The sequence below is a fragment of the Festucalex cinctus genome, chromosome 20 (assembly GCF_051991245.1).
Source record: "Festucalex cinctus isolate MCC-2025b chromosome 20, RoL_Fcin_1.0, whole genome shotgun sequence".
NCBI lineage: Eukaryota > Metazoa > Chordata > Actinopteri > Syngnathiformes > Syngnathidae > Festucalex > Festucalex cinctus.
In genome coordinates this window covers 21288744-21432061 of record NC_135430.1, presented here as the reverse complement: position 1 = coordinate 21432061, position 143318 = coordinate 21288744, and the positions used below count along the sequence as shown (strand labels likewise).

General features: G+C 37.8%; 9 protein-coding genes across 23 annotated transcripts in view; 3 read left to right on the top strand and 6 right to left on the bottom strand.

Moving 5' to 3' along the window:
- LOC144009098 (uncharacterized) overlaps window positions 1-18860 on the top strand; it is a 268151-nt gene extending 249291 nt beyond the window's left edge. Inside the window, exon 22 of the mRNA XM_077508606.1 lies at window positions 18725-18860. The gene's annotated coding sequence lies outside the window, so the exon portion shown is untranslated. The remainder of the gene's footprint in view (window positions 1-18724) is intronic.
- gpr141 (G protein-coupled receptor 141) lies at window positions 18316-20790 on the bottom strand. Its single transcript, XM_077509718.1, has 2 exons — window positions 20779-20790; window positions 18316-19227 (listed from the first exon to the last, which is right to left on the bottom strand). Exons 1-2 carry the CDS (start codon window positions 20788-20790, stop codon window positions 18316-18318), a joined length of 924 nt encoding a protein of 307 aa, XP_077365844.1.
- Window positions 19186-30821, bottom strand: pign (phosphatidylinositol glycan anchor biosynthesis, class N). Its single transcript, XM_077508604.1, has 30 exons — window positions 30585-30821; window positions 30040-30294; window positions 29848-29969; window positions 29663-29761; window positions 29421-29527; window positions 29172-29296; window positions 28938-29068; window positions 28742-28861; window positions 28567-28607; window positions 28111-28170; window positions 27850-27942; window positions 27334-27389; window positions 27094-27172; window positions 26755-26937; window positions 26546-26685; window positions 26363-26462; window positions 26185-26277; window positions 25869-25960; window positions 25659-25764; window positions 25457-25565; window positions 25272-25374; window positions 24925-25027; window positions 23964-24050; window positions 23826-23881; window positions 23549-23624; window positions 23387-23460; window positions 23235-23277; window positions 23105-23157; window positions 21756-23029; window positions 19186-19227 (listed from the first exon to the last, which is right to left on the bottom strand). The coding sequence occupies exons 2-29, from the start codon at window positions 30264-30266 to the stop codon at window positions 22906-22908; spliced, it is 2802 nt and encodes a 933-aa protein (XP_077364730.1). The 5' UTR covers window positions 30267-30294; window positions 30585-30821; the 3' UTR covers window positions 19186-19227; window positions 21756-22905.
- Window positions 30822-31810: 989 nt separating this feature from the next.
- Window positions 31811-34925, bottom strand: LOC144009261 (retinol dehydrogenase 12). The gene is made up of 7 exons (XM_077508892.1): window positions 34837-34925; window positions 34349-34464; window positions 34071-34226; window positions 33892-33996; window positions 32624-32833; window positions 32042-32234; window positions 31811-31961 (listed from the first exon to the last, which is right to left on the bottom strand). Exons 1-7 carry the CDS (start codon window positions 34848-34850, stop codon window positions 31859-31861), a joined length of 897 nt encoding a protein of 298 aa, XP_077365018.1. The 5' UTR covers window positions 34851-34925; the 3' UTR covers window positions 31811-31858.
- A 2227-nt stretch (window positions 34926-37152) lies between these two features.
- tnfrsf11a (tumor necrosis factor receptor superfamily, member 11a, NFKB activator) lies at window positions 37153-50526 on the bottom strand. 2 transcript variants are annotated; one of them, XM_077509440.1, is made up of 10 exons: window positions 50179-50526; window positions 45538-45616; window positions 44840-44965; window positions 44006-44152; window positions 43851-43941; window positions 43569-43645; window positions 43371-43478; window positions 42814-42863; window positions 41856-42738; window positions 37153-37884 (listed from the first exon to the last, which is right to left on the bottom strand). In XM_077509440.1, the coding sequence occupies exons 1-10, from the start codon at window positions 50254-50256 to the stop codon at window positions 37619-37621; spliced, it is 1905 nt and encodes a 634-aa protein (XP_077365566.1). In that variant the 5' UTR covers window positions 50257-50526; the 3' UTR covers window positions 37153-37618. The 2 variants fall into 2 exon arrangements, with proteins under 2 accessions (XP_077365566.1, XP_077365567.1); XM_077509441.1 differs by lacking the exon at window positions 43371-43478.
- A 2665-nt stretch (window positions 50527-53191) lies between these two features.
- On the bottom strand, window positions 53192-77234 carry relch (RAB11 binding and LisH domain, coiled-coil and HEAT repeat containing). Of its 8 annotated transcripts, none has more exons than XM_077509502.1 (31): window positions 76345-77234; window positions 74245-74334; window positions 72335-72406; window positions 72116-72171; window positions 71856-71969; window positions 71540-71734; window positions 71366-71460; window positions 70412-70541; window positions 70152-70291; window positions 69159-69234; window positions 68983-69078; window positions 68012-68035; window positions 65357-65469; window positions 65186-65276; window positions 64767-64838; window positions 64155-64295; window positions 62934-63098; window positions 62711-62858; window positions 62486-62642; window positions 62286-62409; window positions 62082-62130; window positions 61857-61936; window positions 60938-61044; window positions 60766-60865; window positions 59020-59102; window positions 57471-57534; window positions 57250-57388; window positions 57059-57175; window positions 55463-55551; window positions 55097-55167; window positions 53192-54152 (listed from the first exon to the last, which is right to left on the bottom strand). In XM_077509502.1, exons 1-31 carry the CDS (start codon window positions 76796-76798, stop codon window positions 54032-54034), a joined length of 3573 nt encoding a protein of 1190 aa, XP_077365628.1. In that variant the 5' UTR covers window positions 76799-77234; the 3' UTR covers window positions 53192-54031. The 8 variants fall into 8 exon arrangements, with proteins under 8 accessions (XP_077365628.1, XP_077365627.1, XP_077365629.1 ...); XM_077509501.1 differs by lacking the exon at window positions 59020-59102 and adding an exon at window positions 59591-59673 and having other exon boundaries at window positions 76345-77231; XM_077509503.1 differs by lacking the exon at window positions 59020-59102 and adding an exon at window positions 59591-59673 and having other exon boundaries at window positions 62711-62855; window positions 76345-77231.
- LOC144009679 (retinol dehydrogenase 12) lies at window positions 76039-82833 on the top strand. 4 transcript variants are annotated; one of them, XM_077509512.1, is made up of 7 exons: window positions 76039-76186; window positions 78202-78317; window positions 80579-80734; window positions 81092-81196; window positions 81921-82130; window positions 82292-82484; window positions 82570-82833. In XM_077509512.1, the coding sequence occupies exons 3-7, from the start codon at window positions 80593-80595 to the stop codon at window positions 82670-82672; spliced, it is 753 nt and encodes a 250-aa protein (XP_077365638.1). In that variant the 5' UTR covers window positions 76039-76186; window positions 78202-78317; window positions 80579-80592; the 3' UTR covers window positions 82673-82833. The 4 variants fall into 4 exon arrangements, with proteins under 4 accessions (XP_077365638.1, XP_077365636.1, XP_077365637.1 ...); XM_077509510.1 differs by lacking the exon at window positions 76039-76186 and adding an exon at window positions 76220-77842 and having other exon boundaries at window positions 81128-81196; XM_077509511.1 differs by lacking the exon at window positions 76039-76186 and adding an exon at window positions 76224-76383.
- Window positions 82834-83381: 548 nt separating this feature from the next.
- sec61g (SEC61 translocon subunit gamma) lies at window positions 83382-85553 on the top strand. The gene is made up of 4 exons (XM_077509517.1): window positions 83382-83545; window positions 83845-83943; window positions 84033-84135; window positions 84741-85553. Exons 2-4 carry the CDS (start codon window positions 83850-83852, stop codon window positions 84748-84750), a joined length of 207 nt encoding a protein of 68 aa, XP_077365643.1. The 5' UTR covers window positions 83382-83545; window positions 83845-83849; the 3' UTR covers window positions 84751-85553.
- Window positions 85089-123996, bottom strand: tpk1 (thiamin pyrophosphokinase 1). 4 transcript variants are annotated; one of them, XM_077509513.1, is made up of 11 exons: window positions 123934-123996; window positions 123340-123421; window positions 123146-123220; window positions 122788-122871; window positions 119977-120051; window positions 112435-112501; window positions 106998-107070; window positions 104684-104779; window positions 101805-101951; window positions 100667-100775; window positions 85089-86707 (listed from the first exon to the last, which is right to left on the bottom strand). In XM_077509513.1, the coding sequence occupies exons 4-11, from the start codon at window positions 122828-122830 to the stop codon at window positions 86562-86564; spliced, it is 756 nt and encodes a 251-aa protein (XP_077365639.1). In that variant the 5' UTR covers window positions 122831-122871; window positions 123146-123220; window positions 123340-123421; window positions 123934-123996; the 3' UTR covers window positions 85089-86561. The 4 variants fall into 4 exon arrangements, with proteins under 4 accessions (XP_077365639.1, XP_077365642.1, XP_077365640.1 ...); XM_077509516.1 differs by lacking the exon at window positions 100667-100775; XM_077509514.1 differs by lacking the exon at window positions 123146-123220 and having other exon boundaries at window positions 123934-123968.
- Window positions 123997-143318: the final 19322 nt, after the last annotated feature.

Below are 143318 nucleotides of genomic sequence, written 5' to 3'. Positions count from 1 at the left end.
TAAGGCTTTTTTTTTTCATAAAAAAATGACCATGTTTCGTAAGGCTTTTTTTTTTTCATAAAAAAATGACCATGTATAGTAAGGCTTTTTTTTCCGACAAAAAAACGACCATGTATAGTAAGGCTTTTTTTTCCGACAAAAAAACGACCATGTATAGTAAGGCTTTTTTTTCATTAAAAAATGACCATGTATAGTAAGGCTTTTTTTTTCATAAAAAAATGACCATGTATGGTAAGGCTTTTTTTTCCGACATAAAAACGACCATGTATAGTAAGGCTTTTTTTTCCGACATAAAAACGACCATGTATAGTAAGGGTTTTTTTTCCGACAAAAAAACGACCATGTATAGTAAGGCTTTTTTTTCCGACAAAAAAACGACCATGTATAGTAAGGCTTTTTTTTCATTAAAAAATGACCATGTATAGTAAGGCTTTTTTTTTTCATAAAAAAATGACCATGTATAGTAAGGCTTTTTTTTCATAAAAAAATGACCATGTATAGTAAGGCTTTTTTTTTTTTTTCATAAAAAAATGACCATGTATAGTAAGGCTTTTTTTTCATAAAAAAATGACCATGTATAGTAAGGGTTTTTTTTTTTCATAAAAAAATGACCATGTATATTAAGGCTTTTTTTTCATTAAAAAATGACCATGTATAGTAAGGCTTTTTTTTTTTCATAAAAAATGACCATGTATAGTAAGGCTTTTTTTTTTCATAAAAAAATGACCATGTTTCGTAAGGCTTTTTTTTTTTTCATAAAAAAATGACCATGTATAGTAAGGCTTTTTTTTCATAAAAAAATGACCATGTATAGTAAGGCTTTTTTTTCCGACATAAAAACGACCATGTATAGTAAGGCTTTTTTTTCCGACAAAAAAACGACCATGTATAGTAAGGCTTTTTTTTCCGACATAAAAACGACCATGTATAGTAAGGCTTTTTTTCCGACAAAAAACCGACCATGTATAGTAAGGCTTTTTTTTCCGACATAAAAACGACCATGTATAGTAAGGCTTTTTTTTCCGACAAAAAAACGACCATGTATAGTAAGGCTTTTTTTTCCGACAAAAAAACGACCATGTATAGTAAGGCTTTTTTTTCATAAAAAAATGACCATGTATAGTAAGGCTTTTTTTTTCATAAAAAAATGACCATGTATAGTAAGGCTTTTTTTTCATAAAAAAAATGACCATGTATAGTAAGGCTTTTTTTTCATAAAAAAATGACCATGTATAGTAAGGCTTTTTTTTTTCATAAAAAAATGACCATGTATAGTAAGGCTTTTTTTTCCGACAAAAAAACGACCATGTATAGTAAGGCTTTTTTTTCATTAAAAAATGACCATGTATAGTAAGGCTTTTTTTTTTCATAAAAAAATGACCATGTATAGTAAGGCTTTTTTTTCCGACATAAAAACGACCATGTATAGTAAGGCTTTTTTTTCCGACATAAAAATGACCATGTATAGTAAGGCTTTTTTTTCCGACATAAAAACGACCATGTATAGTAAGGCTTTTTTTTCCGACATAAAAACGACCATGTATAGTAAGGCTTTTTTTTCCGACAAAAAAACGACCATGTATAGTAAGGCTTTTTTTTCCGACAAAAAAACGACCATGTATAGTAAGGCTTTTTTTTCATTAAAAAATGACCATGTATAGTAAGGCTTTTTTTTTCATAAAAAAATGACCATGTATAGTAAGGCTTTTTTTTTTCATAAAAAAATGACCATGTTTCGTAAGGCTTTTTTTTTTTCATAAAAAATGACCATGTATAGTAAGGCTTTTTTTTTTCATAAAAAAATGACCATGTTTCGTAAGGCTTTTTTTTTTTTCATAAAAAAATGACCATGTATAGTAAGGCTTTTTTTTCATAAAAAAATGACCATGTATAGTAAGGCTTTTTTTTCCGACATAAAAACGACCATGTATAGTAAGGCTTTTTTTTCCGACAAAAAAACGACCATGTATAGTAAGGCTTTTTTTTCCGACATAAAAACGACCATGTATAGTAAGGCTTTTTTTCCGACAAAAAACCGACCATGTATAGTAAGGCTTTTTTTTCCGACATAAAAACGACCATGTATAGTAAGGCTTTTTTTTCCGACAAAAAAACGACCATGTATAGTAAGGCTTTTTTTTCCGACAAAAAAACGACCATGTATAGTAAGGCTTTTTTTTCATTAAAAAATGACCATGTATAGTAAGGCTTTTTTTTTTCATAAAAAAATGACCATGTATAGTAAGGCTTTTTTTTCATAAAAAAATGACCATGTATAGTAAGGGTTTTTTTTTTTCATAAAAAAATGACCATGTATAGTAAGGCTTTTTTTTTCATTAAAAAAATGACCATGTATAGTAAGGCTTTTTTTTCATAAAAAAATGACCATGTATAGTAAGGCTTTTTTTTTTCATAAAAAAATGACCATGTATAGTAAGGCTTTTTTTTTTCATAAAAAAATGACCATGTATAGTAAGGCTTTATTTTTTTTCATAAAAAAATGACCATGTATAGTAAGGCTTTTTTTTCCGACAAAAAAACGACCATGTATAGTAAGGCTTTTTTTTCATAAAAAAATGACCATGTATAGTAAGGCTTTTTTTTTCATAAAAAAATGACCATGTATAGTAAGGCTTTTTTTTCATAAAAAAAATGACCATGTATAGTAAGGCTTTTTTTTCATAAAAAAATGACCATGTATAGTAAGGCTTTTTTTTTTCATAAAAAAATGACCATGTATAGTAAGGCTTTTTTTTTTCAGAAAAAAATGACCATGTATAGTAAGGCTTTTTTTTCATAAAAGAATGACCATGTATAGTAAGGGGTTTTTTTTTTCATAAAAAAATGACCATGTATAGTAAGGCTTTTTTTTCATAAAAAAATGACCATGTATAGTAAGGCTTTTTTTTTTTCATAAAAAAATGACCATGTATGGTAAGGCTTTTTTTTTTCATTAAAAAATGACCATGTTTCGTAAGGCTTTTTTTTTTTTTCATAAAAAAATGACCATGTATAGTAAGGCTTTTTTTTCATAAAAAAATGACCATGTATAGTAAGGCTTTTTTTTCCGACATAAAAACGACCATGTATAGTAAGGCTTTTTTTTCCGACAAAAAAACGACCATGTATAGTAAGGCTTTTTTTTCCGACATAAAAACGACCATGTATAGTAAGGCTTTTTTTTCCGACAAAAAAACGACCATGTATAGTAAGGCTTTTTTTTCATTAAAAAATGACCATGTATAGTAAGGCTTTTTTTTTCATAAAAAAATGACCATGTATAGTAAGGCTTTTTTTTTTCATAAAAAAATGACCATATTAAGGCTTTTTTTTCATTAAAAAATGACCATGTATAGTAAGGCTTTTTTTTTTTCATAAAAAATGACCATGTATAGTAAGGCTTTTTTTTTTCATAAAAAAATGACCATGTTTCGTAAGGCTTTTTTTTTTTTCATAAAAAAATGACCATGTATAGTAAGGCTTTTTTTTCATAAAAAAATGACCATGTATAGTAAGGCTTTTTTTTCCGACATAAAAACGACCATGTATAGTAAGGCTTTTTTTTCCGACAAAAAAACGACCATGTATAGTAAGGCTTTTTTTTCCGACATAAAAACGACCATGTATAGTAAGGCTTTTTTTCCGACAAAAAACCGACCATGTATAGTAAGGCTTTTTTTTCCGACATAAAAACGACCATGTATAGTAAGGCTTTTTTTTCCGACAAAAAAACGACCATGTATAGTAAGGCTTTTTTTTCATTAAAAAATGACCATGTATAGTAAGGCTTTTTTTTTTCATAAAAAAATGACCATGTATAGTAAGGCTTTTTTTTCATAAAAAAATGACCATGTATAGTAAGGGTTTTTTTTTTTCATAAAAAAATGACCATGTATAGTAAGGCTTTTTTTTTCATTAAAAAAATGACCATGTATAGTAAGGCTTTTTTTTCATAAAAAAATGACCATGTATAGTAAGGCTTTTTTTTTTCATAAAAAAATGACCATGTATAGTAAGGCTTTTTTTTTTTCATAAAAAAATGACCATGTATAGTAAGGCTTTTTTTTCATAAAAAAATGACCATGTATAGTAAGGCTTTTTTTTCCGACATAAAAACGACCATGTATAGTAAGGCTTTTTTTTCCGACAAAAAAACGACCATGTATAGTAAGGCTTTTTTTTCCGACATAAAAACGACCATGTATAGTAAGGCTTTTTTTCCGACAAAAAAACGACCATGTATAGTAAGGCTTTTTTTTCCGACAAAAAAACGACCATGTATAGTAAGGCTTTTTTTTCATTAAAAAATGACCATGTATAGTAAGGCTTTTTTTTTTCATAAAAAAATGACCATGTATAGTAAGGCTTTTTTTTCATAAAAAAATGACCATGTATAGTAAGGGTTTTTTTTTTTCATAAAAAAATGACCATGTATAGTAAGGCTTTTTTTTTCATTAAAAAAATGACCATGTATAGTAAGGCTTTTTTTTCATAAAAAAATGACCATGTATAGTAAGGCTTTTTTTTTTCATAAAAAAATGACCATGTATAGTAAGGCTTTTTTTTTTCATAAAAAAATGACCATGTATAGTAAGGCTTTATTTTTTTTCATAAAAAAATGACCATGTATAGTAAGGCTTTTTTTTCCGACAAAAAAACGACCATGTATAGTAAGGCTTTTTTTTCATAAAAAAATGACCATGTATAGTAAGGCTTTTTTTTCATTAAAAAATGACCATGTATAGTAAGGCTTTTTTTTCATTAAAAAATGACCATGTATAGTAAGGCTTTTTTTTTTCATAAAAAAATGACCATGTATAGTAAGGCTTTTTTTTCATAAAAAAATGACCATGATTAGTAAGGCTTTTTTTTTTTCATAAAAAAATGACCATGTATAGTAAGGCTTTTTTTTCATAAAAAAATGACCATGTTTCGTAAGGCTTTTTTTTCCGACAAAAAAACGACCATGTATAGTAAGGCTTTTTTTTCCGACAAAAAAACGACCATGTATAGTAAGGCTTTTTTTTTTCTGACAAAAAAAACGACCATGTATAGTAAGGCTTTTTTTTCCGACAAAAAAACGACCATGTATAGTAAGGCTTTTTTTTCCGACATAAAAACGACCATGTATAGTAAGGCTTTTTTTCCGACAAAAAACCGACCATGTATAGTAAGGCTTTTTTTTCCGACATAAAAACGACCATGTATAGTAAGGCTTTTTTTTCCGACAAAAAAACGACCATGTATAGTAAGGCTTTTTTTTCATTAAAAAATGACCATGTATAGTAAGGCTTTTTTTTTTCATAAAAAAAATGACCATGTATAGTAAGGCTTTTTTTCCGACATAAAAACGACCATGTATAGTAAGGCTTTTTTTTCCGACATAAAAACGACCATGTATAGTAAGGCTTTTTTTTCCGACAAAAAAACGACCATGTATAGTAAGGCTTTTTTTTCCGACAAAAAAACGACCATGTATAGTAAGGCTTTTTTTTCATTAAAAAATGACCATGTATAGTAAGGCTTTTTTTTTTTCATAAAAAAATGACCATGTATAGTAAGGCTTTTTTTTCATAAAAAAATGACCATGTATAGTAAGGCTTTTTTTTTTTTTTCATAAAAAAATGACCATGTATAGTAAGGCTTTTTTTTCATAAAAAAATGACCATGTATAGTAAGGTTTTTTTTTTTTCATAAAAAAATGACCATGTATATTAAGGCTTTTTTTTCATTAAAAAATGACCATGTATAGTAAGGCTTTTTTTTTTTTCATAAAAAATGACCATGTATAGTAAGGCTTTTTTTTTTCATAAAAAAATGACCATGTTTCGTAAGGCTTTTTTTTTTTTCATAAAAAAATGACCATGTATAGTAAGGCTTTTTTTTCATAAAAAAATGACCATGTATAGTAAGGCTTTTTTTTCCGACATAAAAACGACCATGTATAGTAAGGCTTTTTTTTCCGACAAAAAAACGACCATGTATAGTAAGGCTTTTTTTTCCGACATAAAAACGACCATGTATAGTAAGGCTTTTTTTCCGACAAAAAACCGACCATGTATAGTAAGGCTTTTTTTTCCGACATAAAAACGACCATGTATAGTAAGGCTTTTTTTTCCGACAAAAAAAACGACCATGTATAGTAAGGCTTTTTTTTCATTAAAAAATGACCATGTATAGTAAGGCTTTTTTTTTTCATAAAAAAATGACCATGTATAGTAAGGCTTTTTTTTCATAAAAAAATGACCATGTATAGTAAGGGTTTTTTTTTTTCATAAAAAAATGACCATGTATAGTAAGGCTTTTTTTTCATTAAAAAAATGACCATGTATAGTAAGGCTTTTTTTTCATAAAAAAATGACCATGTATAGTAAGGCTTTTTTTTTTCATAAAAAAATGACCATGTATAGTAAGGCTTTTTTTTTTCATAAAAAAATGACCATGTATAGTAAGGCTTTATTTTTTTTCATAAAAAAATGACCATGTATAGTAAGGCTTTTTTTTCCGACAAAAAAACGACCATGTATAGTAAGGCTTTTTTTTCATAAAAAAATGACCATGTATAGTAAGGCTTTTTTTTTCATAAAAAAATGACCATGTATAGTAAGGCTTTTTTTTCATAAAAAAAATGACCATGTATAGTAAGGCTTTTTTTTCATAAAAAAATGACCATGTATAGTAAGGCTTTTTTTTTTTTTCATAAAAAAATGACCATGTATAGTAAGGCTTTTTTTTCATAAAAAAATGACCATGTATAGTAAGGTTTTTTTTTTTTCATAAAAAAATGACCATGTATATTAAGGCTTTTTTTTCATTAAAAAATGACCATGTATAGTAAGGCTTTTTTTTTTTTCATAAAAAATGACCATGTATAGTAAGGCTTTTTTTTTTCATAAAAAAATGACCATGTTTCGTAAGGCTTTTTTTTTTTTCATAAAAAAATGACCATGTATAGTAAGGCTTTTTTTTCATAAAAAAATGACCATGTATAGTAAGGCTTTTTTTTCCGACATAAAAACGACCATGTATAGTAAGGCTTTTTTTTCCGACAAAAAAACGACCATGTATAGTAAGGCTTTTTTTTCCGACATAAAAACGACCATGTATAGTAAGGCTTTTTTTCCGACAAAAAACCGACCGTGTATAGTAAGGCTTTTTTTTCCGACATAAAAACGACCATGTATAGTAAGGCTTTTTTTTCCGACAAAAAAAACGACCATGTATAGTAAGGCTTTTTTTTCATTAAAAAATGACCATGTATAGTAAGGCTTTTTTTTTTCATAAAAAAATGACCATGTATAGTAAGGCTTTTTTTTCATAAAAAAATGACCATGTATAGTAAGGGTTTTTTTTTTTCATAAAAAAATGACCATGTATAGTAAGGCTTTTTTTTCATTAAAAAAATGACCATGTATAGTAAGGCTTTTTTTTCATAAAAAAATGACCATGTATAGTAAGGCTTTTTTTTTTCATAAAAAAATGACCATGTATAGTAAGGCTTTTTTTTTTCATAAAAAAATGACCATGTATAGTAAGGCTTTATTTTTTTTCATAAAAAAATGACCATGTATAGTAAGGCTTTTTTTTCCGACAAAAAAACGACCATGTATAGTAAGGCTTTTTTTTCATAAAAAAATGACCATGTATAGTAAGGCTTTTTTTTTCATAAAAAAATGACCATGTATAGTAAGGCTTTTTTTTCATAAAAAAAATGACCATGTATAGTAAGGCTTTTTTTTCATAAAAAAATGACCATGTATAGTAAGGCTTTTTTTTTTCATAAAAAAATGACCATGTATAGTAAGGCTTTTTTTTTTCATAAAAAAATGACCATGTATAGTAAGGCTTTTTTTTCATAAAAAAATGACCATGTATAGTAAGGGGTTTTTTTTTTCATAAAAAAATGACCATGTATAGTAAGGCTTTTTTTTCATAAAAAAATGACCATGTATAGTAAGGCTTTTTTTTTTTCATAAAAAAATGACCATGTATGGTAAGGCTTTTTTTTTTCATTAAAAAATGACCATGTTTCGTAAGGCTTTTTTTTTTTTTCATAAAAAAATGACCATGTATAGTAAGGCTTTTTTTTCATAAAAAAATGACCATGTATAGTAAGGCTTTTTTTTCCGACATAAAAACGACCATGTATAGTAAGGCTTTTTTTTCCGACAAAAAAACGACCATGTATAGTAAGGCTTTTTTTTCCGACATAAAAACGACCATGTATAGTAAGGCTTTTTTTCCGACAAAAAACCGACCATGTATAGTAAGGCTTTTTTTTCCGACATAAAAACGACCATGTATAGTAAGGCTTTTTTTTCCGACAAAAAAACGACCATGTATAGTAAGGCTTTATTTTTTTTCATAAAAAAATGACCATGTATAGTAAGGCTTTTTTTTTCCGACAAAAAAACGACCATGTATAGTAAGGCTTTTTTTGGGGGGAAAAAAACGACCATGTATAGTAAGGCTTTTGTTTCCGACAAAAAAACGACCATGTATAGTAAGGCTTTTTTTTTTTCGACAAAAAAACGACTATGTTTCGTAAGGCTTTTTTTTTTTTCATAAAAAAATGACCATGTATAGTAAGGCTTTTTTTTCATAAAAAAATGACCATGTATAGTAAGGCTTTTTTTTCATAAAAAAATGACCATGTATAGTAAGGCTTTTTTTTTCCGACAAAAAAACGACCATGTATAGTAAGGCTTTTTTTTTTCTGACAAAAAAAACGACCATGTATAGTAAGGCTTTTTTTTTCCGACATAAAAACGACCATGTATAGTAAGGCTTTTTTTTTCCGACAAAAAAACGACCATGTATAGTAAGGCTTTTTTTTCCGACATAAAAACGACCATGTATAGTAAGGCTTTTTTTTCCGACAAAAAAAACGACCATGTATAGTAAGGCTTTTTTTTCATTAAAAAATGACCATGTATAGTAAGGCTTTTTTTTTTCATAAAAAAATGACCATGTATAGTAAGGCTTTTTTTTCATAAAAAAATGACCATGTATAGTAAGGGTTTTTTTTTTTCATAAAAAAATGACCATGTATAGTAAGGCTTTTTTTTCATTAAAAAAATGACCATGTATAGTAAGGCTTTTTTTTCATAAAAAAATGACCATGTATAGTAAGGCTTTTTTTTTTCATAAAAAAATGACCATGTATAGTAAGGCTTTTTTTTTTCATAAAAAAATGACCATGTATAGTAAGGCTTTATTTTTTTTCATAAAAAAATGACCATGTATAGTAAGGCTTTTTTTTCCGACAAAAAAACGACCATGTATAGTAAGGCTTTTTTTTCATAAAAAAATGACCATGTATAGTAAGGCTTTTTTTTTCATAAAAAAATGACCATGTATAGTAAGGCTTTTTTTTCATAAAAAAAATGACCATGTATAGTAAGGCTTTTTTTTCATAAAAAAATGACCATGTATAGTAAGGCTTTTTTTTTTCATAAAAAAATGACCATGTATAGTAAGGCTTTTTTTTTTCATAAAAAAATGACCATGTATAGTAAGGCTTTTTTTTCATAAAAAAATGACCATGTATAGTAAGGGGTTTTTTTTTTCATAAAAAAATGACCATGTATAGTAAGGCTTTTTTTTCATAAAAAAATGACCATGTATAGTAAGGCTTTTTTTTTTTCATAAAAAAATGACCATGTATGGTAAGGCTTTTTTTTTTCATTAAAAAATGACCATGTTTCGTAAGGCTTTTTTTTTTTTTCATAAAAAAATGACCATGTATAGTAAGGCTTTTTTTTCATAAAAAAATGACCATGTATAGTAAGGCTTTTTTTTCCGACATAAAAACGACCATGTATAGTAAGGCTTTTTTTTCCGACAAAAAAACGACCATGTATAGTAAGGCTTTTTTTTCCGACATAAAAACGACCATGTATAGTAAGGCTTTTTTTCCGACAAAAAACCGACCATGTATAGTAAGGCTTTTTTTTCCGACATAAAAACGACCATGTATAGTAAGGCTTTTTTTTCCGACAAAAAAACGACCATGTATAGTAAGGCTTTATTTTTTTTCATAAAAAAATGACCATGTATAGTAAGGCTTTTTTTTTCCGACAAAAAAACGACCATGTATAGTAAGGCTTTTTTTGGGGGGAAAAAAACGACCATGTATAGTAAGGCTTTTGTTTCCGACAAAAAAACGACCATGTATAGTAAGGCTTTTTTTTTTTCGACAAAAAAACGACTATGTTTCGTAAGGCTTTTTTTTTTTTCATAAAAAAATGACCATGTATAGTAAGGCTTTTTTTTCATAAAAAAATGACCATGTATAGTAAGGCTTTTTTTTCATAAAAAAATGACCATGTATAGTAAGGCTTTTTTTTTCCGACAAAAAAACGACCATGTATAGTAAGGCTTTTTTTTTTCTGACAAAAAAAACGACCATGTATAGTAAGGCTTTTTTTTTCCGACATAAAAACGACCATGTATAGTAAGGCTTTTTTTTTCCGACAAAAAAACGACCATGTATAGTAAGGCTTTTTTTTTCATAAAAAAATGACCATGTATAGTAAGGCTTTTTTTTTCATAAAAAAATGACCATGTATATAGTAAGGCTTTTTTTTTTTCATAAAAAAAAGACCATGTATAGTAAGGGTTTTTTTTCATAAAAAAATGACCATGTATAGTAAGGCTTTTTTTTCATAAAAAAACGACCATGTATAGTAAGGCTTTTTTTTCATTAAAAAAATGACCATGTATAGTAAGGCTTTTTTTTCTGACATAAAAACGACCATGTATAGTAAGGCTTTTTTTTTCCCGACAAAAAAACGACCATGTATAGTAAGGCTTTTTTTTTCTGACAAAAAAAACGACCATGTATAGTAAGGCTTTTTTTTCCGACAAAAAAAACGACCATGTATAGTAAGGCTTTTTTTTCCGACAAAAAAACGACCATGTATAGTAAGGCTTTTTTTTTCGACAAAAAAACGACCATGTATAGTAAGGCTTTTTTTTTTTTTTTTTTTTTTTTAATTCCTAGTCATACTTACTAAACTCATTGCTCCTCTTTCCAGTAAACAGACTAACAGCCCCGTGGTCTAGTGGTAGAGTGTCTACACTCTGACACTGAGGTTGTGGGTTCGATCCCAGGCTCAGTCAAACCAAACGACCTTGTATAGTAAGGCTTTTTTTTCCCGACAAAAAAACGACCATTTATAGTAAGGCTTCTTTTTCCGACAAAAAAACGACCATTTATAGTAAGGCTTTTTTTTCCGACAAAAAAACGACCATGTATAGTAAGGCTTTTTTTTCATTAAAAAATGACCATGTATAGTAAGGCTTTTTTTTTTCATAAAAAAAATGACCATGTATAGTAAGGCTTTTTTTTCATAAAAAAATGACCATGATTAGTAAGGCTTTTTTTTTTTCATAAAAAAATGACCATGTATAGTAAGGCTTTTTTTTCCCGACAAAAAAACGACCATGTATAGTAAGGCTTTTTTTTCATTAAAAAATGACCATGTATAGTAAGGCTTTTTTTTTTCATAAAAAAATGACCATGTATAGTAAGGCTTTTTTTTCATAAAAAAATGACCATGATTAGTAAGGCTTTTTTTTCCGACATAAAAACGACCATGTATAGTAAGGCTTTTTTTTCCGACAAAAAAACGACCATGTATAGTAAGGCTTTTTTTTCCGACAAAAAAACGACCATGTATAGTAAGGCTTTTTTTTTTCTGACAAAAAAAACGACCATGTATAGTAAGGCTTTTTTTTCCGACAAAAAAAACGACCATGTATAGTAAGGCTTTTTTTTCCGACAAAAAAACGACCATGTATAGTAAGGCTTTTTTTTCCGACAAAAAAACGACCATGTATAGTAAGGCTTTTTTTTCATTAAAAAATGACCATGTATAGTAGGGGTTTTTTTTTTTTCATAAAAAAATGACCATGTATAGTAGGGTTTTTTTTTTTTTCATAAAAAAATGACCATGTATAGTAAGGCTTTTTTTTTTCATAAAAAAATGACCATGTATAGTAAGGCTTTTTTTTTTCATAAAAAAATGACCATGTTTCGTAAGGCTTTTTTTTTTTTTCATAAAAAAATGACCATGTTTCGTAAGGCTTTTTTTTCTTAAAAAAATGACCATGTATAGTAAGGCTTTTTTTTCCGACATAAAAACGACCATGTATAGTAAGGCTTTTTTTTTCATAAAAAAATGACCATGTATATACTAAGGCTTTTTTTTTTCATAAAAAAAAAGACCATGTATAGTAAGGCTTTTTTTTCATAAAAAAAATGACCATGTATAGTAAGGCTTTTTTTTTCATAAAAAAAATGACCATGTATAGTAAGGCTTTTTTTTCCGACATAAAAACGACCATGTATAGTAAGGCTTTTTTTTTCCGACAAAAAAACGACCATGTATAGTAAGGCTTTTTTTTTCCGACAAAAAAACGACCATGTTTCGTAAGGCTTTTTTTTTTTTCATAAAAAAATGACCATGTATAGTAAGGCTTTTTTTTCCGACATAAACCGACCATGTATAGTAAGGCTTTTTTTTTCGACATAAAAACGACCATGTATAGTAAGGCTTTTTTTTCCGACAAAAAAACGACCATGTATAGTAAGGCTTTTTTTTCCGCCAAAAAAAACGACCATGTATAGTAAGGCTTTTTTTTCATTAAAAAATGACCATGTATAGTAAGGCTTTTTTTTTCATAAAAAAATGACCATGTATAGTAAGGCTTTTTTTTCATTAAAAAAATGACCATGTATAGTAAGGCTTTTTTTAATCAAAAAAATGACCATGTATAGTAAGGCTTTTTTTTCATAAAAAAATGACCATGTATAGTAAGGCTTTTTTTTTTTTTTCATAAAAAAATGACCATGTATAGTAAGGCTTTTTTTTCTGACATAAAAACGACCATGTATAGTAAGGCTTTTTTTTCCGACAAAAAAACGACCATGTATAGTAAGGCTTTTTTTTCCGACAAAAAAACGACCATGTATAGTGAGGCTTTTTTTTTTCTGACAAAAAAAACGACCATGTATAGTAAGGCTTTTTTTTCCGACAAAAAAAACGACCATGTATAGTAAGGCTTTTTTTTCCGACAAAAAAACGACCATGTATAGTAAGGCTTTTTTTTCCGACAAAAAAACGACCATGTATAGTAAGGCTTTTTTTTCATTAAAAAATGACCATGTATAGTAGGGGTTTTTTTTTTTCATAAAAAAATGACCATGTATAGTAGGGTTTTTTTTTTTTTCATAAAAAAATGACCATGTATAGTAAGGCTTTTTTTTTTCATAAAAAAACGACCATGTATAGTAAGGCTTTTTTTTCATTAAAAAATGACCATGTATAGTAAGGCTTTTTTTTTTCATAAAAAAATGACCATGTATAGTAAGGCTTTTTTTTCATAAAAAAATGACCATGTATAGTAAGGCTTTTTTTTCATAAAAAAATGACCATGTATAGTAAGGGTTTTTTTTTTTCATAAAAAAATGACCATGTATAGTAAGGCTTTTTTTTTCATTAAAAAAATGACCATGTATAGTAAGGCTTTTTTTTCATAAAAAAATGACCATGTATAGTAAGGCTTTTTTTTTTCATAAAAAAATGACCATGTATAGTAAGGCTTTTTTTTTTTTCATAAAAAAATGACCATGTATAGTAAGGCTTTTTTTTCATAAAAAAATGACCATGTATAGTAAGGCTTTTTTTTCCGACATAAAAACGACCATGTATAGTAAGGCTTTTTTTTCCGACAAAAAAACGACCATGTATAGTAAGGCTTTTTTTTCCGACATAAAAACGACCATGTATAGTAAGGCTTTTTTTCCGACAAAAAACCGACCATGTATAGTAAGGCTTTTTTTTCCGACATAAAAACGACCATGTATAGTAAGGCTTTTTTTTCCGACAAAAAAACGACCATGTATAGTAAGGCTTTTTTTTCATTAAAAAATGACCATGTATAGTAAGGCTTTTTTTTTTCATAAAAAAATGACCATGTATAGTAAGGCTTTTTTTTCATAAAAAAATGACCATGTATAGTAAGGGTTTTTTTTTTTCATAAAAAAATGACCATGTATAGTAAGGCTTTTTTTTTCATTAAAAAAATGACCATGTATAGTAAGGCTTTTTTTTCATAAAAAAATGACCATGTATAGTAAGGCTTTTTTTTTTCATAAAAAAATGACCATGTATAGTAAGGCTTTTTTTTTTCATAAAAAAATGACCATGTATAGTAAGGCTTTATTTTTTTTCATTAAAAAAATGACCATGTATAGTAAGGCTTTTTTTTCATTAAAAAATGACCATGTATAGTAAGGCTTTTTTTTTTCATAAAAAAATGACCATGTATAGTAAGGCTTTTTTTTCATAAAAAAATGACCATGATTAGTAAGGCTTTTTTTTTTTCATAAAAAAATGACCATGTATAGTAAGGCTTTTTTTTCATAAAAAAATGACCATGTTTCGTAAGGCTTTTTTTTTTTCATAAAAAAATGACCATGTATAGTAAGGCTTTTTTTTCCGACAAAAAAACGACCATGTATAGTAAGGCTTTTTTTTCCGACAAAAAAACGACCATGTATAGTAAGGCTTTTTTTTTTCTGACAAAAAAAACGACCATGTATAGTAAGGCTTTTTTTTCCGACAAAAAAACTACCATGTATAGTAAGGCTTTTTTTTCCGACATAAAAACGACCATGTATAGTAAGGCTTTTTTTCCGACAAAAAACCGACCATGTATAGTAAGGCTTTTTTTTCCGACATAAAAACGACCATGTATAGTAAGGCTTTTTTTTCCGACAAAAAAACGACCATGTATAGTAAGGCTTTTTTTTCATTAAAAAATGACCATGTATAGTAAGGCTTTTTTTTTTCATAAAAAAATGACCATGTATAGTAAGGCTTTTTTTTCCGACATAAAAACGACCATGTATAGTAAGGCTTTTTTTTCCGACATAAAAACGACCATGTATAGTAAGGCTTTTTTTTCCGACAAAAAAACGACCATGTATAGTAAGGCTTTTTTTTCCGACAAAAAAACGACCATGTATAGTAAGGCTTTTTTTTTTCATAAAAAAATGACCATGTATAGTAAGGCTTTTTTTTCATAAAAAAATGACCATGTATAGTAAGGCTTTTTTTTTTTTTTCATAAAAAAATGACCATGTATAGTAAGGCTTTTTTTTCATAAAAAAATGACCATGTATAGTAAGGTTTTTTTTTTTTCATAAAAAAATGACCATGTATATTAAGGCTTTTTTTTCATTAAAAAATGACCATGTATAGTAAGGCTTTTTTTTTTTTCATAAAAAATGACCATGTATAGTAAGGCTTTTTTTTTTCATAAAAAAATGACCATGTTTCGTAAGGCTTTTTTTTTTTTCATAAAAAAATGACCATGTATAGTAAGGCTTTTTTTTCATAAAAAAATGACCATGTATAGTAAGGCTTTTTTTTCCGACATAAAAACGACCATGTATAGTAAGGCTTTTTTTTCCGACAAAAAAACGACCATGTATAGTAAGGCTTTTTTTTCCGACATAAAAACGACCATGTATAGTAAGGCTTTTTTTCCGACAAAAAACCGACCATGTATAGTAAGGCTTTTTTTTCCGACATAAAAACGACCATGTATAGTAAGGCTTTTTTTTCCGACAAAAAAACGACCATGTATAGTAAGGCTTTTTTTTCCGACAAAAAAACGACCATGTATAGTAAGGCTTTTTTTTCCGACAAAAAAACGACCATGTATAGTAAGGCTTTTTTTTCATTAAAAAATGACCATGTATAGTAAGGCTTTTTTTTTTTCATAAAAAAATGACCATGTATAGTAAGGCTTTTTTTTCATAAAAAAATGACCATGTATAGTAAGGGTTTTTTTTTTTCATAAAAAAATGACCATGTATAGAAGGCTTTTTTTTTTCATAAAAAAATGACCATGTTTCGTAAGGCTTTTTTTTTTTTCATAAAAAAATGACCATGTTTCGTAAGGCTTTTTTTTCTTTAAAAAATGACCATGTATAGTAAGGCTTTTTTTTCCGACATAAAAACGACCATGTATAGTAAGGCTTTTTTTCCGACAAAAAACCGACCATGTATAGTAAGGCTTTTTTTTCCGACATAAAAACGACCATGTATAGTAAGGCTTTTTTTTCCGACAAAAAAACGACCATGTATAGTAAGGCTTTTTTTTCCGACAAAAAAACGACCATGTATAGTAAGGCTTTTTTTTCCGACAAAAAAACGACCATGTATAGTAAGGCTTTTTTTTCATTAAAAAATGACCATGTATAGTAAGGCTTTTTTTTTTCATAAAAAAATTACCATGTATAGTAAGGCTTTTTTTTCATAAAAAAATGACCATGTATAGTAAGGCTTTTTTTTCCGACATAAAAACGACCATGTATAGTAAGGCTTTTTTTTCCGACAAAAAAACGACCATGTATAGTAAGGCTTTTTTTTTTCATAAAAAAATGACCATGTATAGTAAGGCTTTTTTTTTCATAAAAAAATGACCATGTATAGTAAGGCTTTTTTTTTTCATAAAAAAAATGACCATGTATAGTAAGGCTTTTTTTTTCATAAAAAAATGACCATGTATAGTAAGGCTTTTTTTTAAAAAAAAAACACACACACCCAAAAAAAACAAAAACATGTATAGTAAGGCGTTTTATTAAAAAAAACACACAAAACGACCATGTATAGTAAGGCTTTTAAAAAAAAACAAACAAAAAAAACCAAACAAACAACAACAACAAAAACGACAATGTATAGTAAGTCGTTTTATTTTTGGAATAAAACGACCATGTATAGTAAGGCGTTTTATTTAAAAAAAAAAAAACACACACAAAAAAAAACCGACCATGTATAGTAAGGCGTTTTTTTGGGGGGGGAAAAAACGACCATGTATAGTAAGGCGTTTTATTTTTGTAAAAAAACGACCATGTATAGTAGGGGTGTGAATTGCCTAGTACCTGACGATTCGATTCGTATCACGATTCACAGGTCACGATTCGATTCGATACCGATTAATCCCGATACGAATGGTCACGATTCGATACCGATTAATCCCGATACGAATTTATAAGTCGATTGTTGCGATTTTTTTCCATTCAAATTTAGAAAATACTATCAGTAAATTTGTACATGTACACTGTAAGATTTGTATGAATATATTTATCTAAAACTTGAGGCTTATAACCGTGAGCCACTGTACACAAACAGTTTGCAATCTGTTTCACATTTGAACAGCATTAAAATAAAAATATTAAGGCTTAATGTGCCGTTCATATAACATTCTTCCATGCTCAAGGTGTGAATCCTAAAAAAAAAAAAAAAAAAAAAAAAAAAAAAAAAAAAAAAAAAAAAAATCGAAAAAAAAAAAAAATCGATTCTGCCGATTATTGAATCGATTCGAGAATCGCGCGATGTAGTATCGCGATATATCGCCGAATCGATTTTTTTAACACCCCTAATGTATAGTAAGGCGTTTTATTTTTGGAAAAAAACGACCATGTATAGTAAGGCGTTTTATTTTTGGAAAAAAAACGACCATGTATAGTAAGGCGTTTTATTTTTGTAAAAAAACGACCATGTATAGTAAGGCGTTTTATTTTTGGAAAAAAAACGACCAGGCGTTTTATTTTTGGAAAAAAAAACGACCATGTATAGTAAGGCGTTTTATTTTTGTAAAAAAACGACCATGTATAGTAAGGCGTTTTATTTTTGGAAAAAAAACGACCAGGCGTTTTATTTTTGGAAAAAAAAAACGACCATGTATTGTAAGGCGTTTTATTTTTGTAAAAAAACGACCATGTATAGTAAGGCGTTTTATTTTTGGGAAAAAACGACCATGTATAGTAAGGCGTTTTATTTTTGGAATAAAACGACCATGTATAGTAAGGCGTTTTATTTTTGTAAAAAAACGACCATGTATAGTAAGGCTTTTTATTTTTGGAATAAAACGACCATGTATAGTAAGGCGTTTTATTTTTGTAAAAAAACGACCATGTATAGTAAGGCGTTTTATTTTTGGGAAAAAAAATTCAAAATGAATAAGGCTTTTTTATTTTATTTTTTAAAAACGACCATGTATCGTAAGGCTTTTTTTTAATTTTAAAAACGACCATGTCATGTTTTTTAAATTCTTTTAACGGATGTTTCCCCACTGGCTTCTCTTGTGCATTACTCAGCATTTAGCATAGTTTCACCACAGTTTTCATCAAAGCATGTGAACGTCGTGTTTACCACACACCCCTTTTCCATTGCCATCACTCTTCCGCTTATGTGGTGGAATCAGAAAAACTTCAAAAGCCCAAAAACGGGACGACTAAACAGCCCTTCCGGGGAAGCACACCAAGCATGTCCTCCTTCCCAAGAGGCTGAGCATGTCCATACAGTTGAAGGTGGTCAAACTCAGAAAGACCTCATTGAGATTCTGCAGTTCAATGTGTTTCAAGTAATAAAGTCGGAATATATGATATGGAATGAAACACACCACCATGATGACGACGAAGGACAGACTCTTCATCTGAGCCCCAAAGTCTTGTTGCGACGTGCATCGCTCGCGATGCTTCCTGTATAAAAGGCGCAGGACGTTGGCTTGGAGCCCGCTCAGCACGACGGTCACCGTTATGAACAGCGTGCTGATGATGTAGTTGATCACCCTGGCAGTGGACTCGATGTTGTTGCCAAATCTAAAGCACTGAGAATGACTCTCGCCATTGCTTTTCCCATAGGAAAAATAGATGATGCAGGTGACGATGACCAGCACGATCATCCACACCAAGACGCTGGCGGCCTGCGCGTAAATCCTCGGCGAAGACGCCAAGCGCTCGGCCTTGCCGTAAAACATCAGGAGGCGCGTGACGATGATGACGACGTAGATGCCGAACGACACGTACATGTGGATGTGGACCACGCTGCTGACCACTCGGCACCAGCCCAAGCCGAGGCTCCAGCGCTGAGCCGCGTGGTAGTAGATCCTGAAGGGAACGGTGGCAAGGAAAAGGAAGTGTGCGAAGATCAGATTGAGGACGGCGATGGAGGTGGCGGATGATGTCCTGGACTTTATTATGAGGATCATAACGCTCAGGCTGCTGGTGCCGATGAGCAGAACCATCGTGTAGATGACCATCAGGAGAGTGTGGTACTCTTCTCCGTTGCTATCATCTTGGGGACTTGTGGTCAATGCGGTGGTTAGGTTTGCAGATGGAGTGGTGTGTGTCGGTTTGGAGGCCATCTGGAAGGAGATGGAACGGAATAAGGAGCAGTAAATGGCAACAGTGTATTGAATTGCAGGATAACTTGACATCAAGCAAGATTGTATTTTCAAAAACTACTGCATAAAAGTGTTCTGTTAAAGGTGATAAGACAAATAGTTCAGCATGAATTTTTTTAATTCATCATTTTTTATTTTACTTATTTTATTTTGGACTTTTATTGACTGTTTGTTTGTTTGTTTTTTAACAGTTGGTTTTAATGTGTATAAGAGTGCGCGGATCTCAATGTGCAGCACTTTGGAAATACTTGTTTATAAAATGTGCTACAGAAATAAAGTGGTTTGAATTTTACCGGATAGTTCCACCACTCTATAGCGACCATATCCTGTCTCCACATTCGAACCAAAACAAGATGTTCATAAATCTGACTTTGACACAGAGCAGAAAGTGGAAGAAACATTTTTGGATTCTCAAATTCAATTATTCATTCACGACAGTGTTGAAAACAAACTGTAATTTTAGTTATTAATAATGCAATTGTATCTTTGCAAATCTAGAAAATCCCTACAGTATATCGAATGTCATTTTTTTTTTTTATTAAATGCCGGGGGCCGTTGAAAAATGGATGACGGTCCACAAATGTTTGGTTATTGACCTGGCCGAGACTTCTCCGTGCATTCAACAGTGCCATTGAAACAAGAGTACAGAAAATTCAGGTTGACTCTCAGCTTAAATAAAAAATAATATCCTACTAAAATGAAGCAATAATAATAATAACAATAAAACTAACTGTATTATCCAACTAAATTCAAAATGAAATAAAAACGACCAATTTAAAAAAATATATATATCAAAGAAATTCAGGTATCAAAAGGGAAACATAAATTCCCTTCATCCATTTTCAAAAGTGCACTTCCTCAATACATGCAGGGGCGGAGCTTCAACTCTCCACCCTATGGCCACCCCACATCTAAGGGATTTACAAACACTAAAACTAATATCCTACTAAAATAAAGCAACAACAACAACAACAATAATAATAATAATAAGAATGATACCTGAATTTACAACTAAGTCAAAATGAAAAAAATCCTAAACTGCTCCAACCCTGCTAAAGACAAACAAATAAGCCTATTCACAAATCACAACTATGAATAAATTGGGCTCTTGAACCTAACATTGAAGTTTGGGATGTTTGTGGACATGGAAAAAACAAGAACTCAACCTCAGAATTTTAAGACAGACACGTTAACCGCTATTCCATCATTCATTCATGTTCCCTTCAAAAAAAAAATACAGTTGTTAGTTTTTGTGTAATTCTGCAAACTAAGAAGAAGACACTAATTACACGCACCTGTAGACCATGATTTCAATCTATCATGCTTTCCAAATATTTATAATCCAGCAGTTCATAATTGATCATTTCAATTGAAAAGGAACATGAAATGAGAGCTAATGGACGCCGAGCACTTCATTTAGTCTCACTGAATCAACATCATTACTGCTCTATGGATTTATTTTTGTTCAGAATTATGAGTGATATAGATATGATATATTGTATACAACTGTACCTTTGGGTCCATCAGCGGTTAAAGCATGTGAGATCTCCGTGTTTGTTTCCTCTGCTGCTTGGATTCACGAGTGATTGTCTACGGAAAAGATTGTCAAAATTAATAAACTCTCTTGTCATTATGTTTGTATGAAGTTGACGAAGGACTGCTTTCTCTTTGGTGCTGAGGGTTTTGCGTGCGTGCGTGCGTGCGTGCGTATATGTACAAACAGGTGATTACACAGAATGCAATCCAACCACAAAACACCACAGCTTCCTTCTCTCAACCAGCAACATTTTTGACCTTAATGTCCTCCTAAATGCAATGTATAGGTGAGATATTTAATAGGAGCCGCTTTAAGGTATTATCTAAATCTGCACGTTTTAGTTTGTCATTTTTATCAGCAGCTGACAGACCCAAAAAGTACACAACAATAAATGAGTTGCATTTTAGCTAAGTATGTCAATGGAACAGTCTGAATTATATTATAGGTCATTTATTGTCTTTTATTTATTGCCTGACAGTTTTTTTGTTTTGTTTTTTTTTTGGTGAGATTTTTAGCATTCTTTAAGTCTGCATTCACCCCCAAAAAATACAAATGTATTGCTTTAAAACAATGAAAGAAACACTAGACTTAACGTCAACAGCGGTTCTTAGAGGAAGTAAGACAAAAGAGAAGTAAGACAAAAGGGAAGTAAGAGATGTAGCAAGATGACTGACAGTCCAAAAATCAGTAAGCACTCGAGAGCCCTCGTAACACGCCAGGTTGCAGAACATACTTGAATTATTTCCATGCTCAATTGAATTCCAAAGGACCTTATCTAATTCAATCCAAACCAGTGTTCATTTAAATAATTATTCTGATGGCTCAAGTTTACTTCATGAACTTAATGAGGACAAGCACGACAGAAAAGTGAATTCATTCATTTACAGATTCAATTATATGTGATCATTAATATCTCACCACAATATTAGGTAAATAGTCGTAGTTTGATTACCTTATACAGATCCATAAAATGATTGAAGTATTGTGAACAGCTCCCAGGCAGAACAGTTGACCTCACTGCACGGTTCTGTAACAGAAACGGAATAATAACAGACAATATAAGCACATACAGTAACATTCATAAACACAGAATATGTGTTACATGCTCTGGTTTTCTTACCTTAGTTCACTTAAAAGGAAACTCAACTGTGTTTTCCGCCTTTTCAGGTAAGGCCTAACGTCAATTGGGGTCACACAAAGTAATTCAATAACTTAAATCACGTGCCAGGGACAACAAAGCCAGGTCTTGGTTATCACCACAAAACCATATACTTATTTTAGTATGGTAGAAAAAGAACATTCCTACATACACAGGATGAGGTGATGCAAACAACCAAACTTGAGTTGGGGGGGGGGGTAAAAAAAAAAGTTGGACATCTCTAATATAGGCCACCCATTTAGCTCTTGCAAATGAAAAGTAATCCTGTTTATATTTGCTGTATATTTCCTTGACTGTCTTTATGATTGCCGCAGTTGTGCTTGGACAGGCCACCGATGCCGTAACCTGAAAGTTTGACAATCAAGGACACTGAAGTTACTTCAAAAATGGTAAAAAGCTTTGTGGTTAGTTCTGGATTAAGAACTAGCTGTGTTCAGTAGCATTCATATTGAAGCTATATTTACTACTGCCACCTGCTGCCTCATATTTGTAAACTGCTTTTGAATGTGCATGTGTACCTAATATTGTGGCTTGAAAACAGATTTGTTTTTTAATTGATGATGCATTTGCTGTGTGCATTTAGAAAACACAATTACCAAATGTTTTTCAAGTAAAATGTAGTAAAATGATTTATGCAAAAACAATGAAATGCGCGTTTGTATAAAACATAATACATTTGTGTAAGAGCAGGCTGCTTATATTTTAAGCCTCTTCAACCAAGGAAGGAATCCAGTCTTCATTATTCTATTAAATATACTTTATGTGAAGAATTCAGACAGCTTTTATCATTCTTATCAATGCTAATGTCCCTCCATAACTATTTCCCCTTTGTTCATTTTTTACGTACATATTGTGGCTATAAATAAATACAAGCACGCCATTCTGAATATTTATACGAGTTGAGCTAGCATGTGCTGCGCTGTTGTTGTTGTTTTGTTTGTTTTCAGGGGAAGTGCATCTTGCGTCTCCGCCACAGAACGAGTCTTTGTGATGTGAGGATGTGCGTGAGGACACTCAGCACCATCAGGAAGATGGTCATCAACATGACGATAACATAGTGGCTTATGCTGTGCGGGACAAAGAGAAAACAAGTTGAACCTGTGTTAATAGCAAAAGACATCATAATGGTTGAGCCAAGTTACCTTGTGCCAATATCCAACCAGGAGCCGTAGTCCTGAACGAGAAAGAAAAAGTGCTGTGGAAAAGAAACATAAAATGCTTAGTTGAGATAAGGTAGGTAAGTACATTCATATACAACTTGTCGAGTTTTACCAGAGCCATCACGTCAGAGATGACCAAGACGATCAGAAATAAGCTGCAGATTGAAAATATTATTGCATTACTTGATATGATTTTCAAACACAACACAACAAAATTGGCTGTTGTGGTTCCAACTAAGCGGACAAAAATAAACTAATACGCACCTTCTCGATGACAGCTGTGTTGCCACTTGGATAGTCTCAAATGTGCACATTACGATTATGAATGGAATGATGACCTAGAAGAAAAAAAAAAAAAAAAAAAGGGAATTAGTGGTGACCTTTGATAGGAAAGCAAGTTGAAAAGTTCCTGCATCGTAACTCCACCTTCCACATCAATAACCCTCCCATGATGAAGGGATTGTAGACTGTGAGGAAACAATAGACAGACACTGGGTCAAAACTGAAAGAAAGAGAGAAAAGATTTGAGACAAATTACAAATGCACAATTTAATGACAGCCAGAGTTTCATTAAAATTGTTGCCTTATACAAAGCTATTCAGTGCCTTTAGCAGAGATATGCTAATTTAACAATGTGTCAATTACTGTGCTTTGTTGGTGTCCTTGTTCAGCTGAATAAACACTATATAAACACTGCATATACCTGTTAAGGGAGGCGATGTTCCCCGTGCCAAAAAAAGCTGTTATTATGAAAAAAACCTGAGGAAAGTTCGAGGTCAAGGGCAGCCATTTGGCAGTTGTTGCTATATTATTTGCCTTCACTACATTCGTGAAAGGATACAAAGAAATATGATCGCCGGATGTCATCCAACTTGAGCTGCCGAATTTTGGAGATGTCAATGTTGGCAGAGAAATCAATAGTGGAGAGCTGAAAGAGATTTTAAACAAGTGGGGTTCACACATTTTTGCTTACATCCATATCTTCTTGAAATTGTGCAATCAACATTTCTATTTATCATATGGGTCTTATTAGCATAATTAGTAATAGCATATACAAAAATGAACCGTTTGTTAATAAGACAAGACAACTTAGCCTATGTGTACGATTTTGGAATTTGCAGGGAATTGCACTGAATGTTGTATTAAATATAATTAATTTTCCGGGAGTCATCACTAATAAAGATGACTTGACTTGACTCACATGCTGTTGCCATGGCGACGCACTGTTTTACAAACAATTATGCAGTTTTTGAGGGTGGAAACTTGTGAAACTTTACATACACATCACACCTGGCATGAGAGATTTTGAATTTTTAACAACAAATTTTTAACAACTTCAACTGCATGTTACTGCCGGAGACCTACAAAAAAAAATATTTTGGAGTCATATGTTAAACCTATCAGGAAGGCCCCCTTTTTTACTTTAATTTGGAATTTTGTGCCATTGGGGGCTTTTACAGAGGTCATATTTGAACAAACTCCTCCTACCTGATCGTCTTCAAACTGAGTATTTCATGTAAAAATGTTTAAGACAAACAGTTATTGAAAGCTTTTTATTTCGTTGTCATGGTGATGCACTGATTGCAAAGAAATTTGATGGTGTTTGAGGGTCTAAACCTGGGCTAACACTGGTAACATTTTGCACGACACAAGGCCTATGTGTCAGTACCCAAATGTGCCACTACCCCAACGCGACCCTTGCTGCTCACAGCTGTAGTTTTGAACCAATCTGTTCCAAAATGTATTGTGTAGTCAAGAAGGAGACAATAGATCTCAAGGAAAGAAAAAGACAATATTTATACCTCTTGCCTTCCAGAGACGCCCTCAGCGATCACGGCTTCCTGTTCAATGTTGATCCACACAAACATCAACAAAGATAACACAGGAGGGAACAAGGCCTCGGCCCTGGGTTAGAAATTATGCATGTCATGTGATGATTTATTCACAAAAGAATTCCAACATATTGATATAAAGTTTTGGGTTCCAGTTAGTCTGACTGTGCCGCAATGCACACAATAAGTTCCATAAGGGAATGGTGGGATGTGAGCCCCAACTATTGATTGATGTTTTCTACTTCTGGTTGACACAATAGTTAATGTGAATATAATTGTGACAAATTATGATCATGTGACAGTGTATGCTATTTTACCCAGTGCTAAGCAGAAGGTACGTGGCTGTTAGCGAGAGGAACACGCTGAGAAGCCGATGAAACAGGCGTGTCGAGCTCATCAATGGAACAACTAAGGAAGATGCTGGAGAAAACATTTCGGTAAGCGTTTTGTTTTTGCTGGAAAACGCAACGCAAACGTGCGCTCCCGGTCACATGCCACCTACCTAACGTGAGCCAACTGGCGATCTGACTCAGAAGAGGAAGGCCCCGTTTCTGCTGCAGGCTGGAGTGCGTGAGGTACAGCACGTACGAACACAATGCCACATGCAGCATCTGTTCGGTGACACACATTAAAGTGTTCCTCACTTTAGCTAACTGCATTAACGCAAATACAGTCACGCACAGAACATCATTATCCGCGGTTACCTGTGTGACAAACAGCCGTTTATCACCAAGGTGCAATGATGTCCTGTTCCGTGACGACCAGAGGAAACAGGCAGATAGAAAGACAGTGAGGCCACCGGCACACACCCTAAGAAAATAAATAGGTTCCGACGTTATTTGTATTCTTATCAGGGAGATATTGATTTAACAATATGTTTCATTGTAGTGGATGTAGTTTTTTAATACACTCACACCAGATTTATGTTATGCTCTCTTCCCAGAACAGGCATCAAGGGGAAAGCAGCCAAACAAAGGCAGCCTAGAAACCAGTTCACTGAGCGCCACTAGCAAGCAATAAAGATCAGACAGAGCTCATATAAATTAAGTACACTCAAGGAACACGTGCACAATACAGGGTTTGAATTTAAAAAATAAAGTAGTGCAAACTAGCTAAAAACTGCAATGTGTCAAAGTTCCTTTAGTATTTACTGTATCCACCAACCTAACTTTTATAAGTATCCACTGTGACCACAGAAGCAAATGTGCATGATCTCACTTTCCATCCTACCTTAGCCTTGCCAAAAAGACCCGACAGCATCGGCCAAAGAGAGAGGAGAGCCAGACCCACAGCCAGCATGGCGCGATGGAAAAAACTCACCACCTGGAGGCAGTAGAGGAACAGTTTGTAACTATGACGCCTCATTGCAGTAAAACTTGATTAACTTACAATTTTAAAAACACCTTACCAGTAGTTCAATGCCGACTGCAACCACTACAAAGTAGCCAACACATTTCCACAGTGTCAGGGAAGACGCTGAGTGAATCAAGTCTCTTAGCGTGTTGGACCTGGAATGGAAATGTGCGATTCTGAATTTCTGCTATGACAAGCACAGCAAATGCCCTTTTTATATTATTCAAAGGACACTCACTCTTTCAAGACAGAGTACCACATAGGCACGGGCAGCAGGCAGTAAATATAGTATGTGAATGGACTTCTCTGGATGAGCAGGAATATGCTGATGGCCACCGTGACACACACGCACAGCCACATCAACTTGGAATCGGGTTTCTGTGGATGCAGAGGCCACACATGTAAATTAAAAACGTGGTGAGTGGCTCAAACTGGATTCCAACAAACCTGTTTGAGGATGTCGGGGTGCATGTTAAGGCTGGCGTGAGTCTTCAGAATAACGAGGAAAACGTACGAGGTCCACCCCACAAATCCCAGCACCACGCTGCAACCTAAGAAAAACCTGTCGTAGGTGTGGTAGTAACGTAGGCCTTCGAGGGCATCGGATATCAAAGCCTGGCACAGCGAGATCTAGATCAAGAACAATGCAAAGGAATTTCAAAACAAACAAAAAAAAACGACTGAAATGAAATACTGGAACCAAAATGTCAGCTTTGTGAAGACTACGCAGCCTTCCAGTTTACAATATTTATAACTGTGAACATTTTATTTGCCCATGATACTTACAGCATTTCCATACTTTTCCTGCTGAATCAGTATTCTTGCTTTCTGAATAAATTCTGCCTGCTTTTGCTCAGTCAGCCGTCTGATAAACAGGGAAAGCAAGACATCAGGTTTATGAAATTGCATTTTAGATACGTTGCTAGAGTGGTTAGTGGTGGTTCTGTGGCCATAAAGATAATAAAAAGATAAAAAAAAAAAAAAATAAATATGCTCAAGTTAATATCTCCAGTTTATTGTACTTACTTGTAAGGGGTAAAGAGACATGACAATGTTGTCTCTTTTTTCTGCTTCATTTTCACCTACGCAAACAAAAGAAAGACGTACAGGTGAATAAAAATACATCGTCATTGCCGTTTCTAAATAAAAAAATGCTAACATTGCATTAAATCTGATCAAATGTCCGTGATGTTTGTGGAGTCCCTCAAGGGCCAGTCCCGCTTTCCTTTCAAATGTTTTAGTCTTTTGTTCATGTATTTAAATTATATTCTTTTTAGTAATGCTGGCAAGCTACTTTTATTTTTTCTACTTTGCTTCTGAATGTTGCTAACCGTGTTGATGCGTGTCGGTGTTGCTTGTGTAGAGCATTTTGAGTTTCCTTGTGTATGAAACAAATGATACTGCCTTGCCTAACGTTGGTTGTTACATATCTGGTTCTACTACTATTAAATATTCATCACAGTCTATGATGTTCGTGTGTTTTTATTGATAAAAGACAAATGCTAAACATGTCATCAACAGCAGAACTCCAGACTGCCTCACCTTGAACTGCTCCAATATTTGAATAGCATTAGTGTACATGCACTCCGCTTTGAAGTGATCGCTGTTATTCAGGTAAAGGACAGGTAAAACACCCTGAAGACACACAAACATAATCACAACAATCTTTTAAAAATGAATACATGGAAAAAAAAATCACAGGAATCTTACAGGGCTAAAAAACTTGTCTGTTGCCTCAAAAGACAATGATGTACAAATTACTGTTTACATTCACTGGGCTATTAGTAAAGTAGCAACACTCACAACAGAGTTGACAGGAATGGGTACGCCAATTAGACATGCCATGAGAGGAGCAACGTCAGCCTGCAGTTTTAACACAGCAAATTTTTAGACATAAAACATTGCCCGACCACAAGATGTTATTTCATCATAGAGGTGTCTGCTAAAAACTACGGAAGAGGATTCGGGCCAGTGAAGACAAAAATGTTTGCAAGGATTCTCACTTTATTCTCAGAATTCTGACTTGAAAGTCAGAATTATTCTCCTGACTTTTAAAGTGAGAATTCTGAGAATAAAGTCAGAATTTTCACTTTAAAGTCAGAATTCTCACTTGAAATCTGACTTTAAAGTGAGAATTCTGAGAATAAAGTGAGAATCCTTCCAATTGTTTTTCTCTCTTCACTGGCCCAAATCCTCTTTCGTAAAAAAACGAACAAACAGACAAACAAACACTACATTCATTCATTCAGGACACCACACCTGATTGAGATCAACTCTTCTGAGGTGCTCCAGTTTCCAATCTGGGGTAAAAAATAGAAATCAAGAAATGACGTATCCATTAGCTCACTCAAAACAGTAGAACACATTCCGAACTTTTTTTTTTTTTTTTTTTTCAAATAAAGTGGTGAACAGTAATAGCTTTTTATGAGTGCACCTTGCAAATAGCCATCCTGGTAAAGTTGATCTTCAGTCACTTTGTGGGCTCCCTGTATTCCAGCCCCCCAAGCCACAAAAGGGGTGAGAGTCTCTGAAGTGTCACCAGCACCATGACTACCTAGAGACAGACAAATTTTGGATTAAAATGACATACGAGTAAATTAATTTGAGCTTCTTTTTTTTTTTTTAAATACCCCAATCGGTCATGCCGTGATCAGAAGTGAACAAAAAAGTTGTTTTGCCATCATTGCTGTAGAAGTCTTCAATTACAGAGACCAATTCAGATACACCAGCATCCACTAGGCCAATATTGTTTAGGTACTCTCTGCATGAAAGACAAGAAAAACATTGACGACGTACTACACTTTATTACAAAGGCTAGAGTAGAACTATTCATAAAGAAAACAAAAAACAAAACAAGAACTGACTTGGACTTTGGTTTGTGCGTATGTCCATTTATGTCAAGCCCCAACAGATGCAGAAAGAAGACATTCTTATCTTTAAGCAGGCTGGACATCAAAGTGGAGTTCGACTTTGCCGATTGAAAAAGTGACTGATAAAAGAAGGCACACGCAGAATCATTTTCTTTGGTCACTAATACAGCCAGAACAGAAAACTACACTGAAAATGGTGCTGATCATTTCATTTGTGGATATTACGAGTAGCGACTATCATACTTTGACTTGAGTGAACACCCAGCTGTCTAGCTTGGATGGGTCCGTGGGAGCCAAGTCCTGTTCTGATGCTGGGTAAGTGTGGGTGTACATATGATCTCCACTGGGCCCTGCAAGTATGTAGCGGGGACACAATTGCATCATGCTACATGCTACTGAGCGAGCCATAAAACTTATTTGAAATACTGTGGCCATGTTGAGAAATTCTGCACATCCTACTTATGACCTGACAGTATGTGCTTTACCTTGAGCAAACATGGATACAATATCAGGGCTGCCCCAGGACCACGTATATCTGCTCTGGTTAAACACGGAGTCAAACTCCACAGGATTGACCTTCCAACCTGATGACACACAAACAAACATTAGCTATGAATACTCATGAGTGCCACATGATATACCTTTTTATGTTACACAGTACACAACATACCTTTAGCAACAGCACTAACATCCTCATAGAAGCCAGCAATAAGAGCAACGTGACCAGGACGAGACTCAGTGGGAACACGTGTGTGGGAAATACCCCACGTACCTCTGTCCTCAATTACAGTTCTGTTAGCAGAAAACATAAGCTATTAGTGTCACTCACAAAAGTTTTTTTTTTTTTTTTTTAATTTCCAACCTCAAGTAAGGAGCTCTGGATGAGCCATTAGGAAACAGGGTGTAGAAGCTGTCTGCTCTCAGGCCATCTGCCACTATCAGCACCAGTCTGGAGGCAGGTGGATTCAACGGTGTGGTCTTGGGTGTCATCCCATGGACCAAAGGAGAGGTGAAGTAGATGTCAAAGATGGACATGAAGAAGACAGAATGGACTGTCAGGCCCACCACTAAGAAGGTGATCATCTTCATTTTGAGTTGTGTCAACAGTAGTTCAAGTCTGTAATGCAAGGATAAAGAGGGGATTCAGGAGACCCCTAAAAAGGCATGTTAGTTCACGGCAAGGCATCTTCTTATCTTTACGTGTAGCGACCAATAGTATAAAAAAGAAAACGGAATTTTCCCAAATTACGATTTCTGAGGTTTCGTCCCGACGCGATTTATAATAAACAGATTAGTGTAACTAGAAATGTTGAAAATTGTTGTAACATGTCCACGCCAAAGAAGTGGCTATTTATGTAATTCTTATTCTATAATCGTTGCAAATAATAGCCCACTATTAAATCTTACCTGCATATCAAATCTGAAGTCTTCGATCATTTCAACAAAAAAAACAAAAACAAAAAAAAGACTGCAAATGCGTTTTTAAAGGTCCAAGAACATTACCGCTGTTGGCTTCATGTTACAAAATATATCAACCAGGTCCTTATATGCGTACATTAAAAAAAAAACAGCTGCCGTTCCTTTCTAAATGAGATTACTGAAAGGACCATCCATGTACTTCCTACTTCCTGGTTGTGACGTAACCGTTTACGTTTCAAACACGTGAAGGAATTGTGGGAACTGCAGTCCTACTTAATTGACCCATTGGCGGCTTACTGGGACGAAGGAAGAGCACACACATTCTTCGAAAACACGTGGAAGTCTGCTATTGAACATAGCAAAACGCTGTTGAATACTAAAAAGAAAATAAAAAACACATTTAGGGAAATGGACGCTATGCAAGCAGCACTTTCGCGTCGTGACACACCTCATTGATCTGCGCGCCCACGAGGCTAAGCTAGTGGGGGCAAAGTGTCAAAGCATTCCATTTTTGAAAAAGACAACAAGACGGGGGGAAAAATAACAAGGATGCCTAAACATTGTGAGGCATACGGTTGCACACGATTCCATACAGTAAAATAAGGACACTGTAAAGCAACCTTTCATATGTTAGAATTGTTTATGCGTCCATCCATTAACGTCTGGGCATGGACACATACAAAAGCAAACACAAAAACAATTTTGAGCAGTTGTAAAACAGTTTGAATTCCATTTTTACAATCTAAATTTTTGTTCATGTACATTTACACCTGTTATTAAAAAAATCTCTTGACAATTCAAATCCGCTTTCTTATTTATTTATTTATTTATTTTTTATTTTTTTGCTGATATTGCACTTGTTTTAACCGCTTATAATATATTAACAAATACCAGAATTTGAAACTTCCTTTTGTCCTTTAAAAAATTAAAGGGGGTATAAAAATGGGGCATTTTTTAAAACACATTTATTGACAGGTGGACTGCTATGATAGTTGTGTGATATCTGCTAAAGGACACTGGACAGGCTGATGCAGTTGCAGTACCGCTTTATGGCCGCTTGAGGTCCTCCTCAGCCAAAAAACCAACTGCCTCCTAAAGAATAGATGGCTCGATAGGATTCTCACATTACAATAGACATACACAAACAAACAAAATCAGGCTGTTGATATATTTTAATTATGTGAGTCGCTGACAATATCAGCTTCTGTCAGCTGTTATCATATTTTTAGCACTGAGCTTCAACCTGATATCACTCCTGATGTTCATCTCCAGCGGATGCTCAGCAAGTGGCAGCTGGCAGCCCACAGCTTTAAAGCGGTGCCATCATCTCGACCCGCCCTGCAGGCCGTGGAATGGGCACAGTCCCTGCAAGGAGCGATCCAAACGTGACACGTTGATGCCATCCGGGTGAAAAGAAGCGCGATCGAGGCCCACCGCAGACTCACCTGTAGTGCCCCCCGTTGAGCAGCTCATTCTCAGGAGTGACCACGCAGTAGATGGTGGTGTAGGCGCCCTCTGCTGAAGTCTTGAACAGGCTGGAAAACATTCGGATGATGTCTGCCATCGGCCTCCTGATGTGCCTGGTGATCTCGGTGTTGACAGTGCCAGGGTCCACTGAGTAAGCGGTCACTCCTAAAGCTGGAAGCAAAACGGATTTCGTTCAGACTAGGTAGGAAAAAGTTCCATTTTTATTTTTAAATTTGGCCAGAGGGCCTTATGTGTTTCGTTTTGCGGTTAATGAATTGAAATGGACGCCCAGATAAAGACCGACTCCCGAATGATCTTTCCTCTATCACTCCATCAATTGCATTCCTCAAAGTATATAAAACAAACAACCCCTTTGCTTAGCATAATTAGCTTAAAAGGTACAAATATCACCACTCAAAGGCAAGCATTGTCTCCTCAAAGCCTGCTTAATTCCTTCTCATTCCCTTTCCAAAAGCACTTGTGGTTTAGGCATGAGACTCTCACGTTGGAAAACGTTCATTTCTGCACGGTGAGAAGCGAATTCAAAAGACACATCATACCCTCGGTCCTCTTGGCGAGCTCCCTGGTAAATAGAACGTTGGCCAGCTTGCTCTGCGCGTAAGCCCGCACGGGGTGGTAGTTCTGCTCCCCAGCCAGGTCATCAAACTGGATCCTCCCCATGGTGTGCGTGATTGAGGACAGGGTGATGACCCGGGAAGGGGCGGAGTGCTTGAGCAAGTCCAGCAGCAGGAAGGTGAGGAAAAAATGACCTGGAAGGGTGCAAATGTTAAACGTCAGGGCCTGTTCGTTAGAGCAGGGCTCAGCAAGCAACAGTTCCTGTCAAAAGAAACATTTTAGGCCAAATAAATAACAAAAAATAATCAAGATCTGTCTGGAGCCGCAAAACATTTCAACATTGATCAACGCAACAGTGTGCTCTTCTAATGCACTAAGGGCCCAAGAGCTAATTAGAGCTGCACCCTAACAGAAAAATTACGAAGCGTCAATACTTTGAGATTCATTTTCTTCTACTTTTGGATAAATAGGCCTATATATTTTTTGGGAACATTTTTCATACTTTTTTTTCAGACATTTTTAGTCTTTTATACCTTTCTGTCAAAATTCTAGCTGTTATTTTTGTTGGCAATTTTATGGACATATTGCGGTAATTTTCACCTCTATACTTTTTGGGATAATTTATGGTAAGTTTTAGGATTTCTTGTTTTTCTTTGACATTTTATGTTAATTTTTGAACATGTTTTTTTCCCAATTTATCATTAATTAATTATCTGACCTTTTTTGGCAATTTTTTTGGACATTTTATGGTAATTTTCGGGATTTCTTCTTATTTTTTTTTTCAAAATACATTTTCTGACTTTTTTGGCAATATTGTGGGCATTTTATGGAAACAAAAGAAGAAATCCTTTTGTTTTTTGGCCATTAACAATTCAATTCTCTGACATTTTTGTCAATTTATTGGAAATTTTATGGTCATTTTCTATTTTTCCTCTTCCTTTTGGACATTTTATAGCCACTTTTTGGACATTTTTATTTATTTATTTTGACTGTCTCTGACAACGTTTGACTCTGACTTATTTTCAGTATTATTCATTTATTCATTTTAAATTAATCAAAATAATATTACATCTAAAATAGTAAAAAATAAATATGTAAAAGAATATTAATTTCCACAAATTTTGTTTGACATCCACAGGGAGCCACAGGCGAGGGACTAAAAATTCACAAGTGACTCCAGTCACAAGTTGCAGAGTTAGCGTGGCAGAAAGTGACACGTTTGATTTGTGACCAACATGATCAGTTTTCCTACCGAGGTGATTGACTCCAAACTGCGTCTCAAATCCGTCCACGGTGGTGGCGTACGCGCAAATAGCCACGCCGGCGTTGTTGATCAGGTAGTGCAGACCCTTCTCAGCTGCAAGTCAAATGTATTTCATCAACACTCGATCACATTTTGTAACACGCGAGCACGTCACGTGTGCCACCCACTGTTGTAGACATTCTCGGCAAACTGGCAGATGGATTTGGTGTCGGCCAGATCCAAATGCCTGGCGACGACTTTGGCGCACGACACCTCCCGCATGATGTCTCGGGCCGCCTGCTCTCCCTTCGCCATGTCCCTGCAAGCCAGAATCACCCTTGCGCCTGGGAAGGTTCCAGGAGGAAATTGCACATTGAAATCTGAGTAAGCAAGCTGCTCACCGACAGCTACGTCGCTAAGGCCGAAGACCGTAAATCAGAACACTGCGTTGACTTGTATATCTTGCCTCTGGCAGCCAGATCTTTTGCCGTCTCTTTGCCGATTCCCGTGTTGGCGCCCGTTATGACAGCTGTCTTCCCGTCCAGACGCGTATCGGACGACCACTTGGGGATTAACAGAGACCTGATGAGGAAGAAACACCATTTTCAGATGCAAGCAAGTATTGACACAAACTCTACTTTTATTATTATTTTTTTTTTTGTCAAGGTTGTGGACGTTATTTTGCTCTTGACAATCATTCATCATCACTCATTAACAATTGAGCTCAGACCCTTCTTGGGTTGGACTCCCTCTTTCATCGTCATGGAGGTTTTTCTGCCTCACTTGCTGAGGCCAAAAGACGGTCGTGACTACAAGTGTCAATTGGGGTTGGTGACCTAGCAACTGATAACCCATAAAATAATAATAATAATAACAAATGAGTGAGAATCAGTTGTACTCCAAAAGGTACAATTATTGTGTTTGTTTTGAAGGCAAGTTTGTAAAGTTTCTTACCTGATGGCTTGCATCCTGCAAGGAGGAGGACGGACACAGAAATGAGAGTCTTCCGCTCTTCTCAAGCTACTCTGTTGTGATTGGAACAAATCAATTAAATCGGCATATCGAGACGGATCATCACATGAGCTGCACTTTTTTTTTTTTTTTCCATGAAAAGCCCAACAAACACAAGACTATTCATACTTTGTACATTCCAAGCTTGAAACTGTGTATCACAAAAAGGTATACAAGTTGATGGAACAAATACAGATGGAGAGAAGAAGCGAGTTCACGGAAGTTGATGATGAACAGAACAGATCTTGCGGTGTTGGACGGGTTTTTGCTCAAGACCGAAAAAATGACAGAACTGGATTGAAATGCTTCCATGGAGTTCCAGGAAGTTGGGGATTCAATGTTGGGACACGTTCATCAGTAGCCTCATTGAGACACTGGATGTTCATGTTGTATGTGCATGTTACATTCTTTTGCTATTTTAAAGAAATCAAATGAAATAGAAGGACCTGTTAGTATGAACGTTCGAAAGATTTTAATTGGAGAAGATGATTCATTTGTGGCAAAGCTTACAATATTTACAATACAGACCCCTGGAATTCTGAATCTAAAAAAAACAAACTAAATTACAATGTTAATAATAATAATAATAATATAATGACAATATGTAATATCCCATGTAACCCGCACTCGTGTATAAAACACCAAACTCACCCATAAAGTTTTTTTCCCCCCCTCCCTCTCTGTACTTGTGTTTAACATAGTTCCCCAATTTGCAGGTTAAATTTATGAATTAAAAATAAAGAAAATATTATTTGATTAACTTATTGCTAATATGAATGAATAAAAATTCAAAACAACTCTTAGGTACTGCTTAGGTACTGGTAACGGTCTAGACAGGGTTTCGTATTGAGCTCCCTGTATCCACCCCTCGATTTGGGATGATGGTAATAGTAATAATAATAATAATAATAATAATAATAATGCATCAGATTTATATAGATGTTTTTTTTTGAGTGACAGGATTTTACAGTAATTGTAATAAATTAATATAAATATAAAACATGTTTTGAGATAAATTTAATCATTATTATTATTATTCAATTATAATTGTGATCCAAAATACTGACGACATCATACTAATTTCAGCAGGTCTATTTTGAAAGCTTCCATTATAACTAGACAAAACATTACTGCGTGGTACACAATTTCCTTTGCTATTTCAGATCCATCTGATCTCACCTATATGGAAAACATCAACTTCCTGCTGTACGTGAGACTCCCTGCACAATGAAGTCAAAGCGGAACGGGGAAATCGAACCCTTATATCCACAGGTGACCCTGCTGTAATTGAAGTGCTGCACTAACGTGGATTTTCAGGTGCTTTCCGCTGCAGGAAGGCTCGTCTGACAGTTGACATAAACCTGTAAAGTGATGTACAATTGTCGAGTATTAGAATGGATACCTTTTAATCTCCCCATTTGTCATTGTGAATACAACGTGAGTGCAGTGTGAAAATGAAAATTCAGTGAGAAGGCTGTACACAACTTCCTGTTTTGAAGCCATAAACTAAAGTGAGACGACGAACACACAGCTTATTTAAAAAAAAGAGAAAAAGAGAAAAAGAAAAGGTTTTACAGCCAGCGCTTCTCTCATGTGGTCCCCTCTGCGACTCTGGCCAACAAGACGGTGGCTCGCTCACCCGCTCCTTACAGCTGCATGAAATCCTCCGCCTGATGAAAGCCCGAGCGGCTGTTGACAGCGAGCACAACAGCATAAAGGCCACATGTGTAATTAACTGCGCCTCAAAAAAGAATCGGCCTCATAAACGGCTCTTTCGTTGTAATTTGCCCGTCCCAGAATAGCAAAACTCACAGAGAGAGGCCACAAGACACAGGATGGGCGTCAGCCATCTTTGGAGTGATGAGATGCAAAACATTTTAATTCCACTCAAAATATTCATCTCGTCACCCGTTGCAATTATGATGATTGTCCCTGTCGCCAACAGAAATGGCTGGCATATTCATTCCTCACATATACAGTACATTTTTTGTCACACACAAAAAAAAAGGATGAATGAATACATAAACAATGCCTTTGTGAATTTGTTTCAAACAAATTACTTTATAAACAGATATTCATTTTCTTCAATAAAGCCTGCATGTTAAAACATACTCGAAATAAAAATAGCTTATCAAATGCATAGCATTTTTCCAAGAAAAACTGCACAAAGGGTGCAGTATGAAAAAAACATCTTCATACAGGAAGAAAACAAAACAAACAAAAAAACAGATTCGTACCAAAAATGGATGTGTCGCTTTATTTTATATATATTTATTTAAAAAAAAAATTTCAATGTAAGAAAGTTACATTGAGAAACGCGAGTTCATGTTTTTCTTCAACAAGTTTTGAAATCTCTCGTCTCATCTATTTGGCAGATTCAATTTCCCGCCATAAAAATAATTGCTTTCATGGTATGATTTTATAAGGCTTCAAATCTTCCAAATTGCGAACATTTGGATTTTTCCGAGGAGCATTTCCAACATGTCAAACGACCCCTTTTATTGGTACAATTGAAATCTACTTACTGCCAATCGACCAGCCTGAACTCTAGTTGCCCCAATGCAATGAACTTGATGATTGGCTTGCAATCAGTCCAGCTTGTGATCGAGGCTCCAGCTCACCCTTGACCCGAAACATTGGACACGGACTGAGTTGTTCAAAAGGACGTAAAGATTCGATGGCTCGAAAGCATCATTTCGCTACTGCTTTGTTCCCGTTGTGACACTTACGCAGTCATTTTTTGCGCCCGCGCGGCGTCGTCCCGCAATGGCTTCTGGGTAACAGAGTCCCCCGCTGACCTCAGGCCACTCTGGAAAAACGAGGCGGTCTCATTGGCCTGCTCTTGGACAGGACTGGAAAAGTCGTCTTCCAGCGGCGCCCCGTCACGTCCCAGAGACGTCTGACCCACGTACACGACGATGACGTCGCCGCTGAAGTTCACCACCTGACCGCTGGAGATGAAGGTGGTGTTGTGATTCCCCGACACTTGACCTATGAGAGACAAGTCATTGTGAGGAGATGAAGAATACGCAATATAAGAGCAGTGTAAAAAAAAAAAGAAAAAAAGTCAACCTTAGTAAGGATAATGATGCTCAGTTTTGATATTTGACAGTAAGAAAAAGTTGAAACAATATGTTCATCCTCCTGACTACCAGGAAAAACATATTGTCCAATCATGTTTATTTTGTTATTCCCCAATCTTTGTGAAGGAACTGGAATACTGCAAAATAATTTTTTTTGAAAAAAAAAAAAAAGTTTTTGTTTTTAAGCTAGGATGTGTCCACTACAGAGGACATTTTTTTTTTTTTAACTTTATCTAAATTATTCAAACAATACTTTAATGTGTTCTTAAGAGTCTTATAGAAAACATGCTAACAACATTTAAAGCCTAAATTTGTTCAATAAAAAGTGTTTTCCTCTTCCCTAAAAAGTGCTTGCACTGAGGGAAGCCATTTTCTTTTATGATGCAATCAAAGGTAGCAAAGCCTTACCCTTACACATTTGGTTTCAAAGCACAAAAGGAGTTAATTCAATCGTATGCACTGTGTGGGAGATATTCAGGTTTAAAAAGGTCCACTACAGAGGACAAATTTGAAATGCTGGTAGTCAGGAGGATATTATTGGAGTTTTCAGCAGAGACGAACCCTCCTAGGTTAGCTTACCACTAGCTAGCTGTTCCGATAGACACGACATGGTCGGATGACATGGATGGATTTCAAAGTTTACCAAAACACACACACACAAAACCCCCCCCAAAAAAACGCGAGACACCCCAAAGTCCCGCCACAGTCGTGAAGCTGTCAGTAGACCAGAGGAAGGACCAAAGGAAAGAAAGATGAATCAAAGTGAAATCCAACACCAACCAGACACCACAATCCGCCCACAAAATTACAAATTCAGAATCTCTCACCAACCCCGGATACATCGGTCTCAAGAGACCAGAGGAAAGACTAAAGGAAGGAAGGATAGATCAAGCAGAGTAAGATCCACAAACACCAATTTCAGCGAGCAGTGGGAGAAGCAAATTCTTTTTGAGGTTCAGTAGATGCTGGTGTGGTGGATAGGATTTACAATTTACAAACACACATGCTTGAATGGCCAAAGAAAGGCCCGCAGTTACGTCGTATAATTTACATCTTTGGCGCTACTCATTTACTTTTACTAATCTGCCTGTTTTAGTTTGGGAAACCGAAGACCACCATCAGGAAAAAAAACATTTGCCAAAGTTTTGTACTTTGCAAATGAGCCTCCGGGGATGTCGAAAAACGGTTGCTAAATTCTTTCATTTGGTTCAACTTCAGTCCAAACCATTTTATTTATTTATTTTATTTTTTGCACACCGCCGGCTGCATCCAGGCAGAGCCAATAAACAAAACAAGTGTATTTTCATTTGGGAGCCCTTTTTCTCACTTTCCATTTTATCCAACCCTCCGTCCGACCTTCCCGCCTACGCGAGGAGACGACGAGCCGTTGCGACTCTCACGCGCACGCAAACCGGCATCAGATGCGAGCAAACGGGAAGACGCGTCGAGAGAAAACAGTGACACAAACGAAAGCTGCAGCAGAGGCAGGCAAACAGCCTCGTTTTCCTGGAATAACAGCGTGAGAGGCCCAACTTGAAAATATGTCCTTCCCGCCGCAAGTTTGAAAACAAAACCTCTCTGGAATCTCCTTCTCTTCGTCCCTTCCAATATCTGAGCGATTTCTCTGGATGCCCAACAACAGCAACAAAGCGTCATTTTAAACCGAGCTGAACGCTGACAGAACTTCTCTGCAACGTGTACTCTTTGTTGTTGTAAAGGATCATTCCTTAATGGCAAGGCATCATCTATTAGAGGATATACGGAGCAGACAGGTGACCTTGAACTCAAAATAGTATTTGCGGGAAGCCCGTCTAAATGCACGCGTGATGGGAAATGGTGTTCGTTTCAAGTGTGTAATTATGGAGTCCCGTCATCAGTGAGAGTCTCGCAGATTTTCATGTGTGTGTGTGTGTGTGTTGGGTGGATGTGCTTATAAAAGTATTACTCAAGCTGTGCACATCTTGCTACAATTAAAGCTGCGGTCACTTTACGCAATCCTATAAAAGTCTGCGTAAACAGGAACTCTGTCAATGGCACGGCTCAAACTGACGCACACAAACGCATGCTCACGCACAATGTTGTGTGTCTGAGTGTACCTTAATGGTTGTCCACTATATTTAAAAAAAAAACAAAAAACACAATTATCATATTCCTCTTTTTTTTCTATATGTACTTGATAGAAAGGAAACATAATAACCAGTCCTCTATGTGTGTTTTATTACCTGCGGGTATGTGATATTATCCCACTAATTTTAAACACAAACAATGTAGTTTTCCGTTAGAATAATAGCCTGCAAATATTTGGAACGGTAACCCGCTTTCAAAAAGAAAGTCAATACCATATCTACTTTGCGGTTGAATTTATTGTTGGCCGGGACTCAAAACAAATCTCCTGCCGTGTTAGCTTTAGCGGTATCGCGAGTACTGACTTAAGTCGAGTTGTGCACTTGAACAACAAAACTTGAATGCATTCCAAGTATGTTCATTTCAATATAATGACACAGAAGTAGTTAGCTTTATCACATAATTAAAACTATAATGATAACTGATCATTCAAGCCAATATTCATTTGCAGTAAAAGAGAAAATATTAGCGCAAAAATTAAGGAAAAAAAATTTTACAATGCAATTAAAACAACTTTTCAACAAATTTTCAGCACTTTTAAGTTTTTTCTTTTAATTTTAAATATATGAAGAATATACATCTTTGTTTAAAAAATGATGAAAAAATAAAAATAAACATGCAGTGCGCTTCCCGGGTCATCACCATGTGTGTTAAACAAAATTCTAAACTAAGCAAGTAAAAGACTACTTAAAGTTTTCCACTGTAGATGATGTTTTCAAAAAGAAATCAACATATTTTCTTAATTTTAACAAAATTTGTATTTTTTTTTAATAAACAGTGTAAGTGAGTTCCCAGTGTATCTCACTGAGCGCTAAATGCACGCAAATGTAGCTCATTTAGGGCTTTTGTCAGGGTTCGTAAAAGGTTTCAAAAGATATTCACAGACAGTGAAAAGTTGTCTGAACATTTTCAAAATTTCTTTGCAACAAGTACAAACATTTTACAAATCCTGATGAAAACCCCAAATTTGCTACCTGTGTACGCATTCGCCATTCAATGAGATGCTAGCTTTATCGGCCTTTAGAGTCGGAAAATATGATGTTAATAATTGACAAAATGCCCAAAAATAATCAAGTGTATATGTCTAAATATGCTAAGTAGATATACATTTTAGCTAGCTATGGGCGGGGTCTATCTCCAAAATTAGCACTTTTTCGGAATCCCCCCACAAAAGACAGCAAATTTGCTTGCTTGAGTCATTAACAGCGGCTTGTCAAAGAGAACAAGTACTTTTTAAACACTTTGGGTTGGTCAAAAATGGATTAATCCATAGAAACCTACTCTGGCCATTTTGTGTCTATGTTTTAGTGCGATATGTGATTATGGAGGTCTGTCTTGTTGGCTTCTGTGAGAAATATTCAACAGACGAGCCACGTGACTCTGCAACTTTCCAGTAAAACCCAACATACGTTTCACGTCTGCTATTGTTGTTGGACTCGTCCAACTTTTCTTGCGGAAACCCAAAACTGCGAGTGTATCAAATGTGTACGAGCACGACTGCGTGGCAGAACGGTGAGGTGGCCTACACAAACAGCGCAGCGTCGCCCACCTGGCAAACACAAGCGTTCAATTTTTTTCAAATCAGCCTCGAGTGTCTTGCATCATTGAACTGTCTCGGAATGACTCGTGACTGAGACGTTTGCCCTAAAACAGTTCTTCAAGCGACCACTTGTGGTTCGTGGGCTCCCTCTTGTGGCATATCAAAGAATCACTTAATTAAACTGCAAAACTGTTTTGTTTTGTTTCGAAACATACCTGAGGTAAGAGTTGGTTCTGCAAGCTGACTCTGTAGGCTTCCTGGGGGGCACTCGAGCTCTGCGTCCGCTGACAGGAGTGTTTTTCCATCCCAAGATGCTCCATGGCTTTGCTCCCGACTTGAGGCCTCCCGAGGCCTTTCCGAGTCGAGGTCTCCGATGGATGACGAGGTCTTTAAAGGGCTAACTGAGGTCATCGCGGAGGGTCCGCTGTTGTCTGGCGACGAGGAGTCTGTGCTTTCCGGTCTGTAATATCCCTTCTGCTTAGCTGCTGACATGTCTTTCAGGTGACCTTTGAACTCTGGCCTCGCCCTAGCCTTGCTCAAAGGCACGCAAAGCTCAGGAACCGAGGCGGATTGAGGACCGGCTGAGGAAGAGCGGAGGAGAGGAGGCGAAAAGGAGACAAGAGAGGCAATGCTCGCTTCGCTCTTGGTCACGTGCGCGTCTCTGACTCTGACGCCGGTTTCCTCCTCTGGCGTCCTCTCGGCACGTAGACCACTACAGGAGCAAGTCCAGGGGGTCCCTGGACTGACAGCTTGGCTACAGTCCTCATTCTCCCCGACTTCCAGCGGCTCCCGGACCTGAACGCCGCACACGCACGAACCCGGCAACAGGGGCGATACGCTGCTGAGCTCCTCTTCTTCGGACACCTCCTCCGGACCGCCCGAACTTTCGCTCTGCTCCTTCGTTATGGCCTCCTTCGTTATGGCCTCCTTCACGACCGTTTGCTGGGTCTGGGGGAGGGAGACGGCAACGGCGGGAGCGCGAGGGGGCTCGTCACCGTCGTTGGCGTGAGGCGTTTGGCAGAAGAGTTTGGTGGTCTCGCATGGGATATATTTGAGACCGCCTGCTGCCCCGCTGTGGTAAAGGGGGGCCAAAGTCTCCTAAAGCAGCAACAAATAAAACATGCTTGATCTTGCCTTTGACAATTCATTTGTTTGCCTGAAATGTCATCTTACCTGCTGTATCCGTGTCCTTTTTAGATTCTGAACACATGATCGCAAATTAACTAAAAATGAGAAAAGAAAAACAAACCCATCCAGTTACATTTCACACTGGCTGGTAAATCTTAACTCATTTGCTCTCAAAAACGTACAAATGCATTCTAGTTTAAATATAACCATGCTCCCAAAGACGTATTTATATGTTTTTGTTTACAGAAGGCTTTGATGCAACCTATGAACAGAAGAGAATGGGAATAGCAATGGTAGTTATTACAACAAAGGCCAGCCGATGGCAGCAGAGTATAAGAGATCAACCAGGGCCATGCTGCAAAAAGCTCTTTTGTGAATAATGATGAAACTTAGCTATATTCTAATGCCAATTGTTGTAAAACGGAAACAGATAGAAATATACTTTTAGACTCTAATCTTTCTTTTGGTAGGTTCCTTATTTTTATAACAATAGAACACGTTATTATTATGGGCCTTGCAAAATCAATCAAAATCCAGTAAAATAGCCGGGAGCGAAGGGGGTTGCTTCAGTGAAACCAATTGCAGTTGCAATTGTAACTTACAAGAGAGCAACTTGAGTTTGTCTTTGTAGCAAAACAGGAAAAGGATGAGAAGACAGAGGACGGTGATAGCTGACAGCACTGACACGATCACCCAGGAGGGGGCAGCGCCTACAGGTGGGACGACGACGACAGAATGTTTTGAATGACAATTTGATGTATTCATCCCCTCCCCCCATGAATTGATGTGCTCTTCCTTACTGGAGACAGGCGGTCCGCACGCAGCGTCTGCTTGAGCACTGCCTGCTCGTGTCTCACTCCTGCCCTCTGCCTTACAACTGCGAGAATGGGGAATTGAAGAAACAATCAAATGAGTTACAAGTGGAAAGTGATGTGCGTGATCCAGGGTTCCAGAGGAAGCAGTTTATGTGTGCGTGCGTGCGTGCGCGTTACTCATGGCAGCTGGCTCGCAGTGAGCACACCAAATAACCAAATGTTTTTTCCCTTCAGAATGTCAAACCAAGATGGAGCGTGTGCACTCACTTGGTCCACGGTTTGCATCGTTTGGTGTTGTTGTCCGCCGAAAAGAATCCTTTCTTGCACGGGACACAAATCTTCCTTCCGTTTATGGACTCTGGGGTATCAAATCGACATTATTCTATGTGACTTTTGTATTTCTATGCGTGTCTCTGTCTCACCTGGTTCAACCTCGAGTCCATACCCAGGTCGGCAGGAGGGAATCTTCTCACAGTACTCGCAGTTGATGAGAGAGCACTGGAAGTTGGGAAGACAGCGACAAGGCTCCTCCGCCTCCAGATTTTCAGGCCTGGACATAAAACCTTTACCTGCAAATAAGGAGACAGATATGTTTCCGTTTTCTTTTCAGAGGCAGCAGTGCGGCCGCCTGGTTAGCGAGTCTGCCTCCCAGTTCTGCGGCGAGGGTTTGAATCTCGGCTGGGGCCTTCCTGTTTGCAGTCGGCCTGTTCTCCCTTCTGCTCGCGTGGCTTTTCTCCGAGCGCTGTTTTCCTTCCACATTCCGAAACCGTGCGCGTTGGGGCCATTCGGCACTCCAAACTGGGTGAATGCCAGTTGAACGCTTGCTTATTTATACTGTATGTGCTTTGCAAATGGCTGCCGGGGTTTACCATACTTCACGCCTATAAAGTCATTTGGAACACGACTGACAAGTGCTCGACAAATTAGATCAACTGATAATACAGTAGTTTGTGTCTTTTTTTTGTTTTTTATTTGCAACATTTTGACTTTGGTGTCTATACACTACCTGTATATCCATTATTATTATTATTATTATGATGATGATGTTTTGGAAGAGTGACTATTATACGTGTTGTTCACAAGAATTTATGGTATTGCATTGGACATAAAGGAAGAAGAATTGATGATGTAGTTGGTGACGGCAAGAACTGTCAGCGTCAATGTTGCCATATTTGCGCTTAGCATCACAGACTACACCATGAAATCGATTTCAGACATCTTGATCCAATTGACAGAATCGTTCTTCAGTTCCTGACCTGCATCGCATATTCTCTGTTGAAGGCAACGCGTCTCTTGAGTCCAGTAGGGTTGGTACTCCCCATGACCGCATTTCACACATTTAGTCTGCTGGGATTCAGTGCAATCTGCAAACACGCGTAATCCTGCCAGTGAAGAGAGAGAGAGAGAAAACAGGCACAAATCAAATCAAATGTGTTTATGTGTGCTAATTTAGATCATAACTCATTTACTCCCAATAACGTATAAATAAATTCCCAAAGACGTATTTATACGTTTTTTTTTTAATGCTAGAGCATACAGAAGGCTTTGATGCAGCCTCTCAACTGCAAAGAACGGTTGCAGAAATGGTAGTTATTACACAAACGGCCAGCAGGTGGCAGCAGAGCAAAGGAGATCAACCAGGGCCATGTCGGAAAAAAAAGCTCAATTACTTACAATTTGAAATAGATTTGTGAAAACTGATGAAACTTAGCTCTCTTCTAATGCTAATTGCTGCAAAACGTTAACAGATAGAAACATATTTTTTTTTCCCCTGATGAAAGAAGATACTTTAATCTTTCTTTTGATTGGTTCCATGCTTTTATAGCAATAGAACACAATATTCTGTGGGCCTTTCAAAATCTGTCAAAATCCAGTAAAACAGCCGGGAGCGAACGGGATTGCGAAATGTGAAAATGGCGGCGAGTGAATGAGTTAATAATAAAGGGGACATTACCTGGTTTGCACTTGTTGCAGCATCTTGAGCCTTTTAAGTACTGCTGCTCGCCACATTGGAGAACCTTGCAGGCTGCATCCTAAAGACATTATGACAAAAATATCAGTTTTTCCACAATTCTGTCTAGACATTTGAAGCAATAAAAAGGAGAATAATACCAATGTGAGCGGACATTTTTGTTTTTAGGGCCTCTTTCTCCTCTCTCCATATTCATGTGATCATTGGATATGGTGGTGAGTAATGAGAGGAAGAGGACAAAAACGTTTTTTTTTCCGAGACGTGCCCTGGAATTATTTCCGCAAGCTCAGAAGTACCTGACCAGAATCCAGACCATCAAACCAAACTCTAGTGGCACCCACTTACGAGAGAGGAGCCATCTGGAATTGGACACGAGCCTCCATTTGGCTTGAATGGATGAAAGGATTCTCGCAGGAGACTCTTATGAAGTTATTTTTTCCACTTCATACGCCATTAAAGATAATATAAAGGAATACATAAACCATAGATGCTGTCCTGGTGATATGATTGTTTGCAGCTTTGACGAGCGACTACAAAGTGGATGATTCAGTTGATCCAAAATAGTCTGCAAGTAAATATGCCTCAAAAGTCCAACACAACAATCATGTGATCATCATGCTCATGTTACTTCAACAGTACGTTGCAATTCATTTTTATTTGACCAGAAAGTAAATTGAGTTTGTGTGCTGCTACTGTCCACTTTGCTGCTACAAAACCCGAGTTTCCCGACACTCTAAAAACACTTGGGGCAAAAATAACCAAAGTTGTATCGATTTGACTCAACCTGCTGGCTTGTTTTGTTCAAAGTGGCCCAATTTTGTGGGTTGTTTTGTGCAAAACAACCTGGAAAAATGGGTCAAATTGACCCAAGTAGTGGATCCATCCATTTTTGACCCAAAAGTTTTTCTTTTTTTTTTTATATTATTTTAAGCAACTCTGTATTGCGGGAAAAAAAATAGGCGTATCCTTGTCTTCTATTACAATAACGTCTTTTTTTAATTATTATTATTATTTTATGATTTTGAGAATCAAATAAGGATTTTTTTTATTTATCTTTTTTTTTTTTTGGAGCCCATCGTGCAAACTGCTGTGTTAAAAAATAACCCAATTTTGTTTTTTGTTTTTGTTGACCCAACTTTGAGTTGTTTTGTTTCAACACCCCAAGCGTTGAGTTTTTATTTATTTAAAAAAAAAAAAAAAAGTTTCAGTCAAATTGACCCAAGAAACAGGTCAGTCCAATTTTTGACCAATATTGGGTTGTTTTTGAGCGTGCTCAGTGGCACCACTTATTTTCCTCCTGAGAGGCAGGGGTGGAGTCGCCATCTGGCATAGAGGGCAGATGCCCGGTGGGCCAGCATCGTTTGAGACCAATGTGGTGGTATTTCATGATTATTTTCTTCTATTTTGCCCCAAGAGATCAGCCGAGAATTTACAGGACGTAGCCCATTCATCCATTTACGATATAGACAGCAAACTGAACTAAATAAATCACCAAATAAAATGGCGGTATCGAGTAAATTAAGCTTGCCAAAATGTTGCTTTTTACGCAGAATTGATTCTGTTTGTAGTATGTTGAACAGGGTTCGAGATATGTGTGCATTTTATTTCATGAAACGACCAACAATGACTTCACCCAGATTTTTTTTTCCCAGTCCAGCACCTCTGAAAGGAAAAAAAAAAAAAAAAAAAAAAGTTGTATTTTGAACGTTAAGGTAAGCAGTTAATCTATTTTGTGACACCGATTAATGGAGGCAAGACGTCTTTAAGATCGGATGTCATTGTTTGCGGCTCAGTAAGGTTTTATTTCTTTTTTTTTTTTTTGCCACTGCTAATGAGTTCCCAGCCATATTTGAGGTGAACCGCTGACAGTTTTGCGGCGGCAACGACGAACGTCAGGAATGCTCGCAAACGCATACCGCAATCGGAGACGCCAGCCGTGTTCCAGTCTGCTTTCAACACGAGACATTCTTTTGCATTTGGGCGCGAAAGTATTTGTCGTCTCGCCGCGATACGCGTTCCATCCCGACACATCTTTCGTCTTTGTCTTTTTTTGCCATATTAATGCCGCATAGAAGATGAGCTCATTGAGGGAGACAAAAGGCAATAAACGGTAACATAAGCCTCTGGGCTGGCTATCCACGCGCACTCTCTCACTCTCACTCTCGCTCTCGCTCTCTTTTAGGTGGCGGTGGTGAATTCCTTGCCACATTGCTGAAGTTGTGAGTTGGCTGTTATGACAGTAGTGATGCCAAAACCACACAGTCTGATCGAAACGTAGAAAATTATAACCTATAGCCTGCTTCTAAACACTCAGCCCCTTCAAAAAAAAACAAAAAACAAACAACTTCTTTCCCATGAATGCCCTTGCATATAAAAATGATATAAAAAATAATAGAATAAAACCTTTATTAATGCAAGCATCCGTTTTTTTCCATCTGTTCTTTTCATCTCTGCGCCAACCACCTGCAGACCATGTGAGGGAGGAGGTGATGAAAAAAAGGAAATCAGGAAGAATGAAGGTTGGAAGGAAAGAAAAAAAGAAATAATGCAGAGGATGGATGGATGAAGGAAACTCGGGGAGGAGGGAGGAGAGTATGACAGCGCGAATGGGCAGAAGCTACAAAGGATGGAATATAGGACTGGAAGAAGGAAAAAAAAATGGTGGAGAAAAGCACAAAAAGAAGGCAAGAAAACACAGAAGGAACGATGATTTAAGGTAGAAAGGAAGGCAGGAGGAAGTGGGAATGGAGGATGAAGGAAGGGAAGAAAGAAAACAGGATGGAAGAACAGTCAGTAATAAGGAAGAAAGGAATCAAACCAGAAAGGAAAGACAGAATGAACTAAGGCGGGAGGTGATGAAGTAAGGAAGGAAGGAAAGGAGGAATGAAAGAAAGAAGGATAGTGTAACAATAAAGGAAGAAAAGAATGGATGTAGTAGACTGGGAAAGAAGTCAAGAAGGAAGGAAAGAGATTGAAAGCAGGAAGGATGGGCAGCACTTGAAAGGATGGCATGCTAGTTTAGAAGGACAACAAGGAAGGAAATAACGTGAATGAGGAACAAGGAGGCACAAAGGAAAGATTTAAGAGTGGAAGTTGTGAAGTGAAAATGCAGAAAGGAAGGCATGAAGGGAGGAAGGAAATATGGAAGATCAGAGGTGAGGTCCTGTAAACACTGAGGAAGGGAGGAAGGAAGGAAGGAAGGAATGAATGAACGAAATGAACAATTAACAGAGGGAAAGGGGGAGGAAATGAAAGGAAGGCAAGGAAGGAAAGGATGACTGAAACGCTGATGGAAACTGCCTCAAGGAAATTAGAAGGAAATAAAGGACATGGCAAGAAAGGAGGCAGGATGAGAAGAGAGAAGGGAGGGTGACCAGAAAAAAAATAAGAAAAGAATTGAAGGCAAGTCCTTCTAGCATCCATTAAATAGTTCTAACGTCTTTTGCTAGTCACCGTTAGAAAAATATTGCCAACATTTCAAATAAAAGGACTCCGAACTTTTCAGTTGGTGCCATGACCCGGATACTGACAGCAGACAGCGACAGATTGCGTTCTATTCGAGGCGGTTTTGGACGCTAAATATACGCTACATAAGCGTAGTTTGTCCGGCCCTCCTGATTATAGGCAACATTTAGAGGGCCGACCTCAACGCTAACTTTATCCTCTGCGTGGTCACACGCTGTGAGGACGGCTAGAAGGGCGAAAAAGGAGGCTTGGGGGGGGGTGGAAAAATGTGAAAACGAGACTTTGAGCACCTTTCTGCCAGTTTGCTTTAAAAGCCGCCTTCGTGTGATAGCATCAAACCAGAGCGAGCGCATTCCAAGAGAAAGATTTGCATAACGGCCTCAGCGGCCCGCCAATAAAAGCACCGTTTGACTTTTTGCTCTTTTTCAGACTCGGCCGCAGCCAGGAAAATCAACACCTTGAAAAGTTGCCGTGACTCATGTCGTGTTTATTTTTAAACATCACACCCCTCGTGGAAAAAGGGAACGTTTAAACCAGGACAACTTTTGTTGTGCTTTACGTGGATCAGCAAAGTGGACTTTAGGTTTGCTTCGCAGTCTGGGTTCGAATCTTTAAAAAAAAACAACAACAAAAAAGTAAAAGTTACAAGACACGCATAAATAAGTCAAATTACAGCTTGTGTCATCCACTATAATTACTCTCCACATTTTGAGGTCATCTGGCAGTGGCTCGATCGGCTTCACACGAATGTGGAACAAATTGTACCAAGTGGGTGAAAGAAAACCGAGAAAACGGAGGGGAATTCTTCGGGGATCCTGTGAGTCAGTGATTGCACGACTTTGGTGAGAACAAAAACCAAAGCCAAAACTTTGCAGCGTCACTGCAAAACACATGCAAAAACAAGGCTCCACACCAGGACAGATTTGTTTGTTTTTTCCCAGGATGCCCTCTGGTTTGATTTTCCCAACAACTGCTCATCCAAAGATATTTCGGAGGGGTAAGAAGCTGCTAAAGGGGAAATAATTGTGGTCACGTTATAGTCATAATAATAATGGTGGTTACTGGAATACAAGCCGTGATGGGTAACGGTTGCCAAGCAACCACATCTTTAAATGAAACACAATATCATCTCCTTGCAAAGTTGAAAAGTTGACTTACCTGTGCATGGAAGGCAACCAGGAGGATGCATGCCACCCAGCAAGGGAATATCCACCTTGGGGGAAAGTTTCCTCCCATCTCTGCCGTCTGACGAAGGACAAACTTCTCAGCGACCTCTCAGCTAATCAGTCCTCGCGTGCGCTCCGGCATTCTCGCGCCTTCCTTCCCCCCGCGTCCCTTCTCCTTCTTTCTTGCTCCTTCGGTCCAGTCACCCACGCCTTCTGTGAGGAGCGCGCTTGCTTGCAAACAAACCAGTGGAAATGGGAAGAGAGAGAGAAAGAGAGAGAGAGAGAGAGAAAAGGAACGCCTCCCACACAGTGTTATATGTTCAGAGAAGTGGACCCCCCCCCCCCCCCCCCTCCTTCTACGCTCTTCATGTTCTTCTTCTTTCTTCACCTACCACACAAATTCACTCTAAAGGCCATAACATTAGGTACACATGCACAATTGAACGACATCCAGTATAAGAGATGTAATTAAACATCAAAAGACAAAAGTCTTTCATAAGAATGATAAACAAAAAGTTGCCACCTATTTATAGTAAAATCTCAGTTAATTACTGTAATAATCTATTACAGCATATTACTGTAATTTTTAAAAAAAATTATTTTGATTTATTTTTTACATTTTTTTTTTACTGTTTTTAAATTACTCAAGAATAGAATAACTATTTTATACACAGTACAAAATTGTAACTAAAGAATACAGCCATTATAATTTATATTCAGTTAAAAAAAAAAGTATTTTTTACAGTATTATGCTGTAATGGATTTTTACAAATTTTACAAATCAAAACTATTACAGCATATCAGTAAACCTTTTAATTTTTTACTGTATATAAATTTCAAAAGAATGACTAAGTAATACAGTAACTCATTTATATTCAGTATAAAAAGTATGTTTATACATTATTGTGCTGTAATAGATTTTTACAGTAATTAACAGATTTTACAAATTAAAACTATTACAGCGTATATATATATATTTTACATTTATAGATTATATTATAAATTACAAAAGAATTATTAATTATTAATTATACAGTAATTAATTTATATTCATTAAAAAAAAAATATTTTTTATATAATTATGCTGTAATAGATTTAAAATTTTTTTTTTTTTACAGTAATTAACTGAGATTTTACAATAATTAGCTGGCAACTTTTCCCCCCACTTTTTTTTTTTTTTTTTTTTTTTACTGTAAATTCTGCGGTTACATTTTTTCTCTTCCTCATGCAGCCTACTCATTTTTTTTTTTTTTTTTATCTGGACATGAGAAGTGCCATTTTTGCTAATAAAAATGAACACAAATTGTAATGAATTCTTTTTACTTGAGCTGTCCCCAAAATGTTTGTAACATGCTGATTTAATAAAAGGATCAGTGTAGCAAATGTTGACTGGCAACGGGAAGGAGATCATGTCCCTCACTGGACTGAATGAAATATTACAATCCAACCACTTCATTTGCATATTAAACTGGTTGCAGCTCACTCTTGGCATGCCACGAAAGTCAAGATCATCGCAAAATGACAGTTATGCAAATGTTGGAAAACATGTCAAAGGATAAAATAGAGGGAAGGAAGAGAAAAAAGGAGAACCGTGAATTGCTTTTACGAGGCTTTACATGGAGAAATACTGTAGGTTTGTTCAAGAAAAATAAGGAATAATACAGATTTGAAATATTCTGGTTCTAATTTAACACTCACACAAACACACATTTTTCCCCATAAAAAACATGCTGACAGATGCTGCTTTGTGGTTGGGCCTCTGAGTCTGCACAGTAGCAATTAACATCCAGATATGACTTCTTTTTTTTTTTTTTTTCAAGCAACCCTAAACCCGAAACGGACTCCAAGCATACAACAAATATCCACACAGTTCCCCCTGCCAGCACCAATAAAAGTCAAACTGCACAGGACTCAAAGCCGAGCTTATTTAGCTGCACCAAAACGTAAACTAACTGCAAGCAGACGCCATATGCCGTTTCATGAGCTTCTCGCTTCAAAATGACCCGCAGAAAAGCCACACGTTTCACTCCGTAAGCACGTTTGGTCTCATTGGCATCACTTTGAACTAATCAAAGTTCATGAAAACGCAAACACTGCATATTAAAAGCAAACTGAGCTTCCTTCGGTGACATTCCAGCAGCGTTATTGCTTCCACTTGTTCTGGAAACAGACGTGACCCGTGAGTCACCCGAGTCGCTGCGGTGAGTAAAGAGCTGCCGACTGAGGGCCACTTTGCATGGCCACGCCTCTTTTGGCAGGCGAGGCACATTTGACACCAAGAACAATAGTCAATCAGGCAGCATGGGAATGGGAGCTTGTAGCGGAACACATCAAAAGGCTTCAAGCACGCCCTCACTACTGATCCCTATCAATTATTTGTCCACCTGCGCGGTTATCAGGAAGAATAGTTGAATATTAGCTTGAATATGCAAATTCTTTATCAATGGATGGTACTTAACTTGCATAATGATCAACCGGTCTAGCAAATGCAATTCTTGCGTTTAAAAATGTGCATTATGTGGTGTAATTTATGTTTTTCAACTAACATCCCCAAATTTATATTCATTTGCTATAGGCCTACTAATATGAAAAACACTGCATTGTAAAATTAATCAATTATTCTAGTATTCTGATTAATATTGTTTGTGCAATATGAGTTAAGCAGCAAAAGCCACCATTTTATTTATTTATTTATTTTTTAACATTTATCCATTTTGGGGTGGCCATTTTCTGCGATTGGCTGAAAGATTGGCTAAGACTGTTGATTTCAAAAAAGATGGTTTAAAGTTTGTCGGAAAGAATTGGGAATGTCCCATATTCTGGACTTTGGTTTGTTGCAAATAGACATCAAAGTGTTGACTGTGAGGGGTGGGGCTACCACAACAACCGTGTTTTGTCTGTCCAATGACTTTCGTTTTATTGCCTTTAGCACCTGTCGCCACTTTGAGCCATAAAGCCCTTTTTATTTTGCACTTCCATGCATAACTGACAAGTGCACATGTAAGTACACAAAGCATCTTTTATTACACCATGACACCGATTCCAAATATACACAAGTACCAACCTCTCGGTTCAATGCAAGATAGTTATTGACGTTTTTTCCTCAGAGCTCATCTCTCCCAAAAACTCGTCCGAATAGCCACGATCCAATCCGAAAGACAGAATGTAACGGAACCAACAAAATGGTCAAACAAAGCAAAACAACCAAACGACAGTAGTGATCATTTTGAATGTGCATAAAGATATTTAAGAGCAAAATAATGAAGTGCAAATTTCTTTGGAAGTTGGAAACAAAGTGTGTTCTCCTTCAATAAGATATAAATAAGTTATAAAATCGAAGCTATCAAAATGGACAGCAGAGACAGACATTTGAAGAAACAAAAGGCAAGACGATTAATTCGAACTTCAAGTAGGCGACGTTTCGGAACCACATTCACGCGCACGCAAACATTTGTAGTCACTTTCATGATTGAACGCCTGCCGTTCTGCTTTATATCGTAGGCCGTCCGATGTTTACTCCAAAACGACACCAGTTAAAAATCGGAGGTGACCTCCTGCAGGTAGCTCCATTTCATGTCCTGCTCTGACGAAAGAAAATGTTTTGTTCATGACATGACAGCCATGTTTTCAGGTCCTGCAACCTCCAGGAAAGGAATTTTGGATTTTCATCCTCTGCGGTGCTTCTTTTCGTAAATGAAGATGTCAAACAAAACACTGACTGAGAAAAAAAGCAAAGTCAACGCTACCCGTTCATCTGTTCAAAACGCACGTCGCGTCGTTGGTCGTGTGCTCGGAGCGATCACGGACGGGGACGGACGGTCATCCGATGTTGCGCTGAACGCGGTTCACTTTTTCCTCTGGAAAACGTTGGCCAGCATGGCGCCCGACGTGGTCAGCTGACCCATCTTGCTTAGGAACTTGGTCTTGGCATCTTCGCCCACCAAACTGGATGCGATGGACATGGAACTACAAACAAACAAGAAAAGCAACGTCAAGCTTCCCTTTGACCTATGACAGCGTGACTTTTGGTCTGAAATATGAAATATGACAATTGTCGAGTCTAACTGTGTTTGCACGAGTTGCTAGTTGGATGCTGTTTGGCTAGTACAGCCCCGACCAGATGTTTTACAGTCAAACGGCTCAATTACTTCCCCCTTTGGAATGAGCAGTTACAAGCTTCTGTTATTGCGCAACTAATTACTGAAAACTGCATATGCACAATAAACCACAAGGAATGATTCCAATGCTTAGTACACATTTTCTGCCAAAACTCAGAAATTGTATGAAGCTGACAACTATTAAAACAAAGTAAGATTTAATATAATTATACATAGATACAACAAATTCTAACAAAATTTAGCGTTAAACATGAGCTTAACATTAATGTTAGTCTGATGTTTTCCTTTCTCTTTTTTTTTCCCAAGGTGAAGAATAACATTCACTCGCGATGAAACGGTACGTTGGCTCATTCCATGTCAAATCACCAAGCAGATTTGGATTTCAATGAAACTCGGTGTACTTGTTGATAATGGTTGCACAACACAAAATCTCAAATTTGAGGTCAATCGGAGCAGAGTTTTTGGAGCTACGGCCTGCCGAATTTGGACATTTTGAGCACAAAAGGGCGTGGCCGCCTTCATTTGAACTCATCTCAGAAAGTCATCATAAAAGAGGCACCCCTTTTTTTGCTGAAAATGTCCATATTGGGCTGGCCGTAGGTCCCAAACCCTTGCTTCAATTCACCTAAAATTTGAGGTTTAGTGTTGTGCCATCGCTATCAACAAGTACACCAAGTGTCCTAAAAATCCAAATCTGTTTGGTTCAAACCACATAGAAAACATCAGGTGGCTTAACAAGAAAAATGCTTGGCAAAGTTAACTCAACATAAGACGGTTGGTCGTTGGTCTCACCCTTGTACATCTCCCATTCCTCTAGTTTCCACTTTGATCTCACACTCTTTGACCATTGAGCTCAGAATCACCTATGAAAGGAAACAAAATGACACATCAACACGATGATGATGACGTTCAGAAGGTATTTGTATGTTAGCAGGTTCCTTAATAGGGCGACAGTCTGGAAACAAATTCCAAAGAAGCAAGAGTCGGCTGATGGTTAGTCACCTTGGGAAAAAGGCTCACATGAAAAGGCCTCGCCTGAGATTTGGAGACGCAAATAAAAGCAGTAGGAGTTGTGAAGCGCTTTGGGTGGAGTGTCGCACGGTCGCGACTTGACTGTGTGGGAAGTTGAGCGAGCGTGCGAGCGGTCGGTCTGCTGACCTCGTGCTCCGGGGAGAGCTGCTCCATGTCGGCGCGGAGACACCTGAGGCCCGGCAGGAAGTGGTTGATCATCACCTCCTCGGAAATGACTGCGCATGCGAGGTTAAGGACTGCATCATATGTTGGGAGCTGTTACAGCTGCAGTGCCTTGCAAAAGTATTAGCACCCCTTGAACTTTTTGACCTTTTGCCAAATTTCAGGCTTCAAAGATAAATACAAAAAATACTTTTTTTTTAGATTTGATACATTACTGGATTTAAAACTTTTTTTTTTTTTTTTTTTTAACAAATAACTGAAAACTAGGGGTAACAAATTATTTATCCCCTTTTCCAACTGACTCCAGTATTTTCCACACATCATACTTCAGTTTTTGATTTGTAAATAATAATAATAATAATAATGATAATTATAATAAAATTAAAAATAACTAAATAAAAAGTTTAAAATTCATGATTTTCTTTCCACTTCATGATTGTGCCCCACTTGGTGTTGATTCTTCACAAAAATAAAATAAAAATGTAAAAAAAATAAATAAAATTCACTTAATTTTGCGAGGTGTTGTAAATAACTGTGATACTCTGATTTGGCTTACATGAAGAAACTACCTTGTTCTTGTATTTATGTGCAGAAGTGACTCCCAAACTTAGTGAGAACGCAATTTGTTTGTCTCTGCCATAATACTGCAAAGGGATCCAAGGTTCTTGCCACCTTTCTGTCAATTTCTGCCACAACATAATGCAGGAAGCCAAATCATGTAGCTTGTCATCACTTTAGTGCAAACTTTCAGAGATATTTGTCTGAGCAATAACCCTACTTACTGCTAGTCAAAAATAGTTATTCTGTTCCTAGTTGCAGGAAGCTGAAGTCCATCCAATGTGTCTTCAGGCGACCACACCCACCCCGGACTGGTCGCCAGCCAATCACAGATTCACACCTCATCAAAATGTCAAGTTGTTTCCAAAAAAATACTTTTGCCGTATTCCAACAACAGTTCCAAACATTCCATCGTCATGACCACCTGTCTGATCTCCTCTACTTTTGCAGTGATGTGAACGTTCAATATGTGAGGCCGCGGTGCCGATGAGATGAGCGAGCAGTTCCGTGGGAGGTCAGGCCAGCGTCCACTTTTCGCTGTGAAATGACAGCCTGACGATGACCCACAGGAATGAAGCTCCGACCGGCGGCGCTGCTGCCGAAGTGCGCGCTGGAAGGGGGTGGGGCTCCCAGGGGAGACACGGCAGACAGAAGAGCGTGCGAAGCAAAGAGACGTAGCAGCAGAAGAGAAGAGAGTGAGGTGGGAGGGGGCGAATGGAAGCGCTATTCTGGGTAAACTGAACCGAGCGCTGAAGCTGACGCTCACTTGCGATTCTCTCACGCTCATCCTCTCCCTTGCTTAACCAACCTTGTAATTACGTCTAGTCCCAAAAATAGAGGGGGGGTGCAAACTTATTTTCTTTCTCTCGCTTCCTGCCAAACGACAGAAGACCTCTGCCAAAGCACACACACATCTGGACCACAAGCCGGGGGTCACTTTTGATGCGTACCGTGAGGATCAAGGCCACTATCAGACGAGTGAAGAGACGAAAAAAAGGATACAGCAGCAGGAGAGGGCGCTGTAGGCCTCGAACAGCTGCGTGGCGATGTCGATCCGCTTGCTCTCCACCGATTGGCTGTTGTTAGCCTGCGCCAGCTTGTGCAGGTGTGGCAGCACAACTGGACCAAGGAGCACAAATGGCAAGTAAATAACAAACGTTGGATTTTCTTTCGCCGTCATCAGTTTGGCGTACACTCGTCTCTGAAGCGTGGCTCGGCGTTGGGTCCGACACGTCCGAACGTCCTGATGATCTCCATGTGCAACGAATGCTGATCTTGATACTGAGGGTCCTCTAGGAAGGATGCCAGCTGCATCTTGACACGTTCCAGCAGCTAAAACACATGCAGAACAGCGACATTTGTTTCAGTATATTGCAGTTGGGGTGCCATCGTGGAGATATTTTGGACTTCTGACCTCTTTCTGTGTCACGGTCTCCATTATGGTACCAAAGGCAGGAATTGTGGATATCCTCACAGAGCTAAGCACAGCAGGAGAGCAACATAAAAAGGTATGGTGACTTTTCTAAACCACTGTGCCATGTAATGCATGTCTAGTTGACCATTGATGGCACCTATACACAAATTGCCTAAAAACAACTCTACAAGCAGTGGCTTTAAAATAACAATATTGTAATAATATGAGCAGGCCAGAACAAAACTGCTGACGCCAGCTACATAAACTAAACATTGAGACAAGTTCTGCTGATGGCTGCATGTTCAATTTTACAGGTTTTTCACATTTTGCCGATCTGGCTGAGAAGTTACGTGTTTATGTGATTCAACATAAAATGAAATGAAAACTTTAAGGCAGTAAAGTAATTTTAACAGGCAGGTACGGCATCATCATACTTAAAAGTATAGTGCAACGTTTTTGCGATCTCTGCTTACTTTAGATTTAAAAAAAAAAAAAAAAAAGGACCACACATAAAAGAGAAATAAGAAATCAAAAATATGTGTTAAGTTATAAAAGTCACATATTTGCTGGGTAAAATTCTAATAATGTAAGAAAAGATTCCCTCGAGTGTGTTATATTATTTTTGTGAACATTATCTTGTCATGCTTTATTTCACAAAACAATTAACATAATCTAACCCAGGGGTGTCAAACCTGTCGTGATAAGTCGTGATTAATCACAAATTATATTTGTTGTATTTTTTTTCCCCAAGTTTTTCATAACCTTGTTAACATAAAAGTGGACAAACATGCTTACAATATACAAAATGTAGTTTTTACTTTATTGATACAGAAATTTATAGAAGTTAAAAAGATATACTAAACAGTTAAAGGGAGTGTGAAACATTGACTAATTTGACTTAAAATAATGTGGTAATTTTCTGTCACTAGGTGATATTAGTGTTTCACGTTAGACATTGGTGACAGGAACATGACATTTATCTTTTCAAATTCAGAATTAATTAGTATTTGGAACATGAAGCAATTCCTGACTTCGGCTATTTTGTTCATTGTAAATTATAACTAGTCACCAGTCCCCACAAATTCTTATATTTTTATCATGGTTACTGCTAAATTGTGTTATGGTGCCTACTTTGCCATTGACTGACTTTTAATGACCCGCAGAAACCCTGACTCTAATTATACGGAATCATTGATCTATTAAAAAGAAACGTAAATGTTCTAATAGTGTGCGCCAATAGAGAGAATGATGTGATGAAACAGGCTGCATTCCAAGAGTGTTAATGCATCTTATTCATTCAAAATGTGGATGTGGCAAAATAAATTCATGAACTCATTCCATGGCCAATTAGCATTGCAGTCTAGCCAAGCTCAGTATTACGGATGGACGTTGGCTAAGCCTTGCCATGAATTATTCTAGCGGGACAGCAAGATGACACGTTAGCTTAACATTCACAGCTGCTCACTGTGAGCGAGCGCTATAAAAGATGATTTTTGACACCGCTCGGATGCAGCCTGCGAGGAGACAGCGTTGTCGTCGAGTGACTCACAATTCAGGCCCATTGCATAGCGTTATAAGGGCCGGGGCCGCCCGGCGATCTACTAATGCTTCACTCATGCCTCGGAGAATCAACTGCAAACCCACCACAGAGATGAGAGAGAGGGCAGGGGAGGTGATGACAGAGGGTCGTGGGGATAATAGAGAAGAGAGAAAAAAAAGAAAGGGAGGGGGGAAAAATGGAGAAAGTTGGGGGTGAAAACCAGCTGCTAGCTGAGGGTTTGATCAGGAGGAGGGCCTCAGCCTCAATGGATCGGGGCGAGCGTCGAGGCGATGCATGCTGGGGTTGCGCAATATCGGGAGCGTGCAAACATCCAAGCGAGACGGGTCATGTAAACTGACAAAAACGATGAAAAACGGATGCGATGCTCAGCCAGATCCTATACAGGTGCAACTCCATACAAGCACTGCAAATTAGCTGACATCATCGTAAAATATTCAAGATTGATGTCGTTGCTCCGGATAGGCTGACTGCTGCAGTGTGATGGCTGTCAGGCGGCAAAGAGAAGGGGGGGGAGAGACGCTGCGGAGTTGACTGTTATTGTTATCGTTGATCCACTTACATTTCCGGGTCGGAGGACAGTGTGATGAGAGCCGGCACCACTCTCTGAGCGACCAGCGTCTCATTCACCCCCTTCACCAGCAGCTGATCAGGTTCGACAGAGCCAGACGGGATGTCACAGAGGTCGGCGGTGCATTGGACAAGAGTGAGCAACACCGCCGATAGATAGAGAGAAAATAATAAATAATAGAGTGAAATAATGCAAAGAAAGAGGGGAAAACATAAAAACAAGGAGCAAAAAATAGAATGCAAGCTACGCTTTTCTAAATTTACAATCAACACCCAACAGACAATACGGCTAAATGTTCATCTGTGGGCTCTGAGAACAGACTCCAGATCAGATTGAATCCGCTTTCCATTCAAAAATAAGAACAACGTAATCTGATCCAGGATCTGTGGTAGACCACCACATTTCAACCTGTGGTTATGTGCAAAATGGTGGACAAGCTACACATAATGGGATGGTGACAGTGAGGCGTGTGCGTGGGAAACGGGGAAGTACTTCACAATAAACAAAAAAAAAAAAAAAAGAAAAAAAGAGGGGGACATAGATTCAGCTGAGCACTCCTCCTTCCACAAATGTACATCAAGTGAGGCCTGGTTCCACTGTTAGGACTACAGTACATGTACACATCTCACTGGACAGGTAGATGTGATTTGTTAAGGTTTAGTTACATTGCTTCAGTCAGCGCTTCACTGCCTGGAGCCTGGCAAATGTACAATTCAACTGCAATGAGGGGGAAAAAAGAACTACGCAGCTACTTCAAAAAAAACATCAACTCAGTATTAGATTTCCTAAATGACCTGAAGTCCTGAAACTATGAAGAACACACGTCCAATTGCATTATACGTTCCAAAACTCTTTTGCTGACTTTAGCATTTTAGTGACATGTCCAGATATTTATGTGGTGAGGTTTGAGGCCAGAAAAGTGCCGGTTCAAAACTTGGAGGTGCTAAATACAGTGGGATCCAGGCGCTCATTATCGGCGATTGCAGTTACATTTACAACACGAGATACGGGTTAAACAGCAGCAACAGCAAGTAAAGCTTGCACATATGCAGAAAAAATTGATTACGTTTAAAAATCGCATTCATACATGATATAATCAACATTGTTAACTATATAATTTGTTCAAGTGATGCTTGTCTAAAACCGTTGTTTACGTTTTTCTTTACCTCAAACATCCGTGCTGACGTACAACGGACCAATGCAGAGGTGTGTACTACTCCGTACCAAAGAACAGTCAGCAGTAACTCGTGGTACACTGGATTAGCACTGAAATCAACAAAAAGAAGATACATTTGAATTAATATGCAACCTGTGTGCGTGTGTGTGCGCTCGTCTCACCCCAGTTCCACAAAAGACGCTTTCAGGCTGTCGAGAGGTGCGTGGGACAAAGACAGGGTTGTCATAACGTCCTCTAAGAAACCCACCAACAACTTGCGATCCTCCTCCTTGAGAGACAGGGGGAAAAAAAAGAAAGAAAAATATTTATAGCTAATATGAACTCATTCAAACCCAAAAACGTATAACTCAGTTTTTTTTTTTTTTTAAATACTGTGTCCTTCACTCCCAAAAATGTATTTATACGTTTTTTTCCATGCGAGAGCATACAGAAGGCTTTGATGCAGCTTCTGACCTGAAGAGGTCACTTAAAGCAATGGTAGTTATTACAAAAAACGGCCAACAGGCAGCAGCAGAGTATAAGAGATCAGCCACGGCCATGTTGCAACAAGCACTTTTTGCCAGTGTTTTCAACAGGAATGTGAATAATGATGAAACTTAGCTATATTCTAATGCTAATTTCTGCAAAACGGAAACATAGAAATGAACTATTTTTTTTCCTGATGAAAGAAGAGACTATTTCTATTTCTCTTTTTGCAGCAATTAGCATTAGAATGTAGGTAAGTTTCATCCTTATTCACAAATTTATAATTTTGAGTAAATGAGCTTTTTTTCCCCAACAGGACCCTGGCTGATTTCTTATACTCCGCTACCACCTGCTGGCCGTTTTTGTAATTACTACCATTTCTTCAACCATTCTTTGCAGTTGAGAGGCTGCATCAAAAAAAAAAAAAAAAAAAAAAAGGTATAAATACGTCTTTGGGACACAAAACATTTACAATGGAACGTATTTATATGTTTTTGGGAGCAAATGAGTTAAGAGGAAAAAATGAAAAGATGCATAAATTTGATTTGATGTTGAGCTTTACCAGCAACACAACAAGTCTTGATAACACAACAAGTCAAGTGAACTGTTCGTTACCTGGTTATAACACGTCAGTACTCCTGTAGCGTAGATGGGGACTGTGGCTTTGGTAAGGATACCATTCCCAGATGAAGCATCTATTGAGGGCAAAAGCAGAACAATCTAGGTCCATAACTATTTAAAAATGACTTTTAAGTTGTCACATATTTATCCTAAAAAAAGCTAAAGACAGCTTTACTTGTAATGTGGCAGCAATTGCATTGCTCAAGTGTTCACACTTACCAACATTCTCTTCGGACAAGCGAAGAATCTCCTGGAATTGAGGTTTAACCTACAGAATTGCAATAAAAACAAGTCAGACTTTAATTACAATTACATGACATTTACTGATGATATACATTAAAATCACCAAAGGGACAGACGAGGGAAAGTCTTTAAAGTGAGACAGACGGTGAGCATGAGTATTTCGAGAAAGATCAGATTCACCTTCGTGTTGGTAAAAATTTTGCCAAAAGTTCGACAGAACCTCCAAAAGAAGCGCGAGAACTCATGAACGCAGGTGGAAGAAGTCACGTTGATGCGACCCACGATCTCGATGAGCTGAGGAAGCCTTCAGAAAAAATGAATCTGTTCAGGTTTGTCGTCTGTACACATTTACAGTATTTATGTGCGTGTGTATGTCTCACAGCTGATTGACCACCCAAAGCAGGCTTTCCCATCCGGTGGTCCCTTCATGCTCCAGTTGGTGATCGTAGAGAAGCAGAAGGGCACTGAGCATCTCCCTGCTGCCGATGATGGTGGCCACATCCTGGAGGGGAGAAGCCGGCCTCGGGAAGCGAGTCACTGTGAGGGCAAACGCACGCTAACGTCTAATACACGCACAGAGAAGTTCCTTCCTGCCTCCCTCGTACCCTCAATTGCAGGTATGTCTCCGTGGAGTTTGGCTCGGCTGGTGAAGGGTGCATTCTGTAGCACCACAGCAAAAAGGGGCGGGATCAGACTTTGCAGCGCTGACAGGAACACGTGCAGCTTGTGCTCATCGAGGCCATGTTCGCCCTGCTACAAAAAACAGATGTTGAACTTTCAGAGCAGTAAAAAAGGCGTCCATGTCAAAGTTAACAAGTTGGCGCGTACCATGAGGAGCTTCTCTATCCGTGCCAAGAGAGATGGGATGAGGGAAGTGTAAAGCGTCCCCAGTTCCGTCGTCCAAGCAGCGAACGCGGGGATGAAGACTTGGTGGACGGCACTGACTACCCTCTCTGAAGGGTCGCCAAGCGACAGCAGCATCAGCTCAAAACCCTGAAGAAAAATACACAAACCGGCAAAAACACAAGCAAATGATGGATGGATTTTGAACAGTGTAGCAGCGTTTTTCCTGGCTCAAATTGAGGCAGAGGTGGTCTCACCCTGACTATGATGGGTGACTACTGATACCAGGTATGGTCTTATTTTAAGGTATCAGTACTCGTGGCAGTGACAGATACGATTATGGGCCGCCCTCCTGCAGCCATTTTACAATCAGGGACTAGAAATTACAAATATGAATACAAAATGTGCCATTCATTTTTGCCATTTCTTTCACTACAATCATTAATAATTCATCCACTATTACATTGGAAATATAGTTCAGGGTTGTTGTAAAACACTATTATGTTTATTGTATATACTGTGTTTTTATGACTTTGCCAATAGCTGGAGTGCACCACCTCTGCCTCGCAAAAAGGTTATTTTAATTTTATTTATTTATTTTTATTTTTTTAAACAAAAACTAACTGAAACTACATTTTATGTTTACAAAACTAAACTACAAGTATAGCAAAAATGTCCTTCGTGTTAGTCTTTCGTAATTCATTTAATGCATGAGCCTTTGGGGATGATTTTAAATTTTGTACACAGGAAAAACTCTGGTTAGACAATATCTTGGTAAACAGCTTTTCATCAATTAACTGATAGTCAAGAGTGGCGCTCCGACTCCTTAGTTCTCACTTAATTTTCCTTGAATTCTAAGTTTCCAACTTTGTGGGAATAATTCTGGGAAGGCCCTTTATCATGCCAGCGGGACGATGGCCCACAACACAAATGCATTGTGGGAAAGGTTTGGTGTGGAAGAATGTCACTGGCTCACACTGAGCATGTTTGAAAGGGAGAAGGCCTCTGGTTCAACATTAGTGACCTGACTTAACAAATGATCTTCTGGGCGAACTGGCAAAAGATTCCCACAGATGCACTCTCCAGCCTTTCAGGAAGTCTTTCGAGACGAGCGGAAACTTTTACAAATCTTCCATGAGCTGCCTGTTGTACCAACACTTTTGTCCATATTGAGTTCCATTCAAAGTAGTATTAGCCAATAAATACCTGTGAGTATTTGTCAGCATCATCTATGTAACCCATGATAATCCCAAGACTCTTGACCACGGCCTCTCGGACCATGTCCGCCTTGTCCTCGGTGAGCATCTGCTGCAACATGGACAACACTAGCGAACTTCGGATTTCCTTCTGTAGGAACAGAATCAAAAACAGACATTTTATTGATTTTTCTTATCCTTTTTCCCAACTGTCCAATGAGCTGTTAACATATAAAACCTGAACTATGAAATATATGAAAGAACATTTTGATTATTTTATTGGTCCTTTTGAAGAAAAAAAAATAAATAAAATATGACTTTTGATTTATGTGATATTTGATACATCCGGTCACAATGCTTTTAATGCTTTCGTACATTCATTACTGTCAAAAATGTAATAATAAACAGACATATCATATATATTAGTATTTCCAAGAATCCAAAGAACATTTCCCTTGCAAGGTTGCTGGAAAAGCCATCAGATGGGTGATACTGCCCTCTAATGGATTATCTGAGCAATGCATGTGTCAGATCATATACGTCAGGGTTTTAATGGGAAAAAAAATCTACTCATGAAATAGAGGGCTCAAAATTGGATTTATAGGGCTAAATGGCAACTTACAGGAAAGTATGGTGCTAAGGCTCCACAAGACTCTGCCACAAGAAGTCTTCTCTCCGGATATTTGTGGTTAATCTGAGAAAAGAGGACATGCGAGTGTAAAATTGTGCAAAAAAAAAGGTGGAAGGACAGCTGCAGCAGAATGGAAACAAGGTCGACCATCATCAACATGCTGACCATGTGGAAAGCACGAGTTGTCGTTCTCAGGAGATTCTCAGTCTCCAAAACAGAAACAGAAATATGTTCATAGCAAAAAATAAATCATGAAAATCCTAACATTAGTATGTTGTTTTCATCTTCAAAACACAACACTTTTCAAATATTTTATCATTCCCAACTCATGTAAAACGGTGTAGTTTGTTTACAACTAAACGTCAAACTTTGTGGATGGGTAGTGGGGTTTCGCTCAAAGTAAAGTGTACCTGTTCCCAGCACTGAGGAAGAAGCTCCGCCTCAACCCGCGTGGGACCCACATGCCTCGCAAAGGCAACACATCCCGTCAAGATCATTTGTCTTGAACAAACAAAGATAGAAACAATGCATCAAACTCGCTGACTTGGACACTTTTGTGCAATCTATCGATACGTGCACACCTCTGTTCGTCATCTGGTCTCTTGATTAAGTTAAAAAGGATGTGGAGAAGCTGGTCTCTCTCTTTGGACTCTGGGTGAAGGCAGGCGGTACACAGGATGAGAGGGATCAGCTCCTGAAGCATCAAATAGAGAAGGAAAAGAAGCGTGTCAATTATTTTGTCGATGTATGCAACATACAGAAACGTCATTCAAGAAGGAATACATGAGAGAAAACTGGGAAAATGAAACATTTATTTGCTTTAAAAAAAAAGTCCACCCTTTTTTAAGAGTTCAGACAGAGTTCATGGATCTTCCAGGCAGAGCAAAGATGTGTATCTAATGCAGGGCTTCCATGGCCAAAATGTGGTCAGCCCGGCATTCCCGCCACACACGCACGCACACACACACTCAAATTAGAGAGTGCATAAGGAGTTATAAATGTGTTGTTGTTTTTCCAGCAGCATATGATATTTTTCCTGCCCCAGTGCTGGAAAAGCATACAAAACCCCAACACCCGCCTGAATTAATGGAGAGAATTTGGGTAAAGATAGGCTGTGATGAGTCACACTGGCCCAGCCCAGTTGAAGCACACTTCTAAAAAGAACAAGCAGTGATTTTATTTCAAGCGCTTCGTCCAAGTGACGCACACACAACACAAATGCAAATGAGCCTCAAATTCAATCATTTTAAGGACCTGGCCTTTTCAAATATAATCAACTGCTAATTCACAAAAGCCTTTTAAGCAGCACAGGGCCAGGTCCAAGTGGATCTGGTTTAGGTGGATAAACCAAAGTAGGGTAAACATAGAAGTAGGGCGGGGAGAGCGGGAACCATAAACCGAACAACAAAAGCACCCTATGTGACAATGACCGCTTTCAAATGTGGTGTACTTTACAACGAATTATAAAATTGGGCTGTCAATCATAATTTCATCTAACAGTATTTCATATCTATGTTTGTGAAATGGGTATCTGTATTTATACAAAAAATAAATGAGTTACTGAAACAGTTTTTGGTAGTGATTATTGGTGATGGAAGCCACAGACAGAATGCACAAAAGGTAAATTAGATAAATCAGTGGTTGTTCTTTAAAAATAATTTCCTAAATAAGAAAGGTATTTCCATATTGTACTCTTGTGCTGAAGTTTGGGGAAATTTATGTAAACCAAACTAAGACCCAATTATTAAATTACCAAAAAAAAAAAAAAGTGATTAGAATAATTAGTAAAGTTGGTTACAGAGAATCAACTTATCAATTATTTGTATAGGAGCTGATATTTTAAATGTTTGGATATTGTGTATTTGAAGACAAAGGGAACGCTTGTGTAAAAAAAAAAAAAAAAAAAAAAAAAAGTAGTACTAGATTCCGCCACTTCTTAAAAGCCAGACAAGCATTTTAATGGGATGATAGTGGCACGTTGGAAAGGATTCAAATGGGGGAAAACATTTAGTTTAATAATTGACCATGATTGATAGTGTAGCCAGGTGGCAGGCAGTGTTTCAAAACGTCATTCCAACGTTTGAAACACCTTTTGTTCTTAAGCGTCACAATCTAACGAAGGTGTGTCTCCTCGCTCGTAGAAGTAGGAGATTCAAGTTGCAACCGGCGTGTGTGGGTGTCTGATGGCTAATGGCTTAACGGCCTTAGTACAAAGTCCACACGTCTCAAAAACAGATCCCTCAGTGTGTTTTTGCTATTCTTGCACTTGGGGTTGTTTTTCTTGATTTCACAAAGAGATTAAATTCTCTATAACTGTTGGTGGTTGACTAAAACAACATCACCATGGCGATATATGCAAAGCAGGCCAAGTGTGAACAACCCCAACAAGACTTCCCTTCTATCAGGTTTCAACACTGGATGCACAATTACTGTTCACACTACCTTTGTGAACACAAACTGCCCAGATGCATTTCCATAATATCGCAAAAAATATTATATTACCAACGTTTGCACCTTTCGTTTACTTTGCAGAAGCAAATAATAGTCCTAAAATATTGAACTGTATCTGGTACAAGTTTTGCAGACATTAAATTACAGCACAAAATTTGCTTTTAATTATTCATGTGAAAATGCATGGATCCAATTTTGTACCTGTAATAAAAAAAATAAAAAAAAACGAACTAAAATTGCAGCTACTTGGATGTGATTAAAATGTAGGCAAACAAGATAATTGAGGGATACATTGGCTTTATAACAGATGAACAAAAGCCACAACTTAATTTTACATATGTAAGGACTGTTATTCTCACCATTAATTTTTCTACATTGCAAAATAATACAGCATGTCATTGCTCTGAGAATGAAAAATGATGGCAAGTAGATGTGGACAATGCATTAATGCACAAATAAAACCAAGGTATGTTGTTTCTTTGTTAAATTGTTAAACTGTGTTCATCTTATAGTGCTATATTCTTCTCGCCTTATTATTGAATCTGCAATGGATGGATGGATGGAGAGATAAGATAGATAGATAGATAGATAGATCTGTAAAATATGAATTTCAACGGAGAGGAGTGATTTGAGTTAAAAGCTTGGCCACAGAATGATTTTAATTTGCGGCCCAACACAATTGACACCCCTTACTGGCCTGACTGCAATTGTAGCCAACAGGCATGCGTTACAGCTTGTTTGGAGTCATGTGAGGAAGCATGCAGATGAGCGTGTGAAGGACTCACCTGGCAAAGATGTGCAACCATTCTCTAGAGGAGAGGCATGCACCAGAGTGAGAGAATGAGTGAGACGAAAAGAGAAGAAGAAAAATAAAGCCAGTGAAGGCAAAGGGAGCGCAAACATGAGCGGCGGACAACACAGCCGAGGCAGAATGATGGCCGATGAATAGGGACATCTGCATGATAAACACCCAATAGATGGACACACATCGGCAAGGCGAAATGTAGAGTTTGAAACGGTGCACACTAACAGTACTTTAGTTTGGTATCGATCAATAAACAAAAAGGTAGCATTGACAATATTATGTTTGAGGCATGTGATTATCATAAGAAAGTCAAACTGGCTGACGCAGTGCTCTGTCACAGCACTCGTTTTTTTTTTTAATCACATTTGGATTGTCGTCTTATACAACAAAGAAAAAAAGGGAAAAAAACAAATTCTACATGTGCATCTCACTAAATAAACATATTTCAGTTCAATTCAAAAAGTAAAATCAATTTTATACAGACTCACCAAACTAAATTATTTTTATTGTTTTTATTTAATATTGTAATTATTTGAGACAGTCAATTTTGGGTTGTTAGCTAAAAGGCAGATATAAACATAAAAATTATATATATGTATATATATATATATATATATATATATATATATATATATATATATATATATATATATATATATATATAAAAATCAAGTCAGAAACAATTTATTTGCACATGTTTTGCATATTTGAATTCATTAAGATGCACCTATATAATATACCAGTAATATAAAACTGTGTTTTTGTTAAAAATAAGAAATTTGGCACTACAATTGAATGGGACATTTGTTCATTTGAATGTAGCTCATGTCTTTAAACACCAATATCAATCCCTGCTGTGTGCCTATCTATTATACAGTAAAACAAGCAATGGTGTTATGATGATAAAAAAAAGAGGGGTAAAGAAAAATGAGCAGGTGGACGAGGCTTTACCTCTCTTTTAGCGAGGAGGACATTTGGGACGATATGAGGAAGGCAGCGGCCCAGCATTAACATCACACTCTCCTCGCTATCTGCTATACGAGACACCTGGCGATGACAGAAATGTTACTTGGTCTGATAAGCTGACTGGTTACAACAACTGCAGGAAAATGGGTGCGTGTATTGACCTCTGCCCCCAGGCGGCTGTCAGAGCACATTCGGCAAAAGGACAGCAGGGCTTGTTGGAAGGCCGGGGATAACTTCCTGAGTTAGGCACAAATAAGAAACGACTAAAACCACTTTCAATCTCTTTCCCCAAAATAAATTTTAAAAATAATCATAGATGATTGCATTGAAAGTGTTGCCTGTGCTAAACATGAGCACAAGCATCTGATTAAATACAGGTAAGGATCTTTCGCCATCTAGTGGTGAAACAGACTCACAGCAGCTACTCTGTAAAGGCGGTACTCATTCAAAGGTACCACATTACCAAAATAGGACAAGCCAAAATTTGAGTTTTCAATGAATATGTTATATACGCCCCCACTAGTCCAAACGTGATATTCTGTTCAATACTGCATTTGTGGGAATATGAATTAAGCAGTAAAATCCACCCGTTATTATCCATCTCAGGAGGTGGCTACTGCCAGTCGCGGTTGACTGAAAATGACAACAAAGTGTCGAATGCCGACTCATCTCACAAACGTCACACGACCGATCCCAGAGAACACGTGAACCGCGATTGTCGTTACCTGTGATGTCATTTTCAGTTGACAGCAAGTGGCAAAATGGCTGCTCCATGAGAAGGATAAAAACGGGTGGCGTTTTCTGCGTAATTCATATTCCTCAAACATGATGTTAATCAGAATGTGGCCCAAGAATGCGCTGCGCCATTGCTGCCAATACTTACTGCTTTTCATTAAATTGTTTTACCTTCATGGCCAAGAAGGGGTTTTCATACCTATATTTATAGTGAATAAGCAGCACATAGGAACCTAGAGCACTTTACTGTGCTGTAATTATAAATGTGCTTATAAATTTGGGTTACAATGTTTACCAAAGGAACATTGACTTTGTCTCTCGATGCTGTCATATTTGTATGTGAGCATGTTGCATACATATTTATATGAGCATAAATGTTCTATTTTTAGAGCTTCTTTGATATTTTAAAAAGCAATCACCTGTTTGGCTGATCAAAATGTACAGGAGGCCGACTTTTAATCTTATTGTGAGACTGTGGTGTGTTTTGCGTGGAAGGAAGTTCACTTTGAGGCTCTGAAACAGCCCGGATGTCCAGGTACTGTCCGTTATCTGCACGGGGCTGAGGACAGGACATACATCTGGTTAGGTTCAATGTGCTTGGGGCCGCTGTAAAACATAGCGACACCTCAAAATGCTTCAGTGGCCTAAGTTCAGTCTGGGAAATTTACAATGACTTTACCACAGAGGGTGGGTCAGCGGAGGAAGTGATGGCGCTGCAAGAGGATGCGGGATTCAATGTATTCTGGGAGCTACGGTCAAGAGTGGCTGGAGAAGGGGAGGAGACCGTCTGCTTCAATGTCTGAATCTCACTGTGGGGAAAAAAGGAGACTGACTATATATACATAAACTGTTATTAGAACACAATCATGAAACAGTCTTTTCAAATGCAATGAAGCAAACTGGTGGCAATCGGAATGGATTATTTTGAAATTTCAAACACGGCTTATTTGCATTCCTAGTGAATGCAAATGAATAAGGGGTTTCAAAATGGAACAATGTGGCACTTATCCAATATTAAGCGGGAATAGCGTCAACCACAAAACAGTTGTTACTGTAATGTAATCCTTAACTGGGCATTCATCCATGATCAATTTGTTTTGCTGCTGATGGAATCTTCGCAAGCCTTACTGCAAGTAATTATTGACCCCATAAAAATATTCATAACTGCATAAATGTAGCATACAACAATATGCAAATATATCAGTGGCTTAACCACTTTGAACTTTACTCGTTTCATTTGGACATTCTTACCAAACTTATCTAGACTGTTGTCCATGAAATAAATACAACATACAAATACCTAAAAAATAAAGCTTACTGATATCCAGTTGTTTTTTCCTGAAGCTTGTGACATAAAAAAATGTCAAATAGGTTTGATATATTCGCTTCAAGGTCTAATGGGGCTTTAAAATTGTCATGTTTCAATAATTGCTAAAACTAACTGTCACTGAGAATGATATTTTCTCCCCTTTTTTGATTGACTGTTTGCAGAAATGAAGCCGCCTCTTTGAACTTAATGATGAGAGGCCATCTGACTTTTTCAGTGAGGCTCCAAAAAACTTCAACAGTTCTGATCATGTACAGCAGAAAGGTCATATCATGAATTCAAATGAATATAGACAGACTGACAAACCTCTGAAGTTTTTTCATCTGCTCAGATAGACTCTCCTTCTCATTATTGAGTAGACTGATTTGGTACTCCAACTCTTGGACGACCTCTGCCTGTTGCTGTAAGGAAGGAATACAAAGTGTGCAGTTTTTCACAGTCGTCAGTCTTTGCAACTACGGGGAAAATGAACAAACAAACCTGTTGTGTGAGGTCTGGCTTCCTTGGGGGATCTTGAGCAGCACAGTATCCAATGAGATCGCCAAAATCTGGTCCGACCGCGACGTCAACCGTGTCCCTCATTGAAGGAAGGGCGGAACCGCAATTTCTGTAGAGTTGCAATAGGTCGGGAGGCTTTGGAATGTTGAGGCCAACGTCATCCCACAGCTCAAAATCCTGGAAACAAAGAAAAATCAGGCGTACTTAGTTAAGGCAGGAGAAAAAAATAATAGTATATAATCTTTGTAAATAATATTTTGTTCAAGAAATTAAAAAAAAAAAAAAAAAAAAATGTTACCTGATCATCATTTTCATCTGAGAAAGTGATGGATGATAGTTTGTATTCATTTTTCAATAAATATTCATTCACAAGGAAGTTTAAGGCTCTTTTCTCCAGTGGGCGTAGAGGCTCCTGAGGCATAGACGAAAGAAGCTATAAAACGCTGTCTAAGTTTGATAACTTCACAAGACTTGAACGACAAACGTGCAGTCTCTTTATCACTGCTAACACAGTAGAAGATTTCAATAATGCCAAAAATCAAAAGTCCCCCCCCTCACCTGAATTTCAGGGTTTGACTTGAAGTTCTTTCTCTCCTGAGAGGGCACTTCGTTCTCTGTGAACCAATGGGGGGGCGGGGGGGGGAGAAAGAAAGAAAGAAAGAAATGGGATGAGTTCAGATGGATGCTCAACATCGTTTGGGAATTCTCTTTCGAAGAAAAGCAGAGAAAGTGACAAGGAAGGGCTCGGGTGGAGAAGAAGTTTAAAGGGCGCCACACCTGCTGCCTGAGTCAAGTTGGCGCGCAGAGCCTGAATGGTCTCCTTTGCTTTCCGTAGCTCAAACTCCAGCACTGGACAGAAAGTGACAGCACACGCACGCGCACGTTCACGCACACACACATACGCAGGAAGTGCATCCAAACAAAGACAGGGAACAAACAAATAAAACAAAGATGGGAGTGAAAAACACAGCAAAGACATTAAGAGTATAAAAATAAAACAACACAAGAGGGGTGCATGCAAATCATGGATCTGAGGACACATGCAGCAGAGGATCATGGGATAAAGCAAAGATTTATGGCAATTAGCGGATATCCTACCCAGCCAATTGTAACTGCTCTTTTTTTTTTTATATTTCTACTGAGATTTTAAAAGATTTTTGGAAGCTGTCTGACAAATGATTTCCCAGGCAAAGGCTCAGTTACAAAATTATATTCAATTTGACTACATATCAAAAGTTAGAGGTCACCAGGGCAATTTCATGTTTTTTTTATGAAAACAAACCAAACAAAATACCTTCAAGTCCCAATAGTTGTAATCCACAATCTTATATGTATTAAATAATATATATACACGAGTGCTTTTCTAAGGAGCCTAAACATGGTGCATTAAGACATCAACTGGCATCAATAACAAATGAGATGCAAAAGTACTTTATCCTTCTCAACCAGAATAAATACACTATACACTATGATCAATTCACAAAAAAATATATATATATACACATGTTGATTAGCTAAAATAACATTAAATGTAAGATGAAGCACACAAGGTTGTTTTGATAAATAAATAAACAAACAGCAAGGTTAAAGCAATGGAGTGGAAAAATTTGATTGTATTGCATTGTTGTGCACTGATCATCTGCAAAGCTGCAAAAACATAGTAGGCTACTTACAAAATCGGTTGGCAGTGATTTTTATTCACAAAATTGCACTTTATTAAAAAAAAAAAAAAGTATTATACATTTAGTTTTGAATCTGATATACAGATTAAAATGTGTCCAAAGGTGGTCAGAGCATATAATGTTGATTCGTTGCTCCAAAATGTGCATGAGAAATGAAAATTAGTAACACCATGAAGACCCATGCTTGCAGATCATGAGTGAACAGGATGCAATCAGAATTCAAAATAAAACTCAATCCAGAGGAAAGAGGGGAGAGAAATGAAACAGATAACTGGTCCGGGTGGAATGACTTGTCCAGTATTGCCAACTGGGGTTTGATCAACGTCAGGAGAAAGCCAGAGAACCCCGAGTCAGACAGCTGTGGGCAGGCATATTTGCAAGGGTAGATGGAAGTAGAGAGTGGAGGGGAAAGAGGCGAGAGTATCCATTTGGGAAATGCAAACGACAAACCTGAAAAATAAATATCTCTGCTGCATTTTTTTTTTTTTTTTGTGTGTTTTTAAATAAGCCTTCAAAGTGTGCAATATAGCTGTCATAGTTTTCCATCAAACTTACCATTAGAATGACCTCAAAACACAAGATGGAAAACATTCATTACATGGCTGTACCACCCCAGCTGCATGAATATTGACACCAACAGGTTTTTATTTGTGAATCAAAGACAGATTGACTCATCATACAACATTCGCACCTCGGCAACCTGCTTGCAATCTAACAGCTCGGCTTTAAAGCAATCACTGACGCTCAGCTGTCACTTTCTATCCTCGTGTTTGGGAGTTGTGCGACGCTCCTGTACCAAAAATACCACCTTGAGAGGCAAAAAAACTGAAAACGTACATTTCTATCTCGCTGTCACCACCAAACTCTAATTATGTAGCATAAATACAAGGCATTTAAATTAAAATCTGCATCAAATGTGTCGCCACTGATGCGGCTGCTTCCATTCCATCCATTAAATCACATTTGATTGATTTTACAAGTCGTGATAGCACAGGTTCATCTTACCTGCCACCCGCTCGTCTGATTCTCGATTGCCGTCATCTGAGTAACGGGCAAAGTCCAGCGAGTCCAAGGTGCTGATGCTGCCTGCTCGATCTAGATCCAAAGACAAATACAGACAAGAGAGGGCAATGAAAATCAAAACTACTGACTGTTTTAGCGTGATCATTTCGTGTCAACTTTGAACACGGCACATCAAAAGCATGAAGCGAAGACATCGTTGCTTGCCATCAGTGCGTTCTCGCTGTGTCATGCGTTTAATGCAGTGTGGAAAATAATTTTCGATTTGCTGTGTCACTGTGCTTACATGTTTACTGTAGAATATGATAACACATACATACACACACAAGTTTACCATTCCTTGTTTCATGTTGGCAGTGCCATATGATAGTTAAATAGCCTGAAATTCCAACATTGAAGCACTTCAATTCATGACGGCAGGTCTCAGACAAATAATCAACATCAATTTGTTCAGCCTTGTACCTGTTAAGAGTGTAGATCAATACATACAGGAAAAATACAATAGAACATAAACAAGCCCCAGGGACGAGATCATTCCACTGATCACATGATCTCCTGAATACCAGATTATGAGGGGAAACAAATGCGGCATAACTTGAAAAAACACGTTTGGATGCCTTTCCTAACTGTTTCACAACAAGGAAGCTGTCATGTCATGTTTTTGAAGAAGAATACATTTTGCCTCGAAGTGTTTTTCATGCAAATATTTTATGTCATTGACTCATCATGACTTGCATATTATGAGAGATGTAGTAGTACCCATTCATAAATTGAAAAAGCGTCTTGAATTGAGGTATGTTTCCAAGGTGCACATATTTTGTCACAGTCACCTTGCCTCATTCTACACAACTGCAAAAGGAAGTCCTTATTTTCTCAAAAGTTTCTATATTTCTACTGAGGCATTTTGATAATAATTGTGCTGAAAAAAAAATATTGGGCTCCTGCTTAATCTAATCTGGTTTGAAAAATGTCAATACAGCTCAATTCAAACACATCTTTGACTCCAATAAAACCTGAGCATCATTTAATTCACTTGCCACACTTAAGTGGACACTAAACCATTCCATTTTCTGTACCACTTATCCTCATTTGTGTCGCAGGGAAATTGGAGCCTATCCCAGATTAGCTGACCACGCGAGAGGCAGCATGCATCTTGGATTGGTCGGCAGCCAACCACAGGGCACATACAAACAACGATTCACAGTTCACAATCGCATTCAAACCTACGACCATTTAAAACACTTAAAATTGACATGCATGCATTTAAATGCGGGAGAATGTCAGAGTACCTGGAGAAAACCACACGAGAATGGGATAAAATGGCCCAACTGGCCTGAACCTCAGAACTGTGAGGCAGCTGTGCCAAATACTTGCCCATTGTGCTGCCTCATGCATTTTTTTTTAGAGCAAATTCTCACATTTTCTTCCAACAACTATTCTGCTTAGTTCGTGCAACTATAAACACATTGCTTGAATGACTAGAAGCACTGGTATATGGTGTAACATCAGTGGTCGTGATTATCCAGGTTTACTGTGTCCCTATTTCACAATCATTCAATTCAGTTGTCTTCCACTAGATGGTAGACGCAGAATAATCACTCAACAGGCCCAGCTTGAGTATGTACATTTGAGTAAATTGAGTCAGTTATTTCTGTATATACTTTTGTAATATTTACGTTTGGTGGTGTTCCGTGAGATAAAAGTATGAAAGCACTGCAACAGACTGTTGTTAAAATACTGTCGCTGACTACTTTGTAGTCCAAGTCTTGACATCTGACTTCTCGCCGTCTTCAGATAAAGTTTGCATTTATTTAGAGAGATTAAAGCGTATTACCAGGGTGATTAACACTGCCTTGTCACGGTTTTCCTTTGGTACACAGCATTTATGGCATCGCTGTGTGTGCTTGAGCACGGTTGGTTTCAGTCGGTAGGTTTCAGGTACAGGTGTGGAAAGCCGATATCTCACGCTAGACTGGTTCCAAGCCGACATTATAAGCTAAATGTTAGCGAGTGGTGTGCTTTGACAATACGTTAAACACAAGAGGTTGACGTCAGCTACTCAGCTAGCATCGCCTAGCTACTTACTCAAAGGTCCACCAGGTCCAATTCCCTGATCTTTGGCAGGTGGGGTGCCGCTCTGTCGCTCGAAGTTACCCGGGTTGGAGAAATAATCCCTCAACCTCGGGAGCTCCCTTCCCGACTCCAACAGTTCTGTGTGAAACTCCAGGGCCGTGAGGATGTACTGGTCACGCAGTAACTGAGCGGCGATGACATCCACCGACACCCGCGACTCGGCGCTGCCAGCCATAGCGGCGGTGACCGCGGAAGTCACCGAGATGCCCTCGCCGTTTGGGCTCGTTCGACTGCTGGACAGCAGCAGAGTCGGAGGCTCGGCTCCCGCGGGCGGGGAGAAGGGAATGCCCGGCGGCGGCCCCGGCGCCCCGTCACTTGGGCTACGCTCTGTGTCAACGGTTTCGTTAGGTCGCCGTTCACTCTCCTCTTCAGAATCGCTCATATTGAACGGGTTCACAGACGCCATGTTTGCGCGATTTAGATTTTTAGCTAGCCAAGCTAAAGCTAATCACACCAGCTTCCTGAATGGATGTCAAGCTAGCTGGAATTGGATTCTCGCGTTAGCAGTGATCGGCAGGGTACCATTTGTCACGTGACATTTGTTGCCCGTTTCCCATAGCAAAATATTAAATGACCAAAATAAAAAATCCGCTCCAACACACTATGATTCTTGACATTAGAAACCATTTAAGACTAAAACATGACAAACGAGTCAGAAAACAGCCTTCCGTGGGGGAAATCATTGTTCAACATCCATATTTTCTTTAGATAAAAAAATAATAATCTGATTATTTTGATGAGGTATACCGCATTTCCATTCATCCAGACACCATTTGAATGTAGCGTTGCATATGTAATAAAGTGGCAACCGCGCCCACCGGAAGATAAAAACATAGAAGCGTGTTGGAAGTTAATGGAGCATGCGCACTGTTGCAGCTCGGTTAAAAAAAAAAAAAACTGAAAATGTCCAAAAAGTCACCATAAAATGTTTAAAATGACCATAATATGTCCATGAAATTGACAAAAATGTCAGAGAATTGAATTGTTAATGGTAGAAAATTCAATGTGCCTGGCAGCAGGATGCGAACCACACAAGAGTTGGGGGTGGTGGGAATTTGGGCAGACCGCGGAGCGTCTGCTTTACAATCTGGAACCAACCTGTAACCTGAGTAGCACCGTCAATTCGGTGCAGGTTGGCGTGGGTTTATTGCATCAACACCTGGGAGACCGTGCTTGTTTGTGTGATTGTGTGGATGAAAAACAAAACAAACAAAAAAAACTAACAAAAAACAATCTGGAACTTGTGAATTGGATCAATTACGTGCCAGATCGCTTCTGATTGGCTCAGCGCTGATGATGTAGGGGCAGTGTGGGCGGGGCTATCAGGAGCGATGGTGATGATGTTGATGCAAACTGCTAGAAGACCGATTGTTCATTTGTTCTTCAAGTGGCGCCAATCGGTGTTTCGTCAGGTGGGAATTTGTAGCAGTGGAGGAAAGATGAACTGCAGGTAGGAGGACATGTTGACAACGAGGCGAGTGCAGATACAAAAGAAAAAAAAAAAAAAAGTGATTAACGCTCGCGCTGATCCTGACTATATGCTTGCGTTCTTGCCAAGACTTGAAAGTGACTCATACATTATGTATAGGATGCATTACACTGCTTTGAGTTGAGTTCCTGCAAGGCAAATAAACTTAGCAGTGTGGGTAACTTCAATCAATAATCAGGGCACTCATTTAATATTGTCAAATTTTGTGTAATACCTTTTTTAAATGTGTATTATCATAACTTAATTCCTTAAATATACATAATAATTATTCCTATTTCCAAATAGACTCAATAAAGAGATTTTGCTTGTTTGTGGTCCAGACCTGTATGCTGTAACCGCTGGTCATCTGACGAGAGGCTGGACAACAAAACAGTCATCATCACTGGAGCTAACACTGGCATTGGCAAGGAAACAGCCCGAGACCTCGCAGCAAGAGGTACGAGAACTGCTATTATCTCGACTATTCCAGTTACAGGATGCCCATGTTTTTTTGTTGTTATTTGCATTTGCTCCTTGCTTCAATTTAGCTCTTGTTTATATTTTGGATAATGCATGTCTTGTTTTTTTTTTTTCTTCCCCATCATTGCACCATCGGTTTACTCTTTGGTTTCACCTGTATTGTCTCACGTCTCGCCACACGAGATACTAAATGTGCTGTTTTACTATATATGTCACTTCCCCCTTTCCCCATTCGTTCCGAAGACGGAAGTCGATTTGAAGGTCTACACACGATTACTCCTGTCATGCCAGAAGCTGCAAAACGTTTGTCTGAGGAAACAAAAAAAAAAAAAACAATTAAATGAAGAGGGAGGGGCTACCCGGACAAATTGCTTTCACTCAAAACACAACTGCTTTTGTTCATATTGCGCCGCCATAAGTGAACGAAATGTGCCTTAAGTTTGCTTTAAAAGCCCAAAGGCTTTGATTTGATTTGTTTTGAATTGATGCACTCGCATCTTTTATATCAAAACTGATTTTCTGATTCAAACCGGTTTTCGTTCCACGCCAAAACTGCAACCATTGCTACCACTACTATACAAATAAAGGGGAATTGACACAAGATGTCAAAACTACAAGCTACATATTCAATTTCATGACATGTAGAAAATCTACATAATAAACCACGATCCATAAACATCATCATCTCCATGCGCTTAACGAGTTGCGAGCCAATCTGGATTTTGTTTTGCTGACCTATTTGTCAACAAGAAGCTGAACTTCCCCCCACAGTTTCTACGTGTGACTTCTACATTCCAGTCATGAATCAAGAGCTGTCGACCATAAGCAGATTGAAAGCTAAAAGCATGACCCTCCACCAAATACGTTTAATCCTTCATTAGCATGTATGCATGATTTAGTCTCATTGTCCTTTTGCACCACTACGGGAACGTGAGCTGTCTAAGCAAAACGAGCGTGTGACTTAACACTCTAGCGGTCAAGTGACGGAAGACAGATGATGCGTCAAAAGGGGGGACAGAGGGGGCATTGAGAGGCGCCGCTCTCTTCCGGAGCCAGACGGGAAACAAAAGAAAGATGGGAGAATGAGCACAACACACACACACACACACACACTAGGAGTGAGGTCTCTAAAAATTTTGTTCACCCATCTTGAAAGGCTTAGTGAACCTTTGCCCCCCTTGTTTTCTAAACAGCCACTGTTCATTTATGCAAAGTTTGTTTTCACACATCCAAAAATGTACCATGCAGTGTTTTGGCTACATTACACAATTAATAACACAATATCATTTTTGAAGTATCCCTTTCATAAACTGGAGTAAATAAAAAACGGCCACGACGTGGCGTCGATTCAATCAGCATCCTTTTTTTTTTTTTTGGTGTGCGTCTCCTCTTAAAATGCAACAGGAAAATCACACCGACTCATTAGTCTTTGAATATTGAGCCTTTGGTGCATTTAGCACATTGACAACAGCTTGTTGTCTGCTTTATTTTAATGAAGTGAACTTGGCCTTGGAGGCAATGTGGGAGTAACTGAGTTTTCCCACATGGGACCGGCAGCAGGAAAACAAAGACAGCTACTGAGTAATCACTCTCCTCTTCCATAATTACTGGCCATTGCTGTGATGTTCGTGTGCGTGCGTGCATTGTACTCTATGTGTGCTCTCCAAACAGCTCATTAATGAAAAGGCGCCATCATTTGTGTCCCACGTGAATGACAATGGATATTGTGGCCATCACAAAATATTGAAGAATTGATGAAGAGGAAAAACTTTAAATAGATAATAAATAAATAAATAAATAAATAAATACATAAATAAATAAATTACAGAACTGTAGAGATGCCAATGTGGAGTAAACATTTTTGGCTGGCGAGTATGTTCGAACATACTCGCAAATATGTTCGAAAAGACTCGCAAATACTTTCGAACATACTCGCAAATACGTTCGAGCTAACTCGTACCCACTGGTACCATTTTTTTTTTTTAAAGGGGAAATTCACAATAACAGAGTGAAAATGGTCATTTTGGAGGAGGAGGCTCCTCCTCAATGCATAACTCGCCCCTCCCTTCACTGCTAATGATAAGAAGAGAGAAAAAAAATCATTTAATAATGCTATTACTTTGTGCTGTATTAGTTTTTTAACTTTCTTTACTTTCATACGCATGACAAAAAAAAGAAGTATTGCTGGAAGGTTCATAATGTGTTGTATGATTGGATTTTTTTCCCATTTTTTTTTAGGTGCCCGCATCATCATGGCATGCCGGGATTTGGAAAGAGCGGAGGAGGCGAGATCGGAGATTGTGGAAGACACTGGTAATGAGAATGTGCTTGTCAGGAAAGTGGATCTTTCTGACAGCAGGTCCATTCGAGCGTTTGCTGAGCTCATCAACAGAGGTAGGTTGAGTTGGCTCTCTACAATGAACAAAAATGTAAGGGCAACATTTTTGGTTTTCCTCTTATTTTCCACGAGCTGAATTCTCAATTGAAAACAAAATATTTATCTCAAATATTAAAAAAAATAAATCTGTCTAAAACTCTGGTTTGATGTCAGAGTCAGTGTTTTAAACTGGTTTCAAATGTTCCTCCCTTGCTCCCTTCTTTCCATAGTAAGTTAATGTAAACCGTTTACCTATACTTTTAGCCCACCCAGTATATGCAATACTATTTTTGACATCTAATACAGAATGATTACTATAGAGGGAGCTTTATTGTGCAGTTGCAACTTTCTATCATCATGTGCTTGCGTTTTAGAGGAGAAACAAGTCAACATTTTGATAAACAACGCAGGCATCATGATGTGTCCGTACTCCAAGACTGCTGATGGCTTTGAAATGCAATTTGGAGTCAATCATTTAGGTGAGTCTGCAACTTTGTCAACAAATAGATAATGCAGAAAAATCTACATATAATATTTTGTCCCATTTTCACTACTTAAGGCTGTTGTCTGGTAGGAAGCCAATTGAAATAATTCATTTGTTATGAATACATTTAAGAACTCATCTGTCATGACCAGGACGGTTATATTGGTATGTTTATGAACATAAACTAGCCATATTATATAATGGAGAATGGCGTCCCTTCATCACGATAACGGTTGCTATTTTTAACCCAAGCTGATGGAAGCGAGAACACGTTGTGCTCCACAAGACAGCCCACACACATATGCAAATGCAAAAACGCACACACACGTTTGTGTTATATGAATAAAGCAGCAAAATCCATCCTTTTTTATCCATCTCAGGTGGCAACCATTTTGCCACCTGCTGTCAACTGGAAATGACATCATAGTTGCTCAGAGGTCAGTTAACAACCAAACACGGATCAGCTTGTGAAAGTCACATGACCAAACTAAAAAACAACAACAACAAAAAACAAAAAACAGGTGAGCCCTGATTGGTCGTTTCCAAAGTCTTGAGCAACTGCTATTTTTAGTCGAGAGCAGGTGAAAAAATGGCCGCGTCTGCTTAATTCATATTCCAAATTTTTTGCATTGACTTATCCTAAAAGCAGTATTTTCTTGGGTTAGTTAAGAGTCAGCTATGTATTGAATAAATATTTCCATCCTGACATGACATAACAGGCCACTTCCTGTTGACGTACCTGCTGCTGGATCTGATCAAGTTTTCCGCTCCGGCTCGGATCGTCGTGGTGGCATCGGTGGCTCACACCTGGACCGGCCTTCGACTGGATGACCTGAACAGTGAGAGCAGCTATGACACCATGAAGGCCTACGGGCAGAGCAAACTGGCCAATGTCCTCTTTGCACGAGCACTTGCCAAAAAGTTAAAAGGTAGAATACTCTATTAAGTACAGTACATGCATGGGATGGGAAACATAAACATAAAAACATGAATGTACAGTATCATTGGTATGATCAGAAATTAGTAACAAATAATTGTAGCTATTGATACGTCATCATGTGACTTCTGTACTTTCTTACACATGTTTCAGGTACAGGTGTAAGCGTGTTCTCTCTTCACCCCGGCGTGGTGCAGTCGGACCTGTGGAGGCACCAGCACCAGTGTATCCAAGTGGCTGTGAAGATCTTCAGGGTCTTCACAAAGACAACGGTGGAGGGGGCTCAGACTACCATCTACTGCGCTGTACAGCCCGGCCTGGAAAGCCAGAGCGGAGCCTACTTCAGGTACATTTCATTCAGTCGGTCGTGTCAGAATGTCTTTGCATGCCTCCTTACCGTATCTCACAAATCCATTTCTTTGTGGTTTCAGTGACTGCGCCCCTGCAAGGTGTTCCCGAAGTGCCTCAGATGATGATTTGGCCCAGGAATTGTGGGAAAGCAGCTGCAACATGCTTGGCATCACCTGGCAGTGAATAATAAATACAATAAACAATGCTAGGAAGGACTTTGTATCATGTTAAGGGGAGGGGAGGCATCATAGCACTATTAATTAAGGACTTTTGTTAGGGGCATTAACATTGCTGGACCGTTGTGTTTTCACCAATTTATTTTATAAATGATCACAAGTATTCTATAGATGGTGTCCATTTCTTTTTCAAATAGCATGATGTAGAATGTAACACAAATACTTTACTTAAATGTATCACTGCTAAATATTTACTGGGGTGAACAATGAATGGAGAAGAAAAAAAGTTCTAATCTAAGTCACATGAGAGATTATGAACACCCGTGGAATGTAGTACTGGCAAATTGAGTTGTCATAGTTACGGGCCAGAAGTTATTTAAAATGAACCAAATTTGGATTACAACGACAAGATAAATGAATAAGATCAAATGATGTAAGATTGAAAGGATTTAAAAAGATCTCTGCGCCAATTATTCTCACTTGACATCCTTCCAAAGTCATTTGAAGAGTGAAAATAGACAAAAAAAAATAGCCATTTACAATTATAGCACCACACTGCCAGCACATACAAAAATAATAAAACTACAACTCCCTAAGAAAATAATGCTCAAAAGAACTGAACCAAAAGAAGGGGTAGAGTACATGAAGGAAGCGGTAAGGTGTATTTCTGACAACATATTACAGTATTCTAGCGTTCCTACAAACCACCCCTAGCCGTTAGGGGGCAGTGTGCACAACACTTTACACGACAGCAGAAACGAGAAAGAATTTAGGCGCATGCGCGTGTAAAGTCTACGTCAGCTCTTCTAACATAACCACAGTTGAGCTACGTGGCTTCTATCCACTCCACTCTCATATCGTCAAACACGACCACGACAAGGTAAGAAATGCAACACGCAATAATCTAGATTGAAAAAAACAGATGCAAGCAGCAAAATGTTTTATTTGAGGTTTTTGTGTATTTTCTATTTTATATGACTTCGACATTGTAGCTTGTATTCACCGTCCTAGACAGGCGAAATACACGTTAATTGTCCTAAAGCCACATCTTTTCTGTAATCAAGTCTCCACATTACTTGAAAATAATTTTTATTTAGTGATGGGTGAGGCAAATGTCACCGTCAGCATTCGATAGCGATGAGTTAGCTAACAAGAGTTTTGCGATGCTTCTTGTCTTAGCTAAAATGGATCAAGTAATGCAGTTTGTGGAACCCAGCCGGCAGTTTGTCAAAGACTCCATAAGGCTGGTAAAGAGATGCACAAAACCAGACAGGAAAGGTTTGTACAGTCGTTGGATCATCATTACTGTATTTGTGGTGAACCCACTAGTAGATTTCAATTGTGAATATTTGTGCTTACCTTCCCAGAATTCCAGAAAATTGCAATGGCCACAGCGATTGGGTTCGCCATCATGGGTTTCATTGGATTCTTCGTTAAACTGATCCACATCCCCATTAACAACATCATTGTGTAAGCTACTGCAACAAATCAGTGTTTAAGGCTTCCATCTAATTAACACCTTAAAATACAAATTTTTCTACTAGTTGTCGACTGAAGATGACCTACCCTGTGCTGAGGAAGTGTGTCGCGACCAATCATACCTCAGTTTGCTGACCAAATCCAGAAAACAGCTGAGCCATGATTGGTCATTACCTACTTCCTCAGCACTGGTGATGTCATCTTAAGTCGACAGCAAGTGGAAAAAGTATAATTGTACAAGAAAAATAATTAAGTTATCAAGTTCATTCTGGACACAATATTAGCTTTTTACTGATGAAAATAGCTCAATGAGTCAAGTATCCTTTGAACGGGTCCAATTTTCTGAATAATTACTAAAAATATGTTATCTACCTATTCCAGTTAATATCTAGCGCAGGGATCAGCGACGTGGCTCTCAAGCCGCATGCGGCGCTCTAGTCTTTAGTGACGCCCAAGTGGGGGAGTCATCAATGTTGTCTTAAATCAGTTTGCTGTTTTTGTTACATAGTACAAAAGACAGCAATCTCACAAAACTTGCTTCCATATCCAGAAGTATGTGCAAATCGTAATGGCATTGCTCTCATTTTGTCTTGCAGTGGTGGTTAAACATCCAGGACCGGAAGACAGCTGTGCAAAGTCGTGATGGTGGACTGAAGGGATGACATTAACATTCTGTTGACATTTTTCTCTCACTTTGTAAATAAAACACACAGGGATGCACGATAACGAGAGGCAAATAGATCGATGCATGGGGGGGGGTATGATTTGACTATGGTTCAATTTTTAAAATAGAATGATATATCAAGCGGCTCACATTTGAGGGGGTATGATGAAATCACTGTCATTTTTCAAAACCAGATTTTAATACAACCAACGCCAGCACTGTATATATGTATTCTTACCATACAATTTTTTTTTTTAAATGAAACAAAAGTCGGGGTCCCATATGCTCCTTTGGCTCAACACAGCCTCACCTATAGCAAGCTTGCAGGCAGTGCTAGTGAGCCCACATTCATTCACAGCCTAGAGCAGTCCAAACTCAGTCCTGAAGCTCATCAGCAAGCTTTGCATAAGCCTAATAACGATCCTGCTCATTGGAACAGGTGCATTGGAGCAGGAAAACATCCAAACCTGCAGGACTCGAGGACTGAGTTTGGACACCACCAGCCTAGATTCAGGGTCACCAACATGCTGCCCCCAAGGACCACATGTGTCAGCATTTTACAAAAAAAAAAAGCTCCCCAGTCATCAGGCATTGTATTTTTCTAGGAATGTTGTATGTGATTTGAAAATGTAACCAATGGAGGAGATTAATAGAAGTCTTAAAACTTAACAGTTGGCCAATCCCATCCACCCAAAATCGGTCCGATAGTTATCGTGCATCCCTAAAAACACAATGGAAACTCTTAGATGTGTCCTTTATTCCAACGCTCTTCTGAAAACTTGGAGGTGACTTGTGTGTTACTAAGAGGAATTTACAATCACTTTTGGTACATTTCTCACTAGCACGGCTAAGTTTAAAACAGTGGTTGTAGGGGTGGTAATCTTTGACTGTCTCACAATTTGATTCAATTCTGATGAACACACAAAACGAAAATTACAATGTACACTTAAATGCAAACACTTTGTTTAGCTTGTTTCCCCGAACTTAGCTAGCTCAAGGCTAACGCACAATGTGACGCGCCATTGACTTTTTAACGCTTATCACTCGAATAAACGGCTATTGAAAACGCTTCAGAAATGTATACACAGAAGCACATTAACATTACTCACCGGCATATGAAACATTTATGTACATACAAAAACATTTATTGGCATTTTCATGCCATATCCTGAGCGTGACTTTTTCTTCTACTCTAATGTAGCTGTAACATAACTATCAGAATGCGCGGAACCACACTGCCCCTAAGTGGCCAAATCGTGCACAACATAAACAGCGCTCTAAATAAAGGCACACACAAGGGTAAGGCAGCATATAATAAATGAAATCGATTTGAGGACATGTTATACTTATTCTAAATCGTAGTAAATGAAAATAGCGATTCTTATGAGGATATATATATATTTTTTTTTGCACACCTCTCACACAGCTGGGCTCTAGCTCACCTGTGACCATAATGAGGAGAAGCGGTATAGATGATGCACGGTTGGTTAATACCTTGCTTCCATTGATAGGTATGAGCGGAACATGCAGTCTTGAGCAGGGACAAATTGTCTTCGACAAAGTTGGACCTTGATAGAAAACACAATCAGCCATGAATTTACAAAGCCAGTCTTTTACTTCATACAGGAAAATCTCTTAACTTAAATAAAGCTAGTTTGGCATAAAAATGAAGATTTTGACGTTACAGTTCAACTGCAACGCTTAGGACAAGTGCTATTAAAAAATGGATTAAAAAAAAAAAAGAATGGATGGATCATTGCAGTCGTTTCATGATGCCCATGCTCCAAAGCAAAGGCTGGTCTGTGCTGACTGTTACGCATTTCCTGGGTTGTCCTGGGGAAACCGACTCGTAGGTGTTGGAGGTGCTCACCAGCTTCCCAAACTGCAGAACCTGGTTATCTGGATGACAGACACGAGAACAAATTAATGCAGCTTCGAGTGAGATAATAAATACATAAACATTGTTCATTAAATTGGGTACATAAACTTACAAATGCAAATAAATATATCATCCTAATTTTCCAATAAAGCGACATTTTGGACACCTTGTATGCTCACAGGTGAAAGTGAAACGTGTCCAACAGTGACCTCAAGTGGTCAAAGTAAGAATTTCAAACCTGAGGAAAACCAAGGACCACTTCAGCCCGCTTCCTTCTTCAAAATAATGTTTCATCGGAAATAACAGTGACTGCCCTTCAGCGTGCCAGCAAATAGTGAAATATGACTTTGCATGTCACCATTCCATTTAGTATTACATTTGTTCACACGTCATTTGTCGTGAGCAAGTTGAGCAGAAAAGCGCCCTGTGAGTGGATGTGTTGGACTGTGTCTAATAGAACAAGGGCAAAGCTCGGGAGGCAGACGTAAGACAATCACTTTCATTTACTTTTTAACACGGCGGACTGCTCTTGCATGTTCCCGCGGTCTGCGGCAAATTAGATGTCAAATAAATAATGTACAAGCAATTTTTGGCCCGACAGTTCTGCTATCGAGTCAAATTAAATGTGGGGATCAGAAGGTGTTTTAGGTTTAGTGGTCCAGATGATTCAGTGCAGTGCAGTCGTACCAGCGTCGCGCCACGCGTTTGCCACCCGAGCTTACCCAACTTAATCCACCTCTTAATACTCCCGTTATCACGTCGCAATTATAAAACCATCAATACTGGACAAAAATGCAATGTCGAGCTTTTCTGGAAAAAGTCCACCTTGAAAATGGATTTTCAAGTCAATTTCTTCGCCGTCAGCCATACTGTGGACATAAAAACTTAAAATTGTGTGTGCGGATTGCTACAGACGATGATTTGCTAGCCAGCTCGCTGGTCTTGTGAGGCCAATTTGAAAACAGTCACTGATATATTTATAACATTAATAAAGAAATCCATCCATCACGATTGTCGGCCCAGACCGTTATGTGAGCAGATCTTAAGAATCGCAACTGACAACATGGAAACAAGCTTGTTGCAACATGGCCCTGGTTGATCTCTTATACTCTGCTGCCTCCTGCTGGTCAGTTTTTGTAATACATTATTATTGCTTTAAGTGACCTCTTCAGGTCAGAGGCTGCATAAAAGCCTTCTGTATGCTCTAACAAAACGTAAACAAAAACAACAACAACGTATAAATATGTTTTTGGGACCATGACAATATTTAAAATAGAACGTGTTTATACGTTTTTGGGAGCAAATGAGTTCAGATAATAAAACCGTTAACAGGCATTCCGGAGAGTAAACTATTTCTCATTTTATTTTTCATTTACCAATGGAAGCAAAGCTTGATAATTGTATTATTTGTCCATTCATGAATGCATTAAAACATACAAGTTGTCGATAATGAAAAGTTACACTGGCACACGGCTCCTTCAGTGCAAAGGAAAAAGAACATCAGAACAAAGTCAGCCAACGACGAAGACAATTGCTTGTCCACAGGCGTCTGCACACCCATCAAACGTGCGTTAAAAACAGCCTCTTCTGCTTCAAAGGCTGCAAAACAAGCATTGTATTGGAGCCGATTGACACGTTGAAGAAGAAGAAGAAGAAAAAAAAGCTGCTTGGGGAGTTGCTTAATAATTGAGTGAGCACAGCGCCTGAACCACAAAGTGTAGGAGGAGAAATATTAAACTGCTGGTGTGGAGGGATCCATCTGCAGGGAAATAGTCCCACCATCATATTGGGGCGAGATGACAGTTACAGGTGTAATCCTCAGAATGAACACCAGGGGCAGCATAACACCATGAAAGACTGACGGATTGGTTTCTCCTTTTCTGTACAGGCTTTACTTAACCACCTTCCAGAAATTTTTGCACAAAGTCTTTACTGAGGGCACGTGCTTTCCAAATAGCTTCATTAGTAATCCACCCCCATCAAAGCTGATACCGATCAATAGCCGCGCCCCCACTGCACGGGGGGCTGAGAATGAGCGTCACACCCTCCAGTGATAACAATGGGGATGTTTGCTGCCTGTAATTGCATTTCCAGCACGCCACAGCTGAAAGGGCCCGCCAGCTGTACGGGGAGGGTGCGTATTTACACAACAAATTACCCAGAGGAGAGCACGACCGACTCGCAGACACTCCAAATGTCGTGAAAATGTAGACAAGGGATTAAATTTTTTATTTTATTTTTTTTAAGATGGGTGAGGGATGATTACTGTTCGATATTCTCAGAAGAAGCTGCAGTTATATAACACTGGGGAACAACATACATAAATAAATAAATAAATAAATAAATAAATGTAAAAAATGGTTGAGTTAGATTTCTATACTGATTAAAAACTAGGATTGGCATGATGATTCCAAAATTGCAGACAATTATTTTCTAGCACGTCAAGTTTTTCTCCACAGCTCACACACCTTGAGATGAGCAAAATTCCACTGATTAGCTGTAGTAAGACTGTAGTAAAAAGAGATGATTATTATTAGACTCATCAAAGTCTACGTGGCAACTTTTTCTTGTTGCCAAGAAATTTTGAGCAAAATTCTGAATATTACTACCAGGGAAATAATAGTTTTGAAATTTTTCATTTTAGTTAGTTTTGATTTCATTTTGAGTTGTTTTGTTTTTTTTAAGTTAGTTTTATTTATTATTTTAGTTTTAATTAGTTTTCAGGATGCTTCCGTTAGTTTTTATTAGTTTTAGTTATTTAATAAATGCTTCATTTTAGTTTAGTTTTAGCTAGTTTCAGTATTATTATTATTATTATTATTATTATTATTATTATTATTATTTAAATGTGTATTACTTGTAAGCAATGTTTAAAAAAACACCACGGGAGCGATGTCATCTGAAGGTGCTTTCTTATTGGCTCCTGCTAGATGACATCACTTCCGTGTGACACACTTTCAAACGTCTTTATTTCAGTTAATATCAAAATAAATCGACTTTAAGTCACATTTAAAATCATCCCCAAAGGCTCAAGCATTAAATCAATTACCTAAGAATAAAACAAAGGACATTTTTGCTATAATTTTTTAGTTAGTTTTGTAAACGTAAAATGTAGTTTCAGTTAGTTTTGTTTTGAAAAAAAGCAATTTCGGTTTTGTTTTATTTAGTTAACAAATTTTTTTATTTTTTATTTTTCGTTTGATTACTACTATAATCTGCACTGTAACTATAATCTTCACAAATGTTTTTACTTGTCGGCAATTTTGAACCCAATTTCTTGGCAACAAGAAAAAGTGCAACATTTTTGCAACATTTAACAAACCCAGATGAAAAATTAACATTCACTACGTTGACGAATACAAAACCTTCACCCTTCAGCGAACTACCGCCTTAAAATTGATAGTCTCGGCGGAAAACACTCTTTGAATTTGTGCTTAGTCTTACTTGATCACAAGCAATACATCACTCAAAATCAACAGGATGTGACACACAGAAATATTGAAAGTTTGAATATCATCAGTTAATAATGTCACCCGGGAGTTTACGCACTATTTACAATTGCATTCAACATCAATAACCGGCTTTGGAGAAAATCCCCCGAAAGTTTGCAAAAAGGAAAACCTGAGAGAAAACGTACAAGTTTTACCTCAGTACCTAGAACATTTTGAGAATCAGATTATGCTTATCGAGGAGCACGGAAACAATCCTGAAAGTTTACAAAGTGTAATGCCTGGCTTACTTCAACCTTCCTGAAGTAACATAATATTTTCATTATGAAAAGAAATATTCATCCCTCAGAACTCTTAAATGAAAAAATGGTAAGCTCGCATTTGTATGCGGTTTGCAGATGGCGGGGAAGCAAAAGTTTATGTAAATGCAACGCTTCACATTATTCAAACAAGTCAAATCAAATTGAATGAGGACACCAGAAAATCTGGTTTGCATTTTCCTTCTTTTCCGAGCAGCAATCTTCAGTTAGTTTGGGGAGTTTGGCTGTGGCTCTAATACATTGAAAACGCTGTCCTACTATTATTTTATACAAAATCATTTCGCATATTCAAGTCTAATGTATATTTTGGCACTTGAAAAACAAAGTTTTGAAATCCAATAATAAACATGATCAATCTAAATAATTGTGATGAAACCATAATCACCTGCTGTGGTCAGGTAAGGCAAAAGATCTTGGCAGTTTAACGCCGTTATTTTAAATGAAAATATGAAAAGCTTTCTGTTTATAACCCTTAAATGTAGTATGTTGAAACTCAACACCCTGTCTTTAATTTATGTTCATTTTTTTCCCCGCCCCCTTCAATAGGCACTACAACCCAATTTATAACATCACAGACGCAACTGACTGCGGCGATATACAAAGAAAGCTGGTGAATATCACATCATCAGCGTGACGCCAATACTTCCTCCCTTTATGTACTGTTATTTATTGGCCGTGACATACGCCGACGCTCGCGCTTGCACTGTCAGCAACATCTGCTTCGCCAGGATATATCCACTTCTATTAAATGTTTATGATGCTGCCACTGGATTTCGCCGAAGAGCGTCAAGTGGAAAAGAGTTTTGCGAGTTTAACTTGACCTTCAAGACAGGAAAGAGTTGGCGGCAGTGGATGTGGTGGATCAGTCTGTCAGGTTGAGCTGCAGATGCGTGGTGGCGATTGTGGCCAATTTGATTGTGGCCGAGACGGTGTTCCTTGTGTTGGACTTAATGGAGGGGTTTCGACGTGGACAACGGCAAGCACGAAGACAAGGTCGCAGCTAACGTGTGCATGTTTATGTACACGAGTGCACTACTCGAACTACAAGCTTCAACTATCCCCATCCCACTTTCAAAGCTCGTGATTACAAGGAAATAAAAGGGAGGGCAGCAGTGGAGACTAGCATGAATAAGAATAAAAAAAAACAACAACAACAAAGAAGAGAAAGGTCAGGATCTTGAGTTTGCATCTTACAAAAATGATCATGAAATGTCACCATCTGTTTGAGCTAGTGGTTAAAACCTCACTTGACCCAAGCATAACCGACGCTATTTGACAAAAGCGATACAAAATACACGTATTACAAAATACAACCGAATACTGAATGCAACACCTCAGTAGCAGTGCAACACTTTCAAGGTGTCATTTTATATGAGAGAGAAAAAAAAAATCTGATTTATTACTCCAACTGCCAAGTAGATCAAAGTATTTAGCATTTGGTTACTTATTTATTCATTTTCCATCACGTGCAATTTCAGCAAAATGCTCATTAGAGTGTTTAAATCTTTTTAAATTTTAGGTATGCTTCCAAATATGTATGCTTGGTCGGCTCTTTGACTCCAAGTTGTCAAACGGCTGCTTTCTGGTTTACCGGGGTTTGAACACAAAAAATGGATCGTGTCACGCAGTTCTCATTAAAATGGTCTCAGCTGTACACCGGCGTGTTTACGTTTCATAAACAACCCGCTTCCAATTAACAACAAAGCTCAGCTTTCTAATCTTTCCCAGAAGTTTATTTTTAATTAAGATTTTTCGATTGCGTTGCTTCGCCAGGAGACGATGCTGTCAAAGTCCACCTGCGCTCACGGAGGCCTTTTAACAAACTGAAGATGAGAACTTAAAAAAACAAAAACGGCAACATTTCTTGATTATTTTTTTTAAATATCTACTTAGAGAGGGATTTTTCCTCTAAACTTCAGTCCAACTTTCTTGAAACAACTATGAGTCAAGATTTCTCTCTGCATGAATTGACATTTTGGGGGTTTCATCATCAGACTATTTGTTGGCTTTTCCTCAGAATGAACTGAAAACGCGACACAAACCTAAATTCAAACCTGAACATGTGAGTCATGACAGAAATCTAAGTGCCTTCAAATTTTTTAAACGAAATAGTGCTTTCCACTGTAATTTTCAGTGTTGGAGTAGAACCAGATTAAAAATGGTATGACATCTATTTTCTAGAATTGTGCACGAATGGGTGGTAATTTGGTCATTAGTTTGAGTAGGTGTGGCAAATGAATAATCGAATCATAATTTGTCGATCAAATGGTGTGACGTCACCCAAACTGGTGTTTTGTTTACATGGTAGCTGTTTAGCTTGAGTGCACTTTTGACAGTTTGACAGTTACGGACTTATAACATGTGGAAACGTCAGTTTTCTAGAATATGTTCGGAATCCATTCACATGAAATCGTGAAATTCTTCGTGATCGTTTAGACAAAGGAAGCAAAACATGCATATTTTTAAGAACAAGGCCATCTGTGTAGATAGTAATACTGTACATAAATCCGTTTTTTTTTTTTTTTTTACACATATTTCTCTGCGATGGGTCGCTAGCTTTCAGTCTGGCAAATCAACTTGGAATGGCATACAAAATGAAGATTCTGGAGTGGCCCAGTCAAATTCTGCACTTGAATACGATTAAAATGTTGTGGCGCGACCTTGCAAAGGTCGTCCAGTGTTGCTGAATTGAAGTAATTCTGCAAAAGGAAGAGTTGGTCAAAATATCTCGGCAGAGATGTTAACGAATCATTGCCAGTCATAGAAAATACTTCATTTCAGTTGAAGCTGCAGTGTGACCCAACCAGTTATAGTGGGTGAAATACTTTTTCCACAAAGGGGCCAAGTAGCTTTGAATATTTTTCCTCTTAATAAATAAAATCACCATTCAAAAATATGCTTGGAAGACACCAAATACAGCAGAAAAAGACGATGATACAGTGACGTCACAAAGTCGCTTCCAACCCCCCCGAATAATGTCTTGGTTTAGGTTATTATGTACAAATGCAGAAATAAATACTTAATGTGACCAATTGGAGCACTTTTGTAAGGTGCATAATAGTCAGTTGATTCAATACCCCCATCACAAGAATAATGGATGGAAACTGGTGAGAATCAAAAACGGCAAATGTGGGGGAACAACCTTGAGGCACATGTTGGCTGTTTCAACTGCAGCTGCCACAGTTTTGATGGAGCTCCACATTATGTTGTGACGCCACCGGAAAATTGTGCAAGTTGATTTGGATTGCGGGATTGTACTTTTTTGTCAGTCGCAAAAACGCCTGTTAAGAATGACTGTATTCAACAGCAGTCACTTGTCGCCACTGGCGTTATCCAGGCAATCAAAGCTAAAAAGCTAATAGTGTACATGAAAAGCACATGTAGCATTGGGAAAAAAAAAAAAAAAAAGTCCATTAGCTTTTCACTATTTGGAAATCCTGATGTCTCAGAGAATAACACACTAATATATTACCAACTCCGAGATGGCAAGATTAGATTGCAACACGACAATAACATAATTTACATTTAACATGGCAGTCTTTTACAACAATGGAATACTGCATTCATTTAAATAATAATAATTAAAAAAAATTCTATGCACTCTATTTAGCACACAATTATTGTCTCCAAGGCTCCATTCACAGATTTTAAGCAATAAAAGATAAGCATTCCCTTTCATCTTACAAATCTTTTTTAATGATAGCCAGAAGAAATATCTCAGAGAAATGGCTTTTGCCATTATTAATGTAACATATGGGGAAAATAACACAAAACAATAAACTTGGCCTTTTTTCACTTCAGGACATTATGAATCCCCAAAAAGTCATGAACTGTGTCGACTAGAAACATTTTTTTGTTTGTTGTTTTTATTTTCCCTTCAGTTTCTCCTAGTCTTGTGCTCAAGACGATACTATCTAAGACTGAGACTTACCTGAGACCAAGTCAAGACCAAGACGAGACTGTGACGAGACCAAGACCATATGAACAGTTGAAGAGCATTGTCTCCATAATTTGAATTTTCTTCAAAATACATTTCATAACCAAAAAAACAGCCACTGCAAGTCTTTCAAAGCTCAACATGCAAAAATGTCCAATATTAACAATGTTTTGTTTTGTTTTCTTTCAAAAACACACTATCACATTATTTAAGATGAAGACTTGCACATCAGTGCTGGTCTTTATGGAAAATCCAGAGTCTGGGTAATCCAAGACAAGACCAAGACCTTCAAAAATGTGATCTCAAACACTATTTTCTCCGTTAGATATACGTACTGTAACCTCAGTGCGTTATGACAAACCCTTGTGGATATTATTGATGACGTAATGTTTTTGGTTGTGAATGCATTTTGAACTGTTTGACAAGACATTTACTGGAAAGCACAGTAAAGGTTTACTGAAGGTCCTTCCGAGACTCAGTGGCGTCCAATGTCATATTCACGAGATAGTGGATGATTGCAACGCCACTTTGGTTGTGGGGTACATAAAGGGCAACGGAATTCACAATGAGCAGGAAAATGAGGCAGGGAAAGGCTTATTTTGCAAATAAATTGGCAGGGGTCTAAAAGCGTTACTGTAGGCAGGGCCAATTAAACACGCTGAGAGAGGCCTGGAGAATTTTGTGTGGGTTCATGGCCGTGGTCTCCACTAATCAAGAGTGCAGAAAACTCAGTCAGGGTTTGCATAATCATTGGCATTAGCAGTCAAGTTGGAGCTGCAAAATAATTGAATTAAGTCAGTGTCAGCTTTTAAGACCTGAAATATTAGTATTCCATGTGATAACAAATCCAACACATTTTTGTATTTTGGCACTGTTACTCTGCAAAACACATTAAAAGAGAACATTGCCTCAATATTATAATATAGTTATACGGTTAGAAGAAAAGTCTTAATGCCTTACCTGCGTCACCACTAAAAAGTAAAGAAACAATTAAATATATATCTATTTTTTTATATTAAGAGTTCTTTGGTGAACACTATAAATATTTTCTTTTTGAATCCAAAAGTGTCCATAGGTGCGTTTCCATTACCCTCATTTTTGCGCAAAAGGCAAGTTTTGCACGTGTAAATACGTTTTTTTTTATGTTTTAAGTGTCCCAAAGACGTATTTATACGTTTTTTGTTTTTTTTGTTTTTTTAATGCTAGAGCATACAGAAGGCTTTGATGCCGCCTCTCAACTGCAAAGAACAGTTGTAGAAATGGTAGTTATTACACATGTAGAAAAAAAGCTCAATTACTTACAATTTGAAATAGATTTGTGAAAACTGATGAAACTTAGCTCTCTCCTAATGCTAATTGCTGCAGAACGGAAACAGATAGAAACATACTTTTTTTTTTCCCGGTGAAAGAAGAGACTAATCTTTCTTTTGGTAGATCCCATGCTTTTATAGCAATTGAACACAATATTCTGTGGGCCTTGCAAAATCAGTCAAAATTCAGTAAAACAGCCGAGAGCGAACAGGATTGCGAAATGTGAAAATGGCTTGGAGTGAATGAGTTAAAAATGTAAAGGGGAAGAAGAGTGGAAAAGTGTGAATCACTGCAAATGCGCATGCCATTGATTAAAATGTGATTTCCATTCACCCATTTTACACACAAGGTTAACTGCGCTTCATTTTAAACATCTACGTTTGCTTCTTACATTGTTACCTTTGCCACGCCGCAGTGTCTTCATTATTTAGTAGTACATTCCCCCCTTAGTATCATTACTGCAGTGCAGCCCTTTTATTAGATAGTGGTCTGGGAAAAAATCCCTTTGAGCCATGGTCATCTACAACCTCTTTAAATATCTGCTCTGCTCTTCCTCTCTCCTCACTGCACATCAGGCCTAACTCAACAAGCCAGATATACAAAATTGCTCTATTATGAAGCCCGGTCTTAAAGATGCAGGGGGACCGAATTTTTGCTCATTTGAACTGAACATGACTTTTTTTTGGGAGGGAGCGGGGCGTGGGGGGCAAATAAATCTTGTCATGTCATCTTTGTATGTCTTCCTCCTACCATTGAGATGCATTTTGGATGTTGACATGACATGATGGGACTTTGTAACTGTCTGGTTTCCAAACTACATTTGGTTCTGAAAAACACTGATGTGATATGACGTGAAATGGAATGAGACAGGATCTTTTGTTCCCAAAATAGATACTCACGAGAAGTGAATGATTTGGGTTGCTGTACAAAACTGTAAGATGCAGGAAAAAGGATTGATCATAAGATGTACTACAAAAAAAATAATGAACTGTTGCAGATTGTCCCAATTAAGTAATTAAATGATAAGCAGTGAAGTGGGAAAACAAAAAAAAACAAAAACAAAACTTGAAAAGCGTCATATTTTATATTTTTAATCAAGCGCAGTGGGTCAAGATAGCAAATTTGAATATTGGTTGAAAACCCAAGAGAGAGATGACTAGTAATATGTGATTTGAGATCAATCAACCTATAACTATTTAACTCAGTCGTATTTATTGATTTATTTTTAGTCAATTACTCAGTTCACGAGTAATTTGGTACAACTCTATTTGTACAGTTTCTCACAGTGCAAACATCATTTGCTCAAAGTCAAAACTTGCTTGTCTCGGAATTAAATTAAGTTTGTGAACTGAGCTTTTGCTGTACATAAATGTAGGTCGGTAAACTAATGAGCACAACTATACAAAAGCTAAAAGTCGCTTTGTGACACCAAAACGTTGACTTCAATACAGTACAATAATCCAGAAAGTTTCAAGAAAATAAACTGGCAATTGGAATTGTGGAACTCCGCCTTCAAGGGATTCAACACTTTCTTTTTTTACAATTTCACTTTTTCTCACACAGTGGCGGCTTGTGTGAGTCCCCTCATTTCTCATATTCATAGTAAAAGCTAAGCTATGTCACCCGTGCATTACCTCCTAATTCAGCATGCAGTCAAGTGCGGAGTGTCTGTTTCTCAGTAAGATAATGAATTAAGAGTCTTTTCAAAATGTTCTTAACAACAGCAGTCCTATCAAGACGGCTAATCAACTATTCACGTAGCAAACACGCATATGTGTTTCACTCCCCCGGTTTTATAGTATACAAAGTAATAAAATATGATTTAATATAAAGTAAATGTTCAAATACAAAACGCATATCTTAAAAGCAAATCTAGAAACTCAAGAGCACCTTTGACGAGTATCAGAGCCGACGTTTCGCATCCTCCAAGTGCAAGCCAAGCTTAGTTCCGTCATCGTTCCATGTCTAATCTAACTCTGCAACAATATGAATTATTGAAGAAATACGTCAAAATGCGAACACGATAAAATCACTCTGGGCGAAGAGTATTTCAGCTCCTCATGCACTTTACCCTGGGGTGGCAACAACTTAAAAAAAAAAAAAAAAAGGAAGACTGAACTCAAATTGAAACTTTGACTCAAAACAACGTGATCTGATGCTGAACTTTAACTTTATATTCTTAAAGCAAGCATTTTAATGAGCTCTTGAAATAACCGATCATAACGTCTCGACAGGCCCGGCCAGGCTGTGATGAGCAACCCAAAACTCATCATGTATTTTTAATTAGTTGGGCTTTGAACCAATGTTTGAGGGATATCTTCAATGGAAATTTAACATCTTTGTGTCACGCAAGCGCGTCAGGGAGCTCCCCGACCAAGCAAACAGGGACGTGCATAATAATCGATTATTTGATCGTTTACAATTCAGTCAGTTGTGTGGATGATTGGCTGCTTAAGGCAAATTAAATCAAGACTTTTTAAAGTTGCATGACTCCATAAATGACTAAGAATATATATAGAAGCAGGGGTGCACATATGTGGTGCGCAGGTGCACATCTGTACTGAAAATAGTCATGTATATGCCGGATTCGATTGCCTCAGCCTATGTGCAGTATTACTTTAGAGGCTTTTACTGTATTTTGAAGTAGGCGTCACAGTACGTTGCATAATATAAACAACCGTTACGGCAGCCAATTTGCTGGCGCTCACGCTCACAGCTGCTAGACTTGAGGGGCGTCGCTTTGACAGTCCGTCAAATATGTCATTACGTGAAAGCGGTCTGTGGTGCAAAAAACATTGGACACGGGACCTCTGCCCTAAAAAATAAAATAAAATAAAATAAACAATGGAAAATCAGTTGGCAGTCTCACATAGTGGTGGACAATTAATGTTTTGAAGCTGCCTGTGACAAACTAAAGTGGCTAAAGATTTTTTTTATAAAGACGTATATTGTATTACCTCTTGTATAGCCCTGGTATAGCTTAAAATAAAAAACTAGCGAAATAAATTAAGATCAATCACAACAACAAAATAACAAATCTCGACTTATGAAGATGAGATCACTAAAACGACCCAAGCTTGTTTGGTACCAAAAAAAAAAAAAAATTGGGGCGGGTTGATTTGTGCAAAACAACTCAGAAAGTTTGATAAAACTGACCCAAGTAGTGGATCAGTCCATTTTTTTCTTTTAAACCCAAATTGGGCTATTTTTGACACAACCGTTTTTAAAGTATAGATTCATACAATACCTTTTAAGACTTTTTAGGGATCTGCAGAATACTTGTGGAGCTATTGAGTTAAAAAAAAATGGAGTGAATCACTTATTGTGCGCTTTTGTTATTGTATATCAATGTATATTCAATGTATTTTAAGCAATGGTTAACTGGTTGCAGTTAGAGAAATACTGTAAATAACTTCAATCGTCAAAGTCGTTTATTTATTTTTTTATTTTACGTTAGAAATTCCTCATCTCAGTGAGAGATTTTCTAAATACAGTTGGCATGTCATTTATGAGTCATGTTATCACTGGCACATCTACGTTGGACTCTCAAATAAACAAACTTTCAAAACAAATTCAAAGGGTGAATACACAAGTGCTGATTAAATACCATACACACTATTGGGGCTGATCAAACCACAAACATTAATGAAGGACATTTATAGACACACATACACTCTTCCAATCCAAACATGTATACTGTACAAACATGTTCAAGGACAGTGACAGCACGCTTGCCCAAGTCGACGCTCAGAAATGTGCAAACAGTCTGAATCAAGAAGCAGACACACAACCCACCCAACAGACAGACGGTCCAGGTTCCCCTCGGGCAGGAGTTAGTTTCATTGGTGCCAACTCATTAAGAACCCAGCTGGTTATGAGACTAGGTTTGGGGATAAGACCATGGGGCTCCTCACATAAAAATACGACTAGATTTTCAGTCTTGAAAAATATGTGGCATGGTTAGCGCATGCAACCATTTATACGTGCACATCTTCCATTTGGGTTAAACATACAAAGCACTTTTTCTTTTTTTTTGGTTACTATTTTGGTATGTCTACACATTTGTCGTTTGTAGACTTGGCATGGCAACTAAATACTCCGGAAAGAAGGTGGACCAACAGATTGGTTGCCAACAGATAAGAAGGAAATGAATGCATGCCCTCGTTTGCACTTAACATAGGATATTACTGATATTACTGATATGCAGGCCTCTTTAGCAGAGATGGAAAATATTCTTTAGAATTGTATGTTAGGGTTTTTGTATTTAACTAGCCTAGAATGTCTTTGCACAATTCCCAAGCAGAATGTATACTACGCTCGCTAAAATAAAGGATACATTATGTTCCGTAGATACTCGACAAAGTTAAAAAATTGTAAAAAAAAATCCAACCATAGAGTCAATCATGACTGAAATGTTCGTTGAAAGCTTTGTTGCTTGTTTACTGCACAATCCATTAAGTTCTTTAAAGAATAACAGAGTTCATTTTAGTGACATCCCACTAGATGTCACTAAAAGCAACAATTTCAACTTGCACAGGACTTCATGGAGCAGGGGTCACCGACCTTTTTGAAAGTGAGAGCTCCTTCTTGGCAAGTCATTTATGCGAAAGGCAACCTGTTTCATACTTCTGAAATAACAAATTTGCTAAAAACCTTGAACTATATGCTAATCATATACAGTATGTGAAAACATTGATAATGTTTAGAATTTCTCACAGTATATATATATATATATATATATATACACACATATATATATATATATATATATATATATATATATATATATATAGAGAGAGAGAGAGAGAGAGAGAGAGAGAGAGAGAGAGAGAGAGAGAGAGAGAGAGAGAGAGAGAGAGAAAAATGTTTTGTTTTGTTTTTTTAAATTAATGTTAACACCCACAAAGCAAATATTTATAATAATAAATATATTAATAATTTCTGAATACTTTTTGGACTCACTCAGGTTCCATTTGAGACCTGTTGTGGTTGTTTGGCAGGGTCCCCCAACTGGAATAAGGCTGCACCAGTCCCCCTCTAGGCCAGTGTTCACCCTGAGTGTGTGGTTGCCCTGCAGACACAATCCAAACACTGTACTTGTGTGTTTATATATGCGTTTGTTTATGTACACAAGTCAGTTCACAACTGGACTGTCGGTCTGCATCTCAAACTAGCCACTGAACACAAAGTGGGCATGCTACTGAACACTAAATCCAAACATAATCAGAAAACGAAGCATGTAATGAGGCTGTGATGGTAGTTTGGCGAGCATGTTTAGCTCCAAGTTGTAACCACTTCAATTACAAATGTAAACGCAACAAATAGCGCTACGCTTTTCAAAGGTCACGCTCACCTTCATGTACAGGCATCTGCGTTCATCAGTCGCTGGCAAATTGGCGCTGTGTTGACAAATGAGCTTAATTTACCCTCACTGAAGTAAGATTAATTGGAGGTGTCGAGGTATAAAGCAGCAAATGACAACGTGCCTTTGGAATAATGACAAGAAATAGCAAGGGAATGCATGCGAAAGGATTGCGTCAACTGCCGCTACTATACGGTTTCACCGGGAAGGCTAACAGTCTTCCATGGAGAGCCTCAAAATAAACAAAAGAGGAGAAAATGGAGGCAAACAAAAGGGAAGTGTCCCCCAAATGTCGGCTGCTCGGCCTACTTGTGAAGTCAATCAACGGAGAGACGTGAGGACGTGCCTGGCATTGAGGAAATTCAATTCGCCGAGCATCAAACAAGGCTCACTTTATCTCATACAGAACAGCAAAGTGGGGCATCATAAGAGCACACAAGTGTGAATGCTTTTGATTATTTAAGAGAGAGAGGAAGGCGGATGCCGGCAGTGAGGCAAAAAGGATTTTGGAGAGGCAGTCAACTAGTATGTGCATGTGCTGTTAGTTTCATGTGGAAACACGTTCACATGCTCGAGTCATTTATCTCGTTAGTTTTTAAGTCTCTGCAAAGCTGCTTGTTACCAGTGAGTAAAAGTAATTGAAAATTGCATCTGAACTAGGCACAGAGACAACTTTTAGATGACGATATGAAAAAGATTTAAAAAAAAAAAAAAAAAAAAAAAAAGTAATAGACTTACAGGTCTGAGTAGATAGGCCAGGTTTGACTCCTGGATGACGAAGAGTGGGATCTGCGTCATCGACAGAGCGTGATGGAGGGTCTCAACAGTAGCCATTGTCTGGTCAAATCTGCCCCCCAAGCCACCCAGTGTCACGATGGCATCCACCTGCACGCACAGCGTTTACTGTTAGCATGGTTTGTTATTACACATGTGCTTATGAGCACAATGTAAACATAGAAAAGCTAACGCAAAAATGGTATGAATCACATGCACATCTCATGTTAAGAATCCCAGCATTCACAGCCCAAAAAAAAAAAAGATGATTTCAACTTAAAGCATTTTCTGCAACCCAAAGCCACACTGCATTTCTTCCACCTCTCAGCAATTACATCCTTCTACAAAGTCCCCGTGTAGTTTAGTCACACCAGTGCTGACAGCCTTTAAAACCCAAAAGAGTTAAGAGGGCAGAGGCGCTGTCAGAGGCTGACAGCTGCACTAGCACACAAACTCTACTCAAATACCACAAGGATTTGTTATTGACTTCATTTCTCAAGTTTTTTTTTTTTTTCCCTCCAAACACTGACCACACACAATACAAAAAGTTAAACATACTGTATAACATATAATTGTGTGTTCAGTTACATTTTGAGTCTGCTTCAACTTCCTAAAGGTAGCAGCACTAAAGTTAGATTGTTTGCTGATGTTGAGCTGTCTAGGATAAAAAAGAACAGAGATGATTAGATCCACATTTTTTTTCTTTTTTAATTTAATCAATATAGCACATTGGGTTAAGTCAGTGTTTCTCAATTCCGGTCCTCAGGTCCCCCCTAGCCAGCCTGTTTTCCACGTCTCCCAATTCCCAATGCAGCTGACTCCAGAAGAATAGCAAATGGTGATCCTGTTACATGAAATGAAATGGAATGAACACATGATATTTTTAGTGGTCCATTTAGCATTACGAGCAAAATTATTCACACTGTGGGTTCATTCTAAAATGTATTTTCAACCTGCTTAATAATAAGCTCTCAGTGTGGCTCCCAAGAAAGTAAAAAGTACAAGTCATTTTGTTTGTCCCTGTAAGCCCTGGAAAGTGTCACAGTTCGGTGACATCTTGTGTGCTTTCACTAGCTGGGCATCGATGGTTCTGGTTCTGGAACAAATTCAGTCGATTGTGTTTCAAGTTAATGGAAAACATTTAGGTTAGTGAAGGGTTTCAGAATGAATTCAGTTTGTGTTCCACTGTACATTTTAACGTAGTTCAAACTTAATTCTCATCTTGTTTGTCAATAAAGGCATATCTAATGTTCTAAATTCTTAGCTAATTAGCGGTTTTGAAATTCTGGGCCAATACTGCCTGAGTGGTGGCAGAAGTGTATCGGGGAGGAGCCCAAGCTTCAGAAAAACAATGAAACTATACTGTATATTTTAAAACTGGAACTACAGCTAGACTAAAGGCATAAACATATTCTTATTTATTTATTTTTTTAGGTCTGTGGTAAGCAGATTTTTGCCACAAGGAAGGCACCACCAATTAGGTAGTTTGGTGTGTGTGGGTGGTGAATTTTGAAAGTAGGGGAGAGATGTCTTGCACTGTATTAGGCAAAGGCAATCCATGTAAATCAGCTTTGTTCATGCGCATTGCATGCGGAATGAGGAAAATATTTTAAAAAGGCAAATTTTTCAATCCTATTTGTCATGTTGTCCTTCCAAATAATCAGTGGGTAGAAAGGTACTATGACAGATCAGGAGTACGTGTTTGCACATATGTATGTGGATGGACAGGTAAACATACAACCACATGTATATGATCACACTGTTACATATATGAAAAACACAATTACATTCACCAATTGCATCCCTTAATATCAAATCCAACACAATATCACATAAATTGTAGAAAACCTGAGCAAAGCCGCGAGAAGGAAAACATTCCAGAGGTAATAAGATGAATCTCTGAACAGCCCAAACAGGAGCACAATACTCTGCAACCTGCAAATCACCCCATTATGATTACATCTTTGTATTTAATCCATTTTAAAAGGCTGCAGGGATAGAAATGTGCATGGGCGTGCGTGAGGACGAAAGGAAGAAAAATGTTGTTTTTATGTAGCCTTGTCTTAGTCACAGACAGTTGAAGGGGACACAAGTTCATTGTGGATAAAGACAAGCCAAAAAATCCTGACAAGCAACAAAAGGGGTCGACATCAACGACTCTCACACGAGCTTCAAAAATGGATTGTTTGGCTCCTATCTCGACAAAACAGACGGATGGACAAATAACACAGATTCAAAGGCAGGTTTAAATATCAGCCAGACTAGGAACAAAGAGCCTGTAGAAGGAAGGGCAGAAGTGTATCTTATATTCAAGCCTGACTCCTAACAAACAGAACATAAAATATGGCAATCTGCATACATAGCAGATGCCACATACATTTTTGAGCATCTTTCACCATCTTTGAAAAGCTGAGCGAGTGTGACACTCGACCTTGACTGGAACAACACTCACACACGACATAGGCTACTAAGAAATGGAAGGAATGGAGCTAAGGAATGAGTAAGAAAGATAAGCATGTGGCAGATTGAGGACATATAGAGGAGGATGCAGAACATAGACGGAAAAGAATGACACGCTGTGGCGATCCCTAATGGGACAAGCTGAAAAGAAAAGAAAATGATATTAAAGTCTACATGTACTAAGATTATGTGCAACCTTTTCCACCACAAAAGAAATTATTTCTATCCATACACCAACAAACGAACACACTCAACCACCCACAAACACATAAACGAGAAATATTATGAAACGCAGTCCAGCGTGACCTCTCGGAAACTCATCTTAAAGGCAGAGTTCCATTCAAAAACCTAGTTGTTGTTAATGATGTGAGCGGAACTGTCACCTGCAAATTCCGTTGTTTAATCTCCTCCACCATGATGACCAGACATTTGGTATAGTCTGTCAGATCCTGGTCACTTGTTTCTATCAGTCGGCATCCCTACATAGAATACAAAAAAAAAAAAGAGAGAGACATGGATCACAGCAGAACGAAATATGCAGAGAGAGACAAGGCAAGGTGCTGAAAAAAAGATGAAAATACAGTATGGATGTTTTGTAAATACAGTGGCTACCAGCATATTCCCCGTTCAGCATTTGTGGATTTCTTCACTCATTTGAATTTTTCTGTGGCGGCAGGGAAAAAAAAAAAAAAAAAAAAAAAAAAAGTCTAAAAATTACTCTTTAAAAAAACAAAAAAATCATGGTAAAATACTGTGTAAAACATGTGGGATATTTATTGTATTATAGCGTCTCTTTAATTGCGACAATAAACTGTTAGTGTTGGCCAGAACCATGCCAAAAAATAAAAAATAAAACTTGCTTGTTGCTTTATGCTCAAGCATACTTCCACAGCGTGAGGCAGATGGTTGTAGGCTGAAGTTACGCCTATCAGCTCCCATTTTCCAGCCCCTGACTCACTTATCCAATCACAAATCGAACAGCAGCTGTGTCAGATTTAAGATTCACTGTCAGCGGGAGAGGAAAGTCTGTCTTACTGCAACTGCTCTGCTTACTATATTTTGGCCAAACTAGAGCTAAACGCTGCATTTTAAGCGGCGCAATCCATAACGACAGCCGAGTGCAATACTGCTAAACATCTACGACCACCAATTCATGTTGTACTTGCTACTGAGTGGATCCAGCGGTTTTGGGTCAGCAAACACAGAAGTGCTGACCAATGCTGACAGTGGAGCCAGCAGACAACAAAGACCAGAGGGAAAAGGCTGGCACCAACGATGTACTCGTCTAATTTTCTAAGCAATCAAATCTTCATTTTTTTACACACCAGACAGCATCACCACAGTAATTCATCATCATCAGAATTGTTGACTTGTACTGTACACTGCCTTTATGCTTGCTTAGCTAGAAGCTGTTTACTGTACTGTGTATTTAGTAATTCATTATTATTATTATTATTTTTTTTACCTGTCTGTAATTGCATGATTGATTTTTCTTCTTGTACGGCACTTTATATGCATCAATGGTTGTCTTGAAGTACGTTATGACAAAAGTTGTCGTTAACACATACACACAAGGCACAATTATGCCCACCGGTTGCCAATCATCCTCCCTCATCTCAACCATTCAGCCTTGCGTTGTCGTGTCTCTCGCTTTCTCTTGTGGATGACAGTCGGTTCTTTCTCTTCCATTTTTATACAGTTCTTCACCTTATCCAACGCATATTTGACAAAATGCCTCAAACATTCCCATTGTTCTGCTCCTAAAGCATTACAGTTCTTTTTGTGCTGCGTGTTTCAGAATTAAAAATGATGACTATCACTGGGTACACAGACCTGGGTGTGAGAAGGAGATGATGATAAATGTGTTAGAGTTTTAGGGAATGTGTATTGAAGGTTTTGTTTTCCAAACCATAAACATGGCACACAGCACTTTGGGTTTGATAACAGAAATATAAACAATGTGACACAAATGACAAAGATAACATAGGATTGCATTTCTGTGACATGCAAGGCAGAAAGTGGATTAGTGGATGAAACTGTACAGCAATGAAATAAGATGAAGCACTTGGCGCAATGACAACTATAGAAATGCACAATGCAAATGCCCAAATTTGCAAAAGAAATTGATTCTTTCGAACTTACAAAAGGGGTATATTATTAGTGTAGATGACAGCCTTTGAGCAGCCGTGCTTTTTGAAAACTTTGTATAACTGGTGGCAAACAAAAACGTGCCAAGTGAACATTTTAGATACACTACAGTACAAAATAGATGCAGCAGATGGGCCGAAATGATACTATTGTATTGAAGAGGACAAATCTAATGTTAATTGCATGCCAAAACACTTCTTTTAAAGTGAAAGTATGTAATATGGACAAAAGTATAAAGACACACTCCCATTACACCCACACAAAGTGAAAAGGAAAACTAAAGTATGGCATGGTTGTCTCCTCTTTGCAGATCTCTGAATATTTTGGAGTAGTCTATAGCAATTTTTAGCCATTGATCCAGAAAAACAGAGATGGTGGAGTATACAGTGGCCTGGTTCACCATCCCCAATTTAGTTCATTCCAAATACCTCACCAAACTCATCCAATCAAAATACCAACATATTTTGGTAAGATGAAAAATAAAGATACAAAGTCAAGTGTCAATACAGTATAGTGTGAGTCTGTGCATTAGTGGTAATTTCCACTCACCTTGTCTTCATAAAAAGCTCGGACCTCTGCAGTAATGGAGTCGAAATCACCACTGATATAGTCGGGGCGAAAGCTGGATGGAAGCACAGCAGACGAGTGTGAATGACAGAGAAGGAAAAGTTGCAAGATCACTCGAAAAATACAGAGTGATTGTTCAACAGAGAGAAAAGCATTGTAGAGGAGAAGGCAGAGGTCATAAGGGCAAGTGTCAGTACTTGGATGTGAGCTGAAAGATTTGCCAGGGGAAGACAGAGAGACATGGAGACAGACTGCGCCTGGCTCTCATGCATTTGCTTCACAGTACATGTAAGGTAACGAAGATCTACCTAAAGCAACATACAACACATTTCAAAGTTGCATAGAAGCAAGAATAACGTTGTAATGTTCCAATGACTCATGATCTTACAAAAATAAAGCTAAAGCTTTATTAAGAAGTTAATGTCAACATTGGAAGATCTGAAAAGCAACAATATGAGCCCAGCAGCCACTCTGTCACTCTCTTTCAAGAGAGCGCTGGCACTAATTAATCTGACAATTAAACCCCCCCCCCAAAAAACAACACTTTTTTGGGTTGGGTAGTGGAGTCATAGCGTTATGATATTGATGTTGTCAGTTGCTATGCAGTTTCCATGTCCCTTTTGATGGTATTTGTAGTTGCTATGCAGTCACTATGTCTCTTATGATACTGATGTAAAGACTCGGTTTCGCAACTTCCATGTCCCGTCTGCTTTTGGGTAGCGCTTGGCAGCAGCTTAATTGTGTGGTGACGATTTGTCAGTCGTTATTTTGCCGTGAACATTCGGAACGCCAAATTCTTGGCCTGCCGTGAATAACACGATTGCTTATAGACATTTACAAGCGTATATGAATAACGCAAATGTGCACGATCGGTTCGCCGCGGCGTCATGATGGCCGTTTTGTCGAGTGAAACACATTTCACCGGGTTAGCTTAGCGCTTAGTACCACAAAATCACGGCAACGTAGTAACGAAAGGCAAACTGTTTCCACTCACCGTGACATAATAACCCTGGATGGTGAATTGCCGGTCAGAAAGACGGCTCGTATTGCAATGTCACGTCATCTTGGTCGCGAAAGAAGAGCTCATTCCCCTTGATGTGAAAATTTGGTTATGCAAAGCATTTGTTTTCAGTATTTGGATGAAAGAAAGAAAGAAAAATGTCTCAATGCTATCAACTTGCCTTCCACTTTAATGTCAGATAATACAAACTTACCTCTCAAATAGAGACAAGGGTTACAAATAGACGTAATAAATGTTTACTATACAAAGCTCTCCTTGTTAGTACATACAATAAAGAGGATTACAACTGATAATTAAAACGGGCAGGAAGCTTGGGAGTAGACATCTACATTGGTGTTTGGTGGTTGGTGGTGTGCTCTGAATATTAATTCCACTCAACCAAATGCAACATTGTTTCTGGACAACAAGCGTTCCCACAGTATAGGAATTACTAAGGTTTGTTGCAGATATCATTCAAAGCATGCAAGCATTGTGTGAACCATTTCACACTGGAACATTTGTCATACGTACACAGATAACGCGCCTGTTCATTACATTTACGCGTGTTTATTTGTAAGAAGCAGGTCCAACCAGGATATGATTGCTTCTATCCTGAGGTGTGCTCAAACAACATGATTTCATGGCTGGTTGAGTAGTGCGTGTACATCTATTCTTCCGGGGACCAATTTCAGTTTGACATCTTCAAACTCGGACGTGAGAGGAGAGGATAACTTTTTTTTCAGGTCCCCTTTTTCAAAAGCCCTCAGTGACAGATAACACCTAGAATTGGGTCTAAATTGACTCAAATGGACATTTTGTTGCGATGACTGAGGTTTCAGTCATCATGATGAAAGTGGATGTCCTAAAAAGAATAGAGGCACAAGCGGGGATGTGTGTTTGTTACAAAACAGCAAGCATTAGGAACGACAATCCGGTTGGCTGAAAAGGAGAGAGAGAAGGATTATTGACTCCAACATCACTGTTGAAGAGATCTGCATGGAGGAATTGCCCAAAATACCAGCACCGGTGACTCTGGTGAAGACCTACAGTAAACGTTCGTTTCCACCATAATTAATAAATAAATTATTTAAAAATGTGAATTTTTCCAATTATGTCTGTGATTGCTGATGTACCGATGATGACAACTACAGACCTCTGTCATCATTTTAAGCCAGAGAACTTGCACAATCGGTGGTGATTAAATACTTTTTTGCACCATTCTATTTACACAGACACATATAGACATCAATCAAAGAGAACCTCAGTAGATGGAGGAACATGCACCTAGAGCCGCAGGTTAAAGATCCCTGATTTAGAGTCTTCAGAACATCATGTATGTTTTGGGAATGTGGGAGGAAACTGGAGTAACCGAGAGAAAACCCATGCAAACTCCACACAGGAAGGCCAAGCCCAGAAACCCACAAGACCTCGAAACTGTGAGGTGGTTGGCCTAACCAGTCATCCACCGTGCCACTATTCAGACGAAATGTGTATGATAAACAAAATAAGAAAAGGGCAAGGTTCACCACTGTACCACGTTTTGTTCATTTGTGGCTTCCACTGTGGTTCGCAACCCTTTCCAGATCCAAAAATGTAAAAAAATTTATTTCTCATCTGCTTTTGAATTTCTTTGGATCGTGGAATTTCTTTTGCAGCTTTTTGACTTCATTTTGTGATACAGGGTCTATTTAAATGATTTCATATGAATAGGTGTGGAGATAATCAGGCTTGGCTGTGGTTAGTGAAAATGAACTAAGCTTTCAAAAAAATGAGCACAGTTGGACACAGTTAATTCATGATTTAGCAGCTTTGAATATATATTTTCCATAATAAATGCAATCATTTTAAAACTGCAGACGAGGACAAATACTTTGCTCAAGACTCCATGGGCACAGGTGAATGAATGCATGGTTCAAAAAGTCAGTACTGAGGATGAAGCAACTATGGCACACATTGATGTTCAAAAACACACGTCATAGCTGTCCAATTACATTCAGCCATGATCCTCTCTCTACCCCTTCAATCATCTCTTGACTTTTTATACTCCCATGGAGGATTTGATTCGATGCACTAATTACACAAATGTCATTTTCCAATTAGAAACATGAGCGGATACAAGGCCTGAGTCAGAGGAGAATCAGGGGCATCAAGGAGGGACTATTCCACAAACACCTGAGGCCCCAAGAAAATGGTTTTATTACAGAGGTATCATAACATTTAGACAGTTGATGAAACTGAGGAAAGTGGTTAGTGTAATATTACCATTGTTTATGACACCTCTTGTAGCCAAGATTGAACTATTCAAGGGCATTGAACAGGCTGATGGGTGCATTTGAAGTAAAATCTAACGGTATATTTCAATTTCGAACAGCTCCATGATAACAGACTGGCCTTGCGTGACTGTGATGATAAGAAGTGAAAAACAGAGTCTTTGCAGCTCTAAATAGCCACATTTCAATCACATTTGGCAGATTCAGTACACTGAGCTAATGGCATAATAGATGTATATTTGCATCCGTCATATCATTGTGGAGAATGATCAGATTCTGAATAACAAGATCTGAGAGTCAAGGTAGAAGACCACTGAAGATGAGGCATACATGCATAGACATAATAATAGGAGGTTAAATGAAATATTGCATCACGTGTACTTGAGATTCTGCTTAGAAGAGGACAAAACAGTAACGTGCGTTTCCAGTGCTCCACACTGTATAGAATGATAATGATGCACACTACTTTGAATATTGTAAAAGACAGGTACATGAGTAAAAGTTAATAGGAATAACCGCCACTTAATATGATGTGAAAGAGCAAGAAAGTAACCATATTAATGAAAGTAGAATATGGCAAAAAAAAAGATAAAAAAATCAACATTGTGTGTGTTTGGATTATTTCATCTAAACCGCTTTAACTTTTGGAGGTCATCAAACCAAGTATAGCTCTGCAAACGTTTTTTTTTATTTATTTCACTATATAATTTCCACTCCAAGCGGGCAGACTGGTACACACAAATGATCGCCTGCTACTCTTTAAGGACATTGCTTCTGCAAGAATAAGTTACCTTCATTTGCATTTCACAGAAATACCTATTTATGTTTGTCCTTCAGAACGCAATCTTGCAGGTGCAGCATCTCAGTGGGCAATTGGAATGCAATAATTCCAACGCAAATGTGACATAACTTCCATCCTCCCCAGCATGAATGCAGCACTTCTTTCTGCTTTGCTGCCCTGTATTTAGGCAGCATCATTTGTCAGCTATTTACTTGCTTGCTGGGCTTCAGTGGACCAATCATTTTATGATGTGGTTTGTGTGCAAGCTGAAGTTTAGATTACAGTGTGGGCTGATCTGAAAGCATATGACAAACAAAATAGCCCTGTTTTGATACTTTACGATTGTTTATACCCATGTTGGTCAAGGGTGGATAAATGTTAAGGGTAAAGAGCTTAAAGGACTTTTTTGTATAGATGGTCTGAATTTCACTAACACGTTCTGCTTCTATATATTTTGCTAAACAAAATTTAACTGGCAGTCTTTTTCGACAACTAACAGTTAACAACAATCCTCTTCGAAGCAATCAGTAAATAACCCCTTAACAGTTATACATCTCCAAAATTGATACTACCCATGGTTTGGGGAGAGGTTAGTGACCCATTTGCTGCATAGTCCGGTGTGGAATGTAATACACTATAAAGTGGAAGTCTTTTTTTCACAGACTTTGTATTTAAGTCCTGATCTACAAAGCGCCAATGTTTGCAAAATTAGAGAGGATCTTTAAGTGTTCAGCCACACTAAGTGTCTTTCTTTGATGTTTGAGGTGCCTGGTCCTGACGTGGCTCTGTTGCAGTAGGTCACTGCCGCTTAATCTATTTCACTCATGCAATGGCATCAGTAAAGCAAGGTTCTATCGGACAAGAATGATAATGTAGATGATTGAATAAAGGATGAAATCTTGTGGGATTCGGTTTCAAACCGACCTTGACTACTAAAATAAACCCCAAACTTGCTCATGTCCCTTAACGGTGGCAGAAAAACGAGAGGTCGAACCCTCATTTTCATCAACAGCCTTTAAAGAACACACACTCATGTTCACACTCTCCGCGTTAATGTGAAAGCCTGAACACTTCAGGGACCGCAGAGGCCCCAGATCCATCTCAGCGCTAACAGCAGTTTTCCATTAGCCAGATACCCATACAGCATTTGGGTTCAAAATGCACAAAAACAGCCTTGGTATGATTTTCTTCGATATACATATAGTACAGGATGTGCTATATGGACTTTTTTTTTTTTTTTAAACAAAAGGCACATAGTTTAACAAGTATTTAAAGCCAAACTGCCCAGCCCAAATTCACCCTATAAATACACAAAGAATACACACAATACAGCTATTATATATAGATGAAGAAAATTGGCAGACTGACCTGTCACTTTTTCCAGTGATGTTATACAGATGATTGGCAGCACCATCAGCACATGCCGTCAAAAGAGCTACGAAGAGACAGCAAGATAAAGATAGACATGAGGGAAATGAAAAAAATAGATAAATTGATGTGAACAGGACCCCAGCGTGTCACGATATCACATAGTTACTGTCACATGCATTACACTGGATGATGAAATACGCACATGTGAGGTACTGTGGTACTGGGTAGGTACGGTTGCAACATGTGCATAATGTAGCTTGGCACTAGCTTACTGAAATAAGCAGGTAGAGCCCTAAAAAAAAAAGTTGTTGCTCGTCACAGATACTGGCTTTTGAACTTTGCGCTGAATACAATCTGCAATGTCCTTTTCCTCTTTGGCCGCAAGACCTCTATGATTTCTAAAAACAATTTTAAATGTACTCGTCAGACCACCTCATACTTTTCCACTTTGCATTAGCCCATCTCAGATTAACTCAATTATTATTTTTTTAAACATTTTTTTTTTTTTTTTACTTTAGTCAGATTCAACTTATCTGGGTGACCACAGTGGGTTTTCTTTCATTAACGGCTCCTTTCCTCATAGGCAAAATCGAACAATGCACACTAAAACGTATTTCGCTTTGCCATTAACTTCTCAAAACATCCAGTTGACTACAAATATTATAGTGACACTGACAATTTAGTGGCATCCAAGCTTATTGTATTCATCATTTTGTAGCTGTGCCACACTGTATTATATTCAAAACTGTTGTTGATCAGTATTACTGCACTACTAGACACTTTATATTGCTTCAAGACTTATATATCAATTTGCACTTTTGTTGCTGTATCAGTATCACCGCACTACTGGACTCTGTACAGTATACTGCTTATTGACTCTCACTTTCAAAGCCATGCATTTCCATTTTACAACGTAAGTTACAGTGTGATGACTCAGACACCGACTCCAAACGAAACTATGAAGCTTATTGCAATGCTTTTGCTGTAGACTGAAAACATTGAGTTCAACATCGAACAACGAATATCAGATAACAAATCAACATGCAAGCTTTTATTTTTAGGTCATTTGGATTTGCAATACAAATGTTTTCAAAGACATTGCCAGAAGCCAACAGTTCAACATAAACACTGACTGACCACTATGGGTTATAAGATTGTCTTACTGAAAAGCTACCGGTAATAACTACTGTCTGTGATCATTCGAATCCTATTTGTGGTTTAAACGGCTGAACTTTACATTAGAGTGTAAATGTTGATTCTTTTGCTGGTTAGACACCAATTTAGGATAGGATATAGTGCTATTGCTTCATTCAGATCTCCTATTAAATAACATCCAGGATGTTATTTGGGAATGCACTTTAACAATAAATGCAACTGTATGAAGTCGTAAGTATTTAGAAGGAAAACATATTTCTCCTACAGTACTAATTTCTGCCACCTAATATGAGGGCGTTATTACCTGTTCTGATTTGAATAGCAGACAAATGAGGGTGTTTGTTGTTTTTGTTGTTGTTTTTTAATGAATGGCATGCAGTTCCTAAAAATGAGATGCAAACTATTTGCAAATGTATTCTCTTTCATGACTCCTATTCAATTCAAACTGAACAGGCAGACAATTTTTTTTAAGAGCCCTTTTATGTTTGGGGCTGTTAGGGTGCACACAAGGGAAAGACTTCAAAGGTCTAGCACTGCTTTTTTCTACTTGTACCTTGTGCAAAGTAACTGTGGTGTGCAACAAATAGAGGGTGTACACTTGTACATCTGTCTGCTTCATCTCGTGCTTTTCTTTGTCCATTACCATGTCTGTCTGGTGGTAGGAGCACATTTACAACAGGGCTGTACAGATAATATTTTTGGTAGTACCCCTCAGTTCAAGGAAAACATCCCACAATAATAATAAACATTGATTGAAAAATAAACGAATGAAAATGAGTCTTTCAATAAACAAATAAGTGGTTTGGAAAATGGATGGATACATTTTTTAACTCTCTATGAGATGTCTCCAAGTCCACTTTGGGAGCAGTCCAATGTTTTGATTTTTGATGTTTTCTTGGATGTTTTTGTTGTGTGCTTTGGGCTCATATCCTGTTGGGATGACCCATTACCTGCGGCAGAAACATTGGGCAGCACGTACCCAGCAGAGATTGAAGACATCCTGTTGTGGATGCAGCAAAACAACATCAGGACATAACCACGCATCCTCTATGATTCACTTGCCAATTGTTTTATCTATCCAAAGAACATTGGCCCAGAATCTTTGGGACTTGGAAATATATATTTGAACTTTTTAGTTTCACATCATCTCAGTGTCATTTAACCCATTAAGGCCGGGAGCGCATTGCCACATTTCTACCACTAGAGCCGGGAGAGCGGATAAGTCATTTTGTTTTGTTTTGACCAATTTTTGATCTCTTAGCCGATGAAATGCATCAGAATATACACGAGAGGGTGACGTGGGCCTCGCAGCATGTCTTGGAATTTTAATCAAGCATTCATGGCCGACGCAGATTTGCGGTAGTTATGAAATAAATGATGGCGGCACGGGAAGACTTCGAATCAGTGTAACCGGTCAACAGTGACATATTGTTAAGAAATATGTTTGTAGACAATGAGGATGTTGAAAATGTTGACGGCTTTGCAGCGGAATGGACGATGAATAATTACCACGTTGTTTGTTAAATTAAAAAAAAAAAAATATATATATATATATATATACATATATAGAATGTTTCTAATAATAACCTTAGGTTTTTGTGAACACCACAGGTGTTAGCTCTGAAATGTTTTTGGAATTATGTTTCTATCTGCTTCAGGCGCTGAGATACAAGTTATTTAGTAGGCATTGCCAATATAGTTGAATTTCCAGGAAAACTTCAAGTTTTTCCTTGGGGTGGCAAATGCATGCACAATTTTGATCTAATACAGTGTCACCTGCCCTGATTGCCTCATTAGGTTGTTGCACCGTGTGAGCGCAAGCAAGTCGATGGGTGAGTGATTGAAGGAAAAAAGTTGGTGACTGATAGACTCAATGTGGGTGAGAAGGTGCGTGAGTGAGATAAGCAGCTTGTTTCCACTTCACAACATCACACCCGGCACCTGTTTGAGTTCCCCTTTGATCGCTATTCCGCACTCTACCTTCCCGTAGCTTTTTTGCTACCCTGCTGTTCAACCTGTCCCAGGGGTGATGAGGGGAGCCAAGGGGCAGCACATCACAAGGCTGAAATGTACTCAATCTGTGTGTGTGCGTGTGTGTGTGTGTCATCGGGTCGGTGGGGGTGGAGATAGGGCTGCGGTGCCGCCACGTGAACCACAACCTGAGGAGTGACACACACACACACCCCCTAACATCTGCTAAGCTCATAAACACTATTAAAAATACATGTCAAATCGTGATAGAGGTTTTGGCTTTCAAGCTGCGAGAGATGTATGATCCTCCATCGTCGCACTAGAGTTGTCTCATCAGACCGTCTTATGGTCCCATGAGCAAGCATGAGCCAGGAGTCAAATTGATAAGAAAAGCTTCTTCTTCAGCATTGCTTGTGGCACTTCAAAATCCCACAGCAAACGTTCCCTCAAACTTTATTTGAAAAGATGTCTTATCTTTGCAAGAAGAAATAACTTGTCACATCCTAACATCAAGCTGCATTGCATGTTTGATGGGTCTAAGCTATCCCACAGTGGTCCTGATGCTATACAAAGTTTGATCCAGTGTGACTGACAGATTTTAATTTTTTTAAATTACATCAACTGTTCCGCGCACATCCTGAGTTCCATCCAAATTAACGAATGTAAAATGTCAATCTGACTAAAAAACAACAACAACAACAACAACTCCATATTGGTAATCAAACTATCAGAGTAGCCTAACAAAATACTTTTTGGTACTTGGTATGACTGTGCACCGCTACTAAACAAGTCTATAGTATGAATACAAGATTTAAGACCAATGCGGGTTTTGTTACGACTGTATTTTGGGCTGGGTCATGAGGTCACTGTGTTAAGATGTTGATGTTGCCATTTGCTATACATTATGATGTTTTTTAGATGCTATGCAGTTTCTCTCAGCACGTCGAGGTTTCCAATAACTATATTCCACGCAGGCTTCTTCCATGCAAGCTGTACTTTCATGTATTTGACGTTGCTTCCGTGCATTCATCCCTGCTTTCTCAATCGAGGTTTCTCAGTCAAAGGTTTCGCCGTGTTTTCTTCGAGGCCATCTGAATCCTGCCTGCAGCTCTCTTGTTTTTACTTTGTATTTTTGTATATAAAGACAATGTTTTCCAACTCCCATGTCTTGTCTTTGTTTGGGTCCTAATTCTGCACCTCACAAGACAACATAAATTAGTATCTCAATTTTGATGATTTAAATATATTGCTGAAGTGTTCGTTTCATTGTTAATTGTCCTTGGTATACTCTCCCCACTCAAATATATTCTGAGAAAGCAGTGTACTGTACTTTTTGTGGCAAACCAGATAAGAAAATTGCTTTCCCCAATGTAATTAAATTATTTCAAGCCAACACAAAGACAGCAGCCTCTCTACAAAAGTGTGACTGACAAAGGAAAGAGCTCGGTTGCCTCATGGGGGATTGAGGCAGTTGATAAAAACATCACTGTTATTTAAAATTCACACAGTTTTACTTTCACATTCCCATAAAAGTTACAATGGAAAATTCTAACCTGAAGTTTCAAATGTCCCACAATGTAAAAGTTGAACTAAAAGTTCCGAAAACAAATTGCTTCAAAATTAATTTATCAATACATCATGTGAGCCTAATTAAAATGTCCATTACTTACACACATTAATTTTATTAGGCAAATGTAATGACAGTTACAACGCTCTTTACTGTCAATGCCAGCCATATGCTAATCAAAGAGGGATTAGCTGTTAATTATATGTTGATAACATCTCTTTATACTTTATGGTGACACTTTGAGCCTGTAACAATTTCACCATTTGTTATCTGTGAAAATTGTACAGTATGTTTATGGAGTTGTATGCAAGAGACATTCTTTACTGAGCCAGCATGATATTACAATAATCTAAAATTAAATCATACAAACATCACAAAATAGACATTTTCTATTGGTATAATAACAAAGAGAGGCATTAATATTTAGATTTTTTTTTTTTAATGAATAAAGAAAAAAACAAAAAGACATTTTTTTTTTTTTGATTGTTTGTTTTTTTTTGGGTCTGGTTAGGTGATACTTTAAGTCTGGGGCTCCATTTTCTCTCCCAAAAACTTTCCCACTTTTAAGAGTTACAATGTATACACGTATTGTGTGGGGGGTTGTCATTTACACTGATAAAGTGGCTTGTTTAGGCACACAGCAAACAAATGTTTAGGTTTTTCTAGAGAAGTGGTACTTTCAGATATCAAGGGTGCCGCAATGTTTGAGACTGCAGCAAGGTCACAGTTTTTCTAATCTTTATAATGATCCAAATGCCCTCTAACAGAACTGGTGCTTCAAAACTGCTACATTGGGACCATTCAGTAAGCTGCTAATGTGCATGTGTGCATATGAGCAGCAGAACAATTAAGCAAGTCATTATGATGAGAATTCATTAATCATGCTTCCAGGGCAGAAATGTTTTTTTGTTTTTTTGTTTTCCCCACAATCAACTTAAAAAATAAATATTAAATGGTAAAAAAGTGAAAAAGGTCCGACAGGCTTAGATGCGAATGGTTTGCATTTGGAGGTCTATCTTTCTCTTAGGTAATGTATTTATCAATCATGGCACACACCAGCAGAGAAATGTGCACATTTTTGTTTGCATAATTCAACAACCAGTAGTTGCATCTGGTATGAACATATGCACATTCCCCTGAATGCAGTGTGCATTGGAAGACCTTCCAAAATACTTAAAGCTCAAAGAATATATATAAAAAAAAAAAAAAAAAAAAAAAGCTTGTAAAAAGATCTGATCACAATCAAAATTTTCAGATTTACAATTTGCTTCCCTTTTCAAGAAAGTCACAATAGATCTATGTCTCAAGGCAAGACTGTCATGCTGAAAATTCAGCCCGTGGCAGGGCTGGGGGACTTCATATTGTATCAAATTAGCACTGTTTTGAATATGATAATTGTTGCAGTCGAGGAGACTCGGGAGTATTGAAAAAAAGTTTACCATGCAGAAAGGTAGGTTATTTATAATGAATATAAAATTAAAAGGCAGCGCACAGGGAATATGATCAGAGGGCAGGGAAGGGGTCATGTTCAGTGACAAGGTAGCACATTTGGCACAGCAGAGGTTACAAAGGCTTCATAGCACTTTTGAGCAAAAGCAACAGGGGAACACAACCTCAGCGCTAATGAATGTAGAGAAGATCTAAATGAGGTGTTGCGCAAAAAAAAAAAAGAAAATTAAGTTCAAACTAAGCATCAGAGAAAAGAAGAAGTGGATTTTACTTTGAATGTGCAGCAACTGTAGCTCTATAGGGAATTTTTCATGCACTTCTCTAAGGGACGAGATATCAATATGAACAGAAAATAAAGAATTGAACTTCCAGTCTTTGTTTTGCTTGCATGGGTTGTGTAGTTGTATACACATTTTAATGACACTTTGGACCTTTGTAAAATGTAAAGGCCAAGAACAACCTGGGTAGTGCTTGTGACCATGTCCATGCCTTTATGACCACATTTCTTTTGATCATGGATACATTTTCCACACTGAACAATTCCAACCGGATATAAACTCTTCTGCTTTGCTGTGAGGTCAAATCTACACCTACATTGTTTTGCACCAGACTGCGTGCTTAAAAATTGTTGCATTCTATTCGTTCACCACTAGATACCGCTAAATCCGACACACTGTCCTTTAAAGGGAAGTGTCAAATTTTCAAGGAAATTTGATGTTCGCAGTCAGGCTCGGTTATGATCAAATATCGCCTTCATTTTAAAGCATGGTCTGGTTCTGAGCTACCTAATCACGTTTTTAACCGATTTTAAACGCCAGTCTGCAGCCTTCTGGTTGTCCCAGTCGAGGCTTAACGTTTAAGGTGATATGGGGATCTCCATTGCGGGTCTCGACTTTTGAAATAGCCTGCCTGCCCGAAGAGATAAGGCACACAAAATTGGTGACATCTTTTAAATCACGTCCTAAATATTTGACCGACTCGCTTTTATGTGATGTTGTCTTCTGCTGCCACTGCTTTTTACAAACCACCAGCCCTTCTAGTTTCTTTCTGCCTGAGGGTGCCACTCACACGTCTAAATTACCCAAAGATGAAGATTATTTGGCAATATTTGGTTTAATTAAAGTGTGAAAATAAACACGGTGATTGTGGAAGAGATATTAAGAATTTTCTAATTAAGAAGTGAAAATCACGAAGGAACACATAAAGGCACGTCCATTGCGATATTTTCATCTGTATTGAGACTTTGAGAAATTAATGTTTGCTCTATATTCCACATACAGATTAAAAGAACACAGAGTACAGATAAAAGGCTAAGTATAACTTTACATACACATCTAACATAAATAAAAAGGGTGCCCAATCGTGTTCTAGCAAAGTAATGCATAGACAGACTATACCTTTACTCCATAGTATGTGAAGGTAGTCCTTGTCCAAAGGCTGGTTCAGGATGATCAGACCGATCCTCTGTTTGCCTGCAGTCAGACAAAGCGTGAATAGCATGAATAGAAATGTGGGCAAAATGAGTGCATCCATATTTGAATGATTGACTCGACTTTTAAGAACATCGTGGTGGTGTTTATTTTCCTCCTGTCCTCTTCACCAACACAAAAAAGTCGAAAAAGAGGGATTAAACTGAATGAGTCAATATTTCTGGTACTAGCGCTTGATATGTGTGGCCAAACTCTGCAGCATTGTACAGTGTGTGACCCCAGTGGCCTGACAGAAATAAGTTGTAATACTGTGACCTTGGATGGCGCGCCATCTGCAACTACATGGCAACAAGGCCCTTTAAAAGCAGCACAAAATCAACAACAACAACACAAAAAAAAAAAAAAAAAAAAATGTCAGCATGTCGCTTCTCTCCTTCCTGTCTAAGAATGTCCATGCTTCATTGTCAAGGTCTCTGTCCTGGGATAAATCGTTTCACAAATCTAGTTCGCCCATTCACTCAAAACCTCATCCATCTTGCCTACATCTGTTTTATTTATTTTTTCTCCTTTTGCTCCACTGTTAATGCCTTATGTAGATCGTCTGACTGCTACTTTGCAATTGCCATTTTTCTATCTGCAGGGGAGCAAAGAAATAATGGAAAAGTCTGCATCCTTGACAAAGTAAAACTAGAGCTGCTCCAAAAGCATTAATGGGCCAAAGATTACGGCACCAGCTCTCGCCCCTCTCTCACCTTCACACTGTATTCCATTTATCTTCCATGTCTGTGTTTGCCGTTATAAATCCTTTTTCATGCATTTTTAATGTTACTTTTCGTGTCAAAAAAAAAGAAGAAGAAGAAGAATTGTTTAACATTTGATGATTGTTATGCCATTTTTCTACTGAATACATGTAGGCTAGGTGCCGTGGCTTTAGTTAAACTGGATTCTTGCAGCATTTTGGAATCAATTGAATAGCCTGAAGTTGTGTAATTTTGAATTTAACACAAAAGTCAGGAGGGAAAATCTGTCTCCAAAGTTAAGCAGGTCAAATTATCTTGTGTGGCATCATTTGCAATGTGCAAGCATAATTATAAGCACATAGTTTCACTTTGTTTTACATCTGTTGAATTGAGATATTGCACAATTTTTCTCAATTAAAAATCGTTCCCAGATGTCTTAATAAAATGACTGTAACATGTTACGCCTCAAATGGATTAAAAAAATAATATAATTTCACAATTCCTTGATGTGTAGCTATTCCAGAGACCTAATTACTTTGATAGAGTACATGCACTTCAACAACATCCATAATGGCACCTTCATTTTTTTATTTAATTTTTTTTTATTCCTCATTTTTCTTCAGCAAGTTCAGCATTAATAAATGTTTGAGAAAGAAACAAATGAATTTACTTTCCATTCTATGGTATGGATAAAACACATTGAAATGTGAAAATTGGAAGTTAACTGGAAGTTAACCAGAAATTGGAAGATCTGTTTTCAAAGACCCCACAGCAAGAAATAAAATAAAATAAAATAAAATCCTACAACATTATGAATAAGAGGCCAAAAAGTCAACATAGAGGAAGAGCAATGAAAGAGAATTAACAATTTTGTGAGCTGTGTCACTCCGAGTTTAAAAATGCTGCTGGCTGAAATAAAAGTTTGTAAGGAGGAAACTTCTGGGTTTTTTGTGTCAGGCGTGATGTTTACTATACGAAAGGTCATTCACCCCCCACCAAAAAAAAAGTTTGGCCCTACAGAAAGGAAACATTGAAGTTGGAAAAAAGTGTGGAGGAAAAAAAATGAAAGAGAGGGGAATAGAGGAGTCTCATCTCTTAATTAGTTAGAGGTCCGCCAAGGGAAAAAAAAAAACTCAACCAGCCATGACTTTTCCAATAACCTCTTGTAAACACACTTGCATGAATAGAAGCTTATCCCTTTCTTGCCCTGTTAAAAGAAATGTCACCTTGGGAAGCACTAGACAGCATAAACACCACAAGCGCACATGCCCAAACTCACAGCTGGAGCGTATACTCCAGGAATTGGCATTTATAACTACATTTTGGAATTTGAAAGTCTTAACGCTGCACACCCGGGATTTTAAAATTCATTCAGGGCCTTCTTTTATATTCTCTGCCAGGAGTCTCAATAAGGATTTCCTCTGAGAGATTATACTAAGAAAGAAACAGAAATGTATTCTACATAGATGAATGTCTCAATCCAGAGAGAGAGAGAGAGAGAGAGAAATGATTTTTAAACACAACATAATCGCATATGATAACAAATAAACTTTCCATGTTTGTGAGAAGGCCGGGTGCTGTTTTCTCCATCCTTTGTGGGATTATTTACATACAAAGTGAATAACAGTTCAGTCTCATATTTGAGTAAAATACTTGGTTCATGTCATGATTGGTAGTTTTCTGATAGGCTCTTTTAATGGATTTTTCAACAGATGCTACATAAAACACTAATGATGCTGCACAAACGGCACTCGTGCTCATGCGTGCGTGTGTATTGGAGATGGGGATTGGAATCATAGAGCCTGCCAAATATGGGTCGGGATATATGGTGCTGAAGCTGATACCAATTTTGGGAGCTAAAAAAAAGTCGATATCTGATACATCCACTGATAACTGACATATATCAAATACATTGGCTGATATATGAAATAAGAATGTTTATATACACAGGATATATACTGTGTACATGAACAACAATATTGTGTTTGAATTGACTGCGTGTTTGCAGCAACGGGATGAAGGTTTGAAAGGAAAGCACCTGAGGGCAGCAGGCACTCCGAAGGTGACAGTTCTTCATCCATGACCGCGGGAGCACGTCTTCAATCAGGCAACTCGCCAGAACCTGAGGAGAGGAGGAGAGTTATTTTATCACCTTGCCTTTTACGCTCTTTGTCGCAGCTCCTTGTCGCTGACATTTTAACACATCCCTAGCTTTTAAATAACATGATTACACTTAGAATGAATGAATGAATAAATTAAATAAATAAATAAATCGTTCAAATCTTCCGCACTTTTAGTTCCTCATGAATAATTGTGTATACAGTTCCCACATTGACATCAAACTGTGTACTTAATATGGATTTCCTCCACCAACTCTGGTGTTCTGACTTTCCTACCTTCAACCGGACTGTATTTTTGAAAAATGTCAGCTGTGACGAGCAGGGGTTTAGTAGGGTGAGTTCAAAGTTCATCTGAAATGAAGTTAAATTTAAAAGAAAGATGTGTTTGCTGTGCTTTCAAATGCCTCGTACTGTATTTCTCGTTAACCCCTAATGTTGCTGTACAAAATAAAAATAAAAAAAATACTCACATAGTCATTTGTTTCGATTTCTCCAGCTGCCAGAGGAGTGAGTGTTCCCAATATATCTCTGACTCAGTCCTCATCAACCACACTTTAGACATGCCACAGAGTTGAACATAATTAATCATTAATCATTTTTGTTACTTATTACGCCACTAGAGGTTGTTTTTTTTTTTTTAATTTTAGTCCAAGAATCATTCAACCCATTCATGATCTAGTGAATGGGAGCACTTTCCAGCTAACAAACAACCAAATACAAGATATATGTTCTTTTGTTGCTCATACTTCACCCATACGTGAATTGGAATTATTTTGCCAGACAGTAAAACATGTTGTCTTGTTAAGAGACTGCTTAACCAGACTAAATTCACAATTTAACGAGGCAGCCTATGGCTAATAATATGGACCAAATCGAGTGTGCACTGCAGTGTTTACTGCACGACACGCACGCGTATGCCGGCATGAAATCTTTTATTTAAAAAACAACATTAATTCATCCAAATTAAACCCACATATGATATATCACTTGAAGCAAACTGAGAACAGAGTTGAAATGTGAATAGTATTATTATTTGGCAAGAAAAAAATATATATAAAACTTACAGGAGAGCACTACTTCCGCCATTGCCGACGTAAACAGTCAACGAGGACAAGCAAGGAAGCTTCTCTGTTGGAGGAAAAGTGGCGGAATTGTGGTTTAGGGACATCTAGAGGCCAAATATGGAAGTAATTTTTCCTACTCCTAAAACGGACTAATTCAACCATAGACATCTAGGTTATTTTAATTCAAAACTTTTATATCCCCGTAAAAAAAAAAAATACAAAAAAAATACAAAGAATAAAAAAATTAATTAAAAATAAATAAAAAAAAAGGTAACATTCGAAATACAAATTCAACTCAGCTTTTCCAAATAATAATAATAATAATAATAGTAATAATAATAATAATAATAATAATAATAATAATAATAATAATAATAAATTACTAAATAAGATATTGTTTTATTTTGTTTTTTTTTAAGTACACCATAGCTCCCTTCATATTGGCTCTGCACATACTGGAGGTGCAGAGTTCTATTCTATCTTGTTGCACATCTTGTTTGAAGCTGTTTAGAAGGATGTGATGATCACAGCATGCATGACATTACTTATACACTCAAGAAGTTTGCTTCAAGCAATGTTTGAAAGTAAACAAGAAACTGTCATTCCCTAACAGCCGACACAGAAAGATCAATTCTCCTGTCCCATTTCGTTGTCTCCCCCCGAATCACTTTACTGCATTTTAGCAGTGACTCTCATCACTCGTTATACAGTACCTCCTCCGGGACGCATTCGGCTCCAAATTAGAGGGCAAAGCTCCTTGTGGTTGCATCTTCTCGCAGCCATCTCATTGAGAGCAGACAGTTGAAATGATCCGACATTTTTCACTCAACATAAATAGGGCTGCTGTAATGTTATGTCCAGAAATGTTGAAAACAGTCCACAGATGATTTATATGAATGACTAAACAAAGCCAATATGAGCTTAACCTACTAGATTGGTATTTATTTATTTTTTTAACCAATCCATTTTTAGAGCGTAGCCAAAAGGGCCTAAGCTGAGATTCAAACGCGGGATTGCTCAACTGTGAGGCAGGCGTGATTTGCTGTACATACCACATTTAATTAAAAATATGTTTCATGTGAATGTTCAGTTTCATGAATAGTCTTTAGTTTGCATTTATGCACCAATAAAATCCTCCTTCCAAAGCAATAATGACCATTTTACCTTGAGAGGCAGTCTATCCATGTTATTACAAATGGGGAAATGCTCTAATCGAAAAGTAATAATTAGTCATTCAAATGAATGCATAGTTTAGACACTGAATTCAGAAATGAAACATTCATACCAAATGTGCATTTAAAAGAAACACACATAAAGCTATGCGTACTCACACACTCCCTTGCAGTATTCAAGAACTCCCCAACTGAGCAAAATTATACTCACACGTGTAAACAAACAGCATGAGTGCACACCTGCAGTACACATAGTGATGGTGCGCACCTTCGATAAGTTGAGACAGCGGTAGAAGGCACGCAAAGTGTGGAACCAAATCCCTCTCAAGGTGAATCCACTATGGGGGCTCGTTAAAACAAACTATCTCATCAATCAGCGGTTCTCCGGGCTTCCTGACACACTGCCCATAGGAGGAGTGAGGGAATACACGTACACGCTCGTCTCACACAACCACGCTCGCTGATGCACAAGAAGTCATTCATCCTTTAGCCATGCATTATAGATACATCTATGAATAAATTCCCATCTGACTGGATTAGTCATTGGAAGGAGTGTTTTTCTTTCTTTCCATGTTTACCCCCCTTTGGGATATTAGATCAGAACTCCTGCTCCTCCCTGACATTTTATGTCCATCACTTACCAGTCATAATTGTGCTACTCTTCTCTTTACATGCTCATCCTTTTCACATTCAACACAAAGCTCCATGTAGTCTATATGATACATGATTGAATATTCATATCACACAAAGTTGATTAAACAATGTTCTCCTTTTTTATGCACATACTTCACCACACAGTTGTTGCTACGTTGTATTTGTAGATACACCATTAAATAATTAAACAAAAGTGTCATTAATTAATTAAATGTTTCATTTATTTATTAAATGTGTTATTAAATAAATCAGTTATTAAATGTGTAATTAATTAATTAATTAAATTCCCTATGATTATTTGTACATTTATTTATTTATTTATCTATCTATTTCATGATCACTGTGTTGCGATGTTTCGTGAATTTATTTTATCTGTCAAACTCGCCCATCAAAGTTTAGTGGGCAGGTCCTAACACCTGATTGGTCAAGGCAAATCCATTTCAGAATTGTCAATTGATGCACTTTTATGCCCTCCAGCAAAAACTGGACTTCAGGTTAAAAAGATCATCTTGTCAAAGCATCCCCTCGTCTCGACACCGTTTGGTGTAAGCTCTTTTCCCCGTTACTGGGTTTTAAGAGGGCATGTGCAGTTGAACTTGGGGGACTAAGTAGGCCATTTTTCTTTTTCTTTTTCCAGTAGTGATGACCCATTTGAGTTTGGCCTGAACAAGACGGAGGCTGAACGGAGGAGTTGTTTTCCCGCCCCCTGTGCACAGTGTGCCATTTGGAAGGCAATTTCTGTCTCAAATCTCACACATAATCCACAGTGGGAAAAGACAGAAGCGAAATGACTCTGGGTACACCTGAGGACTTTGAAAGAAGACGCAAGAAGAACGAGAGCACATTACATGTGATTGGAGACGGGTTGTTGACGCAGATTTGGCAGGTCGTTTAACTCCACGACAAGGGCAAGGAGGTGATTATTTACATACAGTATCGCATGTAACTCACTCTAGGGTTCTTGTTACACATCCAGCGGGTTTCTACTTGTTTACAAAAAATTACTTGGCTCGTGTCCCTCATTTGTCCAGCAGCAGGGTTGCAGTGTGACCTTGATGGGGCCAACAGTGTCCCAATAGAGTGAGCTTGCCATCTGACTGCTGGACTCTAATCTCAGGGTATGATATATGGTTTATTAATCACCAAGGCCTCTGGTTCTGTAACAAGGTGCCTGGCACTAACTGAGATGCATATTAGCAAATGATGTAATATAGGCCAAGGTGCATGAATGGGGTGAGGCAAGAGAAGGTAATGCAGAAAATGAACGGCTCTCGTTGTGTGTATTACAACCTGAGGGGAGGTATCAGTGAAGGTCAGCACTATCTTGGAAGATCAGGGTACTGGACTGATCTGGAGACGGCCTCTGGGAAGCTTCTTCGGGGGAGATGAAGTGGGCCAGATCAGACGCTGAGGGCAGAGAAGCAATCTGTTGCGTTGCAGAAAGCAGCAGAAAAATAACATTGAGAAAGAAGAGTTCGTGAACTTTCCCAGTTCCAGATTAGCATATTAATGGTGACACTGATTTAAAAGAATCCCGTTAATTGTGTGGAATTGATTGTTTGATTGATCATGCCTTGAAGCGATTGACGCAAACTGGAGTCTACTACTTGATTGCAATCAGCAGAGGAGCAGTCGCTGTTTGTGTTGACAGTCTAAAGACGAATAATATGATGGCTTGCTTTGGGAAATTGCGTGACACCCACAAAGATGCACCCAATGGAAAAATGTCAAATTCAAGGCATAGCTATAGGATTTGAAGCGGTAGAGTAGGCTTTGAATCAAATTCACCTTGAATTTAGAAAGTGTTGTGTACTTGTATTCCCATTTCCATGCAGCATCAGGAATTGTTCAGTGTTTAGCTAGTTGTGTTGGACTAGAATTGCTCAACTTGACATTGCAAATCATGCAATTCTAATGCTGACTCCCATCAATCACAGAGAGACATCGTGTTTTGGGGGCGGGTTATGCAACTGTGACAAAACCAGGAAGCCAGCGCCGACGCGGGGGTAACAAACAAACCTAACATGGACAAATGGACGCTACATTTAATTCTGTTGTTGCAGAATTACTCACCGTTTCCTTGTTGAATGTTGAACAGCGAGAGGCGCTTTTCGTGCTTTTCCTTCCTTCGACAAGAACGAAGACGAAATGTTCACCCATGGCCTCGATTGGTTAAAACAAACGTGTAGAATGCTGCTCCAATCAGCTCGATTATTGTACAGAATGTCCTTCCTTTGCCGAGCAAATTACCGTGGAGAGGTACCAGATGGATATTGCGCAATATCAATCTGGCTATTTCCAGGTTACCCAGGGGGGAGCAGATACAGTGAAAACTGGAGAGGCCCCAGAATTGAACCTTGTGGAACACCATACCTTCCGTTTGACATGTGAATTCATATTTCACATATTTATTTATTTTTTGGCTCGATATAGTTGGTATAGGGCGGCACAGTAGACGACTGGTGAGTACGTTCGCCTCCCAGTGCTGAGGACGCAAGATCGAGTCCGGGTTTCGTCGGCCTTCCTGGCTGGAGTTTGCACGTTCTCCACATGCCTGGGTGGGTCTTCTCCGGGTACTCCGGTCTCCTCCCACATTCCAATGACATGCATGGGAGGTGAATTGGGTGCTCTGAATTGTCTTGTAGGTGTGCTTATGAGTGTGGATGGTTGTTTGTCTCTGGGTGCCCTGCTATTGGTTGGCAACCAGTTCAAGGTGTACCCCGCCTACTGCCCGTAGCCAGCTGGGATAGGCGCCAGCACCCCCCGCGACCCTTGTGGGGAGTAAGAAAATGAATGGATGGATAGTTAGCATGAAAGTATTACAATAAACCACGTAACACACAATAATCAGAAGTCGACGACTCAGTACAGCAAATTCCCTGCAGCACAGGTAGGTCAAGCAATATAGCGTGATCACCTGCAGCCAATGATGGCCAAGCGGGGCTTATCATCACAAATCATGTGTGTGTGTGTGTGTGTCTAGACCTCTGGCGAACTCCTGAGACGAACTCACCGAACCCCGGGGGGTTCAACGAACTCAGGTTAAGAAGCACTGAGCTAATATCAATATATCTATACCGAATGATATTATTTCCTGCTTTGTGGCCAAGTTGCTCAGTGGGTTTATGCAGCGGATAAGCGAATAACGAAAGGTGAAGTCTAGACAGCTTATAAAGATCCTCTCCTCATCCTTTGAGGTGAACGAAATTGCAATTTCTTTCTTTTGAAATATTGTTATGAGGCAATATATTGAGTCCTGAAAATGTTATCACTGAATGCCGTATAAATATATACTATATTTATGCTGCCAATGAGAGGTGCTGCTTTTTGACTTTTCTGCTGACAGTGGCAATGTTGTCTCTGTGTGTCATTCTAATCTAATATAGTGTGGTTTAGATCGGAATCAGAATCATCTTTATTAGCCAAATGTGAAAAGAACACACACAGAATTTGTCTTCAGTCACAACCCATCCAAGACATAAAACAAAAACCCGGTGGTTTGCTAATTAGAGCTACAAGATTTGATTCTTCATAGCATAGAATATTGCAATCTTTTCCGATATTGTCTTCATTTTTAAAGGAGTACACGCATTACTTTTAACAATTCACACTTTAGAGTTCATATTTAAAGTGGTCGACAAACAACTGCTTTTATTTGGGATTTATGATGTGTTTTATGAGCCCTAAATTGAGCTTTGTTCAGTTCAAAAATAATGTTATTCTGTTGGTGGCACAAAAAGAAGCTGTAATCGAGTGGTGCTCTTGTTTTGACTGAAATTATTTCATTTCGGTTTATGATTTCACTCGCCAGTGAGTTAGTGGCAACGGCAACTATTAAAAGTGCAAATCAAGCTTAAACTCCCCCCACGGGGCACTTTGCTGTTGGAGCAGGGCTGCGATCTGTTTATTGTTGGTGCGTGAAGGGGACATGAGGCTCCCCCCCCCCCCGTTTCTGACAGAATGAATGGATCAATGTGATGCTGAAAGATGGTTATTTGGGTGTCTGAGCACACTTTATTTTTCATAGAGTCCATGTTCGTTGATATGCACGGTAGCTGCAAGAAATATGGCCGCGAGTAGATTATGGATCCATTTGTAAGGAAATTGTGTCGAGAACTGATGAAAAAAGGGGGAGATAAACATTACATATGAGTTTGTTGTTCACAGTGTGATATGTATCAGTATTCAAAGGGGATGCTTTGAAACTGTGTATATAGGTTCTGGGTTGTTATTCAGCTGGCTCTTTCGCAAAAGTAATCTGATTTCTTTTCCATTATACTTGCACTATTTTGATTTCACTACATCAAAATACACAATTACACAGAACCTCGTTTGCCTTTATCAAATATTTCTTGAACACTTCAAGCCATACATGCATTATACATCAGGAAAAATGCCAATACAGTAAGTCTGTTAGCCAAAACAGACTGCTTGAAGTCTTCAAAATCTCTTTCCATGAAGCTGCCAATTGTGCGAATGCTTGACTGTCAGCATTCCAACAATGACTGCAGTTGACAATTGATGTCATTAAAAAAAAACATGCAAAAATTATAATCTTCAATTTTGATTGGCACTGTCACTATTTAAAACTCGTTCACTGCCAGCCCAGTTAAAATTGATTTTTGACGTCTATAGCCGTCAATGGCACTGAATGAGTTAATAGAACTAAGCAAATAGACTACAGTTTATTGGTTTTGTAAACTTTTTTTTTTTTTATTAATTGTAAACACAGATGACACATAACAAAGTAATTTTTGTAGCCTTCTTGCCTGAAAAAATAAAATAAAATCTTCCAGTGAATGATTCCTGAATGTAATTCTGTCATGACTCGAGTAATGTTTGGGTCTTGTGAGTCTTGTCTCACGTCTGGGGTCACGCCTGGGTTAAGTTTGAGTCGAGTTCATGACCGTGCGCCAGAGTTCACGATCCGTGACGTTTCTGTTTTGGTATTGATGTAACAGCATCCAGTTTCAACTAGTTTTAGGCTATATGATGTCAAGGATCTTTTATGCTATATGATGTTTGTTGATGTCAGGAACTATCTGTAATTACGCAGTCAAAAGCCAATGTGTGTTCGCCGGATTATTACTCACTGTTTCGCTGTGCTTTCCCTCTGCCCAAGGGGGCCTTAGCATGTCGTGATTCTCGATGCATTCTCGTTGTTTTTAGTTTAGTCAAGTTATGTGAATAAAGAGTTAAAACCTTAATTGTGTCTGCGTTTTGGGATCCAACCCTGCAGCACACAACGGATTCAGTCTCTGCTCCCAAGGTCAGGGTAACCATCTTCTGCTTAGCACTGGCCAAATGTAAGAGGTAAAGCTATTAGGGGGGCTAAATAGCGTGGACCTGCAAAATGATTTTTGCTCAGCAGTTCGGAACTTCTCATAAAGAGCGCCCGCAGACCAGAATGTCTGACCTCAGTTGCTACACACACACACAATGTAATAGTGTTGAACGTCTCAGCTGTAATAATAGAATACGATTCAAGATTCAAACGTGTTTGAGGACAAGCAAACCGGCTCATACTTTAACTTTAACCCGTGGCGGTTATTACCTACCCGTATTTACCCGAAAGAAGGGATGGAAACCTGTCAAGCCGCTGCTAAATGTTTCATCGTGCTCCATTACGATGACTTTACGCCAGATGTTCAACAGTTGTGCAATGATTTGGCCTCGAAGGTGTTTCAACATAACAAACACATGAAAAAAAAATAATAATGACTTGAATTTTCTCCGTAGTGCGCCAGATGCTTTTTTGTTTATGCCTCTGATATATGATGCTAATTAGGAAGACAATGACGCAAGAAAATAGTTGAGGTGATTAGTTGGAGTTGGAAAGTTGATTACTGTTTGGTTTGCCAATACACCGGGTGCTTGTTTGTCTTAGATGGATGTAGTATGTTATTGAAAAATATTGAGAAATTAATGCTGCATTTACCATTAGTAATTGTATATTTGTTTCATGCATTCACTTCACTTCACAATAATTGTTTGAAGCTGAATTACATATTTATTTCTGCTGCTCTGATTCAGTCAGGGAAAAAAAAAAAAAAATCCCATCCTGACCTGATTATATATTCCATCCTATTGTCCAATAATGACGCTGCATCAGCTACGTGTCAGCAAAATGTTTTTCTTCCAACCAATTCCGTCAAAAAAGCTGCTGATGAATGTAGAATAATAAGGATGATCATTTTGCTTCCTTAGTGATGACAAAATGACGTCTTCACGAGACGTGCCTTTGGGCTCTTTGTCTGCTGGCAGACAATTACGGTGCGTTGTTGCAGTTTCATTGTGACGAGTTTTACTTTGCGTTGGTTTTGGTTGAATCCCAAGATCTGTTGGAGGGCCGATGTTGTCTCAGTTTTTTTTTTTTGAATGTTAAAGAACAATGTTAAAATTAAAATTTAGCCACACTTTATTTTCATTTAACAGCAACTGAGTGTTGGTCCGCACATTCCACCATTTGAAGATATGGTGAACACACAAATGATCACTTCTTTGCCTTGTTAAATTTCCCCTTGAGTTTTTTTTTTTTTTTTCCTCTCCAAACTTGATATATGGCCTCATGATTCCCCAAGAGGAACGATCATTGAAATGCTTGAACAATAAAAGAAGAGAATTTCATAACCTCCACAAGAATGGGAGGAAAACAAGAAAAATAAGCAATGAAGGAAGATTATTTGCAGATTTCAAATATGAAGCATTGCTCCTGTCAGTGGCACGCATATATCATGCTCCAACTGGGCGTAAGGAAGGTGGAAAACATATACAAATATATTATAGTGAGAAGAGTCCCCAAGCAATGAAAGATTTCTTCTCTCATATCTTGCCTCATAACAGATGGGTGGCATATTGAGAGCAGGTGCTCGATATACATATATGAGATTTAAAAGGCAGAAATGGGAAACAAACAAATCAGGCAACACCGTTTTGATGCGCATCACATTTCCCTCTCCACGGGAATAAATCTTAGTGGGAAAGACTTCAAATTTTAAGAAGGTATGCAATAATAATGCACCTACCATATATTGCTACGCTGTCTCTGTCTGCACAGTACGTTTTAAAATACACCGATAGTACGACGCACAACTTCACAAATCTAAGATTAGGCATAGACGGATTATGGGCCGATATTCATCATTTTGCCGAATATTTTTGAAATTTCTGACAGCTGATAAGAGATCAATTTAGGACTCTTTATTTAATTTTCAGTCATCTTTATAAGAGGAGCTGCTGACCTTTGCACCATCTGTTTTTGTCTGAAATTAAAATAAGTGAAAATTGAACATTTGAGATATTGTGAAATTTTGGAAAACTTTGTTTACTGTTGTTTAAATATGCATGTCAGTTTTTCAGACATGTTGATAACCCTGGAAGCTTCCAGAACCTTTTGTTAGAATTTTAATACAATTCTGAGTTCTCTCTTAAATAAAAAAAAAAGAAAAAAAAAAAAAGAATTTTAATACAATGATGTTTACTGTCAAAGATTAAAAAAAAAAATCTGAAAAGTTGTTCAATAAGCATATTCTTCAAGACATTTCAACAAAGTTAAAAATAGGAGCTTGTATTTTTTAATTCTTTTGTTGTTGTTTTTTTTAAATTGTGACACTAATATATTACTCCTTGTGCAAAAATTGGTTATCGGCTGCCTTGTACTAATACAGTATCAGTATCGGCACTGAAAAAAATAAAAAATCAACCTATCGCTATCTGAGTTGAATTCTTATTCATCGTCGTAACAGCTTCCACTCTCCTGTGACGTAATCAGATATGGGCCAATAGAAAATAATTGTATATAGTGAAAAACAGAAGTCTATGCACTCAATCGGAATCGGGCACTTTGCCCAAGCTAAGAAAGTGAATGTCTTGATGGAGAAACTATTTTACTCCACAATAATCCATCCATGTCTGCCTCACTGAAAGGAAAATGTGCTTTATCACTTCAAACCCCAAAGAGTCTACCATCACTTTTCTTTTTTTTTTTTTTTTAACAATGCTTTGTTTCTGTTATATTTCTTCCGCATCTCCAACTCTGTAAACTTGTCAGCTGCCGAGCCCCATTTCCATCACGATGCACTTCTTAGACGTTTGTTTTTTAGCTTTTCCCGGGAAATGATTGCACTTGACATTTAATTAGCGAGCAGCAGAAATTTCAGTTCTGCTCAGTTATTCTGCAAGCTTCTAGATTGTTGTCATTAATAAACCATAAAAAAACACACACACAGTTCTGCTTTTAGCCTGTTTTTTTTTCCTTTTTTTTTTTTTTCCAGGTCTGTTGTCCAAACCTGAAACTCGCTTATAAAGAGCAGTGGCTTCTCACAAAAATGTTAATCTTGTAGAGCATATTGACGCACACAATCAAGAGAGCTGTAGATGGGTGGGTTAAAAATAATGGAATTTTTGAAGCCGGCAACTTTTAAAATCCCATCTGTGAATCATTCAAGCAGTCATGACGGCAAATTAGCATTTACTGACTGTGTTTGGCGTTCTGCAACACTTGTCTTTGCCGCAACAAGTCTTGATTTTTTTTTTTCTTCCTCCCAATGCATACATCCTTAATACACCAAACACCTATAGGATCATACACTTTTGCTCTTTGACTCATTCTCACAATAAGATTCACACACAATACTGCATTTATCACGTGATCCCATCATGAAATCGATTTGAGGAGCTGTGCAACCTAAAGTAAAGAGAATAATAAAAGGAGGAGGAATTAGAGCGAACAAGTGAGAAATGATGTGAACTGGCAGGGAGGTGGTCTACGTCTGTAAGAAATTCACATCATGTATTACGCGCTAAGCCAAAGGCTCCTCCGCCATGGGTGCTTTTTTTTTTTTTTGTCCCTTGTGCATTTGGAACAATATGGGCTCATCCTGGCATAGACACGAAGCCCCCGAATCTGGCTCCATGTCCCTCGCCGCTTTTGTCTGCCTGCTGCTGAGGCAGCAGCAATTCCTCCTCCCCGGAAATGGAAGGATATTATCAAGTATTAAGGAAAAGTCCAAGTGGGAATTGGGAAGAGATAAAAGTGGAAAGTTTACATGCAGAACTCCTTGCTATCTTTGATACTTTGCACCAAGTAAGGGATTAGTCAAATTAAGAAGTCGCACGTGTGGAAGTGTGTCATATTTCTTGTGCCTTTGATCGTCAAATGCGCTTTTACGACGATTTCCATCAAGTTAATTGTCTTTAACCAGTTTTTATGAAGACCTTAAGGGAGTGCCAGTGACAGTTTCACGTATTGTCATGAAGAAAACCAAAAAAAAAAACATGATCATGAGAGCCGTTCAAGGGTAATGACGAATCCAAAAGCCTCATATGCACAATATACTGTATAATAGAAATGTCTCCTTTGTGCAGAAATTATCTCCATGAATGAATGAATGATTAAATCACAATTGTTTCTATTAATTGCTTAGATTAGCACAACCTCAATGAGCAATCAAACGAGCATTGACCTAAATATATATATAAGAAAATAATAATAAACATCATGAACATGACGATATTGTGGCAGTTTTAATATCACGATATCACGATTTTGCGCTTACCGTTACATCCCTAGTTTCTAGTTTCCAGTCCATTTTTATTTACGTATTTCTTCAATTATTTATTTGTTTGGTTGGCGGGTGCATTTTGCGCTGCAATCACGGAAACACCTCAGAGTTGGTGGTGTAACTGGACACAAGTACGCAGTCATTCTCCTGTTTATTTTTTGTAACATGATCAACAATGTGAAGCACACACAACACGCAAACAAAAAAATAAATTATAATAATTCAATGTGCCGAATGCACCTGAAACCAGAATTGAGTAGTTACACGTGAAATCCAAAAGTTCTTCAAGACACCCGTGCGACATACGGTAGATGTTGAAGTACACATTCCTGACACTACTTCTGTTGAGATTTCCGGTGTGACCACCAGCAACCTCGCGTTGCCACAAGACGACTAAAAAAGATTGACAACATCTGTCAAATGCAGCCTTTTCTCACCAGGGATTCGGATCTTGTCCAAGCTGCAGGCCTTACAAGGCGACACCCCCTGTTGATGGCGTGCACTTGTCTTCCTCAACCTTCCCCTCTTCCTCCATGTCACCGTAGTGCTGACAACAATAGAAAGGATCCGACAGGAGCGCTACCTCCCGCCTCCAGGCGGTCATCGCACATTACATTCCAGTTTGCTACTCTGTGGTTAATAGATACTCAGCATTCCATACCCGACGGCGATCGGGCAATCGACGGTGGCTGCCGACGCTTCTCCCTCTCGGCGCCTTTGTGGTGAAATGATCGTTTTTGTCAGCTGCAAGACAGCAGAATCCAACTTCTTATCATTTGTTCTGTAATGACAACTTCCGGGTAACTTGTCCAACTCTTCAGATTTGCTCTTTCATCTGGAAGTGAAACAAATCGATATCACAAGTCGTCTTGATTATGAAGCGCCATCCTTATTAAAACGACTTCCTTTATGAGCGCAGACCGATTTCTACATTACAAGAGTTTCTGTCACTTTGCAGCCAAGGCTGCAGAAAGTAGCCCATTTCCTAAACGTGAACTTGGATTACGTTAAGAACTTCCCGTCGGAGTAACGTCGAAACTATGCACGCTTGAGCTGCTATGTGTCTTTTGCTAATGCCAACTAGGAGAAACGAGTGCAACAAGAGAAGGCGTTCACATCCGTCCCTGTCTGCTCCCATTTCCAAGATGACAGGAAAAAGCCGATACAGCCGTCACCTCAAACTCAACTGCAGATCTCATGTATCCTTTTTTTTTCTTTTTTTTTTCTGTTGTCCATCACACGAAGACAAGCACACTGTTTATTATTTATACAGCTGCCTGTCAAAACTGCTCGGCGTCTTTAATGATGAATTTTCAATACAACACCTTCCTTTAGGTCTGAAGTGAAATCCAGGCTCAGCTGGTGGAAATGTTTAAGACGAGCATCTTTGGGTCGAACGAGGACCATGTGATCGACAGGGCGATCACGGGCTGCGTCTGTTATCTCATTCACTGCCAATGACAACTATAGACGTCAAAATCCAAGCAAACAGCCAGTGTTAATTTTGAAAAAAAAAAAAATACAATAAAATAAAAATAAAAATAACATTTTTATAAAAAAATAATCATAATTTAGTTTTAGTTATAGTCTTCTGACTAAATTTAATTAAAGCCTTAGTCATAACTAAGTCGCCTGATTGTATTTTAGTTTTAGTCCAATTTTAGTCAACAAAAATAAAGAGCAATTTTAGTCGACTAAAATTGACTTTTGGAGGCCGAGACCCAGTATGTGGTCTCAGTAAGACCAAGACCGATCACAAAAACGTCAACACCCATGTTGTAGGGTAAGAGGAATCCGTTCTACGCACGATGGTAGCACTTAGCAGTGAAATTGTTGTCATCATTGTTATTAATAACAACAATATATTAATAACTATGAATGCACAACAATGAATAACTAAAACTAAATTCAAATTACTTATCAAAATTTGCACTGGCTGTTTGCTTGGATTTTTGACGTCTATAGTCGTCATTGGCAGTGAATGAGATAAAATGCGGCAACTGAACTGGAGCAAGAGGTGAAGGACTCAATTTGATTTCTGAGATGACTTCGTCTTCCGGGGAGGAGACCTCAAGGCAGATCTCCAACAGGGACCTCACAGCTTAAATATATTCATTATTAAATATTCACGTGAATACATTTTATACTTGAAGTTGAGAATACAAGCAATAAGAGGGCCTAATGTTGATCCACGGAAAATAATAATAAGCCTTTCATGAATCGGGATCATAATGTTTTCAACTCTATGAAGCACATCATGAAGAATTCAAGAAAAATATGTTGTTTTGTGGTGTTTGCAAATTTCATTTGTTACATTGGTCCATACAAATTCACGTGTTTCCCAGAATAAATAAAATCACTCACTGAAGTGGAGTTAAAGCTAATAGGCAAATAGTGCATGGTATCGACGTGGATTAAAATAATCGTTCTCGCTATACTCTCATACATGCAGGCCCTTGAGCGAATGTCCTGTGCAAACACACACGCGCACACGCGCGCGCACGCAGATTGAATTTCTTCCCTGTGTGGAGATAATTACTGCAGGCAGTAGCGTAGTGCAGTTTAGCAGAGGGAGGCAGAAACGTGATGTGGCCTGCAGTGTTACCTGGCATTCATTCCTCTCACTAGAGCTTATGGAGACATTAGGCAGAAGTCATTAACTACAACAGAGACAAGGAGAGATGAGGACACAACCAACACAGCCGTTGAGCTATAAAGGTACCGGAGCGAGCGTGGGGGGATGTGTTTCACCATGTCCATGCAAACGTGTGTGTACCAATGTTGTGTAGCCTGCATGTGTCTTGGCATCACTCAAATCAGTTATGGTATAATAGTGATGCAGCACCAGCTGGACTTACGTGTTCTTTTCCCCCCTAAGAGTCAAAGAAAAAGTAGGAGCACCATTAGTGTGGTTTTTATTCTGAATTAAAAAAAGAAAAGAAAACAAACAAGTTTAAAAAAAAAAAAAGAAGCTTTAAGGCCCAATAGATATCCGTCATATTTTATTTTTCTTCTCATTATTATTATTATTATTATTATTATTATTATTATTATTATTATTATTATTATTATTATTATTAATTCAATCTCTGGTGTAATAACCTCATTTATTGATTGATTTTTTATTTTTCATTTTATTATCATCATTATTGTTATTATTATTATTATTAGTAGTAGTATTATCATAAATTCAATCTCTGGTGTAATAAAATGATTTATTGATTGATTGATTGAATTATTTTTTTATTTTATTATCTGTTCTCATTGCTGCTGGACATGTAAATTTCCCAGAGGGAGCCATCCCAAAGGGATCAATAAAGTCAAGTCTAAGTCTAAGTCTAAGTCTAAGTTAATGAAGTTAATTAGTTTGGCTGTGTACAAGCGTGTTATGCAATCTAACTATTTAACTATTGAACACACAATATCAACTGCAACGTAGTAAACAAAAACATCAATGTTATTGTTATTGCAATTTGGTGAGGAGCTTTAAAGCGATACATTACTTCATAAATCATTTTCCAGTATTATGTTCGGCATCGTGTATAAAGAATAAAAGTGCAAATATCTCTGGCATCTTATTCCCTGAATTTTCTTTGAAACCGATTGAGCATCAAAATAAGAACATAAGCAGAGCATGCGATACGTCACAATGATCACGTGACTGTCCAAAATGGCCGACACTGTGCTTTCAATTCAATTCAATTTTATTTCATTCCTTTAAAAAACGCTCATCACATTTTCAAGGAAATTTGGCTTCGAATGTGCCACTAACCCAACAGGCTACGAGGGGCCTTTATAGCTACTCGCAGCTCTAGTTATTATCATCATTATTATTATTTTGTAATTCTCCAATAAGGGAAAGGGGCAAAGCGTTTTCCTTGGTGGCCTGAAAATCAAATATGGTGTTAAAGCTGATCCCGTCAGCTAAAGAGGACTCTGTAAGAGGCTTTATTTGTGCTGTGGATCGGTTGTCTGTGGGTTTTTTTTTTTTTTCGTTAAAGGCTAAAGTAAAGACTGCCAAAGTATGTCAGATCGAAACGGCGTTTTCCATGAAGCAGAAAAGAGCATTGAATCTTATTTGATTTGAGTTGATGGTGTTTGGATTATGACGGCGTAAAGGGAACATGGGGAGATGACTTCACGTTAATTCACTAAGCAAACACTTTTATCTTTGCAGTTTGCTCCACTTTGTTTCATTTGTTTAGCTTGAAGATGTGCGGTCAGTGGTGTGTGCGTGCGTGTGTGCGCGCGTGTGCGTATCACAGGCCTCATTGGGGAAGTGGTACCAAGCTGGGTGACAGATTGTCCAGACAATTGCTTTTAACAAGCTGGAGGGGAAACTAGGCCAAAAAAAAACTCATGTCTCGCCTCACTGATCCATTCCAACTCAATACGTATTATTTTCTCTTGCTATAATTTATAAGTTAAATATATCACGCAGACTCATCTTGGCCACCAAGAGCAGATATTTCATTTTACTCTTGGAAATTCAGAAGGAAAACACATGTTGCATTACACAGATTTCTGTTTTTGCTGAAAAAAATTTAACAACTAAAGTACAGAAAAACAACAGCGAAATGAATTATTATTATTATTATTATTATTATTATTATTTTATATTTTATTTTTTCTTCATTATTGTAGAATTCCAGTCTTGAAAGTGTTAATAATAATAATAATAATAATAATAATAATAATAATAATAATAATAATAATATAATGTATTTGTACTGTATGTGAAAATAGTAACTTAACAGTGATACAATAACAGTATGCAGGAATAGTAAAAAAGGGAGAAAAAAAAGTGCAAATATAAAACACAAAAAAAATATTAAATATTTAATATGGTGTAGACAAAGCATAATATAAAAATCAGTCCAGTCCAGTCCAATGAGCTACCAATAGATTTATTTGAGTAATAAACAATGAATAAATAGTATCCATCCTTTGAAATGGGACACTGTATTGATTACAATTATGATCGGTAATTGTAAACAATATATATGCATTGTATCTGTAAACAGTATTGTGACAGTAAATAGCAGCCATGCAGAATTAATTCTAAGAGGCTTATTATGTATTCTTTTCATCTGAATGAAATTGCCATATTCTTATTTCTGAGCTTTCCATCAGCCATCAGCCTAATGATAATGGAAAGGCTGGCGATGAATGGCAGCAAAAAAATCGTTCTCATAATGAAACACAATGTGGCGACTTCAGCAGTGGCCGTTCATGAAGCACATTTTGTCTTTCGCTTTACGGGGAAAGGGACGAATGCCATCGGTTTTATTCAAATGCCAGTAACGAAGAATGAAGTCCGCAGCCAAGCTCATTTCGTGCAAGGCAACTAACTGTGACCACCAGAAACGGGTTCCTGCAAAGGAAACTGATCAAAAAGCTTTGCCAAAAAAAAAAAAAAAAAGAACTTGGAAAAGGATGTGGCTGTGCTGCAGTAGCTTGCTGTGAATTCCGTCATTTTCTCACGAGAAAAAAAAGCATGTCGAGCCGATAGTTTGTCCATCCATCGCATCGTCAAAGGAAGCAAACCATTTTCAACACTTTGGTTTGGTCAAGGCATGTTTTTTTTTTTGGATACAGTTGCTATATTGAAGTGCATTGAATTGTGCAACTGTATTAATAACTTTGATCAGAATTTAAGTCCTATATAGTTAGGGAATCAAATTCAAAATTATTATTTTGCTATTTCTAAGCAGTAATGGTAAGTACATCTTATTTTGTATTTTATTTTAATTTGTATTTTATTTGAAATTCGACTTAAGTCGAAATTCGGGTTACATCGCTAGCGTAGGAACGGAACTCTGATGTAACTCGAGGACACACTGTATAAAACAATATAAAAAAAATACGCATAGTACATAGAGCATTAAAGAAAAGGATTTTATAAGAATTCCATTTTGGACCCACGACAAAAAAATGAGCTTGACACTCTTGACGTATGGACAAACATGATTTTATACTGTACATTGATTTGCTTTTTAAGATATGTGAATGTGACAGGGCTAAAAAGTACTTAGACCACAAAAAAAAAAAAAAAAAAAAAAATGCTTCAGCAACAAAACTCTAATCACTTACGCACGGAAGAGAACTTTTCCTTCTTGTCATATTGCCGAGAAAAAAAAAAAAACGCTGACATTATTAATATGTGGATTAATTTTAAAAACAGAAGCAGTGCTGAGAGAAGATAACCAGCTTCAAAGACCAGACAACTTTGAAATTGGAACAGTCACAGGGTCTTGTTCTAACATTAAAAATTAAACTAACTATAAGATGATTTAGTTCATGACAAGCTATAAGCTCGTGTGTAAAATGGTGACCGGTCATGCCTACACTGTATATGGTGACATAAAATGAGGAACATGAATGACTTGATTTGTACTGTAATGAGAAAGTCACGGCTCCTGTTTAGATTGTTATCTACGTTTTGTACTGATATGCTGCATCAAAACATGAAGAATTTGTCTTGCAAAAGGCAGTGAGATCAAGTGCGTCAAGAAAGCGGAATGTAAATAAACACATATGCTCTCAGGAAGGCAGAGGAGGTTGCCACTTCTTCATCCATATTTGTACCATATATTTGTGGTTATCTATATAAAAAAAAATAATAGCGTCTCAAAACCACAATTTTTCCATTTTCGCACATCGGTCGATGTGAGGCGATGAACTGCGGCGAAGAATTGCCAACTGTAACGTACTTGCCAAAGTCAATTCTGTGTGTGGTGGGGATAAGATCATGGATCAGGATTACAGTTATGCAAACAAGTTATTGTATTTATTTAGAAAATGAGGTGCTACTGTATTACAAAACACGACAGTTGAAATAGTATCCCATCCTCACTGGCTTCTATGTAAAAAGTAAATCTTCTGTTCCAGCGCCGATGAAGCCATTTTGATTGATCTCTGTGCTTAATCAACATTTATTCCGATTATACAAATACTGATTATAAACAGAACTGCAACATTTTCTGTAGCTAACCTTGTGATTATTGTTTGTAATAATCGCCAAAATAAGCATCTGTGCACCGTTTAGTAAATACAGTAAATATAATTACCAATTAAAATTGCCGGCAAGTGACATCTGCAGGAACACCTGGAGTTCAAAATGCAGAAATCCACACTGCATCATAAAGCATTACACTGCATTAAGCTAACACCTCCACCACACAAAATCCAAATCAAGCAAATGAGAAATTATGTTGCCACGAGTTATATGCTGCACGTACACAAACTGGTGGAAACAAATTGCTTTTTAGTACTTTTTAATTGCTGTCCTGTGAAGTTCTTATTTGTTCGAATAACATCAGATGATGGAAATGAAGTTATATATATATATATATATATATATATATATATATGTCTGGCAAGAAGCAGCAAAGTCAGAAAATAACTTGATGAAGTTTCTATTCATCTTCACCGCTAAATTATCTTTTCAGTTTGACCTTTTGCAGCCCAAGACCCCAGGAAATTATTTTATTAAAGATAGTCGAACATGACTGTGAAATTACTCTGGTCTTCCAGCACCCCGATGAATAAAAGTGTTATTGCCCATTATATATACTGTGTGGATGTATAGGATGGGATGCTCTTTCACCTGCGAAGTAATTGCAAAGGCCTTCGTCCTTCCGTCAGTGTTGGCCACTTTCCCATTAGCTCTACACGAGATTGATTCATCAGACCTTTCACGTGGAAGCACGGAGGACAAACAAATTACTTTCATCCCTTTAAATATTTCTAATCATAAAATGATGTGCGGGCAAGGTGGTAATGATGAGGTGCAGTGTTATTATAAGAGAAAGTGCCAGGTGAGTTTGGGCTCCTGCTTGAAATAATGAGGGTGTTAGGTGAATGAATGAATATTTTGGGGTTGGGGTGAATATATGAATGTCGGGGGCAAGCGCTTCAAAATTCCTGCCTTGCAAATGTTTCTGTATGTACAATTGGATGTACAGTATAGATAGCTTGGCAGGTCATTGTATGA

Bases quoted from the DNA above. Each gene is read 5' to 3' on its own strand.
- sec61g (XM_077509517.1), top strand. From the start codon at position 83,850: ATGGATCAAGTAATGCAGTTTGTGGAACCCAGCCGGCAGTTTGTCAAA. The intron at 83,944-84,032 runs GTTTGTACAGTC...TTACCTTCCCAG, and splicing joins CACAAAACCAGACAGGAAAG to AATTCCAGAAAATTGCAATG.
- tnfrsf11a (XM_077509440.1), bottom strand. From the start codon at position 50,256: ATGGGAGGAAACTTTCCCCCAAGGTGGATATTCCCTTGCTGGGTGGCA. The intron at 43,942-44,005 runs GTGAGACAGAGA...TTGATACCCCAG, and splicing joins TGGACTCGAGGTTGAACCAG to AGTCCATAAACGGAAGGAAG. The intron at 42,739-42,813 runs GTAAGATGACAT...TTGCTGCTTTAG, and splicing joins AAAGGACACGGATACAGCAG to GAGACTTTGGCCCCCCTTTA.
- relch (XM_077509502.1), bottom strand. From the start codon at position 76,798: ATGGCGTCTGTGAACCCGTTCAATATGAGCGATTCTGAAGAGGAGAGT. The intron at 71,970-72,115 runs GTGAGGGGGGGG...TCTATGCCTCAG, and splicing joins AGTCAAACCCTGAAATTCAG to GAGCCTCTACGCCCACTGGA. The intron at 63,099-64,154 runs GTATTTATTGGC...ATTTTTCTTCAG, and splicing joins ATGCTGACAAATACTCACAG to GGTTTTGAGCTGATGCTGCT.
- LOC144009679 (XM_077509509.1), top strand. From the start codon at position 77,724: ATGGTGATGATGTTGATGCAAACTGCTAGAAGACCGATTGTTCATTTG. The intron at 77,843-78,201 runs GTAGGAGGACAT...TTTGTGGTCCAG, and splicing joins GGAGGAAAGATGAACTGCAG to ACCTGTATGCTGTAACCGCT. The intron at 82,485-82,569 runs GTACATTTCATT...TTGTGGTTTCAG, and splicing joins CAGAGCGGAGCCTACTTCAG to TGACTGCGCCCCTGCAAGGT.
- LOC144009261 (XM_077508892.1), bottom strand. The intron at 32,834-33,891 runs GTAGGAAAACTG...GCACCCTTCCAG, and splicing joins GTTTGGAGTCAATCACCTCG to GTCATTTTTTCCTCACCTTC. The intron at 32,235-32,623 runs GTATGATGTGTC...TTTTGCTTCCAG, and splicing joins GCTCGCCAAGAGGACCGAGG to CTTTAGGAGTGACCGCTTAC.
- pign (XM_077508604.1), bottom strand. From the start codon at position 30,266: ATGAAGATGATCACCTTCTTAGTGGTGGGCCTGACAGTCCATTCTGTC. The intron at 26,686-26,754 runs GTTTGTTGGAAT...CTGCATCCACAG, and splicing joins ACCCCGACATCCTCAAACAG to AAACCCGATTCCAAGTTGAT. The intron at 23,030-23,104 runs GTAACTTGGCTC...TGTCCCGCACAG, and splicing joins TGGTTGGATATTGGCACAAG to CATAAGCCACTATGTTATCG.
- tpk1 (XM_077509513.1), bottom strand. From the start codon at position 122,830: ATGGATGAAGAACTGTCACCTTCGGAGTGCCTGCTGCCCTCAG. The intron at 104,780-106,997 runs GTGAGTGGAAAT...TATTCTATGTAG, and splicing joins GAGCTTTTTATGAAGACAAG to GGATGCCGACTGATAGAAAC. The intron at 101,952-104,683 runs GTGACAGTTCCG...CTGTGCGTGCAG, and splicing joins TTAAACAACGGAATTTGCAG to GTGGATGCCATCGTGACACT.